The sequence below is a fragment of the Microtus oregoni genome, unplaced genomic scaffold (assembly GCF_018167655.1).
Source record: "Microtus oregoni isolate MIOR12 unplaced genomic scaffold, Mior012 000094F_ref0000399, whole genome shotgun sequence".
Classification (NCBI taxonomy): Eukaryota; Metazoa; Chordata; class Mammalia; order Rodentia; family Cricetidae; genus Microtus; species Microtus oregoni.
In genome coordinates, this window is record NW_024544707.1 from 610,416 (window position 1) to 754,594 (window position 144,179).

Below are 144,179 nucleotides of genomic sequence, written 5' to 3' on the forward strand. Positions count from 1 at the left end.
CTGTTCCTATATCTGTGAGAAGAATTGCCTTGGCTGGATTCTTACGAGAATATTCTGTGGTAGGTAGTATGTTCTCAAAAGCCAGACAGTGTGAGTTCAAACCCTGTTTCTACTTATTGGCAAAATACCCTGAACCAATGACCTATTCTCTTTCATCTGAATGATAAACAAATAAGCCAAATAGTGCTTAGATGTAAAAACACTTGCATGTGCTTTGAACGCAGGTGGTCTAATATGTGTTAGCTATTACTGCGATGGATATTAAAGTCTATTGTCTAAATGTTGTTTATGTCATTATTGTCCAATTCATATGTGAGTGTAGGCTACAAAAAATTAATTGGTTCAGAGTACAGAGCTCCCTTTATGAATACAATTCAAAAGAATTGAAGTCCTAACCTGTTGGGTCTCAGTCTTCACATTTGTAAAGAGTCTGTGACAGCCACATCTCTGCCTGTTTCCCGGGAGAGTTCACGTGCCTGGCCCATTGTAAGCTCTCAGAACAAATATGCTGCCTGTATGGATGCATGGGGCACACGCGTGTCAGTGACATGGCAAGCTGCAGGGTTCTGTCTTAGGTGGCACCTGGACTAACCTGTGGCCCCTGAGACCTAGTGAAGGGAGGCCCACAGAAGAAGGCAGAGGATGAAGGCTGAGTTGAGTGGTCAGCATTACATCTAGATGATGGGATTCTGGTTAAACCAGCCAAAATGATTCTTGCTGGAGACTGGTCAGGGCCGGAAGACATCATCTGGGAGATGTATAGGGTAAAAGGGCCAGTCAAAGAAACCCACCCTGGCCCTGAAACCAGAGCCAGTGAAAGAAACACCATGGCTAGTAAAAGAAAAACTTTAGCCCTGAATCCAGGAAGATTGGCTAGAAGATATTTCGAGAGCCTGACAGAAGTTTGGTCAAGGAGAAACTCTGTCAGTTTGCATGGGAAACATCTGGGAACTAAGTGCCAATATTACCAATAGTTATCTCTGAAGAATAGAAGTAACTTTAAAATTTTAGAGGTATGTGGGGGTGGGGAGTAGGTAAGTGGCACGTGCTTACTGGAGCTAAGACTGCGTTTGATGTCTTTCCCCCACTTAAAGCAAGAGTTCCTATTTAGATCATTGTAGGCTCTGTGTGGCTCAGGGGGATGCCACCACTATCGCTCACAGAAAGCGGGGTTGAGACAGAAGTGTGACTTTAGATGTTTTCAAGGAACAGGACAGATCTCTATAGTAACCAGAGAGTACGACCTGAAGGGGAAGAGAAGAGGCTAGACCTTGAAATATCTATCAAGGTTTAGACTTCATTTGATTCCTGACTGTTTTTTTCCTAATACTCAGTCACCTTCGGGAATCTTTTGTTTATTCCTTTTCTTGTTTTTTTTAAATTTATTTTTTTATTAAAGATTTCTGTCTCTTCCCCGCCACCGCCTCCCATTTCCCTCCCCCTCCCCCAATCAAGTCCCTCGTCAGGGTTCCCTGCCCTGTGGGAAGTCCAAGGAACCCCCACCTCCATCCAAGTCTAGAAAGGTGAGCATCCAAACTGCCTAGGCTCCCACAAAGCCAGTACGTGCAGTAGCATCAAAACCCCCTTGCCATTGTTCTTGAGTTCTCAGTAGTCCTCATTGTCCGCTATGTTTATTCCTTTTCTAAGGCAGATTCAAGCTGCCCTTAATCCTCAATCATCCTCTTCTTCCCCAGGTCTAAGGACTGCAACAATCTAGTTCAGCTTTGCCCGATGTGTGCTAACTACAACGCCCAGCATGCTGTGCGTTCGCCTCGAGCGCGTCGCGCGTTGCTGACGTAGGTATAGCGCGGGGAATTTCGAGTAGAAGGACTGGGCGGCAGGCCGGTAGCTGGTGGCCTTGTCAGGTGCGACCATGGAGACCCTGGCCGAGCCAAGGTGGCCTCCGGGGCTGTCGATGATGAAGGTGAGTGTCCCAGGAAGGCCGGGGCGCGGACGGCGCTGTTGCGAGCGGGGCGGCCCGGGCCGCGCGCTTCCGCCTCGGCCCTACCCTGGCCGGCCTCGCGACGCCGGGTCCAACGCCCGGGACTGTTCGGGAACGCGCAGCGGGCCTATGCCGTGAGCCCGGGATGGCCGCCCTAACGAACCGGGTGTTTTGGGTTTCAGTCACAAGCACCTCGTCATCAGGATAAAGTCACCGGAACGCGGTGTCAACAATGGTGACAGCTCATCCTTGGAAGACTTCTTGTGTGAACAGTGACACCACGCGTGATTTGGGTGGACATTGCATCTGATGACGTTTTATAATCATATAGCAAAACAGGGGATCTGCTTGCCATGGCTTTCCTTTTCTCGCTGAGGTTCACAAGTGCTCCTCGTTCTTAGCACACTGCAGCCGGTTTCTCCCTGATGTGCCCTGCCTGTTTCAACGACACATCTCTCTTTTATTCAACTTTTATTTATTTTATTAGTTTATGAGACAAGCTTTTACTCTAGTCGTTGGCTGGCCTGGAGTTCGGTAGGACCAGTCTAGCCTCTATCCACCTGATCCAACATCCGGAGCGCTATTTTTTTCACCCTTACCCTTGTAACAATGTTTCTCTGCGTAACAGTCTTGACTGCCCTGGAACTCGCTTTGTAGACCAGGCTGGCCTCAAACTCAGAGAGATCCACCTCTGCCTCCCAAGTGCGGAATTAAAGGTGTCCGCCACCATCGCCCAGCTCGCTGGGTTTATAGTCATGGTCAGTGGCCATCCCTGGCTCACATATTTTTTTTCTTTTTATTATTTATTTATTAAAGATTTCTGCCTCCTCACCCCTACCTCCTCCCATATCCCTCCCCCTCCCCCAATGAAGTCCCCCTCCCTCATCAGTGGCTCACATCTTTTTAAAACGGAGATTAGGACGTAGGCCCAGTACTTAGCCTTTGAGTTTAAGGAATCATTGCACACTGAATTATTTTACTTAAGTAATATTTACTTGGGTGGATATTTTTTATTTTTTATTTATTTTGACTAAGAATCACTTGGTAACCCTCCTGCCCCTGCCCCAGATATAGACTTTCTCCTTACTTTTTATAAAAGCACTGTATTTCCCTAAGATAGGTTTTTGGTTTTTTTTTCTTTTTTGGCTTGTTTCGTGTTTGAGACAAAGTTTTCCCTTGAGTATTCCTGGCTGTCCTGGAACTCCTTCTATAGACCAGGCTGACCCCAAACTCTGTCTCCCAATGCTGGAATTATAATGTGTGTCACCACTGCCCTGCACAAGTTTTTAATAGCTATATGATATTTTATCATATGGATTGTTAATGACAACTTGTTTGTGTTTGATTTTGAGACAGGCTCCCTGTGCAGTCCAGACACACTTGGAGCTTGCTGGCTAGCTCAAGGTGGTGTCTAACTTTTGGATCCTCCTGCTTCTGCCTCTGAAGTGCTAGGTTTAAAAGTGTGTGCCACCATAATGGTATTTACTTATATTTAAATTATTTATTTATTCTAAACAATTACTTATTTCATTTTGTACATTGAGTGTTTCGCCTCATATATGTATGTGTTCTGCATGCATGCCTGGTGCTTGTAGAGGTCAGAAGAGAGCATTGAATCCCTGGAACCAGAGTCATAAATGGTCGTGAGCCGTGGTATGGGTACCAGGAATCCAACCCAGGTCCTCTGCAAGAGCAACTGGTGCTCTTAACTGCTGAGCCATCTCTTCAGTCTCTACAGTTTTTAAGTAACAGAGTCATGTGGCTTAAGAAATACTTAAAATGAAACAGATTTCCTTCCTGGCATGCTCCTCAGTTCCTTTATCTTAGTAACTATAATTTATCACTTCATTGTATTTTTACAGAATTTTCTTCATATGTGCAATACATTCTATTTTTGCTTTTGTTTTTATGAGCAGGGTCTCACAGTGTTGCTCTGGCTGTCTTGAAACTATGTAGATCAGGCTGGTCTTGAACTCACAAGCGCTGGGGAACGTGTGCCACTATCTTTAGCTGTAATCTTTATTTTTATTCATATCGCGTGCGTGCATGCATGCCCGTGTGTGTGTGTGTGTGTGTGTGTGTGTGTGTGTGTGTAGCTCAGGGTGGCAGCCAGGGCCACTTTCATGCTAGACAAGGACTCCACCCTTCAGCTACCTCCTCAACTTCCCAAACATTTATTTCTTGAGAATAAAGCAGCCTACCTTACTATCTTCCTATCATTACTTTACTTAAACTAAAGTTTAAGTTGCAAGAGTGAATCCTATTCTGTTTGGCTTGTTGTCCAATTTGACACTGACTGTAGCTAGCTGTTTTGAAGGCTTCCTCGTGTGGCTGCACTGTGGTGAATCATGCAGTAAGTGTTGAACTACCATGAGGAGGATGGGTATTTCAGTCTCGGAGTCCTACCCCAGCCTCCGAAATGCTAGGACTACAGGTGCATGTGGCCATACCCTGCTAGAGGCTTTTTATTGTTTGACTTTACTAGTTTCCAACTTGATCCTTAAGCTATGTGGTGATGGATTGTTGATGTCTTCCACCAAGTGGTTACCATATGCCAGAGGATGGGGTCTGAAGAGCTAGAGTATGGGAGAAGAAGAGCGGAAATGCAGAGCCCTTTGTGAAGGCCTAACAGTATGGCATGAGAATCCACAGTATCAACTGTACAAAGTGACTGGGGTAATCTGAAATTTGAATTTTTAAGTTTTTGTTTTTAATTGTTTTTGGTTTTTCAAAACAGGGTTTTTCTGTGTAATAGCCCTGGCTTTCCTGGAACTTGTTTTATAGACCTGGCGGGCCTCAAAGATTCACCTACCTCTGCCTCCTGAGTGCTGGGATTAAAGGCCTGCCACCACCACAACTAGAGCAAATTTGAATACTTGTGGGAAGGTTTTTCTCTGTCATTAGACTTTCATGTTTATCTGTTGTTAGATTTTGAATATGTATAACTACAAATAATTGTTTTAGGGAAATAGAGGGAAAGTTGTGTGCCAGGCATTGATTCTGTTGTTGATGTCTTGTTGATATACATGTGTTTTAATATTTCAGACAATAGATGATTTGCTACGCTGTGGGATTTGCTTCGAGTATTTCAACATTGCAGTGATAATTCCCCAGTGCTCTCATAACTGTAAGTACATTTTGTTTTGCGTTAGTAAAAGCACAAAGTAGTTTTCATTAACACTGAAGATTCATTCACATGTTCATTTTTCATCGTCCATTCCTCTATCTTGTACTTTTAGGAAGGTCTATGCCATTACCTCATCTTAAATATGGTAGTTTCTTACAAGGGTCTTACATTTTCTGCCACCCCCCCCCCTTTTGGATATTTTTATATGCTTTTTATTGACTTTACAGCAGTGAAGATTTTGGTAACAATACATGGTTATTTGCTGAGCACTTTAATATGTTAAGCTTTGGGATGTTGCTTTTAGCAGAATGACGGATGAATGTTTCAACCACTTGGTGTGGAATTATAAATCTTAACCTTCAAAAACAATAGGAATGTTGACACGTTTCAGCATGGAATTATATCCCAGTGAGCCTGTCAGGAGGTGAAAATACTGTTAAGTTAAAATTTTGTTAATGCACCTCACTTATTTCCTTTTGTATATAGCACAGTACAGGTAGAATGAACTGACACTCCTGACCAACTGGAGTTGGGAGCTGTGCCTGCCTCCTCTGCCCGGCATTTCAAAAGTATTTTACTGCATATTGCAAGCGAAGGCAGTGGGGAGCAGGATGGAGGAAATCTAAATGTAAATATAGTTTCTATTGAATGAATACTGTTTTTGTATTCTACTATGGCTGGAAAATTGTCAAACCATTGTAATTCAAGGACCATCTGGATTCCCTCAGAATTCCCTCATTGAAGAGTGTTCAGATGGTTTTATCACTTAGCAGCTGGGTGATACTGAAAAGAGTTATGTAGTGGAATTGTTTATCTTCTTTATGACAAATATGTTTTAAATGCTTGGTGTATAAGCTTATTCATTTGTTTACCTGTTTATTAGGTGATGTCGGTTTGCATGCCCTCATAGATATATACGTAGGCAAGTGCTCTGCTGCTGTGTTCAGATTTTGATAGCTCAAGGTTGTGGAGGCTGGTTAACCTGTCATTTAGGCCATCTAGTTTATTGAATATTTAGATTATGAACTTTTTTTGTCTTCTGCTTTCAAGTGGGTATTTGTCTTGGAAAGTTAAAAATCAGTTCAGTTTGGCTTAAAAAAAGGTGGTTTAATTGGGAAAAAGCTTTGACAGAAAGTTCTGTAAAGTCATAAGATGTTGGCAAGTGTCAGCTTTGCAGATAGATACACCTGCGCTTGGCTTCTGAGTGCCACTTACCAAGTGGAGGAGTTTAAAATTATTGTCCAACATTTCTCTAAGTGGAAAAGACTGCGGAGTAATTTTTACTTCAGATAGTTCTGAGAGCTAATATGCCGAACTTGAGGCTGTGGAAGATGGTTTAGTAGGCAAAGTAAGGACATGAATTCTGATCCCTACTACCCACTACAAAGTTTCTGCACCCCGATAAGCCTCTCCTCCTATGCAATAATCCAAATCAGACCGAATCAAACTGAATTAGAAAAACCCACATTTAATGGATAGAAACGCTCCTGGATGACTTTCCAGCCCCCTAGAGAGGAGACGGTAAAGGAAGACCAGAAAACCACTTGTTTGTTCTGTGGGAAAGGCAATTTAAATACCCTGTGGTTGGCCTTGAGCATCTCTGGGGAGGGATCATTGGTGGGCTTTCTCAGGAATGGGGTCTGGACTGAGGCAAGTCCAGGGGAGGGGGCTTGGGGTAGAGCTTCTATACAAACATTCCAGACTCTTTGGACATGTGGATGCCAGGGGCTAGAGTGAAACCTTCACCCAAACATCCACATAAAAGCCAAGGGTAGTGATGTAAACCTATAACCTTAGCACTTGTGTTCAGAGACAGGTGAATCCTGGGGCCTCGCTCTAGTCAACCTACCTGGAAAAACAACAGTAACAACAGAGAATTTCAGGTTCAGTAAGAGACTTTGTCTCAAAAATAAGATGAAAGGTGATTGAGGAGGACACACAACATTGGCATCCATGCAAGTGCTTCCTCATATAATAGCCATACCAAAACCAAAACAAAACAAAACAAAACCCTCACTGCTTGGCTCATTTTGAGTGTATCATTACTTTATCTGTTGCTGTGATAAAACACCATAATGAAGGCAACTTTTGGAAGGAAGGGTTTATTTGATGTGTACCTCCCAGAGAGATAAGAGTCCATCATGATCTCGACAGGGAATTGTGGCTGCAGGCAAGCGTAGAGCCTGAGGGCTCCCATCTTATACCATAAATAGGAAGTGGAGAGATGGAACTTGAAATGGACAGTGTCTTTAAACTCTCAAAGCCTGCTCCCAGTGACTAACTTCCTCCAGCAATGCCACATTTCCTAAGTCTTTCTAAAGCATTACCAGCTGGGAACCAAGTATTCAAATGCCTGAGAAAAATGTAGGCCATTTCATTGAAACCACCACAATGTGCAAGTTAAGACTGCCCATTGGTTTCCGGCTGCCCAGACCCAAAATAATCACACAGAAACTATATGAATTAAAACACTGCTTGGTCTATTATCTTAGGCTTCTATTAACTCTTACTAACTCTTACATATTACATTAACCCTTTTCTATTATTCTGTGTATCGCCACAAGGCTATGGCTTACTGGTTACCCAGTAAGTTCTGGTGTCTGTCTTCTTCTGCAGCTACATGGTGTCTTTCTGTTTCTGCCTACTCTATCTCTTCCAGCCTGACTATATTTTGCCCTGCTATAGGCTGAAGCAGCTTCTTTTATTAACCATGGTAGTAAAACATATTCACAGCATACAGAGGGGAATCCCACATCAATAATGGGTCTTTACAAATGTTAGTTTCCTTCCAGGTAGAGTCATATTAATAGCCACGATCAACATTGGGGATTGTTCCTAAATAAACTTTAATATCTTTACAAACAATAAAAATCATACATTAAAATGAGCATATTCAGTGAGTTCTGACAGATATGTCATATAACAAGTACAGTAAGTTTCTTCAACAGATAATGTGGTCTTTGAAATACCCATAGATCTGTCTATAGCTAGATCTATCATGTGGTATTGTCTTGAATTGATAGGATTGATGGGTCTGAATCCTATTTGTTTATTGCTCCTTACACATTCCAGGATTCATCATGGTAAATCAGTTTATTCTGTTTCACTCTGCTTGTTTGTGTTTAGTTATTAAAGTTTGAATGAATTAAGAAGCAGGTTAGTTAAACTGAATCCAAAGTCACTGTGTTGCTGTTCCAGATGAGGGTCACAAAATTAGGCAGAGCACATTCTGGAATGCTGGTCCTTAGTTGGTTGGATGGTGTTTTCTTACTAGCTAAAAATAATTATTAAATTTTTGTTGAAATAATATGATTTAAAGTGATGTAGTTTTTTTAAAAAAACCATCCACATCCACTGAATTAATGTAAGTGAGAGTCTGGGAAACTAAGTTAAAAGGAGTAACCATCCCTGTAGATGCCTGAGTTCAGCAACCATGGTTAGGAATTTGTGGCTTAAAATATTGCCTGGGAGACTTACTGTCTTAATTACTTTTCTGTTGCTGTTGAAAGATATAATGATCAAGGCAACTTACAGGAGCAAGAATTTATTTGGGATTACAGTTTCAGAGGTTTAGAGTCCATGGCAATCATGGTGGGAAGCATGGCAACAGGCAGGCAATATGGTGCTGGGGCAGTAGCTGAGAGGTCACATTTTGATCCACAACCATGAGATGAGGTAGAGAGACCTGACTGGAAATGGCCCGAGTCTTTTGACACTTCAGAGTCCACCCCTAGTGATAGATCTTCTTCAACAAAGTCACACTTTCTAATCCTTCCCTAACAGTTCCACCAAGTGGCTTATGGGGCCATTTTCGTTCAATCCACTATATTCCACTCTCTGACCTCCATAGACTGGTGGCCATACAATAATGCAAAAATGCATTTTGTCAAGCTTCAAAAGTCTCTATAGTTTTTCAGTCACAACACAATTTAAAAGTCCAAATTCTGTTTTGAAACTCAAGGTAGTGTTTTAATTGTTACTTCCTGTAAACTCAAAATCAGAAAGCAAATTACATAATTCCAGCATACAGTGACATAGAATATACCTTGCCATCCAAAATGGAGAAGAAGGGGCATAGTGAGGAAATACTGGGCCAATACACAGCTGAAACCCAGAAGGACAAACTCCAAATCTTCTAGCTTTTTGTCTGATGTCAGGCCAGGATTTAGAGGGTTCTTTCCTTCCATTCCAACTTTGCTGACTGCAGCACACTCCTTGTTCTTGGGCTCCCTGTGTATAGCTCTCCTTGGCAGATATCCCAGGGCTCTGGTATTTCTAATATCTTGGGGTCTCCCAGCATAGTCCAGGCTTCACTGTCACAGCTTCATGCTTTCAGGGCCTTTCAGGGCATTCCTGTGGCAGGCTCTATTTAGCTTTGGAGGAAGATTCCACAACTACTATACTTGTGTATCCTCATGACTGAAAGCAAGAATCTTGTTGATAACACAAATTTTACTGCCCAGTTGGCAAAGAGCCTAGTCCCTCCTTGAATTACATTTGTAGAAGCTTTCCTTTGTTTTTAGCAGCAAAAAATTCCTCAGGCATTTCCTTGTTGGATGGGGTCTTGCCCTGAGTGCACCCCTCCCTTTATTGTATAACAGTTCTTTCTTTAGTCTTCTCAGCTCTTTCAGCAGTCCTTGACTCTGACATTAAATTTTCTGCTGTTCTTTTTCTTCTCAAACTACATTTTGTGTTACCCCCCCCTTGCCCCCACAGTTTTGTTCCACTTGCTCTTTTTCACGTAGACTTGCATAAGAGGGATTGCTAAGAACTACTTGACTGAATCAGTATTCAACTGTCTTAAAATCTCTTCTACCAAGGAAATTAATCTGTTTTTAATTTAGGACAAGTGTGAAAAGTAGCCACATTCTTTGCGAGAATATCACAAGAATGCTTTCTATTTCAGTTGCTAATATTGTTCCCCTCTAAAACCTTTTGAGCTGGCCTTCATCGTCCCACATTGCTCTCAGCACTGTTGCCTTCCAAGCTCCTACTAGGATGGCCCACTAAGCCCTACTTCAACTGCTTTCCTAGTCTAAAGTCTCAAAGTCATCCACATTCCACCTCCCCAAAACAAACAAACAAACCCACCCCAGTATGGTCAGACCTTTCAGAATATTACCCCACTCCTGGAACCAACTTTCAGATCTTTCCAGCAACTGTCAGTCACACTTCAGGTGTTCTCTTTGATGCTGTCTCCAGTGGCTTCAGTATAGTTTTTTTTTTATTTTTTTTGTTCTGGCTCCTGAGGTGCTTTCTGCCTGTGGTCTCTCCTCCCTGTAGTGCTGCCTGTCTAGTTTTTTGAGGGGAGGGGTAGCAGTTTAGCCTGTGACCTTGCTTTTCTGATTTTCTGATGAATCTGAGGAGAGTTGTTGGCTTTTCAGGTTGCTCACAACTGAATGGCAACTTCCAGCTTCTTTGCAATGCCCAGAGGCTCTCAACCTGTCTTTTGCCTGTCCTTGTCCATAATATGGCCCTTCCTATTTTCCCCTTGGGGCTGTTGTTGGAGCCAGCAATACTTTATTTTTGAATACTTGCACCATCAAAATCATACTGTTTTTGTTTCTCCAACTAAATTGATATGTTTTTAATAAGGCTCCTTACTTAATTCAGCTGAGCTTTGGCTTCATGTAAAGGAGCCACCATTGAGGTATCATCTATTACACCAGATAGTTTCCTTTGGGAATACATCGTACATTGCCTCAGCTATGAAGAATTTAGTAGATACTTATTTCCTGCTTGAGTTGTAATGTAGTTGCCCTGTACTTTGTTGGCTAAGGTAAAAAACCTTAGCCCTGTCTGTTGTTTTGACACTTGCCACCCAAGTACTTGTTAAGCATAGGGTGGTGGGCATCACAGGGTTAGTTAGGGTGTAGGTATCTGGCACATGTATTAAGTAAACCTAGGGCATCTGTGTGTACTGTGGTTCATAAATGGAACAAAGAGGGAGTGGTTTGTGCTCACAGCGTTGTGAGAGCTTAGAAATTTCATTGTACTAGATGTGTTTTCTTAACAGTGCTTTTAGTTACACATATAAATACTTGTGGAGCAAGAAGGTGCTAGAAACTTAAAATTATAATTATAATGATATAATGCTGGAAGTACTCTAGTCTTGGGCCAGAATTTTGTTAATAGTCAGATTCCTATGTTACTGAATAGCATAACTTCCTATGTTGCAATTTGTGTCTTTTTACAGATTGTTCTCTCTGTATAAGAAAATTTTTGTCCTATAAAACTCAGTGCCCAACTTGTTGTGTGGTAAGTTTTTCTTTTCTTTGTAAAAATTTTGTTGATTGGAACAATTTATTTTTTGCTTTCTGTGTCCACAAAAATGCACGGGATTATATGTAGTGACTGAGTTAAACCATTTGACTGTTTCCAGGAAAGACTTCCGAAGTATATATAAGAGATCTGGGTTTTGTTCCACTTCTCATCAAGGGTTTTGATAACCTTAATGTATTTTGTGAGGTAGAAGACTGTAGTACTCTTTGACTCCTACAATTTATGTTTTTATGGTTCCTAACTTTTTATAATTTCTCACTTTGGATGAACACTACTGGTGGGATTCTTTGTTTGTGAAGAACTGATATTTGTATTTGTAGAGGAGGTAGGAGATTGATGGCAACTGGGCTTAACCTGGTCTCTTAGCGCCCTCCCAGACCAGCCCTTCAGAACAAACATTAGCAAGTGTGCTGACTGTCCCTGAGACTGTTCTTGCAGTTAGAACAGGCAGAGAATGAGATGGAACGGGAGATTAAACCTGTGTCTGGGGAAGGAAAGAAGGGACAGGGCTCTCTTGAAAAGGACACTGGGGAGCTGGAGGTGTGACTGCTCTGGCTGGTACAGCTTGTCAGGATGTCACTGAACTTGTCTAAACTGTTTCCTTGTGCTAAACAGTGCAGTTGCTTCCAACCTTGGAGGTCTTTGCCACTGCTGTGCTGCCTTTGTTCAGCTGGACTTAGCACCAGTGTGTACCAGACAACATCCATGCTGCAGTGCCAGATGGTGTTTCTGTAGTTTTGAGTTCTTATTTTTTAACCTTCTTTGAATAGTTAGTGCCTCTTCCAGTGTTATTACTTAAAAGCCTCTCCTGTTGCTGAGTAAATTGGGGAAAGCTAGTTTTGGTATTTTGAAGAAAAATCCTTGTTCATGTTGGGTTTTTGTTTTAGTGCAGAGTAAACAGCAAATAGTTTTAACATGCTTTTGAGAACTGCAATCAGGCTTCCAGTTAGCAGGTCCTACCTAATTCACTGGCTTAAAAGTTCCATGTTAGTATGAGATGAATCTACTTTATTTAGAAGACTAGTGGGACAGAGAGCCCCAGGAGGACAGGTCAGACATTTTGAAATCAGAATTGTGACAAGTTAATTATTGTTTATGACCTCCATCTTTTGTTTTTCTTTTCTAGGCAGTAACAGAACCAGACCTGAGAAATAATCGTCTTTTAGATGAACTGGTAAAAAGCATGAATTTTGCACGGTATGATTCAGTTTCGTGACTAACCTCTAACTGCCTTTGCCCTTTATGTGTGCCTCTTTTCCATCCCCATTCAGTTAGGGAGTGCAGGGTTACACACTGGAGCAGAAGAAGGGAAGTGGCAATAGCCACTGCACACATGAGAAAGTTCTAATATGTAGTCATAGGGGTTTTTCTATTTGATAGAAAATCTCCTCTTTTGAATAATTAAGAATTAAAGTGTGGATAAATTGACTATTTATAGTTGATGCTGTATTGCTTCTGGGTTCTTAGGGTTTGAGTGGACAGTGCTAGAGAATATATGTGTCTTTGCAGTTGTGTATACTAACTGTATTTGGTTCTATTTGTATGTTTTAACCTATTAATCAGATTTGCTCAGCATGTGTAATATGGTATGCTGTGTGTGATGTGCAACTGCTTCTCTGTAAAGCTCTTATACATAGCTTTGCTTCTTAACTTTCAAATGCATGAGTGTGTGACTGTGAATGTGGTCACCCAATGGGATATAAAAAGGCATGCTTTACCAAACATATCTTGCATTGTTTTAATCATGTTATTAGTCACATGCCCATGTATAGGACTTCTTGGCTTGTTGTAACATTCTTGGAGATATCTTAACCTTGCCTCTAAAAATGTCACCAGACTGCTATTAGAATTGCACATTTATTCGTAGGTTTGTATCCTAAAGATGATTACGTTTGGCACTCTGAACTCTCCTGACATTCATTTCAGTAACTCTGGTTAGCTTTTTTCTTAGTGAGGTCACATAAGGGTGGTGTACTATTCTAGATTAAGAAACTATATGGTTCTCTGATTCTCTTATTGAAGAGAGCTTTCTTACTGTAAAGTCTCTTGTTTGTTAGGACTTTTTTGGGGGGTGGGGAATATGTATAGATGTGACATGTGTACTTGTTCATGTGGGTACACTTGCCTGTGTGTGAGGGTATGGAAGCTAGAGATCAGTATTGGGTGCCTTTCTTTGATCACTCCCCTCATTTTGGGGAAGTGTTTCTTACTGACTTGAAGTTCAAAATTTTGGTAGGCTGACTAGCTAATAAGTTTCAGGGGTCTGCCTATTCCTGCCTGGCCAGCCCCAGCTTTTTATGGGGGTTCTGGTGCTTAAACTCAGATTGTCTTGCTTCCACCAAAGTCACTTAATAACTGAGCCATCTCCTCAACTTGTTTTTGTTTTGTTTTATTTTGCTTTTTAAGATTTATTTTTATGTGTCTGTGTATTTGAAGACCCCAAATGGATTCTGTCATTTTCTTGTGCTTGCCTTCTTGGCAGTACCATTGCCAGCACCATCCTTGAGGGGCATGTTTCTTGGATGTTCACCGTGTACAGTGCTGCGGACTTATCTGCAAAATTAGTAAGAATGAAATAGAAGTTAATCGATAGCATTACTTGTTTAAATGCTGTCTAAGATTGATGAGGGGAGAAGTTTAATCTTATGACTAAAATGTAAGGTATTTATATTGCTTGTTGATTTTGTTTCTTGTCTTTCCCATCTGCCATTTCCATTTTATATGCCATTCTGATTTTTAAAAATTTAATATTCTAAATTGAATAATAAGAAGATGTGGGAAATAATTTGAGAGGTTTCAGATACAGGATGATGTGGATCTTTTATATTTTCTTTTGACCTTTGGCATTCATTTTTAAAGAGCACACTTTTTCTTGGTTCATTTTAATTTAAAGTAGTGTCCTAACCTTCATTCTAGCATTTGGACCCTGTGTTTAGGGAAGAAATTCTTTTTTTGTTGTTGTTTTTTGTTTTTCAAGACAAGATTTCTCTGGATAGCTTTGAAACCTGTCCTGGTACTCGCTCTGTAGCCCAGGCTGGCCTTGAACTCACAGAGATCTACCTGCCTCTGCCTCCTGAGTACTGGGATTATTAAAGGCGTGTGCTACCACCACCAGGGAAGAAATTCTTTTTTTTTTTTTTTGATGATGAGAGAAGCACCTGGCTTTTTAATTTATTTTTTATTATTTATTTATTTATTAAAGATTTCTGTCTCCTTCCTGCCACCGCCTCCCATTTCCCTCCCCCTCCCCCCATCAAGTCCCCTTCTCTCTTCAGCCCGAATAGCAGTTAGGGTTCTCTGCCCTGTGGGGAGTCCAAGGACCTCCCACTTCCTTCCAGGTCTAGTAAGGTGAACATCCAAACAGCCTAGGCTCCCACAAAGCCAGTATGTGCAGTAGGATCAAAACCTAGTGCCATTGTTCTTGACTTCTCAGCAGTCCTCATTGTCTGCTATGTTCAGCAAGTCCGGTTTTATCCCATGCTTTTTCAGACCCAATCCAGCTGACCTTGGTGAGTTCCTGATAGAACATCCCCATTGTCACAGTGTGTGGGTGCACCCCTCATGGCCCTGAGTTCTTTGCTCGTGCTCTCTCTCCTTCTGCTCCTGATTTGGACCTTGGGGTTTCAGTCCGGTGCTCCAATGTGGGTCTCTGTCTCTGTCTCCTTTCATCACCTGATGAAGGTTAATATCCAGGAGGATGCCTATATGTTTTTCTTTGGGTTCACCTTCTTATTTAGCTTCTCTAGGATCACTAATTATAGGCTTAATGTCCTTTATTTATGGCTAGAAACCAATTATGAGTGAGTACATCCCATGTTCCTCTTTTTGGGTCTGGCTTACCTCACTCAGGGTAGTGTTTTCTATTTCTGTCCATTTGCATGCAAAATTCAAGAAGTCATTGTTTTTTACTGCTGAGTAGTACTCTAATATGTATATATTCCATACTTTCTTCATCCATTCTTCCATTGAAGGGCATCTCCAAAATATATAAAGAACTCAAGAAACTAGACTGTAAAAGGCTAATCAACCCAATTATAAAATGGGGCACTGAGCTGAACAGAGAATTCTCAACAGAAGAAGTTCAAATGGCCAAAAGACACTTAAGGTCGTGCTCAACTTCCTTAGCTATCAGGGAAATGTAAATCAAGACAACTTTAAGATACCATCTTACACCTGTCAGAATGGCTAAAATAAAAAACACCAATGATAGCCTTTGCTGGAGAGGTTGTGGAGAAAGGGGTACCCTCATCCATTGCTGGTGGGAATGCAAACTGTGCAACCGCTTTGGAAAGCAGTGTGGCGGTTTCTCAGGAAATTCGGGATCAACTTACCCCTGGACCCAGCAATACCACTCTTGGGAATACACCCAAGAGATGCCCTATCATATTATAAAAGTATATGCCCAACTGTGTTCATAGCACCATTGTTTGTAATAGCCAGAACCTGGAAAGCTTGGCCCAGTAGCTCAAGCTTCTTATTAATTAATTCTTATAACTTATATCAGCTCATATTTCTTGTCTATGTTAGCCACATCTCTTGGTACCTTATTCGACCGAGATAGTCACATCTTGCTTTCTCTGCGTCTGGGTCACAACTTCAGACTAAAATTTTCCTCTTCCCATGATTCTCAACTGTCATGCCTCTATTTCCTGCCTGGTTGCCGTCACCCTGCTTATACTTCCTGCCTGGCTACTGTATTAAAAATAATACAAGTGACAGGATAAAAGATCATTGCCCCACATCACCCCCCTTTTTTAAAAAAAAACAACAATTCTGAATCTGATACCTTTTGTTTAGCTTTTCTCCTGACCATTATCCGTAACAACTTGTAACCAACATTCTAAACAAAGGAAAATATCCATAGTACATTTTTTAGGATTGTGGCCATAGTTTTTCAGGCTACTTCCTGCTGTTCAGGGTCACTGATAATCTTATGGGTACCTAAAGAAAATTTAGAATTATGATCAAGTCCTGACTGGAGTATCTTGAGAGGCTTGATCATCTCAAGCAATAGTCTTGAATCTGTTCTGGATGTAGAACTCAGACATCTGGGCCATCTTCTCCTATTAGATATTTCTCAAGGGGTTGGGAAGAAATTCTTAATCTTAACCTTTGAACAAAAGTTTAGTTAGATTTTTTTGTTGTTGTGTTTTGAAAGGAGAGCATCCTTTTTGCCCTAAGTGGTAAAGTATTATTTCTTTTTTCTTTTTTTTTTTTTAGAGTCCAGTCTCCATCTATAGCATCGGTATTACGAATTGTTTGGGTTGGTCAAGTTTGGAGTTCTCTTTTGATACTCCAAATGTAAGAATTTACGCGTTTTAGTCCCACCCATTTTCAAGGCGGTCAATGACTCTTAGGGGATGGATGAGTTATTTTCTCTCTCTCTCTCTCTCTCCCTCCCTCCCTCCCTCCCTCCCTCCCTCCCCTCTCTTTCTCTCCCTCGCTTCCTTCTCCTCTCCCCTTCCCTCCCCTCCTCTTCTTTTTCTTTGACAGTGTTTCTCTGTGTAACTCCCTGGTTTTCGTGGAACTTCCTCTGTAGACCAGGCTGACCTTAACCTCAAAGATCTTCCTGCCTCTGCTTCCCTAGTTCTGGGATTAAAGGCATGCGCCACGACAACCTGGTGGCAAGGAGTCATTTACTTTAGTACCCATTGATAAACTGTCTCTGCTCTAGTAAGTAATCCCAGACCTATTCTCATGCAAACAACCCTAAGGAAACTTAGTAGGTGGGGGGAAAAAAGAGAAGTAAGAAGCATGATAGGACCAGGACTTGTTGGGAAGAAGATTTCTGAGGAAGTTGGTAGGGTTAATAGGGAGTAAGGGAGGTGAATATGGTCAGTGTACAGTTTTACATGTTTGAAATTGTCAGAGAATTTACAAAAGCATTTTAGATGACAATTATAGCAGAGAATACTCTTAGCATCTCACAAACAGGATGTGGTTGTTGTGGTTGTGATGTCATTTACAGCATGCTGACTTTTGCATTCAGGTGGCACTGTGTAGTGATATTTTAATAAATAAAGCTTGCCTGAAGTCCAGAGAGTAAAATAGCCTCACTGATCAGTCATACAGACCAGGCAGTGGTGACACACACATTTAATCCCGGTAGCCACACTAATTTGCCATAGAAACCGGCAGTAGTGGTGCAAGCCTTTAATCCCAGCACTAGAGAGGAATATAAGACGGGAGGAGACAGCTCTCAGTCTCATTCTGAGATTCCTAGAGGCAGGATTACCATTTCGGACTGAGGACTGAGGACTGAGGTAGAGGTAAGAGACAGTGACTGGCTGTTTTGTTTTTCTGACCTTCAGGTTGAACACCAATTTCTGTCTCTGGATTTTTATTAATTGTGCTGTAGCACTGGACTCCAGTTCTATTTCTCTAGTTATGATTATAATCAGGAGATTTCCCCTTTTGACCCCTGTGTCTTCATCTGAAAAGATAAATGGCGCTGTTGATGGGATTACAGATGAGAGTTATATACAGGTCTTTGTGATCATACTTGGTACAGAGGGATCCAAAACCAGCTTCCTTTTACCACTGTGCATTTCCATCTCACACATTAATGCTCTAAAGTGCTATTAAGAATGCATTCTAGGGGCTGGAGAAAGAGCTCTTGCTGCTCTCCAGAGCTCGGGGATTTGATTCTTAGTACCCACATGGCAGCTCATAAAAGGTCTCTAACTCCAGTCCCAGGAGACTCAATGTCTTCTAGCCTCTAGTGTATTGCATACACATGGTACACAGATATATGTAGGTAAAAACTCATGCATGTAACATAAAAAGAAAAGAAAAAGAGAATGTGCTTTAGTGACCACTGTCTTCTTCATTAATGGTTCTAAACTGCTGTTTGTATGTTTCACATCAGAGCAAACATTTGTAGGTACTCTAATGGAGTAGCTAGATTCATTATATGGCCTTAATGACTTATGCACCTGAGATATATTGTGAGTTTTTATTCTTGACCACATTCTAAAGAGGTGAGGTTACTTGTGTAGTTAACAAGTTGGCAAGCTTCTTCTATACTTGTTGAGTAACAATATTCAGAGCAAGATGCCCTGTGACGGCTAGTTTTTGGGCTCTGTCAGCTATCCGAGATCTAATTTGTATGCTTTCCAACTAAATGCCTTAGACCTGGGACTTTATTTACCCATATGTACAATGAAATGCTGATTCCTCTCTGATAATCTTTCTAGCTCTAAAAGTTCATAATCTGTCCATGAGATATCTGAGTGCCTGTGATGAATGCTGTTAGGTTCTGCAGGGCCATATCACTTTGATAAGAACTCATATGAGTGATGGAAAGTAACCAATTCTGTTTAAATGTAAATATCAATTTAGAAATTAACATTTTCATTCAACTTATTTTAGGGTATATGAATCATACAATGTTTTGGTTTTAGATGTCCTCTGTTTTCATGTTTTTCAAGTCTTCAAACCTCAGACTCTTGTCAACAGTTTATTTCATATTTATCCTTAAGCGTCCTAAGAGCAAGTAATGCTTCACATGTGCAAAGGGGACTGCTGATACTCTTCTCTGTTCCATACCTGCTCTGACGTGTGCTGTGACTCTGAATAGCAGCATTGGGGTGTGTGTGTTGAACATGTGTGTGCCATGTATGTGTATGGAGATGTTATGGAATATTAGGTGAAGATGTGTTATGTTTGTTTATGCTGTGGAATATTTATTTAATGATGCAAAGATGTGTTGCATTCTATTATGTTGCATTTGTTTAACTCTGTGAAACTGTGTTACTTTGCCTGCCTAAAACACCTGATTGATCTAATAAAGAGCTAAATGACCAATAGCTAGGCAGGAGAGAGAAATGGGTGGGGCTGATAGGCAGAGAGAATAAATAGAAGGAGAGAGAGAAAAGAGAGGAGCAAGAAAATTAGGAGAGGAGGATATCAGGGGCCAGCTACATAGCCGGACATGGAATAAGAAGGAAAGAAAAGATGTACAGAAATAGAGAAAGGTAAAAGCCTAGAGGCAAAAGATAAATGGGATAATTTAAGAAAAGCTGGCTAAAACTAACCCAAGCTAAGGCTGGGCATTCATAAGAAGTAATAAGTCTCTTTGTGATTATTTGGGAGCTGGGCAGCAGGTACCCCAAAGAGTAAAACAGACAAACAGATAAACAAACGAAAACCAAACCAACAACATGGAGGTCAAAGGACAGCCATCAAGTACCATTCTTTGCTTTTCTACTTCATTTGAGGTGGGATCTCTTTGTCACTGCATAAGCAGCCTAGCTGGCTCCTGAGTGTCTGGGATTTGTCTTGTTTCTGCCTCCCATCTCTCCACAGGGGCACCATGGGATTTCAGATGCTTGTGCTGTTACATCTGGCTTGTACATGACTTCTGGGCACCAAAATTAAAGTTGTGGAGCTTATATGGCAAGCACTTTTACCTACTGTCTCCTTGGCCCTGCACTGGAAATACCCTTTTAACTACTCTAGCTAAAGACTTTTGTATCTTCCTCAACTCTCTTTTATTACTACTTAATTTTTTGATCCATTAGTAAGTCTCCCTGGCTCTATCTTCTTTACTTTACTTTCCAAGGCTTAGTCTGTCATCTCCATACTGTCTAGAATCTGGTCCAAGTCAGCGCATCCTAATGGAATGTGATCATTTCCTAATTGTATATTTTTTACTTTGGCTCTCCTAAAATCCTTCCTGGTGGTAGTAACTAAAGTCCTTGTGTTAGGCAGTTTTATGGTGTCATCTTAATAAAGTGCCCAAACTGTGTACCTTCTAAGGACTTTGGTCCTTCTGGAGCTTTCATTCCAAGATTGGGAGGCATGGGCTTACATGACTTTGGTGAGATGTTTTGGAACAAGTGCTTGCATTTCCAAGTAAGGGACAGAGGACAAGGAGTGTGCCCAGAGTCCTGTGTTGGGACATGCTCCATGGCCTAAGGGCATCCCATTGTGACCCACCTTTTAAATTAGATCCAAGATCCACAGCAACTCCCAAACTAATGCCATTTAACACTCAGGCATTTAACATCCAAATGATTGAGTTCTCCATCTCACTGGAGCAGGAGCCCAAGTCCTTTCTGAGTTAGTCCTCTTGCCTTGCCGTCTTGTTCCTTCTCAGACTTCATGTTTGCCTTTTATTCAGTTGCAGGCCTTCTTGTTTCTCCTCTATGTTAATTGCATCTACCCTAGACTTTGTGCTTGCTGTTCTTTGTAGGTGAATCACTGTCTGCCCAGGTGGTGCCTGGCTAAGACCCACTTTCTCTGAACTCTGTTCTCGTAAGTTACCTTCTTAATGAGGCTTTCTGACCAGCTATAAAGAATACTTATTTCATCTTCTTATGCTTGGCCGCATCTTATTTTATTTTGTTTTACTTTAGTTTTTCTTGTGTGGACTGGCACTCTGAGCCTTCCACTTGCTAGGGCATCTCTCTACCAAAAACTGTTTTCTTAGCCCTTTGGTTTCATTGTATTATCACTTTTCACATATTTTGTATAAGCCTGTGCTTTTCCGCTTACTTTGTAACTTTCATGGAGTATAGGATTTGTTTTCTATTCTGCTTCTCGGGCAAGAGTAGGTGGTACTGGAATAAGTTAATAGGCTTTAATTTTAGCTTCAAGAATAGTTTATTGTGACCTTGTTGCTACTGTCAGCCATAGTTTTTGTTGGCGTTCCTTGAAATAACAGAGCCAATTATAATTAAATTCATCTGAATTGTGGATTAAAGGCAAAAACTTATCACTAGTATGCTGAAAAGATCAGTGGTGTCTCATCTGTGGTTGAATACTGACTCCTGCCCTTGTCATTATGAGAGAAGAGCTTTCTTAGAACCTTCCAGAGACTGGAAGGAAAGAGAGATGATGGTTCTGGGTTGTTTTTTTTTTTAATTTCTATTTCCTCCCTAAGATGAAGGTCCTTAGATGTTTCTTTAATCTTCCTGCTTTCCCTTCCGACTTTCTCCTCCCCCTTCTTCCCTTCTTCTTTCCCCCAATTCCCAATTTCCCTCCTTCTACCTAATCTCCCTCCTTTTCTTGACTTTTCTTAGACACAGCATCACTATGTATCAGAAATTGGGCTTGAGTTAGAATCTTCTGCTTCAGTCTCCTGAATGCTGAGATTATAGCCATGTTCTATCACCCTTGGCTTAGCTTTTCTTTATTTTTAATCTTCTCTTTTAAACTGTGGGAGATTTTTAAATTTGTATGAAAGTTGGCAAGATAGTATAATGACTGCCCTCTCTACCTACTTTGCACCTAACTTTCCCCTGGAAATGAATATTTTTCTTTCTCCTTTTGTAATTTTTATACTCTTTATCCCTGGCTCCTGTTTTTGTTCTTGTCTTTGGCTCAGGACATTTTCTGCAGTTTTAAGAGAGTTGTTGGTGGTAGACATCTGTGTCTTAGTCAGTCTTGGGGGAGATGTCTCATTTGTCATCACTCATGATTGGGACTGGTTGTGAGTCTGTCTGTCTGTCTGTCTGTCTCTCTCTCTTTTTCTTTCTTCCTTTCAAATAGCATTTTATCAGATTGGTGAGTTCTAGGCCTGCCAGGACTGCATAGCGAGACCCTGCATAGAAGGAAGAGAAAAGAAAGGAAGGAGGGAGGTAAAGAAAGAAGCAGAATCTTGATACACCCAGACAGGCAGGAAAGGAAAACAACTATACTCCAGCTGGGTGGTAGTGGCACTTGCTTTTAATTCTAGAATCTTAGCACTCAGAAGGCAGAAGCAGGTGGATCTCTGTGAGTTTGAGATCACCCTGGTCTATAGAATGAGTTCCAGGACAGCCAGGGCTACACAGGGAAACCAGTCTTGGAAAAAAAAAAAAGAAGGAAACTTATACTTCAGTAGTCTTTCATAAGCAATCTCAAAATCATTGGCAAAACAGTAAAACCTAGGCATAAAAATTTAAGATACATTGAAAAATCAACTAATGAAGAGGGACGTGCCAGATGGGGGGAATGCAAGTAAAATAATCCCAAGATAGCTCCAAATATGGTACAATAAGGGGTTCTTTATTAAAGGGAAACTCACAGATCACCCAGGGGAACAGGGCAAGCAGGAGAGACAGAGTGTATGTGTGTGTGTGTCTGGACCCATGTGCTTTTTGGTACCCAGTGCCACACCCAACCTGGTCAAGCCTCTCAAAGACTATTGACTGAAGGAAGTTCCCCATCATCTCCCCTTTTTATCTAAATGAGAGAATTTTAAACCTAATACAAAACTATATACAATAAGAACATATCAAGTATAAAAATTAGAATTAACCAGCATAAACAATATTAAGCATAAAACATATGCTAAATGTTTCAATAATTATTTTATCTTAAGGAGTCTAAGTCTTGTATTAGAAATGGCTTGGCTAAGCCATAAGAGGAAAGTAACTGTTCCTATCTCTAGTCTTCAACCCCATCAAAGACCTGAGAAGGGAGCTAATATTACTTGAGTAGGTAGGAAGTGCAATCAAGCACCTTCCAAAATGTACAGTAGATGACAGAGACAAATGGCTACCTGGGCAATCACCAGGTAGCAAAAGTTTCATTTGCAGCATTGGAGCAACCAACTTTGGCTAAGGCCTAGAGTAACTGACAGATCATTTCAGAGGCAGGAATATTTTCAAAACCATCTTACCCTGTCTTGGAAAGGTATTGCAGTCTTTTTTTTTTCTCATATCCTGCTTGTCCTGTCCAGACACCGTACATTTTGTCAGTGGTTGAGGCATGGGCAGTTCCTTGCCCAAAGGTCAGTTTTGTCAAGAAAACAAGCTCCAAGTGGTCCAGTCTTTGGTGTTCAACATTCTCTTGGGAATAGATCAGTGCTGCCAGGAGCAATCGTATCTCACGTCAACAGATCCCTTGGTTATTTAAATGCCATATTCTACAGTTCTTTGAAGTGGTTGAAGATTACCTATCTATGCAGAATACAGTCTATGTATCTAAAGAACCTGATTAGTCTAACTATAAGTATTACAAACATGGATGACTATTGGTCTATAATACTTAATACCTATGTAGTTTAAAGACTTCATATTAGAATATTAAACATCTTTAAAAAACTGGGCAGCAAATGAGGATAATGATCTCAAATGTAAACAGTATATAACTCTCTTGATCAGAGGTAGAAATGTATAATGAATGCCACATGATAAGTATATTCTAAAATTGTATCAATATACAAAGTGTCTTAAACAGAGGTAGAAACATGCATGCATACAATATGATAAAATAACTTTGCATAGGTGTGCAAATTTCTTTTTTTTGAAGATAAAAAGCTATGTATTTATCTTAGGTTTAAAAAGCTCAATTGTGTGGGAAATTCAAGGCAAGCTGTGTTGGTTACATTGTTCTCTTAAAGGTGGGTTAACTTTGAACAGGCTGAGGACACAATAGGAGAGGAAGTACACAATCTTACACAATAGGAGAGGAAGTTAAGTACACAATCTTACACAATAGGAGAGGAAGTTAAGTACACAATCTTACACAATAATACAATCTTACACAATAGGAGAGGAAGTTAAATATTATAAACAGAAATAGGAGCATATTCAATATAACAAATACAGTTTGAATTTGTATCAATATATAAGAATCTATACCAGTGTAAATTGTCTATAAATAATAGCTCACAAGTATTCACTCCATTATCCTTTAGGAAATTTCAGTGAATAGATGTAATCTTTATTGGCCAGCAGGTGTTGTGGTTGCAGCCATGTGGTGAAACAAAGTGGAGGAGAGACATGAGGAGCCGTGGACAATCTCGCTTTGGTTTTGCGCTTGTTGCCTACTTAGATACTGACAAATATGCTTTGCTTAACAAATTAAGAGCAGTTATTAAGGACAATTAATGCAATTCTGTACATGGAGAGAGTTTTGGTGGCTTTCTGTCAGTTGCGAGCCACACAGTTGGCAGATGTAATGCCGCGTGGATCGCAATGTGATAAAAAGAATGGTGGGCTGCTGTGGGGAAAGTTGGGATCCTAGGCAGTGGCAGGTGGGTGAGATGTGGATGAGAAACATGATCTAGCTGGTTAACGCGGGGTGTGGTGGTGGGTTTCTGGTAAGCATGGACTCGTTCCCACGTTGGGCAGCATATAAAGGGGAATGAGCCAGACTGGGGGAAATGTGACTAAAATAATCCCAGACTAGCTCTGGATATGGTATAGTAAGGGGTTCTTTATTAAAGGGGAACTCACAGATCACAATGGGGAACAGGGACAGAATCCAACATTCAGGTGTGTCAAGCAGGGAGAGAATGAGAGTGTGGCTGGACCCGCATGCTTTTTGGTACCCAAGGTTACGTCCAACCTGGTCCAGCCTCTCGAAGACCATTGGCCAAAGGAGGTTCCTCATCAAACTGATGTAACTATATTAGCAAAATAAAGTAGAAAAATGTATATAATCATAGTGAATGCGTAAATGCATCTGATACAATTCAATAGTACTTTATAATAAAGATAAACCTCTCGTATGTTTCTTTTGAATATTTTATGGCTTGATTAGTAGCTTTTTTCTTTTTTTGTGAACATTATGGACCAAATGTTGTAGAATCTGTAAAATCTTTCTTTGAAAGATAGTGTATTTTGTTCTGACAAGCAACTAAATTACCAGCTTCTTGCTTTTGTTCCATTAAGGGTGGAGCGATGTATTATTATATTCTGTTTTAGTTTTACACACATATACATGCATACACATGAGATTTACACATACAGAAGTAGACACACATATGCGTGAATGCACATTTGTGTGAAAACACAATGCACAGTGTTCCTTTCCCTAAGGTATAGCCTCTGTGACGTCTCACTTCAGTCCCCATGTCTTCATGAGGGTATTTGCTTTGTCCTTTCCAGCACTGACGTCTGCCATCTGTTTACCAATGTCTTTTTCCTACCAGACCCCTGTGGGGGTTTTGTCTTTGTGTACCCCAGAGATGATTGTAGATGGTTGAGAGGATTTTTTCTCGTGACTCCCACATGCCAAGCATCCTGTGTCCCCAGTGCTCATCACCTCTGCCCAGAATTGAGATCACTTTTCCTGCTTAGATGTTAGCTCAATATGCAAATCCATGAAAACGCTTCCAAGTGAAGGGAGATCTTGGGGCAGTGTCAGTCACTTATGTGTCTCTTCTAGTAAGGACCAGACTTCTGTGCTGATTGTGCTGTAGTGATGCTGTTGCTTCATGTATTTCTTCAGATTTTATTTAGCCATTGTAGAGGAAGACTCATAGCAGCAACTAGAACCCAATATACTTGAAGTCCTAGTAAATACCTTTTAATTCTGATTTATTGCTCTGTTTGTTGTTTTAAAAGAAACTCTTTAGTTTGGTTGTGATTGCAGCATGAATTTTGTGTTTCAGAGAAACAAGTGTTAATTGGGAAGATCCCAGTTTATTATGTCTAATTTGACATAGTTTCCAATCTTTTCCCTCTTTTTTTGTGTGATTCAAGGACTCGCCTGTTGCAGTTTGCTTTAGAGTCACCACCCATATCTCCTGTGTCTTCCACCTCAAAGAAAGTTGTTGCTAAAGTGCATAATGCTGAAGCCACCAAACACCCTGTCAAACAGGGGAGCAGGCTGATGGACAAGTTCCTGATAAGAGAGACGGGGGGAAAAGAAAATGACAGGAAGTATAGCCCGCAAAAAGAGATAAGCACCTCTACTGAGGCTAAAGAGACAAGTCTCGAGGGAAAGACAGTACTTGGTCCCTCGGATGCTAATGGACCTGTGACACCCTCTACATCCACCATGAAACTGGAAAATAAAGGTAGGAAGTCATTTTTATATATGCCTTTTCATACTTAAGGAAATCTCGTTCTTGTGGTGTAAGTTTAACAGGCAGTGCGTTTGAGGGGGGAGTAAGAAGGCATAGACCAGGTTCTACTTTACTGTGTCTCAGACATGATGCAGTCAGTGCTTAGAGGTAGAGTTTTTGTCTTTTTCATAGAATAGAGTCAGGATGATTCATGCAGAAGTGAAATGGTTTAGTAGTTAATGCTTCTTGTGGTAGCTTTCTGTTTTTAGATTGGAGCCCTCTCACCTCATCCAGTTCCAGTTAGCTCTTAAAGAAGCCTCCATTTTATGCCACAGGTTGACTACTTCCTTGATGTTCTGCCTGTAGTTTAATGTCCTTTGGCATATGACATGTACTTTGGTAACCTTCCTTATCTCTTAGCTCTCCCTCCCAAATGTCTCTGAAGCCAAGTTGTTGTCTCACTCTTTGTACAGTGCACCCATAGACTGACAGTAACTGAAAACCAGAGCTGGTGTGCCGCTTGTATGGTAAAGACAGGTTTGCTGGAGCATGCACTCCTTCTGTGTTTACATATCATCGCTGAGGTTTCCATTCTGCAGTGGTGCAGAGTGGCCTCATGATGACAGAGCCAGGATTCTGGTGGGAAGACTCATCTGGAAAGCCCCTGACTGACCTCTATGGCCTCATCTTTTACTAGGAACGTGTGTCTTTAGCAAACCCTTGCAGCCCACAGGTGAAGGCCAATAGTAGTGTTTGGGGTTTTTTTGATTACATGTATCTCATACCACATCTCACTCTGGACCACTTTCTGTGGTTTTTGCTGTTGTGTTTTTAATTTCATTGGGACATGTTTTCAACTCTTGTAGAACTTTTTTTCTCTCCAAATGAAATCTTAGAATGAACCATAGCATATAAAATAGATAAAATTCTTTGTGTTCTATTAAAAATCAGAGCCTTCGTTTTACTCATAATTGTAACCTCATTACAGTGTTGTTGACATTGCTTCTAGGGTAAGGTAGTCCTAGGGCCTGGGAAAGGCTCAGCATTATGGTCTGCTGGTACCTTGGTAGCAAAATTGTAGCTAAAGCATTTTCTAATTAGCTAACTTCCAAACTTACTTCAGTCTCTAGGCCTAGGATTCTGATTGTGTGACACCCCACAAAGTAGCTAGTTACTAGTAACCAGTTTTACCCGCTTTCCGTGCCTTGTGGGTTTTTCTAAGAGCAGATTACCTCGGATTCTGTCTGTGCCAACTTGTTTATTTTTCCCCTTTCTTTCTCTCTTTTTAAAATGCAGTGTCTTGTCCCGTTTGTGAGGTCAGCATTTCAGAAAATCACATCAATAAGCATTTAGACAGTTGCTTGACACGTGGAGAGAAGAAAGAGAGTCTTCGAAGGTAAGAAAGCCGAGCTTAGCTGCTGACCTGCTTTGGCTGGGTGCTTCTGTGCTTTATAGACGTGAATCAAAACCAGGACTAACCTTTTGTCCTGGTGACTAGTGCTTCCTGCTTGATTTTTCCTCTAACTCTGCTTACCTTTCCATCCCTCACTCTTGTTCCTCCTTCAGCTCACACTCTGCCGTATGTCAGTAGCGGATCAGTGCTTGCTAACTGCTATATCATGACTTAGAGAAACTACTGACTTAGAATCACTTGTCTTTCTTGCTGTTGTTGTTGTTGTTTTGAGACAGGGTTTCTCTGTGTAGCCTTGGCCGTTCTGTAGACCAGGCTGGCCTCAAACTCACAGAGACTAGTTCACTTTGTTTTTAGAATTCTCAAACTTTTGTACAAAGGCCTTGCACAAAGAAAGCAAGGACAGTTTGAATTTAGAACATGTAAAATCTTTCATTAGTTCTTAGGATGTTTTAGTATTTTAAATAGATATTTAATTAATAAGAAATTTAATATCTTAAATATTAATTTAAATCAAACTTATTGTATTTTTGTCTGTCTGATTGTCTGTATTTATATAGGGCTCAGAATTGAATTTAAAACCTAGTACTTAGTGAACGTCTTTAAAAATTAGTTTTTGAATTGCCTGTTCTACTTACATATGTAAAAATGATACAGAAGAATATTTATAATTGGATATGGTGGTGTATGCCTACAATCTTAGTATTCAGGAGGCTGAGACAGGAGAATCAAGGGCAGCATAGACTACTGAGAAGTAGGTTAGCCTAGGCTACAGTGACATTCCAGCCCCACGTTTCTATTTCTTCCTTGCCAGAGAATGTGTATGGAATGTAAGGACTTTGTCTTCAAAACACCAAGAGATGACATTACTAATAAGTTGTGAGGTCAGTATTTGTATCCAGACTACTGTGCTACTTTGCATCCTTTGTGTATCAAAGTCTCCAAATCTAAAACTAGTTCACATGTGTGTTCAAGGAGTGATATTTTTATTGAAGTTAAATTGTAGGGCTTCAGGAATCTGGCTGGTAAAAACAGTAAGGAAGAAATGTCGTGTTTGAGTCTGGGTGATGATAGAGAAATGTAGTTGGGAGCGGCATGGGCAGCAAGGTCAAGGAAAGATTTTATTTTTAAAAGTAGCGTACAGGCCTTGGTCTTTCTGCTATTGTCTGACAGTAAGTAGAATAGTGGTGAGCACAGGGAATGAAGTTGGGGAAAGTTGGAGAGAATAGGTGGAAAAGAGAACGGGGCTGACGATATTAGTGATGCCTGGAAAGCGGGAGGAAGAGAATTGTTGGCTCTTGTGTGTGTCTCATCTGTTTTGAAGAGTATTTTCCCAAAAGCATTCTCTCCAAAGAGAGGGCCATCTTACTGATTTAATTATTAAAACTAAAAAATGCCACTTTTTTTTGTGTGTGTAAGTTTGGAGTGAATGCAGGTTTCAAGGGACAGACTGCTGCTGAATCTTACAAAGGCTGATGTTGAAGGGTAGTGATGTGTTGCTAACTCACAGCACAGGCTGTACTTGACTCCAAGCCTGGGCAGTCCTGTGCTCACAAGGATTGCCTTCTTGTATCTACAAGTTTGTTGATGGGAATAGAATTTAGATGTTTATGTTGCTAAGTTAGGGGGAATTTGGGATAATATAAACTGGTAGCTTCCAGGATGACTGCTAAGCCATTAGCATCTTATTACTTGCTTTTTTTTCCTTCTGTTTTTTCCAGAGTTGGGAGTAGAAAAGCTGAGTATTTTCTTCCTGAAGAGTAAGAAATTGGCACTGATGAATGATCTGATCTTGTTTAGATTGTTCTATTTCTAGATGTAGCTGTTGTATTCTTCTAATTCTTTAGCTGTGTCCAGTGGTGTTCCAAATCTGGTTGCTCAGACAGTCCTGCCAGTTGGTCCCCAGTGCAACTTAGAACTGTGTCACTCTTAGTAGACTGAAGGTCCTCACTCAAGGTACCTGCTGGAGTTTGTTGTATTTTTTTGTTTTTGTACTCACAAGTCATTTTTTACGACATTATTCAGGCACACTTAGGGAAACATGAAGCTAAATCTTCTTAGTTTTATACTGGCCTGGGGTTTGGTCACGTAAAAGTCTCTGTGTCTTAAGGTCTCTTTTTACAACCCTAAAAGGTCAATTTCTGGGTGTGGCTGGTAACCCTTTTACCACCCTATGTAGAACTGTCTGATGGTTTAGAGCAGAACTCTTTCTATAGCTGTCTAGTTCTGAGACTTCTGACGTGTGTGATTCCACTTCACCGAGTCAGCATAGGAAAGATCAGTATCATTCCATGCTTGGGGTAATGCTTCTCTGACTTCATAGTCTCAAATTATTTTCTTTATTTTATTTTTATTTTATGATAATTGGTATTCTCCAGCATGTTTGTCTGTGTGAGGGTGTTAGAGAAGCCCTGGAGTTGGAGTTACAGACAGGTGTGAGCTGCCATGTAGATGCTGGGGATTCAACCTGGGTCCTCCAGAAGAGCAGCCAGTCAGTGCTCTTAACCGCTGAGCCATCTCTCCAGCTCCCATACTTTCACTTCTTGACAGAGATGGTTGATGTCTGATGTTGCTTTCATTGTGAATGCCAGTGGACACTTCACATCTTTATTAGAATTTTATAGTTGTTATTGTCTGTCTTTGATCAAATAAATGTTTTAGTTAGAGACTTAATGAATTGCTCCTCCTTTTGTGCTTGCCATAAACACAGCAGAATGATTCAGTTGATCCTACCTGCTGTGATTTTATTTTACCATAATGTCATCAATCTGGTAGGGCCTAATTGAATGCCATTATAAGAACAATTTGGAAAAATATACTCTGTGGAAGTTTTCAGGTCCTTTTATAAATAAGTAGTTATTTCTGGCTTTCCAGGCTTTACTAACAGAGCATAAAAGAGATAATTTAGCTAGAAAATGGTCATTGTGTGAGTAGAACAGTTGTATCTCTACTTGACTGTAATAGTGCTCTCAGTATGACCTTTGGACCACCACATCAGATTTACCTTAGGAAACTGGAAAGTAAAGATTTTCAGCTTCCACTTTAGGTCTGCATCATGTGGATGGGTGCTGTAGAGAAAGTAACTGAGGAAGTGTTGCATTTAAACTACACTCTCCTGGCAGTTCTGAGGTTCTTGAAGTTTGGGAAGCATCAGCATTTGAACATTTTTTGCTTTTTTTTTTTAAAAAAAAAACTTTATTTTAAACCCTGTTACTCTTAAGATCTTATTAATTTGCTGTTGTCATTTTGAAATGATTGCAGTAGTAAAGACTGCTTTGACAACTGTTTATTATACACCTAATTGCCCATAGAGCTGAACCTCTACTCAGAATGCGTATGCTGACACTTGCCCATCTTTCTACCTTAGTATGGGTGTGGGTAAAGCATGTTCATGTGTAGAGGCTGTATGTGTGTATGTTAGCATGTGTGTGGAAGAGTTCAACCCTGGGTATCATACTCAGGAGTATATTCTACCTTGTTCTTTGAGACAGAGTTTCACTAGGACATGGCCTTGCTGGTTGGTTAGGCTATCTGACTAGCAAGCTCTAAGGATGCTGTTTTTACCTCCCCAACTTTTTATATGGATGCCAGAGGTCAAACTCATGCTTGTGAGGCAAGCACTTCATTGACTAAACTTTCTCCCTATATTCTTCTTTTTTTATCTTAATGGCTCAACTATTTTTGTAGTCAGTCAGGTGTTGTGAAGGCAAATTACTATTTTATTGAGAATATTTGATAATTCAAAATAATCCTCAGATCTCTTTTTTTTTCATTTTAGTTCTGCTCACAAAAGGAAGCCACTGCCAAAAACAGTGTATAATTTGCTCTCTGATCGTGATTTAAAGAAAAAGTTGAAACAGTATGGCTTATCCATTCAAGGAAACAAGCAGCAGCTTATTAAAAGGCACCAAGAATTTGTACACATGTATAATTCCCAATGTGATGCTTTGCATCCTAAATCAGGTAAAGTAATACATCTGTTCTCATCTTTGGATAAAGAAGTGTATGGCTCAGAGATTATAAACCACAGAAAGAATTTTAATAAGTACCTTTTTGGCAGCAGATATGCAGGTGAATCCCTTCGAGAGCTACCTGGAGAACACTGCTAAGGCCATCATCCTCTCAGGCTGTTTCCTGGCCCCAGTTCCCTTCGCAGAGGAATCACTATTGCCAGTGTTTTGAGTATCTCTCCAGGGTGGCATGGTGGTAAAGAGCGATATGGAGGCCTACAGTCCTCCTAGTTTATGCTGAGTGACTGTGAATAAGTCGTGTCTCTGTACTTTAATTTTCTCATCTGTAAATTGAGGATTATAATCCTACATGCTGCATGTTTTTGAGATGATAGGATGCATTCAGATATCAAGTACAGTACCTCAGCAAGCACTTAGAACTCCTTAGATATTTCCATTATGATTATTATACATAAACAGACATCCTTAGTTGGTACTGATTCATAAAAATGTCAGTATTCTCCATGTTGTTTTCACTTGACCATGCATACATTTTGGAGTTCTTTATAGGTAAGATCATTTAGAATTGAAAAAATGAAGAGTGATATGAAAACAGAAAAGTGCATGGTATGATAAATTTTTGAAGTGAAAATGCCTCCTGAGATTACGGTCAAAATCCTAGAATCCCCTCCTCCCAGGTATGGTTGTCTCCATACATCTGCCTACTGTCTATTTACTCTGTGTCCTTGAGCTGAGTGAGTTTGGTAATAGCCACAAGTTCATCCCTGTTCCAGTGCCTTTGTGATTAGAGCTCTTTTCTGCTCCACTACATTTCTGTCCACTGCTTTACCCAGGTTCAAGCTCCTTTCTTTTCAAATTGCACATTTTTTATATTTTTTTGTTCTATTTTCTGAGAATTAGTATAGCTGCATTGAGCAGTAGCCATGCCATAGCCCAATGTTGTACTATTGTAAGATTTCCTCCACCAAACAAAGTAATCCATGATTTTTTACTTCAGCCCTACTGACATAGTCAAGACTGGCAGAATGCAGTCAGATTCTTTGCTAGAGTATTACACAAACGGCCTCAACTCTTGTCCTAGTTCTAGTAGAGCTCTTGTTGCCCTCTGAAACCTCTTGAATACAGTCTTCGTTGTCTACGTTTCAGCATCCTGGTCTTCTTCTTTCCCACCAGTGGCCTATCAAGCTGCACTTAAAGGATTCTAGCACTTTAACCTGCAGCCTCATACTCTTGCACAGTCCTTCTGCATGTTACTTCCAAAGGCCAGTGAGCCACATGGTCGTTTGTCACAGTGACTCCATTTTCTGTACTTGTTTTCTTTCTTTCTTTCTTTCTTTCTTTCTTTCTTTCTTTCTCCCCCCTCTCTCTTTCTCTCAGATATTAGATATTTGCTTATTTATTTACTTATTTGTGTTTATGTATGTGTGTCCATAGAGGTCATAGGAGGGTATTGGGTAAATCTTTTGGAACTGGAGCTACAAATGGTTGTGAGTGCCTTGTGGGTGCTGGGAATCAAGCCTGGGTCTTCTGGAAGAGCAACCACTGCTCATAACCACTAAGGCATCTCTCCAGGCCCTCTGTGCTGATTTCTTTGTTTGTTTTGTTTTTCAAGATAGAGTTTTTCTGTGTAGCCTTGGCTATCCTGGAACTCGCTTTGTAAACCAAGCTTGTCTTGAAGTCAGAGGTCTACCAGCCTCTTTTTTCCAAGAACTGGCATTAAAGGCATTCACCTCCAAGCCCAGCTTGTTCTGTAATAATTTTTTTGGTATTAGTTACTTTCCTTTACTGTGTGACCAAATACTTGAGAAGAAACAACTTAAAGAGGGAAGATTTATTTTGTCTCATTGATTGATTGACATGAGGGGAAGGCATGGTAGTGTTTATGAGGCTGAATGTGCAGCCGAGACCCACCGTCTCATTGTGCTAGGTAGCAGAAACATGGGAGTGCTGACATTCTGTAGGAACAGCCTGCCATTGATGTTCCTGTGTCTGAGCTCAGTTGTGTTTTTGTTGTTGTTTCCTTTTTATGTTTTCTTGGTAGCCACGCCGGGCCTTTTGTAATCTATCAAAAAGTTTAACCATGATCTTACTCAGATGTACAGTCATTTAATTTTGTCACCTGATGGTCATGATCGCTCCTAATCTTGCCACCTGTTTTGGGGTTTTAGCACATGTAGTTGCTGTTTGACTTTAACTCTGATGGATACAAGCAAAATTATAGTTGGATAGCTTGTTAGTGTTTCCTTGTCATTATAGTGAGGGTGATAGTATTGTTAGTTCTCTACACCCTAAACAGAATCAGAAATACTTCTGGAAATAACTTAAACCCTTAACTTGTGCCCACCGTAGTATAATTTTCTTACTATTGTAGAGTGTGCCAGATGTCTTGAATGGTACTTGTATTAATGCATGGGATAGAATGTAAATGCTTTTGCTTTTCTATTATACTGTGATTCAGTTAGCTCACAGGAGATGAACAGTTCTTATTCACAGATGATACTTTTTATATTGTTTCAACCAGCCCTACAAAAGTAAGGAGGCAGATACATATCAGTGCTTGGAAAAGAAACTATTTTGTTTAAGTGAAGTAGTTGCTTTGAATTTAAATAAACTTTAGTAGGATTATTTGAAGTTGATACAAAGGGGAGATTGAGGTGGATGTAGAGGGAGATTGAATGAGGAGGGTAAGAGCCGGTTGATGAGAGTACTAGTACTCTCATTTCACCCATGGAATGCAGCCAACTGTCAACCCTACAATGTAACCAATTGTCAAGCCATCCTAGTTTTTTGTCTACCATTTAAAGCCTCTGCATAGAATATTTTGAAGTAAATTACAGATTTAATATCTTTTTACATATAAATGAATATAAATGATTGTCAGTTCTTATTATGTACCTCATGCACTTAAATAGATTGACTTTTGGTACTGAAAAATAGCTTTTGCAAAATCTGCACTGTTTATGTTTAAAGGGAGCCATTTAATGTGTGGTCTCCTACTATGGGTGATATAAAACTGTTTAAGGAGCCGGATGGTGGTGGCACATGTCTTTAATCCTAGCACTAGGGAGGCAAAGGCAGGCAGATCGCTGTGAGTTCGAGGCCAGCCTGGTCTACAAGAGCTAGTTCCAGGACAGGCTCCAAATCCACTGAGAAACCCTGTCTCCCCCCAAAACAAACAAACAAACAAAAAAAAAAACAAACAAAACCAAATAAATAAATAAAACTGTCTATGGATACTTGTTTTGGAGGCAAGGACATTTCCCCTGGTATTTGCAGATCTTTCTTCTTGGTAAGTTTCAATACATTTACTATATTGGAGTTTTAGTTTAGCTCATAGTGTAAATTAATTCTCATATTTCTTTGGAATTGCTGTTTATATATTCAAGAGAGAAGGCAAAAATAGCATAGTATTTCTTACATTTTATTTTGATATGTAAAAGAGTTGGAAATTAAAACTCCACATTCTTTTTTTAATGTTTTACTTTGAAATGTTGCTAGATTTACTGTTTTAATTACTGTTGTATTGTTGTGATGAAACACTGAGAGCAAAGCAACCATGACCATTATGGTGGGGATGGGGGGGTGGCAGATGGGCAGGCATGGCACTGGTGTAGTAGCTGAGAGCTCACATCTCATGTGCAAGTTTCAGGCAGAGAGAGAGAGAGAGAGAGAGAGAGAGAGAGAGAGAGAGAGAGAGGGGGATTGGGCCCAACTGGGCCTTTGTGAAAACCCAGCCCCCAGTGACACACCTCCTCCAACAAGGCCACACCTCCTAATCCTTCCCAAACATTTCCACTAACTGGGGACCTTAGCATTCAAATTTATGAGTCAGTGGAGGCCATTCTTTTTCAAACCACCACACTTTTTTTTGGAAATTTGAAAAAAGAAGATAGGAATGTGCATTTATATACACCTGTCTTTCTCTGTTGTTAAAACCTCACATAGACATAGAGTAAGTGGATTTTTTTCTTGTTCTTATTTTAATAGCTGCTGAAATAGTCCAAGAAATTGAAAACATGGAGAAGACCAGGATGCGCCTTGAAGCAAGTAAACTCAATGAAAATGTATGTTGAATCTGTTTCAGTGTCTGTGTAGTTGTGCAGGAAGGAATTGTTGAATTGTACTTTTCAAATTAAAAGCCAGCCTTTGTAAATTTTTTGGTAGAAAATGTACTGGAACACATTGCTATTTAGAGAATTAAGATTTCTTTACAGCTCATGTTTTTAGATAGCATTTGTGTTTAACAAACTTACAACATAAAGTACAGCTGGAGTCACCTAGACAAAGTCCTCATGGCTCAGTTTTTGTCTGCCATGAGTAAAGATGCTTGCTCCTCCACCACTTACTCCTGCCACTGTGGTGTTCTGCCCAGGTGCCTGGGTTCGAGCAGCCATGGGCTGAACACTGAACCAGCATGTGAAGTATTAGCCAGGAAAATGAGTATGTCACTAGGACACATTTGAAAAAAAGAAACAACTAAAGAAAAATAGGAAGCTGGTAGGTGATGAAACACGCCATTAATCCTAGCACACAGGAGGCAAAAGCAGGTGGATCTATGTGAGTTCTAGGACAGTCTGAGGTATTACATAGAGAAACCTGGTTGATAAACAAAACAAAAAAACAAAAAGAAAAATGAGAATATTCTAAGGTTTTTAATCTTTTGATAAACAGCTGTGTATACTCTTCATAACTGTTAAGAATGAGTTCTGGGTTTACTCTGCTTTTTCTGATGACTTTTGTAGCTCTTAGGAGAAACAATAGGACCAGAATTCACATTCAGCAGCTACATATCTTTTATAGTTCTCCTTTCCAAGCTTCTATAAGTCATGGGCCAATTTTTTTTTAAAGATTTATTTATTTATTTATTTATTTATTTATTTATTATATATACAATATTTTGCCTGCATGTATCCCTGTGGGCCAGAAGAGGACACCAGATCTCATTACAGATGGTTGTGAGCCACCATGTGGATGCTGGGAATTGAACTCAGGACCTCTGGGAGAGCAGTCAGTACTCTTATCCTCTGAGCCATCTCTCCAGCCCCGGGCCAATTTTTAATAATCTAATTTAAGGAAAATAGGCAACTATATTGCTTTAACACAAGTGCCTACCACCTAGGAAATTTTAATGTAATATTCTTTTTTAAGATTGTATTTTTATTTATGTGTATATATACCGTGTGTGTGTGTGTGTGTGTGTGTGTGTGTATGTGTGTGTATGTGTGTATGCCTGTCTTCCTGTGGAGGACAGACTAGAGTGTTGGATCTCCAGGAATTGAAGTTAGAGGCACTTGTGAGTTGACTGTTAAGGGTGCTGAGAACGAAGCTTAGTGTTGACAGAGGTTTCTGTCCTACCTGGTCTTACCATAATTCAGTTCCAAATAAATACACAGAGGTTTATATTAATTATAAACTGTTTGGCCTAGTAGCTCAGGCTTCTCATTAACTCTTATAACTTATATTAGCCCATAATACTTGTCTGTGTTAGTCACGTGGCTTGGTACCTTTTTTGGCGAGGCATTTCCATCTTGCTTACTCTGTGTCTGGCTTCTTTTGTGTCTGGGTGAGGACTGCAGACTGAGTCTTTACTCTTCCCAGAATTTTCCTGTTCTTGTTGCTCTGCCTCTACTTCCTGCCTGGTCACCCTGCCTATAGTTCTTGCCTGGCTACTGGCCAATCAGCGTTTTATTAAAAATAATACAGGTGACAGGATAAAAGACCATTGTCCCATAGCAGCTTAGGTTTTCTAAAAGAGTGTCAAATGCTTCTGACTTTTAAGCTATCGTTTCAGCACCATCAATGTAATCATTTTTCTCCTTTTTCTCCTCTTCTTCCTCTTTCTTTCTCCTTTCTACTTCATATATATACATATTTTGAGATAAGGTCTCACTTTGTAGCTGGCCTGAAACTCACTGTATAGAACAGGCTGACCTCAAAACTCACAGAGACCTATCTATCTGCCTCTGATTCCCAAGTACTAGGATCAAAGGTATGCGCAACAGCACTCTCAGCTAATGTAATACTCTTTTTTAAAGTTTTTATTTTAAAAATGTTTTCTCATAGAATATATTGATCACATACTTTTTCTTACCCCAGCTCCTCCTTACTTTTTAACCCACTCAACTTCATGTTCTTTTCCTTCCTTTAATAACAACAAAAAAGCCAAGAAGCACAACAAAAATCAGAAAAAACTAAAAGAAATAGAATAAAGCAAAAATTCGCAAAATAAAGTGCACCAAAAAAAAAAAAAAACCCAAAAAACATAGAGTCCATTTTGTGTTGGCCAACTACTGGGCATGAGACCTGCCCTGGAATGTGGTTGATATACCCAGCGACACTCCATTAAAGAAACCTGATATTCCCTTTGCCAGCAGGTTTCAATTACTAATAGCTTCTTGGTTAGGTGTAGGCCTTTGTGTTCACTTCCCCTTCTCAGTGCTGGGAATTTTGTCTGGTTTGAACTTGTGCAGGTCTTGTACCTGCTGTCCCAGTCTCTGAATTCATATGTGCATCTGTCCTGTTGTGTCTGGAAGACACTGTTTCCTTGGAGTCATCTATTGCCTCTGGCTCTGAAAATCTTTCCACTTCTCCCATATAGATCCTTGAACTTTGAGGGGAGGAGTTTGATAAAAATGTCCCATTTAGGGCTGAGTGTTCCACAGTCTCTCATTCTCTGAACATTGTCCAGTTGTGAATCTCTTTGTTAATTACCGTCTACTACAAGAAACTTTTCTGATGAAAATTGAATAATGCTCTAATATATGGGTATAGCAGTATGTCAGTAGGAATCATTTTACTGCTTTGTTCTGTTAACAGAATAATAGTAGGTTTTCCTTTATGCCCATGGCTAGTTTTTGACCTGACACAGGTATGGATTCCAGCTCATGGAATGGGCCTTAAATCCAATAAAATAAGAATAGTTGGTTATTCCTGTAACATTGTGCCAGAATATCTTGAAGGCAGGTGTCTGTTGTAGCTGAGTGATACTAATAATTACTTTTCTCCTCTGGTAGTATGCAAGAATATTTTCCAGTACCATGAACACTAGTCAGTAGGGGTAAATGTTGTGTGGGGTGGTGGGCTGCGTTCCCGCCCAGCTCCACACGGCTAGCTTTACCCGAAATAATTACACAGAAACTGTATTCTTTTAAACACTGCCTGGCTCATTAGTTCCAGCCTCTTATTGGCTAACTCTCACATCTCAATTAACCCATTTCTAATAATCTGTGTAACACCACGAGGTGGCTTACCAGGAAAGAGCTTAAGTGCTTCTGTCTCGGAGAGGAGAATCATGGTGAACTTCCTGACTCGGCTTCTTTCTCCCAGTATTCTGTTCTGTCTACTCCGGCTACCTAATTTTCTGTCCTATTAAAGGGCCAAGGCAGTCTCTTTATTAACCAATGAAATCAACACAAAACAGAAGACTCTCCCACATCAGGTAAAGCTTCTAGTTGGGTACCAGCTCAGTTTCCCCATGTTTGATGACATCAATAATAGGGCCTTACTATCAGGTTATAGAGAATAACCAATAACCTTGATAATAGCTTGTATTTGGAGGTGTCTATGGGATATTTTTTGGTCACGATTCAACAAGATATAACCTATTTTTGTCACTGGAGGTTTTACTTGGTGACATAAGATGTCTAATTGGTGCATTGATTCCATTTAAATTTCTTTCATATATGTATATATTTTAGGAAGCTTCTATAGTAGTAGATTTCCATATGGCTTTTCAGAGAGCCTTTAGTGTTAGGTATCTGTAGTCGCATTTCAATTGTATTTTAATAACTAAAGCTTGCCTGAAGATCTGAGAGAAAACAGCACCACTGGCAAGCCTTATAGACTAGGCAGTATCAACACACACCTTTAATCCCAGTAGACACACTAGTTTGCCATAGAAACCAGGTGGTAGTGGTACATGCCTTTAATCCCAGAACTAGAGAGGATAATAAGACGGGAAGAGACAGCTCACAGACACAGTCTCATTCTGAGATTCCTGGAGGCAGGATTGCCATTTTCAGACTTGAGGTTGAGGTAAGAGCCAATGGCTGGCTGCTTTGCTTTTTGGATCTTCAGGTTGAAACCTATATCAGTTTCTGAGCTTTTATTAATCATACTTGAGGTGTCCCTCTTTTATTCTGCCCTTCCATTCCCCTTCCTATTTCCTAATTTCTCCTTTATCCCTTTATAATACTGTATTCTATTTCCTTTTCCTTGGAACATTATACCTGATCCCTTATTAGCTAACCTCTGAGATTATTCAAGTTGACATACACATGTCTTAAACTGACATCCATATACAAAAGGAAACATGAAATATTTTTTTTTTTTAGATCTAGGTTACCTCGCTCAGGATGATTGATTCTAGCTCCATCTATTTACCTGCAAATTTCATTATTTTAGTTATCTTAGTAGATGAATAATCCCATTTCTCAATTGATGGAGATCTATGCTATCTGCAATTTATGGCTATTATGACTAGAGTCCCAATTAACATGGATGAGCAAGTACTCTGTAGTAGAAAGTTGAGTTTTTTGGATATATACCCAAGATGGGTACAGCTGAATCTGGTAAATTGATTTTCAGCTTTTTGAGGATCTTCCACACTGATTTCTATAGTGACTGTACCAGTTTGCACTCCTACCAGCAGTGAATAAGTGTTCCCTTTCCCCGCATCTTCACTAGCAAGTATTATTATTTGTTTTTACTGTTTTGGGTCATTCTGACTGGGGTGAGACAGTGTCAAAATAGTTTTAATTTCCTTGATGGCTAAGGATGAACATTTTAAAAGTGTTTCTCAGCCATTTGTGTTTCATCTTTTGAAAACTAATTCTGCACCCCATTTTTAAATTGGGTTAACCCATTTGTTTTATGTGCAGATTTTTTTTTAGTTCTTTATGTATATATTCTAGATAACTAACCCTTTATCAGATTTCCTATTCTGTATGCTGACACTTCGCTCGAATGATGGTGTCTTTTGCTATACAGAAGCTTTTAGCTTTCTGAGGTTCCACTTATTACTGCCTGTTGTTGATGTCCTGTTTAGAAATTCTCTTCTTGTGCCAGTGAATTCAAGCCTATTTACTACGTTGTCTTCTTTAAGATACAGTGTATCTAGTCTCATATTGAGGTCCTTGATCCATTTTGAGTTGAATTTTGTACAGAGTGATGGCTATGGATCTATTTTTTTAAAATATTTATTTATTCATTATGTATACAATATTCTGTCTGTGTGTATGCCTGCAAGCCAGAAGAGGGCACCAGACCCCATTACAGATGGTTGTGAGCCACCATGTGGTTGCTGAGAATTGAACTCAGGACCTTTGGAAGAGCAGGGAATGCTCTTAACCTCTGAGCCACCTTTCCAGCCCCCCTATGGATCTATTTTTATTCTTCTACATGCAGCTGTCCAGTTTAACCAGCACTGTTTGTTGGAGATACTGTCTTTCCTTCAATGTGTATTTTTAGTTTCTTTGTCAAAAATTAGGTGTCTGTAGGTGTGTGGAATTATGTCTGGGTCTTCAGGTCTATTCTGTTGATCAGTATGCCTTCTTATGTCAATACCATGTTTTTTAAATGATTGTAGCTCTATAATAATACAATTTGAAACCTGAGGTGGTGATACCTCCATCAGTTCTTTTATAACTCAGAATTGTTTTAGCTATCCTGGGTTTTATGTATCTAATGTAATATTCTTAATACAGAACCACACTTTAATTGATGAACTATACTTCAAGAATTAGAAAGGAGGGCTGGAGAGATGGCTCAGAGGTTAAGAGCATTGCCTACTCTTCCAAAGGTCCTGAGTTCAATTCCCAGCAACCACATGGTGGCTCACAACCATCTGTAATGGAGTCTGGTACCCTCTTCTGGCCTGAAGGCATACACACAGACAGAATATTGTATACATAATAAATAAATAAATATTTAAAAAAAAAAGAATTAGAAAGGAGATTCATGCAAGTTTTCAAAGCAGAAAGAGGAAATGACATGTACAACTAAAAAATCAGACTTGCTTAAAATTTGACTTTGTTTTCTTAATATATCTTAATTTTTAACTAGTGTTTTTAGTAACAACAAAACAGTGGATTTCTTTATGGTGTTTCATACATTCATATCATTGTACTTTGTTCATATTCTCCCCTTCCTTTGTTCTGGCTCTCTTTCTCTACCAAATATTTATCCACAATATTTCATTTGAGAAACCTTATATATGCAGAAAGGTGGAAGGAAGGGTACTATTCTTTACTATCAAAGATTTATTACCTGACATGATTTTCCTCCATTTCTCTTCTAGATACAGGCTTATGTGTTTTGATTTGGGGTATTTTTTTCCTCAACTATTTGGAGTTGGATATAGATACTTTACACATTTTATTGGGATATTTTTATTTATGGGAAGAACCAAAACTTAAAATTTCTCTACAAATGAATCCCACCTTGGCCTAAAATCCACAGCTACTGCCAAACTACTCATTTATAACATGAACATTTGTCAAATAAATAAACATCTGAAGCTGTAGATGGCTTGGCAGGAAAGATCACTTGGTGTATAAGCCTGAGAACTTGAGTTCAAATCTCCAGCACTCATGTAAAAAGTCAAGCATGGCTGCATGTTCTCTAACTCCATTGCTGTGGGGAGTGGGGACAGGAGACTGCTAGGACTACTCACCAGCTTTGCTCCAGGTTCAGTGAGAAGCCCTGTCCCTGTCTCAAGAAAATAAGGCAGAGGGTCTTCATATGTGCACGAGCATGCTCATCCATCCACACTTGCACATACACACATGCGCACACACCAGGGCATATACAACCTCTCAGATTTCACTATAATATTGTTTAAAAAACGTATTTAATCATGGTGAGATTTCCGTCTTGGATGTTACTTGGTTTGAGGAAAAAGTTCCTTTTTTAACAAAAATAAAAACCTGCTGATGAGGGAGAAGTGATGAGTAAGACTGTGTTGTTGATGATAGTTGGAGGAAATGTGCAGGCTACTCAGAAGCGGATTGGCTTCCTCTGTTTTAAGCACCACATTTGAAGTTTTGAAACTTGTGCATTGATTTCCATTTTTGTCATTTTGATGTAATTCTGAAGATTTTTTTAAATTATTATTTTAGGTCATGGTTTTTACAAAGGACCAGACAGAGAAGGAGATAGATGAAATTCACAGTAAATATCGTAAGTTGTGCAACATGTTCTTATTGTAAAGAGTTTAAGTTACTGTTTAACATCTTAGGTAATTAAAAAATGTTTGATATTAATGTTTGGTATATTCTTGTTAGTGTTGCTTCAGAGACTGGGATTTAGTGGATGTCTACTCAGATAGCCTTTTGTATGTGGCACCTGTCTTAAGATCTGTGACTAACATTCTGTTTTGAGTTCATTGTCACCAAGCACTTGGCAAACATGAGTTATTTCTCAGAAACCATTCTGTGAGAAGATGGGGCAGACATAGAAGCACTCAGGACTGTATCGAGTCTCAGGCCTGCAGTATCAGTTCTACTGTAAGGAGGTACAGCATTTCTGTGGCTTGGAGGTTTGTGTCAGAAATAGGTTTCCTTCTCTTGTTAGTTTCTCTCACACTTTATCATTTCCTTTTCTGTAAGTGGTCTGCTTGTGTATCCTTTCCAGGCCACACCTTACTGTTTTTGTTAACTGGGTAGTTGTTATGTCTTAGTTACTTAGTTGATTGGTATTTATTTATTTTGAGACAGGATTGTTCTGTGTAGCCCTGTCTATTGTGGAGCTTTCTATGTAGATTTGGCTGGCTGGCTTTGAATCTACAGAGATCTGACTTCCTCTATTTTTTAATTTTAATTTTGTTTTATTTTTGCAGCACTGAGGATTGAAATTCAAGGCCTTGCATGCATTAGACTAGTATTCCTGGAAGGGTTACATCTCCAGCCTCAAACTGAATGAGGACTGAAATTCCTTATTCCTCTTGGTTCTGCCGGTCTCTCCTTCTCATTGTCTCCACACTTCCCCTCTCTCTCCTCCCTCTTCTTCTCAGTCTCCTCCTCTCTTTCTCTGCCTTTCTTTATTGAGTCAGGTCTTGCTCAGTAGCCCAAACTGTCCTCCGCCTTCCAAGTGCTGTGTATGAAGTGTGTGCCTCTACGCTAGTTGAGGGCCAGCAAACAGCACATAATGAATGTTGGTTAGTTCCATTGTGCTCAGGCAAAGTTTTCTTTCTTCCTTCCAATCTTACTTTGAAGGACAGATTCAGCAGCAGGGAAGGAGACTGAAACACCCACATAGTCCCAGTTTGCTTTCTATGCTATGATAAACACCATGACCAAAAGCAACTCAAGGAGGAAAGTATACTATCATGGAGGGAAGTCAGTGCAGGAACCTGGAGGCAGGAACTGATGCAGACTCCATGAAGGAATACTGCTGACTAGCTTGCTCAGCCTATTTTATTACATAACCCAGAACCTGCCCATGGGTGGCACTGCCTGCAGTAGACTGGGTCCTCCCATATCATTAATCAAGAAAATGCTCCACAGGCCTTCCTACAAACTAATGGGGCATTGTCTCAACTGAGGTTTCCTCTTTCCAAAGGACCCTTAGCTTGTGTCAAGCTGACAAAAAACTACCCCTCCCTCCAGTAGCTGTAGTTGGCTACTGTATGTGCCTGGTGGAGTACATGTGTAATGTATTTGATCAGATTAACCTACTCATTTTCTTCTTAGCTGTTGCGTATGACTCAATGAGTTTAATTAGGATTGTTCACAGCAGTGTGGGTGAGGGGTTATTTACAGGAGCGCTGGCACTTTTACCTTATCCTTTGTTTATATAACTGATGAAAAGCATAATTGCAAATAGATCTTCAGTGGTAGGGGAGGATATTGACAGGGACACTGTTGTGCCCATAATTGTAGCTGCTGTAAGTTCAAGAGTGCAGCCCTATGTAAGGCTGAGAAGACAGCTTTCCAGTGGTCCAGATGTCCTTTACAGCTGCTTGTTAAACAGTCATTCTCAATACTTTGAACCAGTTTTGATTCTGCCATCCACTGCTGAGAGTAGCTTCTCTCTCCAAACTGACAAACATGAACATAAATAGTTAGAAAGCATTTTAATGGTCATACCATGTTCATTTGGCAAAACAGCAATAATAGTTTCCTTACCACAGTCTGTGTACTCTCCAGCCACCAGCTTACAGTAATGAACATGGATTTCCTCAAATCTAGTCTACTTGAGAGGTCAGAAATGTAGCAAAAAATATAAAATTTTGTCTGTCCCCAAAATGTAAAAATAAGTATACAGTTCTAGTTCTACTTTTAGACAGATGGCATACCGGATTTGATTGACTTTCCTCCTCCAAAAAAAAAAAATTGATCTGATGAAATATATGTTAAGGTTTGTCTTAGATGTTGGCAAACAGGTAGCACAGGACTGAGAGGGAAACAAGATAGAAAGCACCACAGTCTGATAGCAGTTTTCAGATACTATGATGTGGAACCTGTTGCTACCACTGAGCTAAGACAGATATCATAGTTCTTGGAAGCCAAGGTAGCCAGAATTTGTGGTACAGTGCCAGTGAGAAGGCAACTGTGGAGAGAAGACAGCTCCAAAGATCTGTGAAAGAAGCTGGTTACTCCTGGCTGTGTGAAAGAACAAGGCACAACAGTTTCTGGGGTCCACACAGGAAGACGAGTGACTTGCATCACTATCAGACCAGGCAGAAAAGCTTCATGAAATATGGAACCTAAAGAATTCTCAGATATTGTCTCAATAGCAAAGTCAGATCACCTGCCTGTGTTAAGGCTTCTGTTGCTGTGCTAAATACCATGAACAAAAGCAACCCGGGGAGAAAGAGTCTATTATCATCTTACTACTTGCAGTCTATGGTCTAGGAAAGTCAGGGCAGGAATTCCAGGCAGGATTTGATGCAGAGGCCACTGAAGAGTGTTACTCACTTTCTCCTCATGTTTTGCTCAGTCTGCCTTTTAAAAGCAACCCAGGACCACCAGCCCAGCAGTGGCACCACCCTCAGTGAGCTGGGCCCTTCCACATTAGTCATCAATCAAGAAAATGTCCCTCAAACAAGCCCACAGGCCAGTCTGGTGGGAACATTTTTTCAATTGAGATTCCCTCTTCCCAAATGACTCTAGTTTGTGTCTAATGGACATAAAACTAGGAGCACATCAATCACCCCCGAGCCAGGGAATAAACAATTTAGACTCTTCATGCTGTGTATGCTTTTCCATATCTTGTTTACTTTTTGTATTATTTTAATTGTGTTATTTTAAGTGTATGGCTATTTTGCCCACATGCATATTCGTGCATCATGTGCAACCTGCAGAGGCCAGAAGAGGGGGACTGATCTCCTGGAACAGGAGTTACAGACAGTTCTGAGTCATCAGAGGAGGTAGGAATTAGGAAACTGTCACGCTCACAGTGTCACATGTAACTTTCCTAACATTCTAATATTTACTGAAAAGTCTTAATTTTCTCTTTGGCAGAAAATACTTTTGTTTGTTTTCCTTTACATTCCTGTCCTGTCATTCACTTTTGAGTCTATGTGTACCAGAACTCAAATCTGATGACCACACTTTGTTGTACTTTCACTTAAAAATGATATCCTAAGCCAGGTATGGTAGCAGTCAGGAAGCTGAGGCATGAGATTATATGTTTGAGGCTATCCTGATATACATTCCAGTACCTGCTTCCAAAAGAAAAAAAAAGGTAATTGTGCTGGCCTATAGTTTATGATCCTAGAGAAGCTAAGTAACAAGGTGAATTCTAAGAAAAAACATACATAGATCCATCTGGAAAGGGGAAATAGACAATATTTCCTGACAAAATTGGGGACATGGGGGTGGAGGGAGAAGCGAGGGTGGAAGGGGAAGATGGTGGGGGGAGAAGTGGAGGGAGTTGAGATGGAGAAAGGACAGAGATGAGAGCAAGGAAAGAGATATTTTGGTTGAGGGAGCCATTATGGGGCTAGCAAGAAACCTGGCACTAGAGAAATTACCAGGAATCTAGAAGGATGACCCCAGCTAAGAACCTAAGCAATAGAGGAGAGGGGGCCCGAACTGGCTTTGCCCTGTAGTCAGACTGATGAATAGCTTAAATATCACCATAGAACTTTCATTCAGATGGAAACAGAGACCTGCATCGGACCACTGAACTGACCTCCCAAAGTCCAGTTGAAGAGTGGGAGAAGTGAGAATATGAGCAAAGAGGTCAAGACGGTGATGGGGATACCCACTGGAACAGTTTGCCTGAGCTAATGGGAGCCAGACAGGGAAGGAAGCAGCATAGGACCAAACTAGACCCTCTGAATGTGGATGACAACTGTATGGCTGGGGCAGACTGCAGGGCCACTGGAAGTGACACCAGGATTTATCCCTACTGCTTGTACTGGCTGAAGTGAAGAGTTTTGGATAATTTCGTTGACAGAGAAAATCTTAAAACAGCCTAATATAGACTCTGTTGTATGGTTATTAGTGGTAACTCTAAAGTTCTATAGTAAAAAGGAACAAACTGAGAAGGGTAAATTACAAAATGTTAAATTTGAGGAGAAAAAGGAGTATCAGGAAATGGAGTAGAGATAATTCCTGTGTTCAAGGAGATAAACAGATTAAGAATTGGAATAAAGGGAGTGGTGACCTTAGGAAAAGATCCCACTCAGCTAAATTTCCAATCTGTGAAAAGGAATTAAGGAAAAGCTTGAAGCCTTTAATCCCATCACTCCAGAGGCAGAGACTGGTAATCTCCGAGTTTGAAGCCAGCCTGGTCTACAGAGCAAGTTCCAGAAGAGCTGAGATTAGGCAGTGAAGGTAACCATCAAAAGCAGAAAGCTGGTAAATTTGTAATTGAATGAGGGGACCATGTTCCAGCCTTAGCAAGCAGCAGAACTTGTCACCTTCAGCTATGTGATTCTGACTTTAAAGTCAAGGAGTCCTAAGGAAAGTCACTGAGGCCAGGCATATGTCAGGGGTGACTCTGAAAGGAGGTGCAGCTAGGCCATTGTGTGAAGCTTTCAGGTCCTCCTCCTCCTCCTCCTCCTCCTCCTCCTCCTCCTCCTCCTCCTCATTCCTTTCTTCTTCCCCTTCCCGATTAGAATTTGCACTATAATGCCCCCCAAAGTGAGTGACACTATTAGCAGGTATGTCTTTGTTGGAGTAGTGGTGTAGGAGGTCCTTCTGTATTTGTATTGCTTTCATTGGTTGAATAAAGAAACTGTCTTGGCCTTTTGATAGGGCAGACTCAGGTAGGCGGGGAAGACAGAACAGAATTTTGGGAGGAAGAAAGCAGAGACAGACTGACACCATGAATCTCCTACCTGAGACGGATGTAGGTTAGACTCTTGCCGGTAAGCCACAATCATGTGGTGATACACAGATTTAATAGAAATGGGTTAATCAAGATGTGAGAGTTAGCCAATAAGAGGCTAGAGCTAATGGCCAGGCAGTAATTTAATTAATTCAATTTCCACGTGATTATTTTGGGGGCTAAGCTAGCCAGGTAGCGGGACGCAGCCTGCTCCTCCTACTACAGAGTAGGTATTGCCTTGTTGGAGGAAATGTGTCACTGTGGATGTGGACTTTGAGGTCTCATATATGCTTAAGTCACTCCCAGTGTCTTATACCACTTCCTGTTGCCTGTGCAAGATGTTGAACTCTCAGGAACCTCTCCAGCACCATGTCTACCTGCTCACCACTATGTTCCACCATGATGATAATGGACTCAACTGTAAGCCACCCAATTAAATGTTTTTCTTTATAAGAGTTGTCGTGGATATTGTGTCTCTTCACAGCAATAGAAACCCTAACTAAGACAAATGGTTTTAAAAAGATTCTATATATGAGGTTTCTGTGATGAAGTCTAGAGTATAAGCTAGAGGTTGGCCTTTAGTTCTAACACAAGCAGTTTCATGATAATGACTGGAAGATAAGCATGTGTACACAGACAAGGAGTTGTGGTGCTTGGAAGAAGATAATTTCTCTTCAAATAAATTCATACATTTTTTTGTCTACAAAGAGGGTCCATAAAGAGGCTGTGATGGGGTTTGAATGAAGAGTAGAAAATGAGCTACAGTCATTTTGAGTTGGTAGACATGAACTTATTCATCAGCTCCCATAACTAGTCAAACCACTTAATTTTTTTTAAGGGTCAGTTATTTTATGTGTCTGCATGTTTTGCCTGCATGTATGTCTGCACCTCATATATCTCTGGTACCCACATAGGTCAGAAGAAAGGGTTGGGCCTCCTGGAACTGGAGTTATGGATGGTTGTGAGCTACTGGGTTCTGGTAGCTACACCTGGATCCACTAGAAGAGTATCCAGTGCTGATAACTGCTGAGCCACATCTGCAGCCCCCAGAACCACTTAAATTCTTCAGAGGAAAATTCAGGACATATATAACTCAAACTCATATTTTCGATTCGAGAGTTCTCCTTGCCAAATAGCAGATCTCCTAAGATAAGTGAAAGGATGAGTGGGAACAGTTTTATTAGTCACAATCTGTTGGCATCATTTATTTTCTTTTTTCCAAGGCAGCTGTCTTGGACTTCTTGAATCAGAACCAGAGTGGTGGCAGCTATTTAGTTTTTGTTTCCAACCTAGCTGTGGAGTAACTAGATTCAAGCAAGAAAAGACTCTATAAATCTGAGCCTTAGTACTTTAGGAGTAAAGCCGTTTAACCTTTTGATTACTTCAGGGGTTTTTGAGCAAACCTCAGGTAACAATCTTAGGTTTCCTGATGGCTTAGAAAAAACAAAAGAAAAATCTAGGAAAATGGCTGTGGTGGTTTCTGTTGTCATCTTGATAAAACTGGAGTCACTTGGGAGAGGGGCCTCTGGGAATGCCTGTGGGGATATGTTGGTTGTGTTGAGATGGGAAGACCTGCCGACTATGAGTGGTACCTGGTTGGAATACTAGATTTAAATTTTTAAAATGATTTATTTTTATGTGTATGAGTATTCTGCCTGCATCTGTGTCTGTGCACCATGTGTACCTTCAGAAGCCAGAAGTGGGTGTTGATCGCTTGGAACTGGAGTCACAGACTGGCTAGCCACCATGTCACTGGTGGGAATTGAACCCAGGTCCTTTAGAAGTGCAGCCTGTTTTTCTAACTCTGAGCCATCTCTTCAACGCTATGGATCCTAGATTTCATAAATGTCTCAAAGGGACTGAGCACTATTCATTTGTTTGTTTCCCCGTTGTGAATGAGAAGGGACCAGTTGGTTCAAGCTCCTGGCACCTGGGCTGTCCTGAACAAGCTCTTTCTCTCTAAGTTGCTTTTGTCAGTATTTATCACAGCCACAGGAAAAGAAACCAAGAGAACAAACTACACTTGATTAACTAAACTACCCTTGCCTAATAGCAGCTCCAGAATGATGAGGTAGTATTGCCTGTGCATTCTGGGAGCTGAGGAAGTAGATGAGGTGATTCTCTTTACATGCATGGAATAAAATAGTGCGTGAAAGAAATTATCTGTTGTGTATTCTTTGTGTAGACTCTCTTAACCTGCTTCTAAAGAGATGGCTTTCTCTAATAACCTTTTGTTAAGCTTCTTAATTTCTTTTTTGTAGGCCTGACTGGCCTGGCACTTTGTAGACCAGGCTGGCCTCAAACTCAGAAATCCACCTGCCTCTGTCTCCCTAGTGTTATGATTAAAGGCATACTTTACTATGTTAATGTTTAATTTTTTTCATTTGAAAAATCACTTTTCATAGAATTTTATCTATTTCTAAAGAACTATTTTTTTCCAGTAATTTTTATGCCCATCTTGTAATTTCTTTTGCTGAAAGTTTAGTCTTTTATAACTTACCCAATATTTTACAGCCTTCTGATTAGTTTCACTGGGAGTTTGTATACACACATATATATTAGAATCAGAAGCAATCTCCTCAATGACTTGCTCTCTCTGTTCAAATGCAGGAATCCATCTTCTTTTTTACTTGACGTGCTTCATAACTCTGTGCTGTTTACCATGCTGAAGGATAGCTTTTCAGAAACAGATGAAGTTGTTTATCTCATTAGATTGTTTTTAGAGACCTAAAAACTAGTTATTAAGGGCTGAAGAGATGACTTGAAATTAAGAGCAGTTGCTGGTCTTGAAGAGGACCTAGGTTGGGTTTCCAGTACCCATATGGCAATTCAAACCATCTATAACTCTAGTTCTAGTGGATCTTATGCCCTCTCTGACCTCCGTGAGTACACACGTGGTGAACATACAGACTTCCAGGTAAACACTTAATACTTAAAGATGAATAAATATTTAAAATATTAAAAAATAAAATAGAATTTAAAAAACTGATTGCGGATTAGGAAGATGGTTTTGAGATGTACAAAAGAGAATTATTAGAGCAGTCAGATTTGAGTTAGAATCTGATAATGAATGTACACATGGAAGCAAACCTGGCTTCTTCCATAGTGAGGTAGGGATGTCGGTCCAGCCAATTCTGTGGCTGAAGAAATTTTATATGCCTACAGAAAATTATTTTCTATGACTACAGAAAATGGTTACCTGTAGCTTGCAGTTTGACCATTAATTGAATGGTTCGGATCCCAGAAAAGTAGCTCTGAACATGTCTGTATAGACCTTCATTCCAGTGCACTCCCTGCTGCTCTGTATTGTGCTAAATGTAGGAGAAACCAAGTATTAAAAAGTATGTATTATTGGCTGTGTGTGGAAAATTCTCAAAATTTTGTCTTTACCATTATAGTATTAGTTTTCTAAAATTTGAGGGCATTTACAGACAATATTATTTTGAACCATGGTTACCAGTAAGTACGGTACAACTACAGCTGCTGGAACTATGGCTCAGACTCACAAGTAAGTGTCCTAATTTTTGTGCTCTAACACCAAGGGTTCTCTAGGAGTGTGTTGTTAATTTCCATAATGAGGACCTTGATGTCGGGTTATGTTTTGAAGTGATAGTAAAGATGGTGTTATGTATCTTAAAGAATGTAAAATGTTAAAAGGATTCTGCTGGGAAACAAATGTTAGGAAAACATTCTTTATTGTAAGACTACTTTTCTAGAGCCCTTTCCTCTGTGCAGTTAATGTGATCCACTTCTTCTTAGTAGTCTTGTGTATCTTGAACATTAGAAAGCCATCTTTTGGAAGTTATTTTGGAAGTGTCAATCACTGGGTGTGGTGCCACATGCCTGAAACACTAGCATTTGGGAAATTGAGGAAGGAGGATTATGAGTTTGAGGTCTGTCTAGTCTATAAATTGAGTCCCTGCCTCACTGAAACAAAATGAGAAAGTAAGGTGGGAGGGAGGGAGGAAAGGTTATCAGTCTGTATTTTGTACTCTGTGGGAAGCCTCTACATACTAAGGGCTTAGGGAGGAAGAAAAAAAAAACGTAGAGTAGCAAATTATATCCTGTACCCTGTTTGCTTTGGGGAAGAGAAAGACACAGAGAGGTTTGTCAGCTGCCCCTAAGCCCTCTGATCTTCTTCATGGTAGCTTTTGCATTCAGTGCAGGTGATTCTGCTAATGATGATACTGAGCAGCGTTGTGCCTGATTCTCAGTGTGTCACGTGTAGATGGTTCACCCATTCACAGTCCTTTTGAATTTAGGTAAAAGGCATAAGAGTGAGTTCCAGCTTCTAGTGAATCAGGCCAAAAAAGGATACAAGAAAGCTGGCAGAATGTCAAAAGCTACAGTAATGAGAAGAGATGGACCTGCAGAGAAACTGCCATCTGCCATCATGGGTAAGACTTAATGAAACAAAAGCCTAATGAATTTCATTACTTTTTTAAAACATTTATTTATTCTTTCTGTGTATGTATGTGCATGTGTGCATGTGTATGCATTTGTGCACTGTGAAAATATCACAGGACAACTTGTGGGAGTTGGTTTTGTCCATGTGGGTTTCAGTGATCAAACTCAGGTTGTCAGGCTGACTTGCAAGTGCTTTACCCACTGAGCCATCTTGTTGGTCCTCTCTTTTTTAAAGTAAAAAGACTATAAAACCAATGTGACTTACTAAGATTACTCAGCATTTGAAATGGGGAGAAGTACTTTTTAGAAAGCTTAATGTAGCAGTTGTTGACTATAAGGTAGCATATTGCTTGCTTTGGAAACAATGGAAGACTGTCCCATAGAGACAGCCCCTGAAGTCTCCCTGTTTGTAGTTATGAAGCATCCCAAGCTCTGTGTTTGTCTAAGTATGAGGATATTTTCTAGGTGTGAGATTTATTACTGGAGATCCTAAGACAAAGATAATTATTTCTGTTGTGGAACTCTGATGTTTACTTTGCTGAAATGTTGCGATGGAGAGTTTAAAGCTAATGCAGCTGGTGTTCCAACACATTCAGTGCATTACTTAGTTTTGATCCAGCTTTAGATTTGAGATTAATGTATTTCTGTTGCCGAAGCTTTAGGCCATGAGCAAAACAGAATCATAATGGGAAAAGGGGCACAAAAATTTCTTTACTACTTTTCTTAATTGTGACAGAATACACACAACATGTATACATTTTTTGTTTTTTGTTTTTGTCAAGACAGTTTCTCAGTAGCTATGGAGCTAGTCCTGGAACTCGATCTATAAACCAGGCTGGCATCGAACTCACAGAGATCTGCCTGCCTCTGCCTCGTGAGTGTTGGGATTAAAGGTGTGAGCTACCACCACCCGGCATATTTTTAGTAATTCGTAGGTGCACAACTCATGGCTGTTTAATGGTTTCTTTTTTTTTTTAATATTTATTTATTTATTATGTATACAATAGTCTGTCTGTATGCCTGAAGGCCAGAAGAGGGCGCCAGACCTCTTTACAGATGGTTATGAGCCACCATGTGGTTGCTGGGAATTGAACTCAGGACCTTTGGAAGAGCAGGCAATGCTCTTAACCACTGAGCCATCTCTCCAGCCCTTTAAGAAGATTTTTTTTTCTTTTTTTGTGTACATAAATAGCAGCCCTGCTAGGGGTGTTTGGTGGCCAAAACTGCCCAGTACGTAGTCGGCAGGATACGATGTTTAATGGTTTCATAGTACTGTTTAACCATCTATACCCCAAACCCTTTTAGCATCCCTCGTACAAACTCTGTGGTGTATCACATCACTCCCTGCTCTCCCACATAGTCCTGATCATCTCTGTTGTGTCTGCTTATGGATTTGTTTGCTTTGGGTATCTAATGCAAGTAGAATTATACAGTATCTGTCTTGTTATGTTGGCTTATTTTTCTAAGCATAATGTTTTTATTGCCTGTCAATATTGTTTCAAATATTAAAATTTCTTTATTCTTTAGTATGCATATGCAGCATTTTGTCTATTAATTTGTTATTTTTGCCTTCTTAACTATTATGATGTTTTTGTAAAGTTTTCTTTAGTTCTCAGATGTCTGTTGAAGACCCTGCTTTCAGTTCTTTTATTACATGTCTGTTCTAGTTTCATTTCTGTTGCTGTGACCAAAAGAAACTTTGGGGAGGAAAGAGTTTATTTAGCTTAGAACCCCAGGTCACAGTCTATTATTAAGGGATTCAGGGCCAGGAACTTGAAGGCAGGTCTGCTTGCTGTTCCAAACATGACTTTCAGCCAAGAGATTTGCTCCACAGTCAAAGAAGTACATCAGAAACCATGGAAAAGTACTGTTTGCTACCTGTCTCTCAGACTGGTTTATACTCAGCTAGCTTTCTTACATAGTTCAGGCCTGCCTACCTAGGTTGAACTAGGTCCTTTTACATCAGTTAACAATCAAGACAGTCCTCCCACAGACATGCTCACAGACCAACTAATGTACGGAATTTCTCAACTGAGGCTTTCTTTCATATGGTTCTAGACTGTGTCAAATTGATAGTTAAGCTAACCAGACAATGTCTAAGGTCTAAGTGGAATTTCTGGTTCATATGGTAGTGCTGTGGTTAACCTTCTGCAGAACCAACAAGTTGTGCTGCATAATGGCCGCATCATTTTACGTTCTCACTGGCAGTGCATTTAAGTTCTCATTTCTCCACATCTTGTCAGTACTGGATAGTTTTCTTGGTTGAGGAAACCGTCTTCTAAGTGTGTGTTTCCTTTTGTGGAGACCATCTGTATTAGGTTCTTTAGAGAAACAGAACTGTTAGAACGCACACACGCACGGTGGGGGCATTCCTTAAGAATGGCTTACAGCCTGTGGTTTGGCTAAATTGAAAATGGCTGTCTCCTGATGTAAAGGCCAAAAATTCAGTAGTTGTTTAGTCCAACCAGTTCTGCTAGTCTTCAGCCTGTGTTGGAATCCTGCCAAGAAGTAGGTCCTAATGCCAGTTAAGGAATACTTCAGCAACAGAGTAGATGAACTTGTGGAGAGAGTGAGGACAATCAGACCAAAAGCAAAAGCTTTGTATTTCTCTTGTCTTTTTATAATATAGCCAGTTACCAGAAGGTGTAGCCTTCTGATTTAGGGTGTATTTTTTATAAGAGGAAGTTCTTGGCCTTCTGGAAAGTCACTGATTAAGGCCCTTCCTCTCTCCCTGATGAATAGTGGCAGTAGTTTATTGGTACTTGTAGCATTAGGAACTTACATTGATGATTAATGTTGTCCTTCTGTATAACAAACATTGAGGGTTATTTCTGAAAATCTTGAGTATATAAACTTGGAAAGGGTTTTGTTTTTAAAGAATTTGTCCTATTCAATAATTTTTTTTTGCTAACAAAACCTTAACAACTACTTTTATTCATTTATTTTCTTATTCATTTTCTGAATTGTCAGGATAGCACAGATGAAAATCCCCATAATGTTGGCACACACTGTAAAAGGGAGAGAGTCCTAGGCAACAGACAGTTTGGCACAGCTAGTATTTTTTGTTCTTTTATTTTTAAATATTTGCCTATGCTGTGTGTCATAGTCCTTCAAACTACCATGAGGTGTCCCTGTATCTTTATCTTTATAAAAAGAAACTTTGAAAATAGAATATGACAAAGGATGTACAAAAATGTGATGTGTCAGATCAAATGGCAGGATTCTTATGTCTGATTGGTTTTCCCTTTCTTTATAGTGAATAGTTTATTTAATGGGTTTTGAAAAGTGTCCAGATGTTTGATATGTCATGTGACAAATAGTATGATTCCCTTATGTCTGTTTTGTTAATTTGTCACTGTTCTTTGATTTTGAAATAGCAATTATTCCTTAGTAATCTGCTAATAGGATCTTCATTAGAATGTTAAGGCATTCCTATCTCTGATTTTAAAGGAAACTTTACGTTTAAGTAAATCAGTCCTGGAAAACACAAATAAGATAGTAGCAATAACGTATCATTTATTTTATAGTTTTAGAATCAGTGTTCTTTTACTTCTATTTTTAAAGAAGAAATAACAATATTAAGTGTTAAAGAAATAGAAGGTATGCATTTTAACATTCTTTAATTTTTTTTTTAAAAAAATCTTATATTTCTTGTTAGGACAAGAAGATAATGTAAACTTTTCGGATACAGTCTCAGTAACAAACCACTTTCCTCAGTCGAAACTGGACTCCCCAGTGCAGCCGGAGCCTGAGAGACCAGATGATTCTTCCAGTTGTACTGATATTCTTCTCTCCTCAGAGTCAGATTCCTGCAATAGGTAAGAAATGTGTAGAAACTGGCTCTTTTATACTTCTGCTTCTTTCGTCATACTTTCCTGCTGCTATAACAAGATTTCTTGACAAATCAACTTTAAGGAGAATGGTTCAATTTGTCTGACAGTTCTGAAGTACAGGCCCTCATGGGAAGAAAATGATGGAGGCAGGAATTTGATGCAGCTGGACACATGAACAGTTAGGAGAGGAGGAAGGACTAGTGCTGTGCTCAGTCACTTTCTTCTTCTCACAGTGTCCACAACCCACGTCCAGGGAATGGTCTTCCCATCCCATTGAGCCTAATCAAGATGAATCCTTTTAGGTGTGCCTGGAGGCTTGTCTCCTGTATCTTTCCAGATCCTGTTGACAGTCAGCAATAATCATCTACACCAATAGTTCTCTGCCTTTCTAATGCTCTGACCCTTTAATACAGCTTCTCATGTTGTTGACCCCAACCATAAAATTATTTTGTTGCTACTTCATAATTGTAATTTTGCTATTGTTATGAATTGTTATATAAATATCCGATAGGCAGGAAGTCTGATATGTGACCCCCAAAGGGGTCATGACCCACAGGTTGAGAACTGCTGATCTAGAGGATTGTTTCATGGTTTATGCTAGTTCTCTTTCATTTCTGTTATGTTTTTGGTCATCTTCATAGTGATAGCAAGCTGGGCTGTGGGAGGGTAGCGTAGTGATCATAAAGTTACTTGTTTTCTTTCTCCCCTTAGAGTTGGTAGAGCAAACATGATAGGCAGCAAGGTTTTTCTTTAGTTTTTCTTTTTCTTTCTTTCTTTTTCTTTTTTCTTTTTTTGCTAAGAAAACACATAAGGAACTGATCAGAAAGAAAGCTAGTGCACATAGGAAAGAGAAAATTTTAAATAGTTAACCTTAATGCATGGAATCGATTGGTATGATTAGATATTTAGTGATGGGCAATTTTGAAAATATTAAATAATATAATTTTTATTTCAGTACTGGGTATTGAATTTACCCACGGTCTTGTACGTGCAAATGCTTTACTGCTGAGCTATATGGTTGGTCCTGAAACAATATTTTTAAAGTATGACTGGATTACTCTTCTTCCCCTCCCTCCCGCCTTTTTTTTTTTTTCTTTTCTTTTGAGACAAGATCTCACTATATAGTCCTGGCAGGTCTGGAAATTGTTGTTGGCTTGCCTTGAATTCACAGACATGAATTCAGTGCTGGGGCCCTGACTGAATGGAAAGGCATTCATCTCATTCTTTTTCTTGAGAACAATACAGCCACCACATATTGCTTCTGCCTTTCCTGCCTTCTAGTAGAGTTTACCCTCAAACCATGAGCCAAATAAACTCTTCCTTCCTCCTTAAGTTGCTTTTGTTAAGTATTTTGTCACAAGGAAAATATGGAAGCTGAATGTGGTGGCGCATTCCTTTAATCTCAGAATTCAGGACAGAGGAAGTCAGAATGCTCCAGGCTAGTTTGGTCTACATAGCGAGTTCCAAGCCAGCCTGGGCTACATAAGAACTAGGAGACAGATGGTCTCTTGGACTAGTAGAAAGAGTAAAGGAATATGGTTGAGGGAAAAGTAAAATAAACTTCTTGGTACCATGTGTTCATGTACAAGTTAGCTTTCTGTGTAAGAAAATATCAGAAGCGCTCAACTTATAAAGAGAAAATGTTACTTTAACTTATTCAACTGGGTATGTTTGTGCACACCTTTAATCCCAGCATTCAGGAGGCAGAGGCTGGCAGATCTCTGAGTTTGATATCAGCCTGGTCTACAGAGTAAGTTTCAGGACATCCAGGGCTACACAGAGAAACCCTGTCTTGAAAAAATAAAATAACCAAAACTAACCAACCAACCAACCACCCAACCAAACATACTCTTTCAGAGATCCCAATACATGATCAATTGACTCTGTTGCTTTGGTCCTGTAGTGAATCAACATATTATGGCAGGAGCAGTGTGTGATGGAACAGAACCACTTACTTCATGGATAAGAATCAAAAAAGAAAGGAGGCGTCGGGAAAGAAGGAGAAGGCAACTGGGTCCTTACATTTCCTTCAGTAGCACACCCATAAATGACCTAAGGAGTCTTCATGAGGCCACACCTCCTAAAGGTTCTACCACTTTCCCATAGCCCCAATCTAGGAACTTGCTCTATAACCATGCGATATAGGAGACATTCAAGATCCAGACCATGATAGAAAATGTTTATAGAAGGATATTACTTCAAAGTCCTGTTATAACTCACTGCTTATGGAAAGAGGTGAGATATCTTCTTGTACTTATAGTCATACTGTTCTGCTGCCACTCAGTAAGGTATTGGTCTCCTCTTTATGTACCTTCCTGTGGACCTACATCTTAGGTACTATTATAACTGATGAATAATTCCCTGTCCTCCCCAGTGCCTTTCTTTTGGTAAATGGAGTTATCCTTATGACACATTTGAGAAGAAAATGAGTGTTTTGCCTGTATGTATGTCTGGGCACCATGTACATGCCTGGTGCTTTTGGAAGTCAGGAGAGGACACTGAATTCCTGAATTCCTGAAACTGGACTTACAGATGGTTATGAGCCACCATATGGGTACTAGGAACCAAACCTGGGTCTTCTTCAAGAACAGCAATTGCAATCTAACTGCTGACCCATCTCTCCAGTCTTCAAAAAGTTTTAAAAATAAATTTAGACCTCAATTAATGCATATTGTAATTGGTTATATGTGTGTGAGTGTGTTTATACACACATACACACCCATGGCCCACTAAGAATAACTGTTATTGTGCAGCAGAGTATAGTGTGATATTAATGAGGTGTATTCATCATTGGATAGGTGGTAGTTCTATATTTTTGTTAAAAATATGTTCTTTACAGAATCTAGTTAAGAAAGATGCAACTTTAGAGAGATTCATAACATTTTTGTTAATGAACCATGTATCAGGGATTGCCTTTTACATATTTAACTAAAGGCAGTAAAAATAGTCCTGTCACATCCCTTAAAATAAATGGAAGAAATTTCTTTTCTTTGAGATAAGGCCTTTCTGTTATACAGCACTTGCTGTATAGTCAGGCTGGCCTTGAACTCAGAGAGATCCACCTGCTTCTGCCTCCTGAGAGATGGGATTAAAGGCATGAGCCACCCTGCCCAGCTAATTGAAGAAATTTCAAAGTAGTAATGGACCATGACTCATTTGCTTGTGCTGTTAATGGTTTTCAGCTGTCAGGTTCTCATATGCTCTGTACTGCCTTTAGTAGACGCCCATCTTCAAGCCGCATAGAAGATGGCTGAGATGGGGCTGGTGAGGTGACTAAGAGCACTTGGTCTTGTAGAGGACCTGAATTTGATTCCCAACACCCACATCAGGCAGCTCACAACTTCCTGTAACTCCAATTCCAGTGTATCCAATGCCCTTCGACCTCCACAGGCACCTGTATACATGTAGTGCATATTAACTCATGTAGACACATATGTACACTAAACAAACAAACAAATACATCTTTGATAAAAGAAAAAAAATACTAAAAAGAGGAAGTCTGAGAAATACCTAGAAGCTCGGTTAGCAGAATGGGTGAGTGCTTTAGATGAACTCCCTAGAGATTGCCGTCAGGTACTTCTGATGCTGTACCACTGCTGATGATGCCTTAGAGAACATGAGTTTGTGTGGGAAGACTAAAACCTTATAGGTGCTTAGCAAACATGAAGAAGTTGAGATGGACATATTTTAGGGATACTTTAATCACTTCCAGTTGTATTTTTATAAAAGGTATTGAAAACCTATGTTGAGGCTCTAGAGAGGGGTCAGCATTTAAGAGCCCTTGCTATGCAGTCCTGCGGATTGGAGTTTGAACTGTGGAACTAAGAAACAAACTGAAAATAGTGCAGACACCTGTAGCTCTGGCTCCAAGGGTCTGACATCCTCTTCTGGGTCCCACGGCCACTGGGTGTCTGCATACACACATAAATAAGTAAATAAAGCTGCTCTTTAAAAACAATCTTTTATTACTTCAGTTTTAAAAGCACTCTCTGGTTGTGTATAAATTAAATATTCTATGTGGGAGGAAAATACTGTAGCTAAATTGGCCTCTATTTTTACTTCTCCACTTGTTACATAGTATGTTTTGCCTTGCTATTAGCGTTGTCTTGGACTTTGAAATGCAGCCTTTGACTATGATTAAGGTTCTTAACTTAGTTTAGACATAATTCCCATCATTTAATTGGAAAACATGAAGTGCAGGACGATGGTGGCCTGGCATAAGACTGTCCCAGAGTTCATGCCAGTATCATTTAGTGATTCCAGAACTTAAGTAGTTCAAGAGATGCACATTTGATTAATGTCGTTATCACAGTGGAATTCAGGGAAAGAATTCAGAGTGAGAAGAGCCCAGTTAAAACTTAATTTCATAGTAAAATCATAGCCTATAAAAGGATGGAATGTTTATTTTGTCGGTTTTATCTTTTGCATATTCAGGCACCAAAGGGAAGGGAGATGGAATACTGTAGTGACTTTGTTGAGATCTTCTGCAACCCTAAAATTGTGTCATCCTTTTCCTTTTGACAATGTGGTTGGTTGGCAAGTGAATGGAATGTTCATCACCTACCACTTAGCCATTGTAGGTCATAAATAAACCTAGGATTGCATTTATTTTCTTTTATAGTTGTTGACTAAGATTTATGTCCTGCCCGGTCCCACAGCCATTCAGCCCCAAATAAACAGAGGTCTACATTAATTATAAACTGGTTGGCCTATTAGCTCTTTCTTATTTCTTAAATTAGCCCATAATTCTTGTTAGCCACGTGGCTTGGTAAATTCTCCTGTTCTCGTTGTCCCCCTATACTTACTGCCTGGCTACTGGCCAATCAGCATTTCATTAAACCGATACAAGACCATTTTCCCACAGCATATAGTGAAATGTTTCTATCTGTATGTTTTGCATTTTATCAAAAATTTCAGTCTTTTTTATGACCATTTTATTATATTCATTATATGCTTTTTTTAAAGACTCTAGGTTATTAAAGTAGGATTTTTTAAGACAGGGTTTCTCTGTGTAGCCCTGGCTATTCTGTAACTCACTTTGTAAGACAGGCTGGCCTCTGTCTCCCAAGTGCTGGGTTAAAAGTTTGTAGCATCACTGCCTGGCTAAAAAAGTATTTTTTAACTTGAAAGAGACACTATCTTTTGGCATGATTAGAGAAATAGGGATAAGGTTTCCAGATTCTGCTACTGTAGTAGAATTCAACTTCTTGATTTTGAAAGTTGTTTGGCTCTGGTAATTATATGGACTGGTTTTTAAGAAAGGCATACTGACATATTAAAGAACATTTGCAGCAATACACCAAACTTAAAAAAATACTTTAAAAATTATATATTATGTAGGTGCGTTGTGAAAATAGAAAAGTTGAATTAAAGAGTAAAGTTTCATAATTTAGTTAGCTTGAAATAATACTAGTACATTCATAAATATGCCTTCCACAGATAGGCATAGGTGTAGCTAAATGGGTTCTTTATTTTTTTCAGCAGCAGTACTATGGTATTTTAATTTCTTTGTCAGGGAAATGTCATGTTGTGTTTTTGTTGTGAGTGGAAACCTGTGAATTGTCTTTCTTCGCAGCCTTGTTGTCTTACACAGCATAGAACTGACCATGTTGAACGATGAGGTCAGTGCTCTTTGTGCTAGAGTGGTATTCAAGCTTAAATAACATGAAAGATTGACAACTAAGAACAATCTTAAGATTCAGTGTGTATGTTCAATTCAAATAGTTGATATAATAAAGTGGGCTTGCTGCTGGCGTCAAGCACACACTTTGTTAATACTATATTGATCTTCTGCCTGCTTGCAAACAGATGGTGAACAGATGAATAGGAATTTCAGATTGCTGTACAGTTCCTTGCTAGATGGTTTCCAGGAGTTCAAGAGACTTGTTCAAGTTTCTATAAATTAGCTTATTGTTCTCGTTAATCAAGAAAAGAGTGCTTTTGTTAGCTGATTCTTGGCAAACCATGGACACTGCATTTTTATTGAAGGCTAAATTAGAAGCAAAGATGCTGTTGATTGTGACTGTAGAGAAGAGAGACACTATCTTCATGAAGGAATGATTTGTGAATTGTGTCATACTTTTTCTTGGAAGAATCTTTAGATCATTATTTTGGAAAAATATTTTTTAATTTGAAAAAGACACTGTCTTTTGGCATGAGTGGAGAAATACAAATAGGTTCTCTGGATTCTTACTATAGCAGTGTTCAATTTTTTGATTTTTTTCATATGAATTCGTCTTTAAGAAAGGCACACTAACAGATAACAATGGCAGCAACTTGCTTTCTATGGTTGAGCATTTCATATATGTGTAACAACACAGATATGATAGACTGTTAACAACTGGAAGATCTGAGGCTTGTAGGTTTGAAGTCATTGAAATTTTGGGTCTTCTGAAAAAATTCATTCTTTGTGAAATAATTTTGGTTGTTACACAGTAAGTGAAATGGCTGATTTTTCTAAATCTAGGACACACTCTAAAAAGAAAGACATGTGCTTTGACAATTAACTTTAAAAGTAGTAGGACCCATGAGTTTACATAGGGTGATGAATATGGTTTCCATTTAATTTGCTCAACCTGTTGTCAGTGCCTGCTGCATATGGTTAACTGAGCCAGTGTGTTAAAGTGCATGGGCAGTTGTGACTTTTAATGCTTATAAAGATTAACTAATGTCATGATTCAGTGGTCAGATTTGCAGTTTGCCCTAACTCAGGTAGGGGAGCCTTCCCGTAGATGCTGAGGATAGGGCATAAAAGAATCTGAGTCGTTAATATGTGAATAAATAACATTGTAAATTCCAAATCTAGAAGAAAAAAGGTGACTTCTCTCTTTTTTTAAATTATTTATTTATTTATTAAAGATTTCTGTCTCCTCCCTGCCACGCCTCCCATTTCCTTTTCCTCCCCCTCCCCCAATCAACTCCCCATCTCACATCAGCCCGAAGAGTGTGACTTCTCTTTTTTGTATTACATTAGGAACAGCATCTTTATGAAAGACACAAGTACAGACATAGAGTGTTGGGCCCATGCCAAAGAACACTTAGCTATTGGCTTGTGTTTTCTAGTTTCATAGAACTTTTCTTCCCTTTCATTCATTTCTCAAAGAGCTGTCTTGAAAACTTGAGAGTCAGAATTGATGGGGGCTGGGGGGGGGACTTAAAACAAACAAAAACCAACTGATTACCACCTTTTCAAGACAATGTTAGTTAAATCTTATCCTCTCTTCTGAGGGAAATGGAAAATAATGGAGATAGCTTAAAGCAAAAAATGGCATTGGGACATTCATCTAAGGATGATGCTATTCCCATTGGTTCTGGGTAAGGGCAGCCGAGTACATTGCTTAGTCAGGAGAACAGGAAGCACTTTCTAAGTAGCCATTGAACTCTCTCATAGCCAGAAGGGTGCAGATGGGCTTGACAATATGAGGTGTGACTTTACTCAGGCCTTGTAGTGCAGGCAAGGCATGTAGGGAGCATGATTTTGAGATGAAAGAATTCAAGTCCTGGAGTGTGTCCCTTGATGTTTTATGCTGAAAAACTAATGGGTCTTTTAGGAGTGGTTTTTTGTTTTGTTTTGTTTTGACTCAAGAATATCCAGTTATTGTGTTCCTGCTTAGAGCCTCCTGAATAGTTAGTTCTGTTACATTGATCAAGACTACAGAATGGTGAAACCTTGTTTAGGAGGCTGTGTGTGCTTCCTCTGATGTTCTCTGGTACTGGTGGTGCTCTAAGATATGCAGTTTTAGCTCCTTGGAGATGTGGAAATGAAATGGCCAGGAGTGAGATTAGTCAGGAAGTATGTGGCACGTCAGATTTAATTCACCTGTTTGACTATAGAGCCCTCAAGGAATCCACATTTTAAAGAAAATGTTAGTTGTTAAACTCTAAATAGAAGTATGTACTTAGCCCCGAGGGAGCAGACCTGACAGGAGGAGTTGGGTGAAAGTAAAGCACCCGACTTTCCTCTATTGGGAGTGGGAAGTGAATCTGGAAAGGAAAGAGAGCGTTTAGGGTGCATGTCACCTGATGCTATTTGACCGAGGTTTCATCCTGAGGAAATTGAGTACACTGCAACAGTGAGGCACACTGGAGGGATGGGGACAGGGTACAAGGAGATCTGCTAAGTCTAGGTAGTGATGTTAATTAAAGATAGGAATAGGGTTTTGGGCTTTTGGTACATTTTATGAGTACAGATGGGGCTTTTGAAGCCTTGGTCTCTGTCTACAAAAGGGAATAATAAATGTGGGTTCCAGAGCTCCTTGTGCTCTGCAGCTATCTCCATGCACAGTTGACTCTGCTGCCCAGAAGAGGAGCATAGGGATGCCTGTGGGCTGTTGAGAAACTACATAGAGAGTGTTGGGTGACAAACAGACAGATTATCCAGAAAGCTCTGTGCCAAATAGGCCCACAGGTGGAAAACAGAAAATGTGTTGACTAGAAACAGTGTGCTTTTTCATCTCATGTCATAATAAACCAAATACATAATAATCCATCATGAAACTGGAGTTTAGCAGTGTGCAAATAAAACTCTCCCCACTTTAGGTGGATGAGCTTCAGTGTGGCACTGGAAGTTCTTCGATTGCCGGGGGTGAGGTGTCTTTCCTTATTAGCCTGCTTTTTTGAAGTGTTCTTGTTTTAACTCAACTTGTCATTTTGGAAGGCTTTATTTTAATCTACTTGTCTGTAGTTTTAGTGTATTATTTTTCTGCAGTGCTAGTTTTTAAGGTGCAGCCAGATTCCTCTGCTAGAATGGGGGATTACAAACAAATATGGCTAAAACATCCTTGCAGTACTGGACTGGAATTGTAAACATTAAAGTGAAAACTTGAATTTGGCTTCTTAGAGATGGAAATGGATGGGAAGAAATGCTTAATAATTTGGTTAAGTAAATGAGCTAGCATATGTACATATGTATTTGCTTGTCCTGTCAGATGTGAGGCCCTTCACAGTTATGCCACAGTAGTAATCGGCACACCCAGAGTACATGTGTTGGTTTCTGTGTTAATAATATTAGCCAGCAGGGCTGGAGAGATGGCTCAGTGGTTAAGAGCATTGCCTGCTCTTCCAAAGGTCCTGAGTTCAATTCCCAGCAACCACATGGTGGCTCACAACCATCTGTAATGAGGTCTGGTGTCCTCTTCTGGCCTTCAGGAATACACACAGACAGAACATTGCATACATAATAGGTAAATATTAAAAAAAATAATATTAGCCAGCAAAAGGCACCAATAATCCTTGTAGAAATCGCTGTTTCTTGGACCAGAACTGGAATATGTAACATAAACCTAGAACATTTTATCATGAAAGAAAGCAAGGAAGTACAAAAAGAAGAAGAGAGAACAGAACAACAGAGAGGAAAAATGAACAAGATATCACACACTTAGCAACTGATAACATGTCTAAGGGATATAGGACAGTGTAGGCAATAACATATTTACTGTAGTATTGGATTAAACCAAAACAGAAAATAAATATCTATGCATTCCTAGTGATTAAAAAAATGTTAAAAGAGAATCGAATATTGTGGGTAGAGAGATTGCAAGTAATTGACTTGGGTGCTTCCCATCAACAAGGTACAATGTAACAACCCTTGTGACTTCAAAGAGGTCTACTCCTAGGGACCATCTTCTAAAGAAACAAGGGAGTTGTGTCCACAGTGGAGAAACCTGGGAAGCACCACTTGAGTCAAGTTATGATGCACATTAATCATTGTGCAACGTAGATAAGCATGTGCTCTGTGAGATGTAAGGACTATTCTATCTCTGTGTTTCCTCCTCAAAACCCAACAGCCCAAGTCATATTGGGGAGTAGGGGAGTCACTGAACTTCAGTTGAGGGTCATTTTATAAAATGTTTGACCACTCTCCAGAATGTCAAGGCCATCAAAACCAAAGAATGTCTGCGAAACTCGACAAATAAGTGTAATGTAGCCTGCATGAAATTCTAGGGTAGAAAAATGATATTAGGTAAAGACAGCTAGTAACAAATGGATTACCATTTACTTCATTTGATGGAGCTAATATGTAGCACAAATAATAAAAGTCCAGAGACAGATAAAGGGGTTCAAGCTGAAGATCAGAAAAGCAAAGCAGCCAACCACTAGAGAGACCTTTTACCTCTACCAAATCTTCAGACCAAAAGGGCGAGATCCTGTTTCCACAAATCCTGACTCCACACTCCAGTGAGTTCATATCTCTTCCCCTTTATATTTCTCTCTCCGCCCAGCCATATTCTGTCTCCACTTTCCTAGTGCTGGGATTAAAAGTGTGTGACTCCCAAACGCTAGGATATAGATGTGAACCACGACCATCTGGATCTGTTTCTGGATTGATTTTGTGGTAGCCCAGGGTGGCCTTCAACTCCCAGAAATCCATCTGCCTCTGTCTTCTGAGTTTTGGGATTAAAGGTGTGTGCCACCACTCCCTGACTGGTATGGCTGACTAGTGTGGCTGCTTTGCCCTCTGATCTTCAGGCAAGCTTTTTATTAAAACACAAATAATATACCACTATACTAATATATCACCCTAATGTAGCATGTTACCAGTGGAGGAAGTTGGAAGTAAGGTGTATGGGTGCTTTCTGTACTTTATAACTTTTTTGTGATTGTAAAATCACCCTTAAGTTAAAAGCCAACTACTTTTAGTATTGAAAACTGAGCCCAGGGTGTTTTGCATGTTAGGCAACTACTCTACCACAAAGGCACACCTCCAGCATTTTACTTATTTTTAAGTTGTTAAAAGTTATTTTTTTGTGTGTATGTATATGGGCGTGCAAATGTTACAACACATGTGTGGCAATCAGAGGACAATTTGCTGGAGTTAGCTCTTTTTGTCTACCCTGTGGGTTGAAGGAATTGAATTCAGGTTGCCACTCTTGATGGCAGTCACCTCTGTCCACTGAGTTATCTCAGCAGCCCCAGGTTGTTGTTGTTGTTTTAAAGTGCCTTTAGCCCTTGCAGCATTGGTTATTAGCGTGAAAATATCCAGGGTATAATGAGTATTGGAAAACTGACGTCATCAAAATCAATTTCTTCTGTGAGAAATTGGACACTGCTTTAGAACTTTAGTGAATTTAGTTATTGAAATGTTCTATTTTTCTTTTATTTGGTTGTTTTTGTTTTGAGACATGATCTGTGGCTAGGCTGTCCTGGATCTAGTTGTTTTCCTGCCTTAGCCTCCTAAGTTCTAGTATTATAAGTGTGTCCGTCCCATCATGCCTGGTACTTTCCTTTTATTTAATACTTTACACACACACACACACACACACACATTTATAAATAAGTAGAATCTTGTCTGAACACAATCTATAAAAATGCACTTTTGTTTTAAATTTAGGACATAGCATGAGAAAATAATTATTTTAAATTATTACCTTTGGTTTTTACTTTGAATTTTCCCATAGTGATTGTAAGCATTGCTGCTTGGATGGAAAGATAACCTGGCAGTTAGGAGCCAAGGAATACCACAAAGTCACACTGCACAACAAACCTTCCACAAGAGATTTATTGGGAGGGAAAACACCAGGAGGGTGGGTGCCTCTGCCTGGGTGAGAAACAGCAGAGAACTGAGCGGAAGGCAGGGCGTATATAGAGTTTCGGGGGGGGGGGGGACTTTTCAGTGTGAAGCTTTCCAGGATGGAGATTTGTGTGAGTTTTAAGTCCAAAGATTGGACTTTTTTTACTCTGTAGGTTGGGGGCAGGGTCCATCTGTTAGGGCAGTTAGAATGTTCTGTGGGTGGGACATAGAAGTTGGATGTCCTCTGGGGAGAGGCCTACAGTGATCTCACTCTATAAGAGATATGGCCTGGCCTTTATGTTTTACCCCAATGGAAGATATGCAAGTTTCACCGTGTGTTTTGCCCTTTTCAGCTACCATCTTCTTTATTAATACATGAGCACTTGTAAGAGTGCTCTGAGTGGTGACTCTCAGGACTGTGAAAGTCCAGAGGGTTTGATGTCTTCTCCAGTGCTCCTATCCAAGGATATAGCCAGGAAATAAAGGGAATTTCTTCTATCAGGTAGTTCACACTGGTAGAAATTACTATTGTTTTCTTTGGATAGTCTGATTGTGCTAGTTAGTTTTATGTCAGTTTTACACAAGATCATCTCTCATTCTCTCATCTCTCATTCTCTCATCTGAGAGCAGGACCCTGTTAAGACAATGCCTCCATAAGATTAGGCTAGAGGCAAGCCAGGCCTAGCCTGTTGGTGGTGGTTCTATCCCTGGGCTTGGTGGTCCCAGGTTCTGTAAGAAAGCAGGTTGAGCAAGCCGTGGAAAGCAAGCCAGTAAGCAGCATCCCTCCACAGCCTCTGCATCAGCTCCTGCTTCAAGTTCTTTTCTTGCTTGAGTTCCTGCCCTCACAAAATCAGAGGTAGAGTTCTCCCCATGGGCGGAGAGTCCGTAGGCAACTGAGTATAAGGACTAGGATTCCAAAAGCCAGCAAAGAATCAGAGACAGCCCCTGCTCCCACTGTTAGGAGTTCCACAAAATGACCAAGTTACACAACTAACATATATGCAGAGGGCCTAGGTCAGTCTCATGCAGGCTCCATGGTTATTGGTTTAGTCTCTGCGAGCCCCTATGATCTTAGATTATTTGATTTTGTGGGTTTACCTGTTATGACCTTGACTACCTCCCTCAATCCTTCCTCCTCTTCCTCAGGATTCCCCAAGCTTCACCTAATGTTTGACTGTGGGTCTCTACATCTGATTCCATCAGTTGCTAGTTGAAACCTCTCTGATGGCAATTGGGCTAGGCACCAATTTATGAGTATAATAGAATATCGTTAGGTATCATTGCATTGCTTTTTTTTTTCCCCGCTGTGTTTGGTTCTTTCCTAGGTCTCTGGGCGAGACCTTTTAAATAAACTTTTAAAGCTTTAGAATTTGTAAGACTGTAGGACTTTTTAAGTTTGTAAAATGTTTTGTATTATGATGTTTATATGTTTAATGTGTGCTCTTAGAAATAACAAAAAAGGAAAGATATGTCTTTACAGTGATGTGTTTGTATATCAAATTGATAAAGAATTAATTGTCTTGGATAGTTTTATGTCAACTTGATACAAGCTAGAGTCATTTGAGAGAAGGGAACCTCAATTAAAAATGCTTCCATTGATTGGGCTGTAGGCAAGAGACATTAGGCACCTGACTGGAATACCAAAGAATGAGAAGAGCTTTCTAAGCAAAACAGAGTGTTGGAGGCAAGAAATGGAGAAAACTGTGATTTCCAGTGAGATGGGGAAGCAGGTAGGGACTGAAGGCACAATTTGTGATGGCGTATGTGATGGATGCAGGAGCAGTGCAGGCACCACAGTCAGACCCCTGCCTGTGAGGCCTGAGTCTGCTGCTCACCAGCTGGGTGAGCTGAACTTTTTAAAGTGCATTGCTGCTTATTGACAATTACTTGGGAAATTCTTGTCCCAAGATACATCTTCATGTGCTTAGTTTGATTTATAAAAATGAGATCAATTTTCAACTGTTGAAGAATTTAATTATTCATTGAGAAAAACGAAGAACAAAAAAGTGTGCTTTTCAGAGCACTTTGAGAAAAGTTGGAGAGATTGAAGGAACTCCTAGTTCCTTCTAACTGTTAACCATGCAGTAATGGTTTGAGTCAATATTCCCAGACCCCATGGTGGTGTCCAGTTAGCAGCTAACTCTCATTTAGTTTTAAAAAAATTAAAATCATAAAATCTTTGTCCTTGTACTGGTGTAATAAATTGGATGGAGTAAAAATGATGTGTCATTTACATTATACTGTTGGAATTTTGTGGTTTTAGCTGGCTGCTTGGGATTTTGTTGTTACAGTCACCGCCACACTAGTTTTCTTTAAATCAGAGGAGCAGGTAGGTATTAACCCTGAGAACCCGAGGAAAGGGTGAGCTAGGATGGAATGCAGGTGTGTTCAAAATAGAAAGTATGTTGAGAAGGCATAAATATAGTAACTGTTTTCATGGATGAAGGCTGAAGGTCAAGGAGCTGATGCTCTTCTCTATAGGGATACCTAAGCTACTTATTCCCTCCAGCCCAGGCATTTCCCTATTTCAGTGTGAGGATTTTCACTTGGCTTCATTTTAGATTACTACTGCTTCCTGGGTTAGTAAGAAATGAGTGTTAAAATTAGGTGAAGAGCAGCCAAGTGGGCTTTGCTTCCATGTATGAGTCTGGTTTTCAGTTCTTACCTTCATGATGACTAGACAGCACTCCATTATGTCTTCCCGGAATGATTGTCAGGGTACCTCATCAGTAGGCAGCACCGAATTAATTTGCACAGTGTCTTTGTTCTTTTTCCCTCCTACCCAGATACATTCTGGAACATGGGTACATAGTAAACTGCTGACTTTGCTCTCTTCTGCTGGTTTACCAGGTGAGCAGAACACACCGCTCTTGTGTCTCAGAGTAATCCAAGCATTCCAGATGATGGGTTGCATTACAGGATTTTTTTTAGTTGATTCCACAAAAGCCAATTTTAGAAGCCTTAAAGGTGTCATTATATGCTTTTCTTGTTGTACTAAGCATATTTTAAAGAGTCATTTATAACCTATTATTGGGTTATATTGCACATAAAATTAAAACATCAGATTATTGGAAGCACAGGGTAAACATAGTTTTGGAGGGATGGTTCTTTTCTTTTTTTTTTTTTTTTGGATTTTCGAGACAGGGTTTCTCCGTAGCTTTTGGTTCCTGTCCTGGAACTAGCTCTTGTAGACCAGGCTGGCCTCGAACTCACAGAGATCCGCCTGCCTCTGCCTCCCGAGTGCTGGGATTAAAGGCATGCGCCACCACCGCCCGGCTGGAGGGATGGTTCTTATACACATTTAATGGCTTAGCCTTAGTACTACATTTCTTAAAGGAACAGAGTCCCAGGGAAGATCAGTGTCTCGTGATTGAGATTCAGTCATGTCAGTGAGATTTAAAATTCTTGCCCTCCTTGGATCATAGTCTAGTTATTCTGCCCTTGCTGATACCACTCAGGATAGTTGATATTGGCATCTTCCACTTGCACTGTTTGATGTGTAGTCTCAGAAAGAAAACAGTATGAATTTAATTGCAGCTGGCCTGGCTGAACAGAGCCAATGCTAGCCTCAGCACCACCATTGTAGTGGACCCCTCCACCCCCATTATCAGAGGAACTTGTCATCTAGTTAAGCTACATTGATAGGAAATGTTCATCTTTGGAATGTTGCTTGTTCTGTGATTCTCGGGGTGGCAGGGCACTGTCACCTACTACTGTGATCTTGTCTTTTTATGTTGTTACTTACATGAAATGTTCATTCCACTGATCACGCAAAACAAAACAAAAAGCAGAGTGACACCTCGTGCTTTTGTTCCTGTGCCTATTTAACTAGAAAGGTTTGGTACCTATTTGAAATAGTCAATATTTGGATAATTTAAAATGATTTCCCTTACATGAGGTAGTTGATCTTTCAGAGATGCTTTTAAGTTTCAAGTTAATCAAGCACAAATATTTAATTCTGTTTCAAATTTGAATTCTTCTAGAGAGCCAAGAGAATTCCAGTACTTAGAAATAATGTTCTGTTTCCTTTAAAAAGAATGAAACCTCTCGGTGCTTTCATAAGAGTCACTTCTCTCCTTAACTCAATGTTTCAAACCCTTTCCTTCAGCAGACTTACAAAATGGTAGTGTTTTGGTAGCATGCCAGGATTAAAAAGAAAAAAAAAAGGATACTGGAGCCTAGCAGTGCCTTTTATGGCCTTCAGCTGCCCAAACCTCATTGGGTGCTGAAAGGCTGAAAGTTAGAGCTTGGTGTACCACCAGTCTCTGTGGGCTAGGGAGAGCACAGGGCTTAGGAGCTGTGCTGTTATCTGCTAACCTAGTATGCTGATGAGTAGTGAAGGGAGAGTGTCTATAGACAAATAGAATCCCGCTGCCTTGAGTAGTGGAGGGAGAGTGTCTATAGACAAATAGAATCCCGCTGCCTTGAGTAGTGGAGGGAGAGTGTCTATAGACAAATAGAATCCCGCTGCCTTGAGTAGTGGAGGGAGAGTGTCTATAGAAAAATAGAATCCCGCTGCCTTGAGTAGTGGAGGGAGAGTGTCTATAGACAAATAGAATCCCGCTGCCTTGGGTAGGACAACAGCAGCAGCATTGGAAGCCTCCTTTCCCAGTTTCTGACAGGTAAGGGTACATTAAAAGAGGCCGGAAGTTGTTTAATCTCACAAACCCCAACAACATAGTAAAGCTCTTAAATTTTCAGTTCTCCAAGTCTTCAAAAAGCACAAAGGCCAGATTAAGAAAGTTTTGAGAGTGTTGAAGTTGAATTGAACAGTTGAAATATTAAAACTAACAAGTTCATGAGTTTCCTCAGTTCATTCCTTTTAATAGCAGAACTTCAGAGGAAGCACAGAGTGAAAGATGTACTGTTTTTAAAGAAGAATAATCAGCCCATATATTAAACATACGGTTTTCTTCTAGCAGTGAGAAAGCCAACTCTCCCCTAGATAGAAACCTGGTTTAGGACCCAGAGAAAGGTGTGCCCTATGTGGCTGAGATGCTTAAATTTGCACATGGAAAGGGGCACAGTTACAGATTAGGGATCAGAAGAGGGGAACAGATTTCGCTGTTGTAGGAGGCAACTTTATTAAATTTTACTATTTCAGTTAGGGTAGCTGGATCTAGAAATAGTCCCTCATTCTAGAAATTGTGCTGTAATTTGGTAGAAGTACTTTGGATATAAAAGAAGGGATGATATTTTTCTTACTTATAAAGATTTAATCCTTTTGAAAACATTCAATTGTGGACTTGCTTTCTGAGTGCCTGGAAACTGGGAAGGAAGGAATCTGGAAACAGACAGAAGAATGGAAAGAAGCCATAACTAATGGTTTGTCAAAAAAAAAAAAAGGGCAAATTGAAAGCATTTCTCATCTGTAAGGTATCTTACTGTTTGAGGGTACAACTGTAGAGACCTTGTTACAGTTGTAACAACTTGTAACAGTCGTGCACTGTTACTGTACAATTGTTAGAATGCTGTACAGAACAACCAATGGGGAAGGGACTCTGAGGAGATCAACTGAAATTTACTTGATATATGGATGAGGGTCCTACAAGCCACCCTATTCACATATAACAGGGCCTACACAGGTTTAGCCACTACCTATTACATGATTGCTTCACCTATCTCGTTCCACCCACAAGGCGCAAATCAGGATCTCATGTAGTCTAGTCTGGCTTTAAATTATAGATTGCAGATGTTCTTCAACTCCTGGTCCAGAACACTGGGATAGAAGGGAACAAGGATTGGAGACTATGTCTGTGTCTGTCAGTCAGACAGACAGGATCTCGTGTAGCCCAGGTGGGCTTCGGACTTATTGTGTGACGAGGATGACCTTGAACTTTTCTAAGTACTGCGCAGATTTGTACTAACATTCCCGCTTTATGCTGTGCTGGGAATCAAACCCTGGGCTTTTTGTGTTCTAAGAAAACATTCTACCAGTTTAGCTATATCTCTAGCCCTCAGTGTGTATCTTTTGATGTTTGTATTTTAAACCATGTAAATATTTTTAAGCAAAAAGTATAGATACCTTCATTCTTTGAAATAAAAATTTAAAGTCATTGTATCTTAGGTATTATATGTTGACTAATGAAGGCTGGTGGTGTTGGCACTGAGGTAAGACAGATATATTGATGAGGTTTTATAACTTATGGATTTTGTAAATATTGGCATTGAATTTTTAAAAACGCTTTTTACACTTGGAAGATTTGGTATTGCATTCAGCTTTTAGCTGTTACTAGTGTGACATAAAATCTTATGAATTTAATACGGCCATAATTTTTTTTTACTAATACGCTTTGTTTGATGTTTTGCTATAGCAGTTTTGAGGGTACAATATGTGTAACTTTAGAGTACTTCTGGAAGCTAAATGGTTCAGTTAGTCACCTAGTGAATTTTGTTGTTTGAAAATTTCTAGAAAATAAAAATGTGGAATAATTTTCTAGTATTATTTGTGCTTTAAAAAGTTATCACTGGGTGATAAGTAAGCTAGACTCTCTTTTAGTTTGGAGGAAATCTTTGTACAAGATGCAGTCACATCAAGTCTGTGACTTTCCTTTGCTTCCATGAAATCCATGTACCTGACAGTTGTCTTTGTTCCATTGTAGGAGTTATCTCAGCCGTTGACTGTGCATGTAGAAGGTGGTTGAGTTTCTTTCACTCGTTGATTAAATGAAATTTGATTTTGCTTTGCCAGCCTTCCTAGGTTACTTGGTCATGTATTGGGACTACTTTGTAAACTAAATATGAGCTTTATTTCTGATTGGATAAATACATTCTTACTTGTCATTGAAGGCCTGTCATCTTAGTTTTCTACATCTCCTGGAGCTCATGCTTTCTTTATCCACAAAGCTTGCAGTTGGTTGTCTGGTAAAAACCTTACTGATAGGAATATAGGGGAGGCATTGTTAACACTTGCAGATGAATAGTGTTTAAGTTTCTGCTTCCATTGGCTGAAGCAGCATGGTTGATGGAAAGAAGATGATCTTGGCATTTCTGTTTGTTTGTTTGTTTGTTTTTTCCTGCTTTAATCTTTCTGAGCCTGTGTCCATTTTGCAAATGGTAAGAGACCTAGAACAGGTCTGAATTAAAGTTAGTGAGTATAAGGCAATTAATTATCAAAGTGGTTGGTAAGAGTAGTTACTCAGAAAAATGGCAACCTTTGTCATCATTGAGTGATTTTTGTAAAAATCTATGAATATTGACTATTTGATTATGTTACTGTTAGCCTGCTACTAGAGTATTTAACATATAAACTATTGACTCACCCTACAGAGCAGATTACTAGAAATCATGCTTTGTGGAATGTTTCTTGCTAGCAGGCAGCATGTACTGAAGGATCATTGTCTGACAGGTTTTATACCCTTTTAATCAACACTGGTGATTTGTGCTAAAGGAAGTTGGTTTTTATTTTAATGTTGCATGTCCTCAACCACATTCAAATTATTGCCACAGTGAAGACACTTGGAAGCAGGTAAGTATTAGATATTAGGAAATTCCACTTGTAAGTAATCTTTAATCCACAGGATTTTTATAGCAAACGTTTGTGTTTTTCCTACTGTGCAGTACCTTGAGTACCTGCCAAGCCAGATAAATAACAGGCTCTGATGATTTTGCACCTGGTGTCATAGAAACAGTGGGAATCAAAGATTAAAGTGGTGCATATAGTGATCAGGTTTCCTGGGGCAAATTGAAGCAGTGCTGTGAGAGTTATTTAGAAAATCCAGATTCAAACCTGTTTTATGAAAGTGGAGGCAATATTGATTGAACATTTACTATGTGCCAACCTCTGTACTTAACATTTAGTGTGCTGTATTGATTCATCTTAAATATATCCCTGGAAAATACATGTCCTGACTAGAGATACGGCTTGGAGGTTTAGAACGGTTCTAGAACTCACCTAAAGTTCAACATTAAATGGCAGGAACAGGAGTCCATTTTTGCAATGCTGCCATTGAAATCTGGCATGCCCTCTACCCCCCAGTTTCACAGGAGAATTTGACATCTTGTCAGTTTGGCAGTAAAATCTTTACTGTTAGATGAAATTGTATGCTAGGAAAGGAATATGCAAATAGCCTTTTCTTTAGAAGTAATGTTCAGAGAGCAAGAATGAAATTCTCAGCTATCCAAGGTGCATGTGTACACTAACACATGCATTAGCTCATCTTTCTTAAGTGTGAGCTGAAAATAAGGTTTAAGTGATGGAAAGTTAACCCTACTAGAATCTTCCAGAACCCAGGTTGGGAATTCAGAATATAAAAGATTCATATAATTGTCAGTGGGACTTTCTCACATGTAATTTATATAATAATGTCCACAATAGCTGAATAGTGGTCACATCAGAGGACACAATCTCAATATTCTTCCATAGTAATGCTGTAGCTTTCATGTGCCAGACCTCCTGCTTATCCAGCTTCTTAAATTATAGTCTTCCAAATGTTACAAACCTAGCTAGTAGAGATGCTGAAGTTTATGCACAAGTTTCTTGCTCTAGAGGTAAAAGCTATGTTTGTGTGGGATTACACATGTCTGACCCTGGGTATATCAGAGTGAGTAATTAAATTTTTCCTAAGACTTTTTTTAGATGTCTTAACAGCATTTTAGAATTTTTTTGATCTTCAAGCCATATAAAAATGACTAAAATTTCAAAAATGTTAAATTCTTCTGTCTAAAGAAATCTTTGAGTTATAATTTTAGTAACATTAACTTTTGTGTGATAGATTTCCTTTGTAAAATCCCAATTATGAGACTGAATGCTTAGTTTCTAACATCTGGCTTTTGAGAAGGACACAGTGAATGCATTACTTTAGACAGGTTTGAACAGTTCTGTCTGGTATTGCCATGTGTTCCTGTCAACTCTTACATTCAGTGTTGACAAAATTTGAAGTAGCAGATGTACCGTAGATCCTGCAACTTCATAGCTATGAACACGCACTTCCTTGGTTTTGGATCAGTTAGGTTTTGATTTTGTGATCATTCTCATGAGGGTCTAAGATGTAGTGGAAAGAAATGAAGACTGAGGACATCGGGGAATTGCCAGCATGGTTGGGCATCAGTACCAAAGACAAGAGAAAGCAGATTGGTGTGCTTTGTGAGTCTGCGATCTGTTTCCACTGAGGTATTTTTGAGAAGCCTCTCAAGTGTGTGCCTTGTGCACTGCACATGTTCCCTTTAACAAACTGTGACTGTGCTGCTTGATTTGGAAGCACCTAGGAAAACTGATCACAGCCTACCAGCTTCTGGACAAGACTGAAACTGGAACTTGTTTTGTAGACCTAGCCTCCAACTCAGAGAGATCCACCTGCCTCTAACATGACTGAAGGCGTAAGTCACAAACAATCCCACAGCAGTTTGGAATTATGATTAATAAGGTGGTATTTATTTAAAGGGGAAAAAAACTTACAGATCACCGTCCCAGACAACAGCCTTCTGTGCAATCAGGAAGGAGTCTAGTCGCCAGAAGTGGAGCAGGAAGTAAGAGAGAGCGAGGAGGGAAGACACTGCTTTTTTAAAGAGAGAGACCACGCCCCAATGGGCTTGGTATCTCAGCGGCTATTGCCTGGAGGAGCGGAAGGACCTCCTGCAACACTTGACGTCGCTGGGATTAAAGGTGTGTGCCACCATGCCTGGCTGTTATCTTTTTTTTTAAGTCATTTATTTGGTGGTGGGTGAGGGTATTGGACAAGTGGCAGACTTTATTCTTTCTTCTGACCATGTGACACTGGCCAGAAATATCGTCAAGTGTCTCCAGAAATACTGTTAGATCGTTATCAGGGAGCATGAAAGAGTAAATAACTGCAGGTTTCTTCTGCAATTAGAACAATTACTGCAAAATAAAGAGGAGCCAGAGTTGAGATTTCGGGACCAGAAAGGTTTAAAACTGCTTCTTTGGGAATGGCAGTGGCAGTGGCCATGAGCCCTCCCCAGTGAGAGACTGTGTGGGTCTGCCTCCCAGAGAGTAATAAAGTTAGTGAAATCAGCTAACTGACCTGCAGGGCTTTCTTCTTCTTCTAATAAAAGCTCCATTTCAGTAGCTGTTTAATAGGAAAGGTTTGTTACAAACCAGTGTTGGGTGAAATTGACTGATGAAGTGTTACTGTTCCAGCTTTTGAGAAGGGAAACAGCAGTGTATACGTGGGTACTGTGGCAGGCTGGGTCATGGTTCCCAATACAGGGACCTAAAGGAATAATTGCAGTGCATACGTAGATGAGTGAATTGACTGTGGACGTAGACAAGATAGTGTCTACCATTTTAAAAAATCATATGTGTGTACTGCTCTGCAAATAAACACAACTAAAGTATTATTGAATTCACATCCATATTATTATTATGGATATTTTTCAAGCCACAAATACCAGAAGTTATTATTACCAGTGAGTTCCTTGTTCTCAGAATCTCAGGGAATGTACTAGAAGTATGGGGTTACACTTGTAGTGTGACTGGACAACCTCTCCACCTAGATCCTGCATGAGGCTCCTTAGGAATCTAGAGGACTTGGGGAAATACACTGAGTGGAACATTTGGTCCAAAGCTCTGTTTGATGATCTCTGTGGCCTCTTGCCTAGGCATCATGGGCAAATACTGCTTCAGTGTGGTTTGTGAGAAATGGTTGAAAGTACTTCCTTGACACTTTAAATCTCCATAATTTAAAGCTTTTGTTATTTATTAGTGTATCATTAGAGATATTGTTCACACTTAGTATTTTCAGCCCAGCTGTTTCTCACCTTAGCTTTCTCCTCTTTCTGCTAGGTGACGTTTGTTTTTGAGTGCCATATGGTTCCCATGACATTCCATGTAGAATGTGTAGAGAAGTGTGTTTGATACTGGTGGACACACAGCCTTTCTAAGATAATTTTTATTGATTATAAGAACAAGATGCTAAAACCTTCAAACAGTTTTTTCTTTTAAAGGAATAATTTTTGCTCTCTATGACCTGTTTTCCATGCACCACTAGAGAGTGTAGCATTTTAAGCTAGATCACATTTTCATAACACATTTCCATTGTTAGCACTGCTCAGATGTTGGTTACCAAGAGACTAAAAGCCACTTAGCTACTGCGTGTGGACTCTCATCACCAGAATTTAGTTTTTAAAACATAATCTCTTTCTCTTTTTCTTTTTGATAGAGCTGGGAACTAAGAAAATTGTAATTTGATCTTTGATTGACATAAAAGATTAAAAAGCATGTCATTGATCTGTCTAGACTCAGGTTTATGTTGAGAGTTTATTTACACTTTCTTCATTGTTTTTTATCACTGCTAACTCATTAAAGTTTTTATAGTTTTTTTGAAATTTAGTTGACATATAATTGTAAATATTTACGGAACCCAATTTGATGAAGTTCCACATATGTGACCACAAAACCATCTTACAGTGTGGACAGTGAATATGCCTATTCTTCTGTATCCCTTTGTGCCTCTTTGTCCTCCCCCACTGACCCTAGCTCCCCAGTGCTCATGTTTGGGTCAGGACAGACCTCACAGTGTAGCATTGCTGATACATGTCCTTTTAGTTCCAGTTCGGACATCATAAGAGACCTTCTGGAAGAAGAGGAAGCTTGGGAAGCATTTCACAGGTGAGTTCTCATACTCAGCAATGTGCGAGTTTGGGCCTGAGAAATGAGCACTCTGTGTAGCTGCTTCTATGCAAGACATTTGTGCTTTCTGACAGATGGAAGAGACTAATAATCCAGGTGTAAACCAAAGACTTCTGCTGTGTTTCTTGTCTGTGTAGTTTCACTGTGGAACTGGAGTCCTGGTGCAATAACTAGTTACATGTAGATCTCATTTCTATGTCCATGATATTTTTTTTGACAGTGTGATAATTTGCTAAGCACAGATTGACTAAACAAAGAAATATCCTTCCTCGTGTCTAAGGTGAATTTCTCCTTCAGCATCATTCCTGCCCCATTGTCTGGAGCCACCTTCTTCTGTCGTCCTTATCTCACACAGGCAGCCTTTCCCCTTTTAGTTGGGTCTTTATTGTTTTGTCTTTGATGTACAGGGGCAGCCTCTCTAGCCACAGGTGATCCTCCTTCTCTCTTCCTTAGTAGTGATGTCATCTTGCAATTTGTTTCTTTAGCTTTCATTTCCAGCCTTCTTTGACAGCCTCCATACTGCTAAATCTAGAGGCCATTCAGAATTCACTTTCCTCGCCTCATTAGCAATGTTTTATACAAAGCAGGAAGATCAGAAGTTCAAGGTCAGCTTTGTATCAAGTTTGAGGCCAGCCTGGGCTACATGAGATCTTGTGTTTAAAATGATGATGATGATGATGATGATGATGATGTTTTAAGATAAGTAGAACAACTTCAAAGTGGATTAAAATGCTACAATAGAAGGTATTTGGATAACACCAAAGAAGACAGAGAAATGACAAAAAAAAGGACATACAAATTCTGCTTTATGAATGATTATAGGATTGGGTTATACAACCCAATCAGAATATAGACTCTTGCTGGATGGATTGATTAAAAAAAATGTACTGTGCCCCTGTGCTTTGTCTACAAAAAACAAATTTTTGATTCCAAGACACCAATATATTGAAATCAAAAGAACAGAAAAAAGATATGCCATAGACGTCCTGAACAAGTCTAACATAATGATAATGTTGACAAGATAGACTTGAAGGTAAAAAGCGTAACAGAGCCAAAGACATTTATGATGCTCGAAAAGGTCAAACTATCAAGAAGACAAAATGATTGAGAACATGTATACATGTAACAAGAGTCCCAGAGTACATGAAGCTAAAGATGGAATGGAAAACTACCATAGGCAACAAGAAGTAAAATTTCATTTCATCCCCCCACCCCCAAACAAATCCAAAAACCGTTGCCGTGAAGACAGACTCATTTTCATCACAGCCCTTTGTGGATAGAGGGCCATGCAGGTTACAGTGGACCTGCAGAATTGCATGCCGATGGTACAACACTCAGAACTTGGGCCTCCTGCCTTCCTCAGAACTTGGGAATTCTCTGGCTCTGTGAGTTCCTCGTGTTCTCCAGGCACTTGCCCATCTCTGCTCTTTTAAAGTGCTATGTCAGGAACAGTGTTCAGACATACTAAGATGGAGACCTTCCTGGCTCTCATTCTCATCTTTTCTGTATTTATTTGTCTTTTCATTTTCTTGGTACCGTTTCTCTAAGTATAGCTTTTAATTTTTTGATGAAATGTGTTATGTCTGTTTTAATTATTTTCATCCAACCTAGGAAACCTTTTTATAATCCAAAGTCACCATTTTTTTTTCTATGGCTTAGAAGTATTAGGTTTTACATTAAGGTTTGGAACTTATTGTCATAAGGTATGATGATGACTGGTTCAGTGGTTCTTTTTTGCATAAGGCTTTTCCATTGCTATAGCATTAGGTATTAAAGAGATGGCTCATGTCTATTTCATAGGTGTGTATATATTTGTTTCTGGAATTACTCTTGTGTTTATTGATCATGTAGAAGTCTTTTTAACACTTCATAATTGCTATTTGATAGTACTTTAAATCAGGTAGTTTGAAACTTTTTAAAATAAATGTAATGACTAGGGTTTTGTTGTTGTTGTTGTTATATTATTTTTGATAAACGTGTAAGGTAACAGGAAGGGATAGATTGTTCCTTGGTAGTATGGCTGCTGTTGCCTGGGGTAAAGCTGTGATGACTCTTGGGCCAGAGGCTGGCTGTGCTCCTCTGTGTGCCATTTCCATTCGACATGCAGGTTCTGGTTTGTGAACCTCTGATAACCTATCCTCGTAGAGAGTGGCGAAGTCTTTAACATCCACGGGGGACAATTGCGTCATGTAGTAGGTGGCTTAAACAATAGAAAAGCATTTTCCCACAGCTCTAGAGGCTGGAAGTCCAGGATCAGGGTGTCAATAGAATTGATCATTGAATACTGCTGTCCCCAGAAAGGTAACTTCTCTTTTTGGCCTTTTTGTGGTTAATGATTTTAAAAATGGTATTGATGTTATGCTGTTCAAAAACTCAGGATTCTAGGACCAGTAAAATGACTCAGTGGGAGAAAATGCTTGCAGCTGAGCTCAATGACCTGAGTTTGATCCCCCAAGCTTATATGGTAAAAACAGAGAACCTGCTCCTGTGAATCATCCTGTATACAATTCTGTCTCACTCTCTCTTTCTCTCTCTCCCTCCCTTTCCAAACAGCATCCCTGGATTGGCTATATTGATATAACTCTGTGTGCGTGTTTGGCCAGGGTTAAACTTTATTTGGGGGGGGGGGAGTGTTGTAACTCTAGGCCAAGATTGACAAACCATGGCCCATGAGCCAAATCTGGTCCTTTGTCTGATTTTGTTAATAAAGTTTTATTAGAACATAGCTATACATTTTTTTACCTGGTGAGTGAAGGCTGCTTGTTTGTTTCCTGGCCATCCAGATTCCTGAAATAATCACACAGAAATGTGTATTAATTGCAATACTGTTTGACCAGTAGCTTAAACATATATGTGGCTAACTCATATTTTAAATTAACCCATTTCTATTAATCTGTGTATTGCCACGTGACTGGCTTACGGGCAAGGTTCCGGTGGGCTCCTTCGGAGGCGGCTATCTCCTGTAGGTGGCTACATGGCTTCTCTCTGACTCTGCCTACTCTCTATGTATATCTCTTTCAGCGTAGCTATATTCTGTTAAGCCATTGGCCAAAAGAAGCTTCTTTATTAACTAATAGCACTAAAACATGTTCACAGCATACATCACCTCCCACAGTTCTTATTGGGTTTTGCTGTTGTTGTTTCATGTTACAAAAAAGTCAAGTAGTTGCAGCAGAGTTGTCAAAGTCCAAAATAATTTGGACCATTGTAGAAAATTCGCTAACACTTTTTCTAAATCAGAAAAATCTAAACCGTTTGGTTGAGTACATTACTGGCTGAGAAGCCCTACCTTGACCCACCCTGGCAAAAATGGGGAGTATAAAGAGTCTTTCTAAGTTTTATAGGAATGTCCTTATCCCTCCTTTCTGGGTAAGAAGACTGGATGAATGTGGGAGATCATTTAAACAGGTGACATTCTAACTAACGGGAAAGGACACACTGGTTTGTAGAGGAGAAGGAGTACTAGAACATTGCTATCTAAACATAGGAACTTGTAGACTAGGGAAGTTGTAGACAGAAAGACACAGATGGACTCTGATGTTCAGAGCAATCTGTGAAAGGCTCTTCACTGAAAAAATGCCCTTGTGATGTTCTCCTGATGGTTGCGAGTGCCTTAGATTTTCCTGCCTGCTCTCCTGTCAGGTGACTTGGAACATAATTTGATCTTCATTCGTCAGAGCCTTCTGAACTGTTCAGCAGAGCCTGCCCTTTCTCACACAGACACATGCTATTACCTCCAGATGTCCTTGGTTTCTCCATTCTCACGTTGTTTCTCAGTTGTCCCACCTGCTGGCGGCATATACACATGAGACGGGTTATATTGGCTGGCTCTTCAAAAACCAGGAGTGGATTCAGTTATTTGAGTTGACTGAGAAGCTATCCTGATGTTTACTACCTGACCAGACAGTCTTAGAGGAAGTGTAGTCAACTTGCGGACCCTACTGATGCTGATGCCATTTCTCGGAAACCAGCAGTCATGAGAACTACTTCCTTTTTGGGAGCACTATTGTGGGGTGTGTCCTAGACTATGCTGCTTGTATGGGAACCAGGTATTAATTTTCCTTTCTATACACTGGTGATGAATGATCATGATCAATTTTTAAGAATTCAAAGAAACACCACTGGTAGATTATGAGGCCCTCAGACAACCGTGGAGAGCTCTCCAGACTGAGGCTGCCTTTTGTTACTCAGGGAGGGCTTTCTAGAGGAATGTGAATGGTGGTGTCTGCATACCTTGCTATTCCTACAGTAAAACCATCCACTTGTTTTCTTTGACTTTAGCTGAAGTGACTGATGCTATGTTGCCTCTGGTGGATGGTATTTACAAGTGTCGTGAGTCACTGCCAAGATTCCATGTGGCTTTCTGAGGTAGCCACTGAAGGTTTATAGAATTGTTCTTCTTGCTGAATCTGGGATTCTGGCCTCATACTTGGGTTTACTATTGCAAATTCACCTCATTGTACTGCTAGTAATTTTAACTATATGAGATGAATAGAATGAACTAATGCCAATTCTTGTCAGTTGGGCACAGTGGCTGATGAAGTGGTATATGCCTCAGTTCTCTAGAAGTCACTCTGGTGTAGAAACAGGGTCGGTATTGATGGGAGACATGTGTTTAGGAGTCTTGCTTTTCTGTTTGTTCTGAAAAGTCAGGCAGTGACTGTTCTTGGTGAACATGCTTTGTCTTTGTATTGAGGGTGCTTGTATGGTAAGTAGCATTGGAAGACTGCCTGTCAAGAAACAGGAGACAAAATATTGAGCATTAAAAAGAATTTTCCTACATGAGCTGCTTGCCCATACTGGTGTCATCTGGCCTCTCTGTGTCACCCTGTGGGAACCAGGTCTTAAGCAGCTCAGGTGCCTGTCTTCTGTAAAACACAAACTGCACTTTTTGCAGAAGCCTAATGCACTCTCTGGTTATTGTGAAGTTGCCAGGCTAACTTAGTTGTTTGCCCTTAGTTGTCTTAGGCCCTTCCCAGTTTTTGACGTGTTTAGGTTGCTTTTTATAAACCTATAGCATATGATTTTTTTTCACTTTTTGTTGATATAATAGTAGTCTGTCTTTAATTTGGGTAGTTTGGCCAGTTACATTTAATGTAATTATTGGCATATACTTTTTATAGTGTCTTCCAGGTTTGTCTTCAATGTGCTTTGTGGTCAAGCATGATCTTGAACTCACTTCCTGCTTCTGCTTCCTACATGCTAGGATTACAGGCCTGCCCCATGTGATTGGTCGATGCCATGCTGGAATGTATCCAGTCAAGCACCCTACCACCTATGTTGTTGGAGGCTGCTTGTTTGTTCCTGGCCATGCAGAACCAAAATAACCACACAGAAACTAGATTATTTGCAATACTGTTTGGCCAATAGCTTAAGCATATTTTTAGCTAGCTCTTACATCCTAAACTAGCCCATCTCCATTAATCTGTGTATCGCCACATGGCTGTGGCTTTCTAGGTAAAGTTTCCTTCTCAAGTGGGACAATATGGCTTCTCACTGACTCTGCCTTATTTCTCTCTATATATACACCTGATCTTCACCCCTCCCATCCAGTAATGATTATGCATGACTATTTTAGCCATTTTCTGTTTGCCTAATGCCTTTTCCTTTCCTTCTGTCTGAACCCATTTTGAATCAATAGGCAATAGCATGTGATTTCATTTTATGTCCAGGGCTAGCTTACTAGTTTTACCTTTGTTTTTAAGTAGTGGTTGTCCTGGGGTTTGTGACATGCATATTTATTATATTGAGCCTTCACATATGTCCCTTGGTATATGAAAACCTAACAACAGTGTTTCCAATTCCTTCTTCCTATCATGGTCCTGTATATTTACTCCTATGCAAGTTAAATAGGTCCAGATTTACAGCTGGCGATCATGCTTGTCTGATGTAAAAACTTCCTCTAATGTTTCTTATGATGTTTCTTAAATGTATTAGCCATCAGTCCTCTTAGCTTTTGTCTGAGATGTCTTTTCTTAGCTTTCACCTTTGAAAGATGTTTTGCTTGGGGTGGATTCTGGGTTGACAGTTTTCCTTCTGGCATTTTAAAGTTATCGCTGCATGACCGTGAGGCCTGTCTGGTTTCTTATGAGAAGCCTGCTGCAAATCTTACTCATCCCTCTACAGAATGCTCCCTTTTCTCTGCCTGCCTCCAAAGAGTTGCAGTACTTTGAATATTTTTGTACATGTTTTCTGTTTGTTAGTTGTTAATGGGGGCAGGCTGACCACTTTCTGTCTTTGTTTAATATCTTTCACTGTTTTTAGAAAACTCACAGCTGTGTAATTCATTTCCACAGCTGTTTCTCCTACAGGAATTCTAGTCATATGTGTATGTGTGCCCATGCATGCACACACGAGCTTCCACACACTTTTTTCTTTGTATTTCAATTTGATTTTTTTAAAAAAAGATTCTTATTTATATGTGTATGTGTGCGTGTGAGCATGAGCAAGTGAAGAGAGCATTGCATCCCCAGAGCTGGAGTTAAAGGAGGTTAAGAGCTGCTGCTCGTGCTCTGGAGCAAGCTCTTTCAACCGCTGAGCCATCTCTCCAGCCCCGGCTGACACATCTGAGGCATTTATTAGTTCTGTTTCTTACACTTAATAGTCCTTTGAAGAAATACTTCCTCTCTGATACCTTAGAGGTTTCCCAGTGTTTCCATTTGATTTGTTTATATCATGTCTATGTCTGCTGAAATTCTCTTGATGTTTCCTGCCTTTTTTTTTTTTATTAGAGACCTTCATGTATTGGTTTGAATTATTTTGAAGTTCCATGGTCTGGTGGTTCCAGTATGTGGGCTGCCTCTGCATCGGCTGCTTAGTGCATGGCAGTAGAGTCTCTTGCTTGCTTCTCTTGTGTCTTCCATTGTAGCCTAAGACTGAATATACTGTGAAAGACGCCAGGGACTGAGGTAAATAGTGTTTGTGCCTAGAAAAGAGCTTACTGCTGTGTGACCATTAATTTGGGGAGTTGAGCTAGGAGATTCCGGAGTTGGCCTAGTTGATTTCTACTGGTTGTTCTGGCTGTATTGGCCAAAGCATCTGTGACATCTTCAGCTCCTATTTTTCCATAAGAGACTCAGATGTTTGTCTGAGTCCCAGGGACCAGTGTATTCCTGCTCTTTACAAAAGAGATGCATGCCCGGAGGCAGCGGTGCTTTCTGCCTGCCTCAGTGACTATCTCTATAGGCTGTCCTCTTTCTGGCAGTGGAGGAATGAGGCTTGCAAGTGACTCATGTGTTCGTCCCACACTGCTACCTTGTACTTAAGAATTCATGCTATTCTGGCCTACATTGTTTGCTTCAGGTCAGCCAGAGCTACACAATAAGACTCTATCTCAATAAAACAAACAAAGAATTCATGGTGAAATTTGTATTTAGAATGTTCGAGTGTTGTATAAGGCCACTTGTTCATTCTCGGCTGCCTGGGCCATGAATTAATCACTCAGAAACAGTATTAATTAAATCACTGTTTGGCCAATCACTTAAGGGTATTGTTAGCTAGCTCTTCTCTTATATCTTTGGTTAACCCTTTTCTATTATTTTATATTTTACCACAAGGCTTGTGACCTACCAGCAAGGTTCCAGCTGGTGGCTCACGTCTTTCCCCTCTGGTGGCTCCATGGCATCTCCCTGACTCTGCCTTCTTTCTCCCAGCATTCAGTTTAGTTTTTTCCACCTAGCTCTGTTCTCCTATAACTCTACTATAGGCCCAAAGCAGTTTCTTTATTAATGGTAATCACAGCATACAGAGGGGAATCCCACATCATGCAAGACCTTGGGTTTGATTCACCAACATCAAGAAAAAAAAAGGAAGGATTCCTGAGAAGTTTAGTTGATTACACAGCAGCTCCCTTCCTCTTTCATTACCTGATGCTCTGCCCAAAATCAGGGAATTTGTGTGAGGGACTTGTTTTATCTTGGGTTTTGTTTGGGGTGTATGTGAGAGAGATAGAGGGAGGGAAACAGCAATAGATAAGACTCCTTACTGGTCAGGAGCTCACTAGGTAAGTTAGGCCAGCTGACAGTGAGCCTCAGCCCATGGATCTAGCCACGTATCTACATCCCCGGTACTGGGGTTACAAACACAGGCCACTCCATGTGCTTGGCTTCTTAATGATGGTCTGTCTTAGTTAGGGTTTCTGTTGCTGTGAAGAGATGCCGTGGCCATGGCTGCTCTTAAAAGAACACATTTAATTGGGACTTGACAGTTTAGTCTGTTATGGCTGGAAGCATGGTAGCACGCAGGCAGACTTGGTGCTGGGGAAGCAGCTGAGAGTTCTACATCTGGATCCTGATGGCAATGGGAAAAGGACAACATTGGGCCTAGCTTGGGCTTTTGAAACCTCCAACATCCCTTCCCCTCCAGTGACATACTTCCCTCCAACAAGGCCACACCTACTCCAACAAGGTGATGCTCGTAATCATTCTCAAGTAGTGCCACTACCCGATGACTTGGCATTAAAATATATGAGCCTTTGGGAGCCATTCTTTTTCAAATCACCACAGGGTTCAAAAGATAGAACTGAAAACAAGATTTTAGTGACTAAGCCATCTCCCCAGCTTTGTTTGTTTTTGAGTCCTGGTCTAGATATAGTATTTGTGCCTACTTCCAGGATGGCCTGGAACTCAGAATGTAGACCAGGCCTCCTCACAACCAGATTTTCCTTCTTCTGCCTTCCAAGTGCTGGGACTACAGGTTTATCACTATACATAGCTTTTTAAAGCTACTGGGTTTTGACTCAAGGGAAGGACTCTTTCTTTGGTCTTTGCAGATTCATTGTTCTTGTAAAGTGGGAATGATAATTACAGTGACAATACAAACTATAACTATGTCTCTAGAGGAGGGGCAGTTGTAGGTGTTAGTGCAGTCATGCATGTGAGAGGACTTAGTACACAGGGTTCCCATAGAACACTGACCACTGCTTTCTAATATGTCATTTGTTTTCTTTTCTTGTTTTCAGAAATGATCAGAACAGAGAAATAAACCCACAACAGAATCACCGCACGAGAGCCACCGAAAGTGCCGAGACAGAGCCAAGAAACAAGCGGAATAGGAATTAGTATGGGCTTTCGCCAGCTTTTCCATACAGTGACCAGAATATAGTTTTTATTGCCATGTTTAGCAATGCCCAATGACAATGTTTAATTATAATTGTAATAGTTAATTTATTATTTCATTCTTCTTTGCCTTTCTAGAAAAGAAAACAAAAAAAAGTTATAAAATGATCCTTGAGCTTCTTGGTCAGTTGCTTCCTTCTTTTAAGACATTTCTCCCCTAAAAACATAATCACTAGCTTTGCACGGCAGACACATTCCTCATCAGGGGTGTTTGCTCGGTTTGACTCTATTTCAGGATGTTTCTAAGTCATTTTCACTTTTCGCCATTGGCGAACCAGCCCCAGCAAAAACTTCTTTTCTTCCTCATGACAGTAATAAGCTAGTAAGAATAACATGCTTTATCGTAATCTCTTTGTCTGAGTGCCTGTTGCCAGGCTGCTGGCAGTTAGTGGTCAGTACCTAAGTTGTCTGTTAGACACACCTGTGTCTTCATAGCATAGGGTTTTATTGTAAAGTCACAAAGTTAGTTTTATAATTTTTAAAAAGGCAGGTAAGTTGGTAATGTAATTTAAGGTTACAGTCGTAGGAGCTCTGAAGCATGTGTGTGTTCTTCTGAAGTGACACTTCACTTAAAAAATAGTACTGCTAGCCCCTGGGGTCAGGGAGGTCTCTAACACTTTTACTCCCAGCTGTTAAACAAAACAAATAAATGGGTTTTACCAATGAATACACAATTTGTAATTTCCTTGAAATAGTATGTTGTATTTGAATAAAGGCTATAAATCTTTATATTGCGTTTGTCATAAAATTTGTTATTGTGTTCAAAATGCCTTCAGTTCCCAGTTTTCCCTGCCTTTGTTTGGCATTTCAAAGCAAGCCTGCCCTCCTTGACCCCTCAGCCACTGTGCGGCCCAGACACACAAGCTTTCACACGCATCGCACATATTGCTGGTTTACAACAGTGGCCTTATTGCTGGGAAACCATTTATGGCTTCTCCTTTCCAGAGAATGTCTCTGATGCTAGCTTTTTGCTGTGCTTTGGGGCTTCTGACAATGTGTATGGGGGGCAGGGGACTGAGAGCTTCCTCATTATGGCAAGAGTTGAATGTTTTCACACTGGCTCTACCCCTGATATTTCTTATGAGTTCCCTGAGTTTGGGAAACAGACAGCAGTACCACTCACTGAATCTGTCGGTGGATCTGCTATAGGATAAGTGAGCTGAGTTACCAGGATTAGGCTATAGCGAAAGCCATGCTTCACTTAAAGTGACATAATCTGCTATATTAAGTTGGAAACAATTGTATTTGCAGCAAAAGCAGTTTGCAGAGGAGAGATACAACACAAGTCGGGGAACCAGGCACATGGATCCAAACAGTAACCTCCTATCAGTCACTGTACTGAACACTTAGAATATAGCGATGGCCAGCACTCAGTCCATTCTAAAACTGGTTCTCAGTGCAATAGGAGTCTGTTCCTCAGGGACAGTTGAACAGAGTAGGGAGATGGTTTCACTCACTAGGACTTGAGGGGGTTGGAGGAGCATTACCATTTGGGCACGGGCTGCTGTCAAACACTGTCCTGCCTTATCACCTTGAACATTGACTTTTCCTCTCAGTTCTAGGGCCTGGAAGACTAGATCAATAGAATAGGTAGGGTGTGTCTTCTCAGGCCTCTCCTTTGCTCGTAGACGCTGCCTTCTTAGAGTGTCCTTACGAGGTCTTCCCTCTGCACACGTGTCTGTCAGATCTCTCCCTGTGAGGACACCTCTCATGCTGGATCAGACCCTTTTCTGTGACCTCATTTTACTTTACCTCTTAATGAGTCTCTGTAATTAGTCTTGCTCTTAAGACCTCCCACATTTATGACGCGGAGGGGCACAGTTTAGCCTCTGAGAGTAATTGTTTCAGCCAGTGGTTCTCAACCTTCTTAGTGCTGTGACCCTTTAATATAGTTCCTCATTTTGTGGTGACCCCAACCATAAATTTATTTTTGTTGCTACTTCATAACTGTGAATTTGTTACTGTTATGATTGTAATGTAAGTATGTTTCTGATGGCCTTAGGCTACCCCTGTGGAAGGGTTATTCGACTCCCAGGGGGTTGGGACCCACAGGTTAAGAACCACTGATCTAGGTTGAAATCTCAGTGGTACCAAGATTAAGAATAACATAAAGGAACTCTGTGCTGGCCTGAAAAGCAAAACTTAATGGGCACTGCATTTGTGCCCTCTGTGTGTGCACTGAAGGGGAAGTGTGCCTATTTCACAAGGACTGGGGAATTGAATGCACATTTGATCCAGAATCGGACACAATAAGCTCCTTATTATAAAATTTACCGTAGTAGAATTCCGGTCTCTTCCTGTCATTCACTAGCCCTTGATTTTTTTCTTCTCCTGTGTCCTCAAGGACATGGTGACTGCTGTCAGTTAAACTGGCTCAGAATAGCAGTGACGCAAAGTTTGTGTGAATGGGTGTTAAGGGAGTTTGTTCTTTATCGTGTGAGTCCCAGGATCAAATTCAGGTCATCAGGGTTGCCAGCATGTGGCCCCCACTTGTATCTTCTAGGGGCACATCCTTTCCTTTTCCCTAGTATTTTCAGGTATCATCAGGCCTCTGACCATTCAGAATTCAGACAGATACAAGTCTTAATATGTTGTTGCCCTCCTGATAATTCTTCCAGGCACCTGCCCCACTTCCACCCTGTCCCCTGGCATAGCTACAGATCAGAGAGAGCCCGTCTTGCTTAGAATGCTGTCCCTGCTGCATCTACTTCTGACCCTCCTGGCCTTTCCATGTTCTAAGTGGAAATGATGGCAGTGGGCCCTTTTGGTTTGATATTCAGCTTGACCAGGACCCTTTGTGTCCCTCATCATTTACACCTTGCATCCTTTGTTCAACTATTAGGACCGAGTGGTCAGTGGTATACAAAACTAGGAGCCCCTGTTGTGGACCAGGAGAGAGAAGCATTTATCACGTAGTTACACAAATGAACATATTTACAAGTGCAGCAAAGAAAAGTGTGGCATTGTGAGAGAAACTGACTCCTCCAGGACTACCCCCCCTCAAATACACATACATACTCATGCCCAAATAAACACGAATATGTGTGCATACGCACACACACAGTGCCTTTATTTGTCTGAAATTCCACAGCTCTCTCTCTGGGATATGTGCTGTATTTTGCACAAATATTTTTTTTTCAGACATTTCGGTTACTTCCGGGTTTTCTGGTCATAAATGGTTCTGAACAGGGTACCGCTTTTTCACGTGGTTGCTTTCCGAGGGTCCCAGCCATTCAATGACTAGAACAGCTTTGAAGAACATGTGACCAGGTTTTCAAAAGCACCACAGTCTGAGCTTCCATACAAGTTTGCTCTGTGTTTTAAAATAATATTAAGGAACAGATCGGAGCACCCAGATGGAGATTTCAGCAAGTACATGAGGTTTTCTGTGTGTTTCTGTTAACGCAAAGTGGAGGACCTAAAACTGAAGGGAAGAATTCCATGGAGTTACAGGCAAAGGTCCAAAAGACTTGGTGTTCTACTATGGTAGCTTTAATATTTAGGTCTCTGACAGGTACAACTAGAAAATTCTTGTTTTGTGACCCAGACTTTGGGTAGCAGTTGGGTGCACAGCACCTGAATGCATTCACATTCTGGAACTGATGCCAGTCTAACGCTAACCAAAGAAACCCAGCTGGGTTGGATGTGGCACGGTGAACAGGCAGCAAGCAAGGCTGGCATTCTGCCGTGAATGCCTTTGCTTGAATGGGAGCCCAGGGGGAGAGCCTGAATTCTAACTTTAGAGCTCACAAGTGACTATTTAATGCGTAGGGGTCCACATAGCATTGTTCGTTTCTGTTCTGATCATGTAAGCACCGCTTTTATGTAGCCCCTGCGTTTGAACAGCCTTATATTGAACGTATATGGCTGTTAACAGTCTTCTCTGCTAAATGTACTTTTAGGTCACCTTAAATTCATTGGTAAGTAAAGACCCTTTCAAATGGGATGATTAATTTGTTTTCAATGCTGAGAACACAGTTAGAGGCTCATGCATGCTAGGTAAGCCATGGTTCACTAAGCTGCTGCTGCCTCGGCCCCTGGGACATTTCTTCAGTTTTAACCATTTGAATCCTAAGAATATCTGCAGATTTTTAAAAACTGAGCAGCATAAATGAAAGTTTCTGAAAGTGTGATATCTATAAAGAGCCATTTAATATCTGCTTTTATTACTTGACACTGATTTACCTGTGTTAAACACTTGAGGGGATTTATAATCCCAGCACTCAGGAGGCAGAGGCAAGTGGATAGATGTAAATTCGAGGCTAGCCTGATCTACAGAGTGATTCTAGGATAGCCAGAGTAACAGTGAGACCCTGTCTCAAACGTAAAACCAAAAAGGCAACCAAGAAAGACAGCAACAGCCAAGCTTGACGGGCTTTTAAGGTGGAGTGCTGACATTTGGTCCGAGGAGAGGCGCTCAGCCACTTCGTCATAGAGTTCTAGAAGCGGAGACTAAAGGGGCGTGCTTATCTAGATCTGTTTGAAGATCATAGAAAATTTAATCATTGCTGCTCAGAAGTTGAGAGTACATTTCCCTCCAAATCATCTTTTGTCCAGAGCTGTTGCTGGTTTTGTTTTTCTAGGGAGAGTTGTGAGCTTGTTCTCTTTGAATCCACTTACTCCCCATGTCATGCAGTGTTTGAAAAGAGGCAGGGTTCTTTTAAGGTACAGCGGAAGTTCTAGTGAAGGATGCCGCGTAAGCTGAAATGGAATGGAGCCCCAAAGAGAAGTGGGGTGCTAAAGGAACTTGCTAGCCAAGAAGTCGGTCAGGGGGTTGGCAAATTATAAATAAACGTAGGTAGATAGGATAGAATGCTTAGAAACAAGTCAGAAATCAAACACTAGACCACAATGTGCGCTTGGGCAAAGGGGGTTGAACTATGAAGGCATTCTACTGTCCTTGACATTGTTTGAGTGGCATTGATCTACTTCACAGCCTAAGATAAGGACCATATTATTCCTATAACCTTGAGAATAAACACTAGTGACTACAAACTCTGAGTGTTCCAAGCCTGAAAATGGAAATAAGGGAGAAAGGGAGGAAAGCAATGTTTATAAACGACAAAGCAAGATAAGTCCAATATATCGATAATATGTATGTAAATCACCACATACAAACTTGTGCAGTGTTGGTTTTTAGGTAGGGTTTTGTTTTGTAGCCCATGCTGTTAACAAACTTCATCATCCTTCTGCCTCATCCTTCTGAGTGCCAGGATAATAGATAAGTGTAAGCCACCCTGGCTGGTAGCTTTACGTGGCTTTAGAGACATGCAGGAAGTAAACCGTAGGAGATGCTGCCAGCTAGATTGGGTGTAGCAGCGATAGTGCCACACTAGCTCTCCTGGGTTTGGGGGTTGGTTTTTGTAGTCTGTTACTGAGGGTGAAGCTCAGGGCCCCACATGCTCAGCAAGCGGTCTACCACTGAACCACATTCCTCGTCCTTTATTCCACTGTGAATTAGTGAGAACCTATGAGAGCTGGAGCTTGGATTAGCATTGACAAAGGGATGCGCTCTGCATCTAGAGCACTGGAAGCATGGTGTGCTCAAGACTTACTTAGTTCAGTTCCTGCGGAAGGATGGCAGCGGATGTTGCCCTGGAGAGTCGAGTGCCAGCTTTGCTGGAATTTGCCTTGGTGTTACTTCACTTCCCTTATGGTTTCCTCTGCAGTTACACTTCACCATGCCCCGCCATTCAGTTGACAGATCCCTTACTTTTATGTGATTTTGCCTCACCTCCTTTTGGGAGAAAAAGTTGATAACATGAATAGTGACTTGGTGAATGCTGCATGAGAACATGGTAACAACACACGTGCAAGGAAGAGACTCTGCAGCCCAAGCAGCCGTGTTGGCTCCTTTGTCACCCTGACACAGAGTTCTCTGAAGAGGGGAGCCTCAGTTGAAAAATTGATCTGGTTGTAGGGTGTTTTCTTAATTAGGGATTGATGGAGGACTGGGCCCATTGTAGGTACTGCCATCCCTGGTGGTCCTGGGCTCTATAAGAAAGCAGGCTGAGCCAGCTGTGGGGAGTAAGCCAGTAAGCAGCGCCCTGCCATGGCTTCTGCGTCAGCTCCTGCCTTCAGGATCCTGCCCTGTTTGAGTTCCTGTCCTGACTTTCTTTGATGATGAACAGTGATATGGAGATATACACCTTTTTCTCTCCAAGTTGCTTTGGTTCTGATATTTCACCACAGCAATAGTAAGCCAAACAAAGACAAAGCCTGCTGTGTGAGCAGTCCAGCCTAGGAGTGGAGCCCTTCCCTTACCTGGGCCTCAACTACTGCTTCAGTGGAATAGGACATTTGACTGGAATCTAGACTGTCTTAGGTGGAAGGGCCTTTGCTATCATCATCCAGCTCGGCCCCTCCTGAAGCTAGCTGCAGTGAGGGTCTATGTTTACGGGTCTCTGGCTATATTATTCCACATGTTTCTCAGATGGAGCTTCTGGCTGAAATGATTTTGGAGTTTGCTGTAAAGAAGGAGCGGCCCTATTGGGTTAGTCTTCCTGTGATTAAGAACCTCATTTTAAGCTGGGCAGTGGTGCTACATGCCTCTAATCCCTCAGTTCAGATCTTCCCAGTGCTTGGGAGGCAGAGGCAGGCAGATCTATGAGTTTGGGGTCTGGTCTACAGAGCAAGTTCCAGGACAGCCAGGACTACACAAAGAAAAGAGAGAGAGAAAGAAAAAAGGAAAATAGAAAAAAGAAAAAGAACCTCGTTTTGAGAGCAGCATTGAAAACAGTATTGAATATCGGTCCTCCAGCCAGGGAACCAGAAGGAAATGCTTTCCATGTCATGGCTTTCGATATCACTGAGAAATCACGGATCTGAGTGGTCTGGTAGTTCCTGGCCAGTGGTTTTATAGGTTCCTGAATTGGGGGGTCTAAGGCTCTGTCAGCAACTTCACCAAAGGTATAGCTGCTGCTGCTTGTGTTTCAAGGAGACCATTTGGGCCTTAAGCTCTGGAAGTGGTTTAGGGTGAGGACAATTGATCAACTTTAAACTCAGTCCTCTTCAGTAAGCAAGGATAATCCTGATTTAGATTGGATAGGTAAATGTGTGTTTCCATACCTCTATCCAGTCCATTCTTAAGTCTGTTATCATACAGTGTCAGGCCACTTGGTCACTGACTACATCTAGTAGATCACTTCCTTAGTCTGCCGCCGCCATCAGCTCCTGTGGCCTGCTCGTGACATCGCTGAACTGTTCAACAATTCTCTGATCTCTCCCAAGACCTTTATTACTTTGACTTTATCATATCTTTGTTGTCTGTCATCCAAAATCTAGTGTGTTCTTACTCCCTTATAAAAGAGTTTAGGTTCAACGGGGTGGTGCACACCTTCCTTTAATCACAGCATTCAGAAGGCAGAGGTAGGCGGATCTCTGTGAGCTAGCCTGGTCTACAGAACTAGTTCCAGGACAGCTAGGGCTGTTACACAGAGAAACCCTATCTCAAAAAAAGAAAAAAAAAAAGTTGAGTAAGCATTCTCCTGCCTCTCCCCTCAGCCAAACTTACTTGGTCCTCTACGATTGACCTTCTCGTCAGTCTGCTCTCCTCTCAGTACTCTTTGCTGGAGCACTGTTTTCTGCCTAATTTATAATTTCTGTGTTTATTCACTTCCCATCACAAAGGAAATACCTGGGATAATCAGCTTACAATAAAGGTTTATCAGGGCTTGTACTTCTGTGCTTTGGGGCCCGTGGCAAGATGGCAATATAAAGGAACCAGTGTCACGCAATCCCTTTCTAGAGCGTGAATGATCCAATGACTGGGAGACCTTCTAGGCTCCACCTTTTACATCCCTGCAACTCCCTAGTAGCATCATGATTGAAACCAAGCCATTAGTCTTTGGACAACATTCAAAATCCAAACCATAGAAACTTTGAACCTTGAGTATCAAAATACTCCAGAGGCTAGTCTGGAGCTCCTGATTAATATTTTTATTTATTTTTTTCTTTTTTGAGACAGGGTTCCTCTGTAGCTTTGGAACCTGTCCTGAAACTCGCTCTGTAAACCAGGCTGGCCTTCTCTCACAGAGTTCCACCTGCCTACCAAGTGCTGAGATTAAAGGCAAATTTTTGAATTTTTATTTGTGTGTGTGTTTTTTGTATATATGTACCATGTATGCACACGTGCCCCTGGAAAACAGAATGGGCATTTGATCCCCTGGAACTGGAGGTACAGGCAGTTGTGAGCCTCCAGATGCTGGTCCTGGGAACCAAACTTGGGTCTTCTGCAAGAACAGCAAGTGCTCTGAACCTGAGTCAGCTCTATAGCAAGAGATTGAGCTTGCTGGGTGGGAGGTGATACTTCACTGTGAGGATCATTTGCATTTCTTTTTTTTTCTTTTTTCTTTTTTTTTTTTTGGTTTTTCGAGACAGGGTTTCTCTGTGATTTTGGAGCCTGTCCTGGAACTAGCTCTTGTAGACCAGGCTGGCCTCGAACTCACAGAGATCCGCCTGCCTCTGCCTCTGCCTCCCGAGTGCTGGGATTAAAGGTGCACGCCACCACTGCCCTGCTCATTTGCATTTCTTTAATGACTGTCTTCCAATGGGCTTCTTGGCCAGCTATGCATCTTCTTTCTTCGATGTCCTAAGTCTCTTGCTTATTTTTATTTTTTTTTTATTTTTATTTTCCTGATAATAGGTTATTCTCTTTTTTTTTAAATTTATTTATTTATTAAGGATTTCTGCCTCGTCCCCACAACCGCTTCCCATTTCCCTCCCCCTCCCCCGATCAAGTCCCCCTCCCTCATCTGCTCGAAGAGCAATCAGGGTTCCCTGACCTGTGGGAAGCCCAAGGACTGTCCACATCTTGCTTATTTTTAAATCAGATTATCTGTTTTGATTACATTCCTGTTTGTTCTTTTACCTTTAACCACCACGTCCTGCGGGTTAACTGGTTTAGACTTAACAAGGTCCCCTCCACCTTCCACTACTACCACATTAAGGTGCCGCTGTCTCTCAGGGAGGCCACCGTTCTGACCTCCTAACCGGTCTTTTTCCACCCACACTTAGCCCACTCAATCTTTTCTCTTTGATTGCTTTCCTTCTCCCCCACTGCTCATTCGACCACAGCTGCATGGATCTGTGAATAGTTGCTATGGCCCCTAAGGGCTTTGATTTCACTTGTGGAATTCTCCAGCCTGGCTGCTCACATGGCTGGCGGCTTCTCTTGCATGTTACTGTCTTGAAGAAGCTGCCTTGCACCTGTCTAAGATACTCCATCCTTTAAGAAGTCATCTGCTCTCGACGGTCCTCCCTTCTTCATACTTACCCCGCCCAAAGCACTGCTTTGCCTACTTGTTTATTGTTTGTGTGCCCTTACCTGAAGGGCACTCAGCAGCATGGGGGGGGGGGGGTCTATCACGGTTCCTACTGTGACTGCGAGGCCTGTGGTGGGCCTGGCGAGTACACAGCAGACTTTCAGAACCTCTGTGTTGAAAGACAAAGGAAACAAGCCCTAAGTAGGCTGAGCCTCTTCGTCGTTGCTGCCATGTGAGGTCCAAGGCCAGGGCCTGACCTGTGTGGCGCTCACATGTTTGCTCCCGGTGCTCTGCTTAGCATCTGAGACCAGTGGATGAGTCAAAGCAGACCCGAGTCCTTGCAGAGGAGCAAAGAGATCTTAGGTTGGGACTCTTTGGAGGTTTTCCTTCCTTGGTTTCTAACTGGTTCAATTGAATGAAAAAGATGCAATTATACCATGTATGGGAACCCCTCCAAATCTTCATAGATCAGAAACTGCTTTCAGTAGTGGGGGTGTGTCCTCACTAGCTGTATGATGATCTTTATTATAAGCTTATATACACTAATTGTTTTTCTGTTTCTAGGAAGTTTGATGTTTTTCTAGAATTTACACCTCCTACCAACTAAAAGTGGTTACAAGGACATTAGTGAAGAACTACACTATAGAAAGTACTTTTTATTTATTTATTTTTATTTTATTTTATTTATTTATTATGTATACAATATTCTGTCTGTGTCTAGGCCTGCAGGTCAGAAGAGGGCACCAGACCCCATTACAGATGGTTGTGAGCCACCATGTGGTTACTGGGAATTGAACTCAGGACCTTTGGTAGAGCAGGCAATGCTCTTAACCTCTGAGCCATCTCTCTAGCCCAAGAAAGTAATTTTTAAATTTTATTTTATTTTTGGTTTGTTGAGACAGGGTTTCTCTGTGTAATAGCCCCAGCTATCCCGGAACTCGCCTTGTAGATGAGGCTGGCCTCGAACTCTCAGAGATCCACCTGCTTCTGCCTCCCAAATGCTGGCATTACAGGCATGCGCCAGCACCACCCAGCTACTTTTTATTTGTATAGAAGATATGTTGTGTCTTGGATTTAAACACTGAATATGTAACCTTTAGTCGTACTTCTTTGGGCCTGGACTTCTTTTTACTTTGAACCTTGTGTTAAGCTAAAGATCTAATACGCAAATATTCATCTTCGAAGATGGCTAAAAAACTCCTGGTGCTAAAAGTGATTACTCTGTCTTCCTAGGTACCTTCAAGGATTTTGTTAATAGCTTTCCTTTTTGTTAAACAGATTATCAGACTGCCTCTGTCACATTGAAATGCTCTGCACTGACATCCCTTCCTCTGGGGGTTTTGTGATGAGAAGCACCGAGATTTTTGTTCTGTATAGAAAGCTCTGCTGCTACAAACACATTGATTCTCATCAGGAGACAGCACAAGGGCTTGTCTGAAGGATTAGGGCGACTGTGGTCGTGGAACTGGGACGGCAGCTCTGGATTGCTCTTCGGCTTTTCTGATCAGAAGTTCAAATCGTCATAAAGAGTTGAGCTTGAAATCAGCCACGAAGCCTGCCTGGTGCGGGGCTGTTCTTTCATGGGTGTGGCCACTCAGTCCAGAGAGAAAGATGGTTCTTGTAAGGCGAGGCAGTTGAGAAACAAAATTAGAATGAGCGGACATTGCATCTGGCCGTGAGTTAGTTACTGGAGTACTGGAGTTGCTGTGGGATCTTCATTGCAGGATGTTTCTTACTTATGACTTCCAGTCCATTTCTGTGTTGTAGAGAAACGTCCTGATGAACCTGGTAGCTATCAGATTGTTTTCATTGAGCTTCCAGTTGTATATAGCAGAGCAATGGCCCTTTAGAGGAGGAATAGCAATATCCTAATGGCATTGGTTAATTTAAAATTTTAAATATTTTCCTTCTGTAGTGCTGTGGCAATGCAATGTTCTGATCAAATATACTGCTTCCATTCTAAGAGGCTGGAACCTTGTTGGACCTCGGAGAGCAGAGTTAATGATACACCTTAGGTCACTTAAGACTGCTCTCCTGCTATGAACTCTGCTATGAACTCCACTCAACCTGGGGGTCGAATGACCCTTTCACAGGGGTCACCCAAGACCATTGGAAGACACATACTTACATTATGAGTCATAACAGTAGCAGAATCACAGGTATGACATAGCAACAAAGAAGATCTTATGAATCAGCATCACCACAACGTGAGGACTGTATTAAAGGGTCACAGCATCAGAAAGGTTCAGAACCACTGCTTTAAGAGAACAAGATAGCTGGGTGCTGGTGGTGCATGCTTTAATACCAGCGCTCAAGAAGCAAAGGCAGGCAGATCTCTGAGTTCGAGCCCAACCGGGACTGCATTGTGAGTTCTGAGACCTGGTCTCAAAAAACCAGGGAGCGGTTGGGGAGGGGGCGGGCAATGTAACAACCAGCTTTACTTGCCTTAGATTTCCCATGTAATCAACTAAGCTAGCGCATAGCTGTAATCTTAAATTACGTACTCTTCCATGTTCCCGACCCAGAGGAATGCATATGTATTATGATAATCATTTTCTGGAAACAACAAATAGAGACTGAAAACAGTCTTATAAAATGAATATCTGATGCAAATGTTGAACACAGCTTATGGATATTGCTTGATTAATAATGATGTTTTCAATACAGTGTTTTCTGGGTCAGTTGGGGTTGGTGACTTAACCCTTGGTATAACTATTAAAGATTTCTGAAAAGTATCCTTCATTTCTTCCCCTATGTGATGCTTTCTGTACTGGTCAATAAAGACAGAGCAAGGCTATTTGTTAGGGACACACACACACAGACACAACACACAAACACACAAGGACAGACAGAAACAGATTCACAAGACAGCCTTCAGACAGGCACAGATCCAGACTCATACACCAGGCAAACAGGACGGAAGACGTGGAGAGTGGAGTAGAGAATTCATATCTAGTCTCTCTCCCAGATAAATGACAATGGGGAGGGTGTGCGCCTTGATTTCTTTCCTGAATGTGGCACCAATGTGTTATTAGTGACTCAGAGTCAGTAATGCTAATGCATTAAATCTACATACGGAATATTATTATATTCATTATTCATAAAACACCTGAGTTTTCATCCCTCCCTGCTGCCACTGTGTTCTAACCACTGGGTCCCCACCTTTGGGGATAGCCAGTGCCTCTCAGTTCTTGGATCTTTCTAGAGCCATTTTATGCCTTGTATCTAAGTGTGTGTTTCAGCTTTCTTCCCCCACAGGCTTCATCTTGTTGAACTGCAACTCCAAATCTTCAGTAAGAAAATGGATATAAAGATCTTTAATATAAAGATCTTTAATCTGCAGAATAAAGATATCAAACACAGTCCCCAGACCAAGACTCAGAAGCCTCTAGAAGAGGGTAGGGTTTGCTTGGAAGTTTCCAGACAGCTCAAGCTGTCACTGTAGGATATCATCTTTTTCAGGGTGCCCTCTTCCCAAGCAGAGACTTGACAAACCACAGAGAATTCCCCACAATCCCAATTTGGATCATAAAACCCTTGATTGTCTTCATAAGTGTCAGAACAGAATATGACAAATTAGTATTAAAATTAAATGTTGGATAAATGAGTGTATGAAGTTCCCTCATCTTAGAATCTGGGCTGTTAGGGCTAGACACATTCTTCAAGATCCTTTTGCCTAACCATGTGAGTAACTGGCTGGTCCAGGCCTTACATCTGAGATTGGAACTGTTGAACGTTGCTCCTAAATTGTATGTATGTGTAACTATGTATTTTGGTCATGTGTGCCGCATCTTAAAGGGGGCACAGGGAGAAAGGACTGTGAACATAAGCACTAACCGATTTTTAGGAGAAGAAATGTTAGACAGATATACGTATCTTTCCAGCAAATTAAACATGCTAAGATGTGTAACTAGAGCCAGTCAATAGAACTGTGGCAGTCAATTCAGCTTAGTGTGGGGAGACCTTCCTAACAACCAGCGGTAAGAGTCATCTGCTCAGGGTTCCCGTGTTTAAACAGTGGGTGACCACTGAGAGGTGACATCGAAAGGACAGCTGAGGGAGAGGCTGTCTACTGGAATGAGATGGGATGACCCCTTCGGTCACTACGCACTCAGATTCTACTCTTGACTTAGATTTCCATCGGAGCGCTGCTTTAGTATGGCCTTCCTTCGTTAAATTTCATCATGTCTATTGGCTCTGTTAGACGCACCTACTTTGTTCCTGTTAGAAAGAATTAGATACCTGTGTTTATGGTCTACAATTTCTGTTGCTTCCATAACAAATTGTCACAAATGTAGTGTTATAAAGCTTCACAGGTGCATTGTCTTCTTCTGAGTTTCCCTGGATTGAACTCAGGATTTTGGCAGGGGCATGATTCCTTCTAGAGGCCTTCGGGGAGAATGCTTGCCTGCCCCATGCCTCTGTTGGACACTGCTCACATTAGCAGGCTTGCTGCTGCTTCCTTCATCCTTAAAGCCTGAAACAGCCAGCTGCCTCATTCTAACCTTTTCAGCCCCCCATTTCCACGTTTTAGGGTCCTTACCATTTATTACATTTGGGTCCACCTAGGACATCCAGAATAGCCTCCCTAAAAAGGTAAATTCCATTCCTACATACCCTCAGTTCTCCTTTGCCCTGATCCTAAAGTACTGTCAACTTCTGTGAGATTAGGGTGTGATATCATTGGGTGGCCATCATTCTGCCTACTTGGTTGTGCCACAGATACGCTATTTTCCTTTCCAGAGATACACAGGACCATCGCCTGCATTTGATTGTCCCTCTTGGTGTCCTGTCATTGGTCATGATCATTTGTGAGGCTGAGCTAGCCTATTTCGTAGCCTCTCAAGGGGTTCTATGTTGACATTAAAAAAAAAATTCTCAGACTTTTACTGTGTCTGGGCTGTGTGTGTGTGTGTGTGTGTGTGTGTGTGTGTGTGTGTGTACCCTGCTCAGCACCTACTTCCTAAATATCTGGATCAATATTGACCTTACCTGGACCCTGCCCAGGCCAGCCCTTGGAGCGGTTTATGCTCCCAGAGAGAGGGTGTCTCAAATGCACTTTGTTGTATGGTCTTATGTTGATCAGCCTGTACTAAAGAAATGGACTCCTCCATCACTGTCCTATGCCCACTGCAGAAAGTATAAATTTTTATGTGTGGAAATTAAACTCAGACTTAAACACAAGTCGTAAAAGCAAAGCTGCCCTGTGAATTATTGATGGCGGCTGCTGAACTCGGTTTCACACCCTGTTCTGTCCAGGAGTGGAGGGAGGTGCAGACTTACAGCCCAGCCTTGACCTCGGTAGAGAAGGAACACTAAACTATAGCAATGGAAAAGTGAGGACAAAATTGATAGGGGGACAGGAGCAGTGTTGCCGGAGCCATTGAAACTCCAAATTCTTGTTTAATTTTCCTTTAGGCAAAATAGAGATCGTGCTGGAATGTGGTGTCCTCACTGACCACTGCCCAGTTGCTGGCTTTGTACTTTACCATTCCTTCTGCCACACTGTATTTTAGTCAGAACGGTAGCACTTGGTGGTCACCAGTGCGTGGTCCTGTCTTTGGGCTCAGTTCCTCACATACGGCACCTGTCAGAGATGAGCAAAGACAGGAAGGTGTCCCTGGACAGGACATGGGTGCATGCACACCACCGCCTTAGCCTCTTGGGTCACTCCTTCAAGTCCCATCTGACCTTGTTCTGCAGCTGGACAGCCTTCCCTGGCTCTGCTGCCCCCGCCTCAGGCGCGAGGCTAAGGTTTCATTTCTGAGGCTTCTTTATGCACGAAGAACTGGAGTTGAAATGACACAACGGTCGTCTTGATTCAGTCTCAACTTTCCCTTCTCCACGAGGTGCCCGACTTCCATCTGGACACGGCCAGCAGCTTTTAGGAGCGCTTAAACACCACGATGTCAGCATCGACCTGTGTGCCTCTACTGTCACCCCAGCAGCTCTGGGAGAAGTGTGCTGTTCAGGATGTGAGTGACCAGGCAACACTTTCCCTGGTTGGCCAGTCAAAATCACTTTTATTCTTTGGCAATGCAGATTGCTTTAAAACTCAATCCAGATCTTACACTTTCTGTTCACACCAAACTGACATGGAAGCCAAGTAGCCTTTTCTGTGCTTCATTTGACAGACAGGGACGGGACACTTAGGTCCACCAGTGCAGACTCTTTGCTCCCTGCTCACTTTGATCAGCAACCCCAGCCATTCTCTTTCATCCCTGCTACCCTTTGTCAGTCTGGAGAGCAAACCAGAATTGGACAGCACAGAGATTAATGAGGGAATGTCTGTGCAGGACAAAGGGGAGGGGGATGGCGGCATATGCCTAGATTACTAGCCTCTTTGAAGGTATATCAGGGCTAGCCTGCACTACCTGGTACTCTGTCCCAAAGAACCAAAATAAAGGGAGCAGGAAAAGCCTTTAGGAGACTTCTGGACACCTGTGAGAGCACGGGAGCAGGGAAGACTTGGGAAGGAAGAATCCTGACCTGGTGCACCAAGAAAATTTTAGCTAGCTCAGTAGGGAGCGGTAGAAGAAAGGATGGTGGCCATTAGAGGAAGCCTCCTGCTCCGATCAGAATGACCTGTGTGGATCTTTATCAGTGGCTTCTCCAGGGTCTCCAAAAAATCCTCACTGAAGGGGAGGCACAGCACTGTCACCGCAGTAAGTGTGTGTGTCCTCCCTATGGCCCAGATAGCTGCTCATCAGAGTAATTTCCATCAGAATAGATTGTCCTGCCAGGGATGCTGTGAAAGCAACTTTGGACGCTGACATTTAGTTCAGCACATTGTCTAGGGTCTTTACAGAACGTACCGTACCTTTATTAACACCAGTAATGCAGAGGCCCTTAAGGCATAGGCCAGACTATGAGGAACTCAGTCTCTGTAGAGAGACCTGCAAGTAAGCAGTTAATTAAAACAGCTTTTTACCAGGTGTGGTAGTGCATCCCTTTAATCCTAGCTTTTAGAAGGCAGAGACAGGGAATCTTTCTGGATTCGAGGCTATCGTGTTATACGTACTGAGTTCTAGGGTTACCCAGTGATACCCTGTTTCAGAAACACACACACACACAAAACAAAACAAAACAAAACAAAACAAAACACTTTGTAGTGACTGCCAGGAGAGAAATATGGTTAGGACATGGATGAGCATGGGAGTCCAGGTGTTTACCAAGGACATTTGGTGGGTAATTAGCTACTTCTCACTCTGACAGAAGCCACCTAAGGGCCAAGGATTCTCTCCATTGTGGTGAGAGAACTATGGTGTTGGGTCAGCTCCATCTGTAGGGCTGGGAACATGTAGCCATGACTAGTTCCCATGACCCAGATCATGCGGCAGAAACAGAGGTCAGATCCAGAGGCAAGTATGGTCATGGTCTGCTCCTGGTGCCCCACCTCTGCCAGCTAAGCCCCATGTCCCAAAGGGAACACGGCGTCCTCAAGCAGTGCTACCAGCTGGGAACATAGAAGGCTCGGGCCAGTTCACATTCAAACCACAGCTTTCTTCTGGTGTACAGTCCCGGTGGCATGAACATCCTTAGCTCTTATCTCCCAGTAAATGAAAATAGGCTCTTGTAGTGGCATTTCTTTTGTATTTTAATAAATAAAACTTGCCTGAGGATCAGAAAAGTAAAACAGCCCTACTGGCCAGTCTTACAGACCAGAGAGCAATGACACACACCTTTAATCCCAGTAGCCATAGAAACCAGACTGTAATGGTGCACACCTTTAACTCTATCTGTAGAGATGATTGTGGATTATAAAATGGGAGGAGACAGCTCTCAGGCTCAGTCTCATTCTGAGGATTCCTGCAGGCAGGAATCACCATTTTCAGACTGAGGTCGAGGTAAGAGCCAGTGGCTGACTGCTTTCCTTTTCTGACCTTCAGGTTGAACCTCAATTTCCCTCTCTGAGTTTTTATTAATCATGCCTCAGGTTCTCAATTCAAGCAAAATGTAGTCAGCACTTGACACCAAAGGCAAAGGAGCGGCTCCGTAAGGGACTTCCTTTGCTAGTCCTTCAAGAGTTCCTTTGTTCACCCTTCCAGCCTCACGGGACTGACCTAAGGAGGCATCCAGAGGCACCCACAGAGACTGACTGCTCCAAAATGTGTTGCTCTTGCCTTCCTGACCTTGGAGTCTCTGCTTGTTCTGTAGGGCTTGGGAAAGGAAAGGGCCAGTTTTCACACAGAGAACTCCAGACATTGGCCCGTGAAGGCCTTGGAGCGAGAGAGGAAGCAACTCCTCTGAGTACCATATGTTCACATTAGTGGCATGGCTGTTCCAAGCCCAGAAGCTCAGGAATTAGATTGTCTGTTTATACCCCAAGGGGTTGGCTAACTCTTAGGATGGACAGGAAGTTGCCCTTTGGAGAGTTCCTGTATGTTATGGAAGCAGATTTACTTAGCAGGATCTTCAGTGACAGACCTCAGATTCTTCAGTAGTCAAAGGAAAACTGAGCTGGAGGCTTTCTGAATTTCTTCTATCTTGACATTTGATGTCCCTCTTGGTCTGATACTTTGGGGTACACAGCCAGACAAGACCTTGCTCTATTTGGAGGCCAGAGATTGGAGGTTCAGTCAGGGTGATGTTTAGGGCTCAGAGGGGACCTCCTGAACTGAATGCCACCAGAAGCTTCTTAAGGTAGGAATGCAGTTTTCTCAGTCATGGGCTTTGGTCTCCCTGGACGTTAGCCCTGTCTCCTCAAGTCATGGGCTGTAGCTGGAATTTTCTTTGGGCTTCCAACCAACTCCCAAACAAAGACATGGAGATGTTTTATTAGTTATGAATTCTCGGCCTTAGCTTAGGCTTGTCCCACTAGCTCTTTTAACTTAATTTAACCTGTTTCTTTTCATCTGTGTTTTGCCTTGGGTTTTTTTACCTGTCTTTCATTCTGTATTTCCTACTTTCTGCTTCCTCCATGTCTGTCTGTCTTCCTGGCATCTCCGTGTTATCCTTTTTTCTTTCTTCTCTGAGCCTAAATTTCTCCTCCTACTTACTCTCCCTGACTGGAAGTCCCACCTATACCTCCTCCGTCACTATTGGCCATTCAGCTTTTTGTTTTGTTTTTCAATACAGGGTTTCTCTATATAGCTTTGGAGACTATTCTAAAACTCTCTCTGTATACCAGCTAGTCTCAAACTCACAGAAATCCCCCTGCCTCTACCTCCTGAGTGCTGGGATTAAAGGTGTGTACCACCACTGCCTGGCTTCAATTTTTTAATTATACCAATCAGGTTCTTTAGGCAGGCAAGGTAAAATAGCAACACATCTTTACATAGTCAAACAAATGTAACATATCTTTACATAGATAAACAAATATTCTGCAACATAAATGCAACACATCTTTACATAGTTAAACAAATGTAACATATCTTTACATAGTTAAACAAGCATTCTGCAAACAAGGGACCTTATCAAGGTCCACCTGAGTCTTCCTCAGCCTCAGGCCAACCTGGAATCTCCAGGCTGTGAGCAGAAGCTATTTCTAATTTGCTTATTTTGCTGGCTTCTTACTTCATAGGTATCACCCTCCTTTATTGACTGACAGCCAGTTTCTTTAAAATTTCTATAACATGTTTTTTTTGGTGCTTTTAAAACATTCTTTTCAGGGAGAATTTATTAGGATTCTCCAGGAGGCATAGAGCCAGAAGGATGTATGCTTCCACTTGCCTATCAGATTTCTCATAAGAGTTTTCATTTCAGAAAGTGAGCATCAAAGAATTTTGATCACATAACTATGGAAGTTGAAAAGTCTCGTCTGCAAGTGAAGGGGTCTGGTAGTTCTGGTTTACAGGCAGCTAGAGACCTGTGCCTCCATTCAGCAGGCAGGCAGGCAGGCAGGCATAGTATTTCAGCATTCTCTACCTTTGGGTTTGTTTGGATACTCGGTGGAGTGAATGATAACCACTCTTCTGCTGAGCCCCCAGTTCAATGCCAGGCTCTTAGAGAAATGCCTTCACATTTGTACCCATTCTTACCTTGCACTCATGGCCTTGTCACACTGGGATAAAATTAACCTCTACAGGTCCGTCCTTCTCAACTTGACATTTATATAAATCTCTATAGCTATGTGTAATTGGATAAAAAAAACCACAGCAAGGGCATTCTGTCAAACATGATATAGCTATCCTAAATACAATGAACATTCCACTAATCCCATTTCCAGAAAAGAAGATAAAATAATATATATCCTCTCTAGCTTAATAATTGATAGTACTTCAATGTTATGATACAAAGTTAACAATGCTTAGATATTATGTTGCACAGTATTTAACATGTTACATAAGAGGGAAGAAGACAAATACATTTGTTTACTATAGCAAATAATAAATGTAAAGCAGGATATAAATGTGTTCATAACAAAACAAAGAAATATTTGTGACAGAGTCCTTGCTTTCGTAGCTGCCCACACAGTCATTATTGTTGTTTGCAGCTACCTTCTACCCATTTGCCTTCTGGAAATGCCATAGTAGGACACTATGGTTCCTAACCTAATGGTGTGATCCCAACCTTCATTCCTAAGCCACTAGTGTTTTCCCACTGATCTTTTTAAAAATTCGTTCTTTATATTTAATTAAATTATTTCTTTTACATCCTGGCCACAGTTTCCCCTCCTTCTCTTCTTGTTCCCTTCTTCTACCTCCCCTCCAAACCACTCTTCCTCTGTTTTTGTTCAGAAAGGGGTAGGTCTCCCATAGATATCAACAAAGCATGGCATATCATGTTTCCATAAGACTAAGCATCTCCCCTTGAATTAAGGCTGGACAAGGCAATCCGGTATGAGGAGTAGGTTCCCAAGAGTCAAAGTATTAGGACAGCCCCTGCTCCTATTGATAGGAGTCCCACAAATAAACTAAGCTATACAACTGTCACATATATGTAGGGGGCTTAGGTTGGTCCATGAGGACTCTCTGGTTGTTAGGTCAGTCTCTGTGAGCTCCTGTGTGTGAGGTTAGTTGTTTCTTGGATTTTCTTGTGTTGTCCTTGACCCTTCTGGCTCTTACAATCCTTCCTCTCTCTCTCTCTTCAGCTGGATTCCCCAAGTTTGGTCTAATGCTTGACTGTGAATCTCTGCAACATCTGTTCCCATCAATTACTGGATGGAGGCTCTCTGATAGGGGTAGTCACCAATCTCATCACAGGAGGTGGCCACTTACATATCCACTGTTGCCACAGATTTTAGCTGGGGTCATCCGGGTAGATTCCTAGGAGTTTCTCTTTTCATCAGGTTTCTACCTGATCCCCGCCCCAGCCTCCCCTTTTCCAGTCTCTTTCAGTACTCTTCCCCTCTACCTACCCCCAACAAGATCCCTCAAGTTCCCACTCAGGAAATCTCTTCTGTTTCCCCTTCCCAAGGAGAGCCATGCCTCCCCCATACTCCTTGTTACCTGGTCTCTGGGTATGTTCCCACTGATCTTAATCACAGGACAATGCTAAGAGATGCCCTGAGGGCTCTGGAGTGTCCCTGACTGTCCCCAGCCCAGCCACCACAGTAACTTCTTTCTTTGCCTTTTGACTCAAGGGCATGACTGACTCCCAAGTCAATGGAATCACTGTGGGTCTTTATGAAAACATTCCTTCCTATGGAATGAGGAGCTCTAGGCCAGGAGAGAGGTCATAGGAAAGGAACCAAGCCAAAACAAAGCAAAACAAAAATATCCCTCTTTATTGTTTTTTGTTTGTTTAGTCTTAAACAATATGCATAGCAATGAGCTTTGTTATGAAATGTTTTATGCATGTGCATAATGTATTATGACACATATTCACCTTTTTGTCCTCTCTTGACCCCTCCCACTCCTGCAGCTTTCCCGTCTTTCCTGTCCCTCTTCTACTGTCTGGTGTTTTTCTAATTTTTTGAAATGGGTCCAGTGGGTTTCACTAAAGTTGCTTACAGAAACATGGGTGAAGGGTTATTGATAGGAGTGTGGGCACCTTGCCAGTGGGTGCTCCACTAAAGAATATGCCTATCCACCCCCCCCAGAAACCAGTAATTACTTATGTATCCTCAAGGAAGGATGGGGCCTCATGGACTTCTACCCTAATTAACTGCCTGTAAATCATCAGGGTCGGATATGATCTTGTTAAGTCTCCGCCCCATTCATAACAAGATATTGATAGGCCCAATCTTGTACAGGTAACCACAGCTATAAGTTCAAGGTTGCAATTGTCATGCCATGTCTATAAGACAGTGTTCCATAATATTCTATCCCTCCTTCAGTTCTTATATTTTTTCCAGCCCCACTGCCACAATGTTCCCTGTACCTTCTACAGGATGATACAGGTGTCCCATTTTAGCCGAACATTCAAAGTCATCATTCTCAGAACAGTCTTCAGTCTGTAGTTCCGCTGCCCATGACAACAGAAGCTTCTCAGACCAAAACTGGCAGCAGCACCCACCTATGGGCATAAACAAACTTACATAGACAGCAGACAGATTGGACCCATTTAGCAAAAAAACAAAACACCGCACAGCAGTTTCCCCACTAAGGGCTGTAACCTCCTCAGTCATGAGCTTTTAAACACAGATTTATTATTTTATTTGTATGGGTGTTTTGCCTACATGTATATCTAAGTCTCATGTGTGTGTACACAGTGCCCAAGGAGACTAGAAGAGGCCAGAAGAAGGTTTCAGATCTCCTGCATCTGTAGTTACAGGTAGTTGTGAGCTTCCATGTGGGTGCTGGGAATTCAACCCAGAGCAGACTCTTAACCACTGAGTCATCTCTCTGGCTCCTGGCCATGGACTTTGGATCAGGTTTACCAGGAATGAATTCCCTCCTCAAATCTAGTCAGAAAGTATCTGGTTAATCCCATAACAGATATGCCATTATTTACCAGTGTTATTTACCATAACAGATATGCCATTTTGCCTGACTGATCAGTAAGTAGTATGGCACACTGTAGGAGGAGGCCGCTTTGTTATTCTTTCTGCAGGGTTTGAAAGGAGACACGAGATGCACGGCGGTCCCACATGGGTAAACTTTAATGGGGGGGGGTGGCGACAAGTGAGGGATGGGGTGAAGAGACAAAAGGGCGTGAGTTATGGTGTTCCCCGTTTTTAAGGGGGATCCAGGTGCGTCTGGGAAAAATGTCCTGCGCATGCGTGGCTTTTTGTCGAATTGGGAATTGTAGTTCGGTGGGATGCTGTATCCTCTGCCGCTTCTGGGAGTTGTAGTCCAGTGATCCTTCTGCACATGTGCGATCTTTCAGTCTCCAAAAGGAACAACACGGTTGTTCATCCTGTCTGCCCAGAACCAAAATAACCACACAGAAACTATATTATTTAAAACACTGCTTGGCCCATTAGCTTTAGTTTCTTATTGGCTAACTCTTACATATTAATTTAACCCATTTCTATTAATCTGTGTATCGCCCCATGGCAGTGGCTTACCAGGAGCATCTGTCTCCAGCAGGGCTACATGGCTTCTCTCTGACTCTGCCTTTCTTTCTCCCAGCATTCAGTTTAGTTTTCCCTGCCTACCTAAGTTCTTCCCTGCTATAGGTCCAAAGAAGTTTTGTTATACATTAATGGTAATCACAGCATACAGAGAGAAATCCCACGTCAGCACACAGGGTCCACAGCCAGCCCCGCACCTTCTGGCACTAGGGGCTACCCAGCAAGTGGGAAGAAAACAAACTTCTTGCTAATAGGTTGCCAAGGGTACCACTGTGTGGTGATGTTTCCACTCCTACTTTTGTTTGCTGGACTCATGAATTCTGGCTGTTGGAGAAGCAGCACCACATATTGGATGCTAATTGGGAGAATAAGCAGCATCTTAGCGACTCTTGCATTAGTCTTGCAAATGTTGCCCTGTAGGTGGTGCTGTAACCAGCCTGGAAAGGTAATCCTGTTCTGTCAAGCCAGAAGCTATAGACTATGGGGGTTCATGGGAAGACCAATGACTTCCATGATACCTGCCTATTGCTACGTGTCAAAGTCTGGAAATTGTCCTTAGAAATGAGTCTAATCTTCTCTTTACTTGAGTTAGAAACTTTTTGCTTATACCAATCAAGTAAAAATTTTGTAGATTTCTTATCAACTTAGTTTTAGGCATATGATCTCATGCTGGCCTCTCACATATGCATACACACACACAGAGAGTAAGAAATGGAATAAGGAAAAAAATGGAAGGTTGATTTTTATTACATAAGACAAAGGGGGCTTGAGTTATAAGTCAACTTGACCATGTGATTTTTGGGCCGCATACTTTTGGTGCTTGGGCTTCTTGTTTTCTCAGTGGCCAAATGATCTCTAGAAGCTGCTCTTTCTGGGATACTTGTGGCTATTTAAAGTCAGTATATAGTAGTAAGGGACACCTTCTTGAGATGCTTCCTCTAGAGAGCTGAGCAATGAGAAGGGGCTGGGTTGGGGTGAAGGCCCACAGCGGTATGATAACAGGTACAGATCTGAGCCCCAATCTCGCTGGCAGCTCACCAGCTGGTGCCATCTCCCTTGCTCACATCCAGAATAGCTGTTGTTAGCCTCTCAGGCATCTCCTGCCATATGGCAAAACTCTGTTTGTCCCTCAGGCTCAGCCCTCCGGCCTCCACATCCACAGAGCCTCTAGGGTTAGTGAGATCTGCCTTAGGGGATGACATCTGTGATTGACAAAGGCAGGACAGGCACCTGGCAAGCGAGGCCCCATCAGATTGGTGATGGACAGCTTACAGTACATTCAGCATTACAATCAGGAAGATGAGGGAAGACCCTGTAGTGACTAGGGAAATTTAGCTGGCATTGTCTCCCTTTTCCCTTTGCAGAGAGGTTTATGTGTTTGAGTGATAAAAGCTAATATTTTCAAAGTTCTGCATGTGTTAGGCACAGTGCTGAATTCACTTTATGTTTTTTTTTTAATTCTCTCTGCTTCTGTTTTGCAGATGTGGAAACTGACACATCTACAGGTTATGAGGTATCCACCAGACAGGACCCCTCAGACACACATTCAAGCCAATATAAGGTATGAGCTGGCTGGCATCTACATTGGGTGTTCAGAATCCAAGTGCAGTCCCAAGCCTTTCTTAGGGTGAGTTTGAAGCACAAAAAAACACATCCTAGGTCAACACACTTTTGTTAGCGAGAAGTGGAACTAAAGAAGCCAAATGGCAAGGTTGGTATAGTTAGGGGCTTTTCCAGAACTATGGACATTTTTTTTTCTATCTTCACATTCACCTTTTTCTTAATTTTTTTTTTAAAAAGAAACAAGGTATCTTTTTTTTCATCATACATACCCAATCCAAGTTCCCACTCCTTCCCCTCAGAACTGTGGACTTTGGTGGGTTAGGTCTTTGTTTTCATTTTAGTGGTGCTGCTGCCTACATCCTGGGTTCCAAGGCCTGAATGGTATCCATCATGGCATGAGCTGTACTGAGGTCTAGGGGCCCGTTAGACACAGAAATAGAAAAATGACTGCCGTTCTTTGATGATTCTAATTCCCAAAGACAAGATCCATCAGTTAAGATGCATGGGCAAAGACAGTCACAAGACAGGAATTTGTTTCAGTTCCTGCAGGATTCACTGCCACTCATGAGAAATTGTACTTTTTCCTAAGACACATGTTAAAGGTGACAATGGAAGCTACAAGCCACTGGATAATATTCTAGCTCCATGTAAGTAGTATCTTTCTGTTTCTATTATCTGCAGACTAAACCATTTTGATAGTTACCCAGTTCATCATCAAAGGCTGAAAATAAACCAGACATTTGATGGGATAACACGGAGGAGATCCGTGCAAAGATTAAGCAAGAGCTCAGGATCACAGAGTGACATCTTCAGGCCATTTGGAAAACCCTGCAGTGGGAGATAGAGGAGGAAGGGGTTAAGAGTGGCATCCAGGATCTGAGTGCTGAGTACCAAGCTGCCACTGCTAGAACCTTGTGTTGTCAAGGACCCTTGGCTCTGTCTGAGACGATGGTGCAAGTGGCAGCAGATGGAGAGAGAGCATGTTGGGGACTGAGACCTTTGGGAGATAACCCCACCCCCCCCAAATTAAAGCATCTCAAAGAAACCTTATATTTAAATCCCAACCCTTGCCCTGTGAAATTTCTCTAAGTTACCAGGATGAGTGGTTTGAAGTGAACCAATCCAACCAGCCGAGAATTGTATTTCTCATAATTCCCTTCCCTGTGCAATTCAAGTCAGGGTTGGTTTGTAAAAGACATTGACCTGAGATTTGGAAGCTCTGAAGATGGCGCCCACTGAGCACTCAGGATGCTTGCTAGCCTGCTGCCTCACCTCACCAACAGAGGGCAGCATCTGAAACCAGTGCTCCATGGCCCCTGCACCCCCTCTCCTTAGCCCTCTGTAGTTCTGTGGGTCCAGCAGCATAGTGCTCCTATTGGGCTTGTATCATCAAGCCCCCACCCCGAGGTGGGGTGTTGAAAGACAAGTGGGCTTCTCCCTGAGGGTTCACAAACTGTTCATCCTCCTGGATTCTGGTTCATCCATGTTGGGTTCTTCCTTGCGCTTGCTCTCCCTACTTCATACCCAGCTTTCCCTTCTGGCTACTAGCCTGGCTGAACTATGTTGTTTCCACACCTAACCCCAGAAACAGACCACAGTTTTGCACATGCTTCCGCGCTACTATGCCTGCTCTGAGCGCTTGTGTTGTGCACTACAGTGCAGTTAGCAAGTCGGAAGAGGGGCCTGGAGATTTAAACACACAGAGATATGGGGAGGCGGGTCATACTTGAAACAAGAATGCCAAGAATGCCCACTTTATTGTGTTCAGGGACAGCTTATATTGGGCTCTGGCCACACCCCAGCTCTCTGGATCTTTCAGCTGCAAACCCACCAGAAGCCACTCTCCTGTCTCGTCAGGGTCACATGCTCAGAGTGGCTGCAGGCTGCTCAGAGCAGAGGAAAACAAGTTATTTACAGGAAATTCAGGGTCTGGTGGTCTGCAGTCCCCAACAATGTCTCACAGTGACTGCCACAGTTTGGATCTGGGGTGTTTCCCGAAGGTTCGTGACTAAATGTTTAGTCCCTAGGGTGGTAGTGTGGTTGGGAGGTAGTGGACACTCTGCGAGGTGGGCTTAGTCGAAGGAAGTTAGTTCAGAGGGTGTGCCTTTGAAGGGCCATTGGAACCCTGGGTCCTTCTCTGTTTCTTGACCACTGTGAAGTCAGCACTTTTGTCCTATCTCTTACTCCCTGCCCCAGAGAAAGGCGCCACTGATCACAGGCTGGTAACTTGGAGCCTGAGCCCGAATGAACTTGAGCTGATCACCTCAGGTTGTCAGAGTAGTAGAAACAGAGCAGTGTTGCTTAAGGCCCAAAGAGTCTTTCTGTATCACTCAGAAGGCTTCTGCTTTTCTGATTAAACCCCTGCATAAGTCCAAAGTTCATCTTCCTCTAAAGCAGTGGTTCCCAACCTCTGAGTCTCAACCCCTTTGGGGGTGGCATCTCAGATATCCTGAATATCAGATACTTACAATTCATGACAATAGCAAGATTACAGTTATGAAGTAGCGACAATAATTTTATGGTTGGGGTCACCGCAACATGAAGAGCTGTGTTAAGAGTTGAGAGCCACTGCTCTAAAGACTGCCAAATCCTGGTTATTCTCTTCTAGAGTCTAAGAGATTTAGCAGTGTCCCCCCATTGCCCCACTCAAGTCTAGACGCATATGGGTGCTACTCAAAGCCCTCTGCCCATCTCAGCAAAGCCTTCCTTTTTGCTGCCGTACAGATTGCTTCCCAAGAGTCCCGGGTCTGAATCCAGCCCTCTTCTTACTAACTCATTAGCTTCTACACTGAGCATCACTTTCCCTGTCTGTGACCCAGTTCCTCTATGATGTCAGTCTGGCCTGCCCATCGTACCAGCTGTTCTCTGCCTGTGTCCACTCTGAAGGGCTGTGCCGATGCATGGCTGGTTCTTCAGTATTTTAACTGTAACTCTACTTCGAAATATCAGATTAATTTGGATACAGTGACTCTGTACTCTGATAATTTCCGAGTCTCTGTGGGTCACATGTTGGGCCACATACAGTTGAATTTCCTGCTCAGGGTCTCAAAATTGTCTGGAAGAAGTGTATACTGATTGGCAGCTCAGGGTCCCTGTCCAAGCTCTTTCAGGTGGTACTGAGAATCCAAGCATCACTACAGGCCCGAGGTTCTTATTTTCCGTTATTGCTAGATGTCAGGTGGGGATTTCTCTAAGGTCTTAGAATGCACCCTCAGCTCTTCTCCATATAACCCTACAATACTGCAGCTCCTTTCTCCTAAGCCAGGAAGAGAATTCTCTGTTAACCACTGTCTACCATGACAGTGCTATGACCTAACCAAGGAAGTGATACCCCATAGTAAGCATGAGTTCATCCCACATCTGAAGCAAGGAGGCTTTACAGAGTTTATAGCACAGGGTAGGGATCATGGGGCTGATTTGGAACTCTGCCACAAACCTACCTCACAACGAGAGAAGTAAAATGCGGATGTAGCTAGCACAGGGCCTGGAACTCACTTTTATCTGACTTGGGCATGTGAATGTCCCTCCTTGGTGTTTGCATTTATGTCCAGCATTGGGCACATGGCTTGCCTGTGCTGTCCTCCATGAATAGAAGTCAGTCTACAAGTGATGCTGCATACAGGTAGTGTGCTCTGGGAAGGACAGTAAACAAGCTCAATGTAGAGAATGTAGGGGGAAGATGCTGGCATAAGCAAGTGGAGTATCTGGGGTTACTTTGGTCAAGCTAGAGCTTGACAAAAAATTAAGCAAGAGACCATGAAAGAAAAGATCTCATGTTTATGTATACTAAAACACACACACACACACACACACACACACACACACACACACACACTTTTCTGCAAGGGCATTTGCTCAGCAGCTCTCTCTAGGATCAGAGCAGTACCCTCCTTGTTACTAACCACTGTTAGGTATCCTCCTGAATATTAACCTTCAGCAAGTGATGAAAGGAGACAGAGACAGAGACCCACATTGGAGCACAGGACTGAATCCTCAAGGTCCAAATCAGGAGCAGAAGGAGAGAGAGCACGAGCAAGGAACTCAGGACCGTGAGGGGTGCACCCACACACTGAGACAATGGGGATGTTCTACTGGGAACTCACCAAGACCAGCTGGCCTGGGTCTGGAAAAGCCTGGGATAAAACCGGACTCTCTGAACATAGCGGACAATGAGGACTACTGAGAACTCAAGAACAATGGCAATGGGTTTCTGATCCTACTGCACATACTGGCTTTGTGGGAGCCTAGGCACTTTGGATGCTCAACTTACTAGACCTGGATGGAGGTGGGGGGTTCCTTGGACTTCCCACAGGACAGGGAACCCTGATTGCTTTTCGGGCTGGGGGGGGGGACTTAATTGGGGGAGGGGGAGGGAAATGGGAGGCGGTGGCTGGGAAGAGTCAGAAATCTTTAATAAATAAATAAATTAAAAAAAATAAATAAAAAAAAAAGAAAATGGTCCCCAGAGGAAGTAGCACCACCAGGAGGTGTGGCCTTGTTGGAGGAAGTGTGTCACTGTGGAGGTGGGCTTTGAGGTCTCTTTTGCCCAAGCTTCCCTCAGTGTGACAGTCAGTTCACTTCCTGCTGCCAAAAGGTCAAGATGTAGGACTCTCAGCCCCAGCACCACGTCTGCCTGTGTGCTGCCATGCTCCTCATCGTGATGATAATGGACTGAACCTCTGAAACTGTAGGCAAGCCATCCCAGTGAAATGTTTTCTTTTTAAAAGTTGTCGTGTTCGTGGTGTCTCTTCACAGCAATGGAAACCCTAGGACACTCAACCTGGCCTGCTTTCAGGAACAAGATTGTGAAGTCAGCTTAGCTGGACCCACCGCTATGGCCTTGGTGTCCTTGCAGTAATTGTTTAGCTGCCAATCACACATATTTGCTTCTCAGCTATAACTCTCCACTTGTTCAAACTAGGCTTTATGGTTTTCCCAAGGGCTCTCGGGTCTCTTGTCCCCTACTGTAATAGTTCTCAAACAGTATCTGCTGTTATTGTGTTGACAACTGTCAGGCTCTGGTTTTTGGTGACATCTGTACGATATTTGGGGGACATTTACTAGCCTGGGTGTTTGGGCGGTGAGTTAGGTCCGCTGGGAGACTGAGAGGATGTTGCTAATGTGTGAAGAAACATGGAGGGTGTACCGGTCAGTTTTATGTCACCTTGACACAAACAATCATCATTGTAGAAGAGGAAACCTCAATTGAGAAAATGTGCCCACCAGATTAGCCTGTGGGCAAGCCTGTGGTACCTTTTCTTGATTGATGATTGATGTGGGAGGGCCCAGCTCACTGTGGCTGATACCATACCTAGGCTGCTGGTCCCTAGTGTCACAAGGAAGCAGGTAGAGCAAGTTATGGAAAGCAAGCCAGTAAGCAGCACTCTTCCATGGTTCCTGCCCTGACTTTCCTGGATGATGAACTAAAAGCTGTAAGATTAAATAGACCCTTTGTCACAGTGTTTCGTCACAAAAGAAATCCCAACAAAGATAGAGGGGTTACAGGAGTTAGCTTCAGAGGCAGAGCCATGGAGATGGGAAGTTGTCACAGGCATTCAGGTTGTTGTACATGCATAAAGACAGTAAAATTCTGAGTCAAAAGTTTGGAGATTCCACAGACTGAAGTACCCTGAGGTCAGCTGCCTTCCAGGTATGACATGAGGTCAGTTGTGACTGACCCATTTCCTTCCTGTATTGTCTTGTGCTTTTGAGACAGTTGCTATGTGATGACTCGGGCCCTGCAGGGCTGGGGAAGAAGCCGTGGGATGCTCACAATGGCCCAACTCCGCAGCTTGGTAATTTCCCAAGAATGCAGGCTTTCACGAGTGTTTGACACTTGAAGGCAAATAGAGTGCACAGCCTCCCACTCAGCTCGTCACATGCTTCTTGCTCTGTTAGACGGTTTGTCGCTAAGAACACAGACGTTGGGCTCGAATAGCAGAACCTGATGCACTAGACAGATCGGCCGAGCACAGCCAGCTATTTGGTTGGCCTCTAGCTGAGCAACAGGGCAGAGACAGTGTGCCAGAAAGAGAGCTGACGCTGTGGAGAGGGTCATAAGCTACACATCATGCTTGTTCTCGGCTTGGGAGAGGCCGATCACGTGGTCCATAAAAGCAGTAGGTGGACAAAGGCAAGGATGACAGTGACATAAGGCACAGCAGAGGACGGGGTCCAGGCCAAAGGCGATGCTCACAGCAAGCTCCGCGGAAGTAGCCGTGTTTTCTAAGTAAGACATCTCTGAGAAATGGATTTTCAATACCTGGGTGGATTGGAAACCAAACCAATTAAAAAGGCTGTCATTCAGGTGAGGCAGGCCCTTGAACATCTAAATACAGAAGAGGAGAGAGATGTGGGGTTTTGTAGAGAAAGGGTAATGTTGAGGGTATGGGGTACTTAGGCACAGTGACACGCTAATTAATACTCTACTGTGTTCCTTCTGCCACTGCACTAGAATTCTGCTTCCATTTTCCTGAATCTACCCCTGATAAGGCCATGCCCTTCACTTCAAAAACATCCAGCTTGTCTCCTCTGGAACAATTAGTTTAGGCATAAGCATTTGGTGCGCTTAGTGTCAGAACTGTAAAAGGAAATATTCTGGAGGTTTCTGGAAAAGCCTCCCCTAGTGTCAAAAGGAGGAAGACATGGAGATTTAACATTTCCCCCCTTCACCTGGACGTTGTTATGTCTGAGCATTATCCACAGTGAGGGCAGTCATCTTGCTCTCGCCATGACTAAAGATGGCTGCTGGGCAGAATGTCCACCTCCTCCCAGACCTCACTGAGCAGCTGAACTTGTTTTATGGCTACGTGGTGCTTGTGAAGATAGCAGGAAAACAGCCAGTTTTTCCTCTGTCCTTGGGAAACATTAAAGCCTCTTGGTTTGTGACCCGTAGCCCTATGGTTAGGGCTTTACCTTCCTGAGCACTTGGAATGCTGAAATCTGAAACCATTCTCTAAATAGTAAAAATTTTTATTGCCTTAGCAAATAGTAATGCCATTAATCGCAGCTCTTGGGAGGCAGAGCCAGGCAAATTTCTGTGAGTTCAAGGCCAACTTGGTCTATGTAGTAAGTTCCAAGCCAGACAGGGCTACATAGCGAGGCTCTGTCTGAAAAACAGAATCCTACAACAACAACAACAAAAACAACAACAAATCTGTCTTAGTGGGAGTTAATATTGCTGTGGTGAAACACTATGATCAAAAAGCAAGCTGAGTGGTGGTGGTGCATGCCTTTAATCCCAGCACTCAGGAGGCAGAGGCAAGTGGATCTCTGTGAGTTCAAGGTCAGCCTGGTCTACAAGAGCTAGTGCCAGGACAGGCTCCAAAGCTACACAGATAAACCATGTCTCGAAAAACATAAAACAAACAAACAAAATAAAACAAAACAAAAAGTGTTGGGGAAGAAAGGGGTTATTTGGCTTCTGCTCCCACATTATAGTTCATTATATATTCATATGGAAAAGAAAGGTGGAGACAGGTAGACACCATGTAGCTGCCAAAGGAGAAAGATGCCCAGAACCTTACTGTTAAGTCACAGCCTCATGATGATACACAGATTAATAGAAATAGGTTAATTTAAGACATAAGAGCTTTCTAGGAATTCAAGTCTGGGTGGCCAGGAAATGAAAAAGCAGTCTCTGATTACAATTGGTACCCAAACGTTTGGCAAGAATTTCCACATAAAGCCTGAGAAAGCTTTGAAAATAAAAAGGATTCTAAAAGCATGCCACCAGCTACTCATAAACACCATTTAAGTGTTTGGTGGCAGGGCATCTTAAAAGAACTGCCAAGTTTGTGCCAAGAACACTGAGTCAGGAAGCCTCTCTTAAAGGGGCTGAGCCTCTGCTTGCCACCAGCAAACAGAGCCCACCTGAGACAATGCTGGTGGTGGATCTCTGTGAGTTTTAGGCCAGGCTGGTCTACAGAGTGAGATACAGGGAAGTCAAAGAAAGCAGAGAAACCTTGTCTAGAAAAAAACAAAACAAAATAAAAATTGAACAATAAAAATGAAAGAAATAGACTTTAAGAAAGCCACACAAAGATGGAAAATACACAGAGAGTCTGGATACTGTATGTTATTATGTTGTTTCTGAATTGTTTGACTGCTGAGGAAGGAGCAATAGCTGCTAAAAGACGTTTGATTATAAATGCTGCTGGATTAATCCAACATATATATTTTGAAAATGGCTTGACTTAAAAATTTATGTCAAAATATATGTTGCTTTGAAGAAAAGGTTTTGCTTTTGTTTCTACAGGAAATGAGAAGCTGTGTATTCATTCTGGGCTAAAAAAAAATAAGGTTTGATCAAGGAAGCCCCCCCCCCCGAAAAATCTCCAGTGGAAACAGATGGCCCAGACAATCCAACATTTCAGAGCACCTCTGTTGCATTTTCCTCTGAATTCTACATACAGAACAGCTTCAAGGATGCTGGCTGAGATGATTAAATCTCACAGAATACTCCAGTGGGGACTTGATCATAATCTTAAATTTTCTTTAGGTACCCATAAGATTATCAGTGCCCCCCAATCAGCAGGAATTATCCTAGAAAACTATGCCTACATTTTCCAAAATAGGAATATAAATGTTTGTCTTTGTTTAGAGTGTTTGTTACAAGTTGTTATTGATGATGGTCAGGGAAAAAACTAAATAAAGGAGATTCAGAGTTCTTGGTTTGAAAAGAAAGAAGGGAAGTGATGTGAGATAATGCTCTTGTACCCTGTAAAGATTTGTCAGTCATATTGGTTTAATAAAATGCTGGTTGACCAGTAACCAGGCAGGAAATATACTTGGGGTGACTAGGAGAATTCTCGAAAGAGGAAAGTCTCAGTCTGTAGTCATAACCCAGATGCAGAGGAAACAAGATGAACATATTACACTAATATAGATAAAAATTATGGGTTAATTTAAGTTGTAAGAGTTAGTTAATAATAAGCCTGAGCTAATGGGCCAAACAGCTTATAATTACTGTAAGCTTCTGTGTGTTTGTTTGGCACTGAACAGCTGAAGAAATTGGTGGGACAGAAACTTCCATCTAAAATTCACTCGCTAACAGTTCAGTCTTTTAAAAACTTGTCTCTTTAAAAGTCCACAATCCCATTTAAAAGTTCAGACTTTCTCAACTGTGGGCACCTGTCAAATCAGAAACAGATTAAATACTTTATTACTTCAAGAGGGATGTTCCAGGACACAGTCACAATCAGATCAGATCAAAGCAAAACCAGACCCCCAATAGTCTAAATAACTCAATGTTCAATATCTATGTTCCACTCACAATCTGGGCTCTTCTAAGAACCCAGATCGTTTCTCTATTTCTGCCCTCTGCAGCACATACAGCTTATCCTCTGACTCCTGCTGACTCCACTGCACTGGACTGCACTGCAAGGTCTTGGTCCTTCCTTGTTACTGGTAGCTCCAAAATGCTTGGGGTTTCTCCTGCAACTGGCCTGCACTTTCACCAACAGCCTCTCCTGGGCTGTCTTCATAGCGCAAAGCCTCAACTTTTCTCCCTAACTCCTTCAATCCTAGGGTCTGCTGCTACCAAGACTGCACTTTCTCCAGTGACATCTCCTGGCCTCTCACAGCTTCTCTCTGTTACCTTTACATACTTTCAAAACCAATACAGCCTGGGGGACTCTTACACCTGATCAAGTTTGGCTACCCGTGCAGGGTATAACCTTGGCTACCCCTGAACTACAGCTTCTATGTGCTGACTCTCAGAAAACATTTTTTTTAGAAGAGTTCTCCTCAGTGATGCTGGTTTCTTCTTAATCAGGACTAATTTTCTCAGCTCTAGTTGATCAGCATTGGTGTCCCAGCAAAGCCAAGGTTTCACTTCAGTAGCTCTGAGATCTTGTTAATCACAGCTGATTCTGCAGCCCAGTTAACCAGAACCACAGAACCTTAACTCAAAATAACAAATGACTCTAATAGAGTCTTTAAGCTTCCCTCTAGAACTTCACAAGTCTTGAGCATCTGGATTGCCCTAAACATTTTTATCATCAAAGCTCTTAGAGAATAGTCCACTGAGCTCTCAGAACTCAGTGGCTTCTTAGTCCAAAGTTACAAAGTTCTACAATCCTCCCATGAGAACAACACGGTCAGGTCTAAAAACCCATTATCCAGGTACCAACTTGTCTTAATTTGGGTTATTATTGCCATGATAAAAGACCATGACCAAAGCAGCTTAGAGAGGAAAGGATTTATTTGGCTTCTGCTTCCACATCACAGTTCATCATCAAAGGAAGTCAGGACAATAATTCAAGCAGAGCAGGAACCTGGAGGCAAGAGCTGATGCAGAGGCCAAGGAGGGGTACTGCTTACTGGCTAACCTTCGTGTTTTGCTCAGTCTGCTTCCTTATAGAACCCAGGACCACCAGCCCAGGGTTGACACCACCCACAATGGGCTGGATCCACTCCATCAATCACTAATTAAGGAAATGCCTAAGAGCTGCACGTCATGGAAGCATTTTCTCAGTTGAGGTTCCCTCCTTTTGGATAACTCTAGCTTGTGTCAAGTTGATATGAAACTATCCAGCACAGTTTTCAATGTCATTTTGAAACAGGGCTGTCTGTATATGATGTGCTGATAGCGGTGCACCTGACACAAAGGCCAGCAGCTGTGACTCTCCTGAACATGTGTTTCTTCTGGAAGAAAACAATTGGTGCTAGAAGGCTGAGCTTCCATACCTGAAGCCCTTCCTAAGCTGATGTACACAGGTCATTTTTCTCCCCAACACTGTTGGGGCTGTGTCCAGGAGAAGTATTGGCTGTCAATACCTAGGCTATGCTGATGTTCACCTAAGAGCTTGCAACTTAGAGCTGCTCAGATGAGAAGCTCCACTGCCACCGAGCAGGCGTCAGGGAGAGTGACCTCTGCTGAGAGTGTAGGTAGTATACTGGCTGCTGAAACCCATTTGTCAGTTAAAATGCACACCTCTTTCTGTGGCTCTGTATTAGTGGCTCTGAATTATTACTGTCCATGTTTTCCAATCCACTCAGGCCTGCAGAGGTGACCTCTGGGTGGCCCAAAGAGGCTGTACTTAATGTCGGACGAGTGTTCAGAATGTATTTTTCACATTGAGTTTAAATCCGTGTAGCATTTTTTTCTCACACAGTAGTTAAGACAGGTTCCTCAGTGCTTCGACCCAGCAGCTTTTCAGAAGAATCTCTCTTAGCCCTGACCCCAGCCCTGACCTCAGCTAGCAGTCTGTGAACTCTGCTTGCATTTCAGTATCTCAACCATACTTAAATAAGAAATCTGTTTGTTTTTAAATTATTTGCCTTACCACATTAGCATGTGAGACATGTTTAAGCATTACATTGCAGGATGCTTAGAAACTAAACAATAAAGCTATTCACAATTCCTCTGTATAACACATCAGTAAATTCACCTCATCCTGACACTTGATAATCCACTGTGGTCCACATTATTGTATATGCATCTGTCCACAGACATACATTCTTGTCTTCAGGTCTTTTCCATCTTACTAAATTAGACAAGTCTACCCATGCTGCCTTATTGCGTTTGTAATAACTTTAATGTTTACCTAATGAGGTCAGCAAATGGAATCATTTAAGTTTGTCAGAAACACTGTTGGGAGGTTAAGAAATTATTTTCTCTCTTTCCCTTTCTTTTTTGTTTCATCATTCATCCCTTCAACCCCTAAGAATCCAGGAATAAGTGAGTTCTTCCTAGCAAGTCTTGCTTGGTGGAACCCAATCACAATGGCCCCATTTTACTTGTAAGAGGTTATTTTAGGCATCTGCATGTTGATAGTCTGAGGGACATGGAGAGGGAGAGGGGAGGGAGGGAGAGAGAGAGAAAGAGAGAGAGAGAGATAGATATGTAGTGATGGAGCTGCGCAGGCCTGCTTTTCATCCAGCCCGGCTCCTGCATGGTTAGCTTTATACCCGAAATAACAACACACAAATTGTATTTATATAAACACTGCCTGGCCCATTATATCTAGCCTCTTCTTGGCTCTCATATCTTGCTTAACCCATTTCTAATAATGTGTGTAGCACCACAAGGTGGTGGCTTACTGGGAAAGATTCAGCATGTCTGACCTGGCAGCTGGCTCCATTGCATCTGACCCAGAGAGGAGAGGCATGGCGATTGCCTCACTTCCCTCTTCCTCCCAGCATTCTGTTCTGTCTACTCCACCCACCTAAGGGCTGGCCTATCAAATGGCCAAGGCAGTTTCTTTATTAACCAATGAAATCAACACAAAACAGAAAACCCTCCCACATCAGAGAGAGAGAGAGAGAGAGAGAGAGAGAGAGAGAGAGAGAGAGAACCAAATCCTCTTGATACTAGATGCTGTTGTATTTGTACATGGTGCTTGTGAAGGTAGCAAGCAAACTTGACCAATTTTTCTCTGCCATTGAGTAAGGCCTGTTTGGGGTGTGGCCCTATAGCCCACTGTGCAGATTTCACTTTCCTGGATGCTTAAGGTTCTGCAACCAGAAACTATTCCCTGAATAGTAGGGTTTCTTCTCAGCAAAATTTCTTGCTCTAAGATTCTTCTTCTTAAGGCTTTTAGAGTGGATGTCCCTTTGTCAGGGATGTGGAAGAATGAGGGACAGATCAGCACCACCCAGTTCTCGTATTTTCTCTGTCCCCAGTGAGTCAGGGCACAAAGCTATTCTGATCACTGAAATGGCCAGACAAGTGTGACTCAGCCAGTGTTGGGAACCAGGAGGCAGGAGGTTGGGCTTCTAAGGATTCCCCGGGGAGAGTAAGTGAGCAACTGTCCACCCTGGTTTCTCAGGTGAATGGTCCTTACTGAAGACTAGCGTGAAGGGTCTTGATTTATTTTGGTGAACTGAGCTTTTAGACACTCTCCATGAATCCATGAATACTCTGTCTGCAGGTCTGAGGCTTTTGCTAGAATATAGTATTTCTAGCAAAAGACCTGGGTTCAGATTCTAATTCTAGTACCAGATCTGTCTAAGGCTAACTGTGATTTGGGATGTCATCTCTCCCTTCTGATTTTCAAGTTTCGTGGCTATGAACTACTTCTATGGGGAGTATTAAGTGACAGAGTGTGTATACACACACACACACACACACACGCACACACACACACAATTAAGTGTGGCAATAAGTTTATGGGCTACCTGTTCTGTTACAGCAGTCTCATGTAACTCCACTGGTGTTAAATTTGTAATGCAGCCAAGGATGACCTTTGACTCTCTCTTGTTTCCATCTTCCAAGCATATCTACCAAGCACTGGGATTATAGGAGCGTGCCACCTTGCAATGCAAGAATTTGTTAAAGATGTAACTTTAACAAGCTTACATCTAATATGGAAAGTAGATTGTAAAGTATTAAGTGTTATCACTACTATACACAGTCCATATGGGGAAGCCCAAGTGAGGGTTAAAGTTCCAAATGTGCCTGACTCAGAGCTGTCACGATGCTGTTTCTGTGACCCAGAATCTGTTGCAAGGACCACCAGAGCCTTTTTCTCCAGCTCTTACCTCAGGTGATACTCCCATTGTCTCTTAAACAATGGTGGTAAGAATCCATCATTAGAGGTTCAATCTTGCATTCACAAGGACATACTTTATCAATGTTTTCCCATTCACTTTTCTCCTTTCTCTGTAACCCCTGAAATTAGCCTAATTCTAGTAAGCAGACTTTTAGGATAGAAATACAGACCTCTCAGATCCTGGGGCCACTTTTCATTTTCTATTATGTTTGCAGCTGTGTTGATCACACAGCAACTGCCTCAAGTTCTGGATTCTGTACAATATCATGCTTTATACAATCAGTTATGATTGTATAACTGATTACAGAAATGAGGCAAAAGATTGGAGGACTGTTATCATTGAATAATACATTTTCAGGCAGTGGAGATAGCTTAATGGGTAAAGTGCTTTGCTGTACAAGCCTGAGGACCAGAGTTCAGATCCATTGGACCCACTTAAACAACCAAGAGGGCATGGCAGGCTGCCTGTGATTCCAGCATGCGAGAGACAGAGACAGAATTCTCAGAGCAAACTGGCTAGCCAGACTAGCTGAAATGATGAAGTTTGAGCTCAGAGAGACCCCGGCTCAATATACAATGTGGAGAGTGATCAAGCTAGACACACAGAGTCAGCCTCAGGTCCATACAGGCATACCCACACATGTGCACCATGCACACGCAAATGCGTACGCCACACAAACATACATACACAAAATGATCCATTCTTCTGTGCTTGATGGGAAAGCAAAGCCTGTTTTCTAGAGTTCGAAAACATGTTTTCAGAGTGTATTTCTTGTGCATATCAAAGTACAAGTCTACTGTAGTATTATCGGAGAAAGAACCTCCTTGACGGGCATGAAATTGCTTTCATGAAAATGCATGCATGGGCAATTACAGTTATGAATGCCTTTGGCAGCTACTTTCCCACATTATTAATCTGCAACACAGCCAACCTCCTCTTCATTCATATTTGATAGGAAACCTCTGCAGTCAAGGGGGAATTCCAGGGCTGTGGTGATGGAGTTGTTTATAAGGTTTCGGGACTCTGGTGGTGCCATTCCCGCATTCTGGGCTGAGTGACTATGGAAACCTGTCCCGCACCTTGTCTTTAGGATAATGACAACTCCCTTGGAAGTAGGCAGGGGGCATGGTAAATAATCAGCAGGGCATTATCAAAGACAAGAGTGATCTATGAGCATCATTTGGAATCAGTCACATTCCTCTGCAGCGGCAAGGTGCCTGGATGCAGAACATTAGAAGTAAGGAGAGCTTCCGAGTGTCCCTGAGGAGGAGGAAGCACAGCCGCTTTGTACAGGGGACCAGCATCTGTACCAGAATGTCAGACTTGCAGAATGACTCTAGATCACGGCTACTTCTGAACTGAAGGGAATCCTGCAGGCAAGCAGGGCAGCCATGGTTACGAGCTGGAAAAGGGAGTATCAGAGAGGTTTGTCTCCTTTCCATGCCTTTGAGTCACCTCTCCGCCACCTCCCTCGCTTTGGCTGATGGCCCCATCTTGCTCCTCTGTGTACTGTACTGCATTGCTGCTGAGCCCTGCATGTTGTCTGCTGCTGCCTGGCCTTGCTGCGTTGTGATTCTGCAATCTAACTCTGCACCACAGTGCCAGGCTGTTGTTGGGAATTCATAGGAGCCTGGAGACTCATTTACAATATTTGATATTTATCTGATTCTGTGTGAAAGAAATTGAACACAATAGCATCATATCTTTGAAAAGCTGGGTTTTCAATGTCTGCATGATGAATGTACCATTAAAAATCACTACAGAGCCACTGGGGGTCATGTCCATGTCCAGACTGATGGTGAGGCTTGAGAAGTGCAGTGCCCAGCAAGGACACAAGGCTCCTTAGGAACTGTGGTGATTTATAATCATATTTTTTTATTTAAAAAATTTTAATTTTATATACTAACCCCAATTCCCTTTTCCTCCCCTTCTTCTGCCCCCTGTCTCCCCCCATTCCACTTCCATCCACTCCTTAGAAGAGGTAAGACCTCTCTTGGGGAGTCAGCAAAGTCTGGTACACCAAGTGGGGTAGAACCAAGCCCCTCCCCCCCGTATCAAAGCTGAGCAAAGAATCCCAGCACAGGGGATGGGCTCCAAAAGGCCAGTTCAGGTATCCAGGATAAGACCTGGTCCTACTGCCAGCCCCCCCTGCAACAGATCATAAATGGCACCCACATTCTGAGAACTTAGTTCGGTCTCATGCAGAATCCTCAGCGGTCAGCCCAGATTCTATGAACCTTGTTGTTCATTTCTGTGTATGACTTATTTTCACACTCAGTAAATTAAACGGTCAATGTTTTTTGGCTTAAGGGCATTGTGGGGCACCCTTCAGATGCTAACAGCACCACAAACCTCAAATGTTTGTAAGCCTCTGGGATAACTAAAAAGCCTTAAAGTTTGTTTCTTTTCTCTTCAGAAGATTCCCAAATTTGAAATGTTTTCATACCCAAAGACTGAACAGCAGCCAGTGAGATGTTTCCTGTGACAAAATCTTAGGGAAGACCATTTTAGGTGAGGTTTTCCTAGCTCACTTGGCCACATTCCATCGTCTGTGATGGGGCCAGTCCCTGAACAGGCTGGCATGAATAGATAAGGAATTTTTCCAGAAGTAACAAGCAACTGGGTGCTCATCTTCAGGTGCAGCTATGGAGTGATGCTTTGACGTCATCTGTCTCCAGTGAACACAGAGCATCGTTTTAGAGTAACACTTTTGCTAAGAGGTCTCCATTCAAAGAAGAGAAACGGGCAGCTTAGGAGAGTGGGGGCATGTCAGATGCTTGCTAGAGACCCACTGCTCACAGCCCTTCCTACTCCCTGGGACAGCCCACTCCACTGTCCATCTTACCCGTCTCCTCACTGATTCTCACACCAAGAAAGGTCGGAGATGATGGATGTTACCGGATATTAAAGATGGTTTTGTGGTCAAAGTGTCTGGGATTCTCCCACATCTGCCGTTTCTGCCTCCTCATCTGGGGAGACTGCTTTCTCACTAATGTCCAGGCTGTAGTGCTGACTTATCTTAGTGTCTACTCTGGAGCCAGCATCCCAAGGAATAAGGCATGGAGAATCTGTCCCCTCACGACCTCACAGTCATGGACTTGTAAACATCAACCAATAACAATTGCTAAATGTTTTGCGGGGTTTAGGGGAGAGCTGCTTCCCTTGAGCCTCCAGAGGCTGTGACTCAAGGCAGAGATGCCCTGTCTGTATCCCACCTAGCAGAACAGGCTGTGAGCTTGCCCTATTCTCCCATCCCAGCCCACTTCAGGGGAGTGTGCAACATGTTGGGATCTTCCACTCTGTCAGCTGGTTTTTCTGTGTAACACACTTATCTTAAACTCAGAGGCTTCTTAAACCACAATGGTTTATTGTTACTCACAGTTCTGTGGACTGTTGGGATTGGATAATCTTTCAGAATTTACATGTCTGTGTCCTCAGTGAGGTCACAGGATCAACTATACCCTTTTATTTTCTGTATTTTTGATGCATTGAGGCATTAAGGCCTTGGTAACCCTAATGACTAACTATCCTTTGAGTTAGTTCCCTTCGCTCCTTTGTGCAGCAGCCACACTCCAGGCTAGATTCCCCTGCCTAAATCACCCCAGAGCCAGGTAGTCGGGCTAGACAGCTACAGCGGGAGTGACCCAAACTCCCCAGCCAACTCTGCTTTCCCTACTGTACCTTTTTCATCCCCTAGAAGTCACAAGAGACTCTTGCTCTCCCTTGCTTTCCCATCATTCCCTCTGTCTTCTGACTAGTTGTACTCCCCTGTGTAGTCCCCTGGGTGTGAGATGCTCTTCTTCTTGGGAGCTGTGAGAAACAAATGATTTTCAATGGCAGTTGACTTCTGATCTGTCAACTGATCTGAGCCTCTCTCTCTGAACAATAATGGAAGTGTAGGAGGAGGCTGCTTGTTTGTTCCCTGCTGCTCAGCCTCCCGAAATAACCCCTCAGAAACTGTATTAATTAAATCACTGCTTGGCCCGTCACGATAGTGTATTTCTAGCAAGCTCTTACATATTAAATTAACCCATTTCTATTATTTTATATTTTACCACAAGGCTCATGGCCTACCGGTTCTAGCTGGCAGCTCTCATCTTTCCCCTCTGGTGGGGCTACTAGGCGTCTCTTGAATCCGCCTTCTTTCTCCCAGCATTCAGTTTAGTTTTCCCTGCCTAGCTCTATTCTACCCTATCACGGGCCAAGGCAGTTTGTTTATTCATTAACCGATAAAAGCAATACATTCACAGAAGGACTTCCCACACCATGGAACCAATATTAAAATAAAACAACAAAACCACCACCACCACCATCACTGCAGCAGAATGGCTGGACCTTTCCTTCTTCAGTCTTTCATCCTCCAGAAGGCTAGCCTGGCCTACTTTCCACATAGTCTTCATGCCCCTAGCAGCAAAAAAGTCAAAACTTGATGTACACATACCTCTTTACTCTTCTTGTGGGGCACTAGGCCGATGTTTTACTTGGTCAGAACCTTCTTTATGCTCAAGCCCAGATTCAAAGAGAAGAAAGAGAATATGACAGCCCTTAATGGAAGGGACATCAGATCAGTGTATAAAGGGCTGTGTATATAGGGACTGGAAGCATTTACTGCCTTTTCAAAAAACCTTGCCAATATTCTACACTCTGTGATTGTGGACAAGCGACTTTTCCATCTGCTAACTTCATTCTTGTCATCTTTATAGTGGAATGATAGTTGTATTGCTCTCAGAAGTGCCAAGATTGCCAAAACAACACAACCGTGGAATGACACTATGATAATTAATATGTGTTGTTGCCTGACAGCCATACCCCAGCATCTTGTTAAAGAAAGTTCTGGGTGTTTGGATATTAAGAATGATTTTCTTATCTTAAGAAATAGTCCTAAGAAATTATTTTGTTATTATAGAACTTAATTTTCTATAATTTACATTGATATTATATTTTAAAATTGTTACTCCTATTTATTTTGTGTGTGTGCACGTGCATGCACAAGTACATGCACACATGTGCATGGCATGTTGCCTGTATGGATATCAGAGGTTCACTTGTTGAAGCTGATTCTCTCCTCCCACCATGTATGTCCTGGGGATCGAACTCAGCTCGTCAGGCTTAGTGGCAAGTGCCCTACTTACTGAACCGTCTTGTTGACCCTAGATTGGTAAAGTCTTAACAAGTTCCTGACAAAAAGCTATACTTTCTTCTTGCATAAATTATATGTTAGGGTGTTAGCCTGGGTTCTTGATCCTATCTACCAACTTCCCGATTCTAGATTCCCAAGAGAAAATCTAAATGTCCCAGTTTGCCTGTGGTAAACCTGTCCAAACATACCCTCAAAGGGGAAGCTCAGTGTAGCAAATGCTGTATATTTTTGACCGCATTGATTAAGCTAAATGGATACCATAATCACAATGCCATCAGAAGACCGTAAAAGCTAGTTGTGAACAGCAAACAAGCAGGTGACTTGCCTTCGGCTTTCTTTGGTTGCTCTTGACTTGTTCTGACTTCCTTTTGGTTCCTATCTGACTGCTGGATCTTGGCCCTTCAGTAGGTTTTCACATATCTTGTGTTTTGATCATTCCATTTGGTGCTTTCCATCTGGAATGGCTAGATCTTGTTTCTGAACTCCTTGAAAGACCTTTGCTGACATACACCTTTCCCGCAGTTCTGGATTTGGTTGACACTTGCACACACTAACTGAAACCTGTGGGATTAATCTGAAGGCTTGGTCTACCTACTCCCCTGTAAAATGTAGGAAATTAGATAATTTGTGTGTTTTTCTCTGGTGACTCCTTATTTTCCCTTGAGAGAAGACAACATGCCTCCAAATAAACCGATAATATTTCTTACTTTGTCTCTTCACATGGATCTAAGGAATAAAGTGAGGTGCAGGGAAAGAAACTAGCATAGATTTGCATTAGATATCTGTAATAGACACATGTGGTCCTTTCTTTTGGGACTCTTTCACTTGGCCAACATCTTAAGCTTTGAATCTTAAGTGGATCACACAGGCAGTGGTCACATCATGAACAATCTATACAGAATATGTGGACAATTTGGGAGCAGAGTCTCTCTGGAACCCACTCTAGAAGGAGTGATATAACCTATATACTTCAGTGGGGTCACCTGGATACATTTTCACCACCTCCCCCCACCTGTTTTCTATCTTTTGAGCTTGGCTCTTATGGTGGTTTAAATAGGGATGGGCCCCATAGACTCATGTGTTTAAATGCTTGGTCCATAGGGAGAGGCAATATTAGGAAGTGTAGGCAGGCTTTAAGGTCTCATATGCTCAAGCTATATCCAGTATGGTCCACAGTTCATTTGGATCAAGATGTAGAACTTTCAGCTCATTCCCCAACACCACATCTACCTGCATGCCATGATGATAATGGACTCAACCTCTGCAACTGTAAGCCAGCTCCTACTAAATGTTTCCGTTCTAAGACTTGCCTTGGTCGTGGTATCTCTTCACATCAACAGACAACCCAACTAAGAGAGTTTTTAATTTTTCTGATAGATCCAGAAAACAGCTCAGTGACCTCTAAATAAACATCTTTTCCTATATCAGTGAATTGCAGCACATTTTTGTCACTATTTTTTCTTTTTGATGTTTTAGATTGGGGAATTTTTTATTTTTTATGTATTTAAGAATGTAGACATTGATATAGGCTGCAAACACAGGTAAGTGAGTTAGGGAACAACAGACTGCTGACTGATGGAGGAAGGTCATTGGTTAAATAAAAAGAAACTGCTTGGCCCTCATTGGTTAGAAGATAGGTGGGAGGAGTAAACAGAACAGAACGCTGGGAGGAAGAGGAAGTGAGCTCAGACTCCACAGCTCTCCTCTTGGGAGCAGATGCCTCAGAGAGACGCCATGCTCCCAGCTCCCAGGCAGACACATGCGATAAAGCTCTGACCCAGGATGGACATAGGCTAGAATCTTCCCAGTAAGCGCACCTAGGGGCGCTACACAGATGATTAGAAATGGGCTAAATTAATATGTGAGAATTAGCCTAGAGGAGGCTAGATAGAAATGGGCCAAGCAGTGATTAAATGAATACAGTTTGTGTGTTGTTATTTCGGGCATAAGCTAGCCAGGCAGCCAGGGTGCTGGGGACACAGCCCCGCCGCCCTTATTACTACAAATGGCGCCCAACGTGATGGACTAAATCCACTTAAAAAACCTGAGAAGGCTTAAAAATAAGGGAGAAAGAGTTTAACACAGATTTTTGCTGCTTGTTGGTGGCGTGCTGTAGAGAGATTTCCTGATTCGGCAACAGCAGCAGAAAAAAATGCTGTGTCATTTTAAAGTGCAGCTTCTTGGGGCTGTGCTGCCAGCGTGAACTCTGGCTTTAAAGCATTTCAATGGATTTTATGGGACTGGATGTTTGTGTTCCCACTTGGGATCGGAAGGAGAGTGCTCTGAGACGTGCTGATGGCTCAGCGCTCCCCCCCTGCACCTGGGCAGATGGCCAAATCAGGCTTAGGCAGGCGGGAGAGCATGGCGGATTCCTGCCGCCATATAGAGACGTGTTTTTAGACTGCGCAGTGCTCTGCGTGTCAGATTTGGATGTAAGTTGGCCATATAGAGACGTGTTTTTAGACTGCGCAGTGCTCTGCGTGTCAGATTTGGATGTAAGTTGGATGAAAAGAATTTCTGTGCTGCACGCTCAGTCTCAGAATTAAAGTGCTGAGTGCCGCTCCTACCTGGCGGCCCCAGAGCTAGCACAAAATGGTACGTCCTCCATTTTGAAATTTTCCTGACTCAGCAGCAGGAAAAAAACCTGCGTTGTTTTAAAATGCCGGCTTTCTGGGCCATCCTGCCAGGGCAAACTCTGACTGTTTGAGGCAGGAGGGCCGGCTACCGAGAGAGGACTTGAGTGTTGTCTGTTGTAGCTTGCTGGCTGGCAGGGACCTTGAAACGCCATAGAGTTGTGGCTATAAACATGGCTGCAGCCTGTATATCCGCCATGAGGCTGGAAAGCTAAGGAATGGACTGGATCTAGCTGGCAAAGCCACGGCTTTAGTCCTACTGATATTGCTTGGTAAATTAAAGACTCATGTGGTCAGAAAAAGAGAGATATACGGTAAAGAGAGATTCAAAGACAAAGAAAATTTCTAAATGGTTTACAGTGTGTTAAAAATATATGCAGACTAAAAGTTGAAGTTCTTAAAGTAAAAAACAAAAAAAAGGAAGAGAGTTGTTGTGTGTGGTAGTACACACCTTTAATCCCAACACTTGGGAGGCACAGGGAGATTGACCTCTGTGACTTCAAGGTGTGGTAGCACATGCCTTTAATCCCAGTGCCTAGAAGGCAGAGACAAACAGATCTCTGTGAGTTCAAGGTGTAGTAGTGTACACCTTTAATCCCAATGCCTGGGAGGCAGAGACAGGTGGATCTCTGAGAGTTCAAAGACAGCCTGGTCCACAGAGTTATTCCAGGTCAAAGATATACAGAGAATATAAAATAGAAGTAGAAAGTAACAAAATAGAGGTTAAAACAAAGGTGTACAAAGATGGAAAATAAACAGAGAATTTTGATGCTGTATGCTATTATGCTCTCTTTGAATTGTTTGAATGCTGAAGAAAGAGCGAAAGCTACTAAAAGATATTTGTTTATAAATGCTGCTGAACTAATCCAACATAGATATTTTGAATTTGGATCTAAGGATATGATACTTTGGAAAAGAGATTCTTCTTTTGTTTTCACAGAGGATCAGACCTTGTGGATTGCATTTATCCAGATATGGTATGATGGACCACGCCCTCCTGAAGGGTTGTTGTGAACATCTTCAGAAAATTGCTTCGCTCAACTGCCAACTGAGATGAAACTAGCACACAGGTTATACCATGAAAGACCTAATTAATGACGCCCCCATTCAGCAGGAAGCAGTTTGGAGAGAAAAAACTGCACCCATGTTCCCAAATATGTTTTATAAACGTTCTTTAACATTTAAAGGGGGATATGATATAGATATGAATAATTTGCATTAGTATAGATTTTGCTTTATTGATAGAGATTTAAGGTCCATTTTGTTATATGTATAAGTGTTTCTGATTTTGATTAAGGTATTGTGATTGTGTAGTTCATTATTAAAATGTAATGTATAATTAGGAAATATAGATTGTTGATGGATAATCATAAATAATAGTCAAGTTTGTAGTCATGTTAGTTAATATTTTCTAGATGTGCGTGTAGTAGTAAGGGGCGGCAGGGCTGCGTCCCCAGCACCCCGGCTGCCTGCTCGGCTAGATTATGCCCCGAAATAACAACACACAAACTGTATTCATTTAATCACTGCTTGACCCATTCTCTTCTAGGCTAATTCTCATATATTAATATAGCCCATTTCTAATCATCTGTATGTAGCACCCCAAGGTGCGCTTACCGGGGAGATTCTAGCCTAGTCCATCCTGGGTCGGAGCTTCATCCAGGGAGTGGGAGCATGGCGTCTCTCTCAGGCGTCTGCTCCAGAGAGGAGCGCTGTGGAGACTCTGAGCTCACTTCCTCTTCCTCCCAGCGTTTTGTTCTGTTTACTCCTCCCACCTATCCTCTAACCAATAAAATGGGTCAGGGCAGTGCCTTTATTAGCCAATGACCGTCCTCCATCATTTCCCCTTTTTCGGTTTAAACAAAAAAAAGGCTTTAACATAGCAAAATTACATATAACAAAACAGTTATCAAGTAAAAGTTACAATAATCTTTATCATAACTAAGGAAAACTATAACTATAACTAACTATTCTTAACTCCATCAAAGACTCCAGAAAGATATATTACCTAAGTAAACAAGAACTAAGAAACTTCAAACTCTAGAAATGACAAAGACATCTCGCTGCCTGGACAGTCACCCAAAGTTCCTCTGTATCGTTGGGGCATCCATCTTCAGCCTTCAGGCCCATGGTATCCAGCAGACATTTCCATAAAGCAGGAAAATTCAAAGTCAGTTCAGTCACTATCTGTTGTGTCCTGCAGAATGTCTCGCAGACTCTTTCATGAATCAGGAACCCCGAAAGATCATCTCACCTTAGGCAAGTTCAGTAGTCCTCTCTCTGTGGGTTCTCTGTGTCCAGTCTTTGCAATAGTCCAGGCAAGAGCAGTTTCTTGCCCAAATGGCTATCAAACTCCATAAGGATCCTCTTCGATGCCCATCTTCCAATTGAAATAGATTGGTGCTGCCAGGAGCAGAGTGTCTCATTGTCATGAAAAGTCCTCAGTTATTAAAACATTAAATGTCCTATTCTGTAATTTTTGAAAGACATGAGGAATGTCTATCTAAAATATATCTCTATATATCTAGAAAATCTAATTAATATGACTACAAGCTTTACTATTATCGATGATTATCCATTAACAACCTATATTTCTTAATTATACAGTACATATTTAAATGAACTATACAATCACAATACCTTAATCAAAATCAGAAACACTTATATATATATAACAAAATTGACCGTAAATCTCTATCAATAAAGCAAAATCTATACTAATGCAAATTATTCATACCTATATCAAGTGCGTAGATATATTTTAGATAGGCATTCTTCATATCTTTCAAAACTTATAGAATATGGCATTTTTTTATTGCGAAAAGAAGAAAAAAAAACATAAACAAAAAACAAGTTTCCACCTCCTCCCAGCCTCCCATTTCCCTTCCCCTCCTCCCACCCATCTCCCCCTCCTCCCACCCTTCTCCCCCTCCTCCCACCCTTCTCCCCCTCCCCCCACTCCTCTCCCCCTCCCTCTCCAGTCCACAGAGCACTCCTGGTTCCCTGCTCTGTGTTAAGTCCTAGGTCCTCTCCGTCCATATCTAGCAAGGTGAACCTCCAAACTGGCTAGGCTCCCACAAAGCTAGCACATTAAGTAGGATCAAAACCCCCTGCCATTGTCCTTGGTGTCTCATCAGCCCTCATTGTTCGCCATGTTCAGAGAGTCCGGTTTTATCCCATGCTTTTTCGGTCACAGTCCAGCTGGCCTTGGTGAGCTCCCCGTAGATCAGCTCCTCTGTCTCAGTGGGTGGATGCACGCCTCGTGGTCCCGAATTCTTTGCTCATGTTCTCCCTCCTTCTGCTCCTCCTTGGGACCTTGGGAGCTCAGTCCAGTGCTCCTGTGTGGGTCACTGTCTCGATCTCTATCCATCACCAGATGAAGATTCTATGATGATATGCAAGATATTCATCAGTATTGCTCTAGGATAGGGTCATTTCAGGTTCCCAATCCTCAGCTGCCCAAGGAACTAACTGGGAACCTCATCTTGGGCACTAGGGAGCCCCTCTAGGGTCAAGTCGCTTGCCCACCCTAAAGTGGCTCCCTTAACTATCCTGAGTGAGGTGTCCCAGACCCAAAAAGATGAATATGGGATGTACTCACTCATAATTGGTTTCTAGCCATAAATAAGGACCACGGAGTCTACAATAGGTGAACCTAAAGAAGCTAAGGAAGAAGGTGAACCGAAGGAAAAACATATAGTTGTCCTCTTCGCTAAGGGAAGTAGACCAAATTTCCGGGGAGAAAATGGGATCTTGGGGGGGGGTGGGATGGGGGTAAGGGGAGATGGGGAGAGAAAAGGTAGAAGGGAAGGAGGGGGGACCTGGGAAATGGGAGAATTGGGATAAAGGAAAGGTGGATAGGGGAGCACGGAACCACAATTCTTAGTTAAGAATATGGCATTTTAAATGTTTTAATAACTTAGGACTTTTCATGACAATGAGACACTCTGCTCCTGGCAGCACCAATCTACTTCAAGAGGAAGATGGGCATTGAAGAGGCTCGTTATGGAGTTTGATAGCCATTTGGGCAAAAAAACTGCTCTTGCCTGGACTATTGCATAAACTGGACACAGAGAACCCACAGAGAGAGGACTACTGAACTTGCCTAAGGTGAGATGATCTTTCGGGGTTCCTGATTCATGAAAGAGTCTGCGAGACATTCTGCAGGGCACAACAGATAGTGACTGAACTGACTTTGAATTTTCCTGCTTTATGGAAATGTCTGCTGGATACCATGGGCCTGAAGGCTGAAGATGGATGCCCCAACGGTACAGAGGAACTTTGGGTGACTGTCCTGGCAGTGAGATGTCTCTGTCATTTCTCAAGTTTTAAAAAGTTGCTTTTTTCTTGTTTGCTTAGGTAGTATTGTATCTTTCTGGAGTCTTTGATGGAGTTAAGAATAGTTAGTTATAGTTATAGTTTTCCTTAGTTATGATAAAGATTATTGTAACTTTTACTTGATAACTGGTTCGTTATATGTAATTTTGCTATGTTAAAGTTAAAGCCTTTTTTTTTGTTTAAACCGTAAAAGGGGAAATGATGGAGGAAGGTCATTGGTTAAATAAAAAGAAACTGCTTGGCCCTCATTGGTTAGAAGATAGGTGGGAGGAGTAAACAGAACAGAACGCTGGGAGGAAGAGGAAGTGAGCTCAGACTCCACAGCTCTCCTCTTGGGAGCAGATGCCTCAGAGAGACGCCATGCTCCCAGCTTCCAGGCAGACACATGCGATAAAGCTCTGACCCAGGATGGACATAGGCTAGAATCTTCCCAGTAAGCGCACCTAGGGGCGCTACACAGATGATTAGAAATGGGCTAAATTAATATGTGAGAATTAGCCTAGAGGAGGCTAGATAGAAATGGGCCAAGCAGTGATTAAATGAATACAGTTTGTGTGTTGTTATTTCGGGCATAAGCTAGCCAGGCAGCCGGGGTGCTGGGGACGCAGCCCCGCCGCCCTAATTACTACAGCTGACCAGTTGACAGGTGGGGCATTAAGCCTTGTATAGATCTTGTTTAATGTTCACTCTCCTAGGTGGGAGTTGCTGTCTTTCACTCATTCCAGATTTGATTCTGAGAGGCTTCTATGAGTGACACTTCTGTGACATTCTTGCATGTGTCTTCCCAGCATCCCTGAGAATGTTTCTGTGAGATACATGCCTAGAATGGAATCATTGAGTCACAACACACCAGTCATTCATCTTCACCAATGTTCAGCTATAAATTACAGGAATTGACAAATTCCCGTTTTTACTAACACTTCTATGAGATTCCTGTTTTAGTATATTAATGGATCTTTTTTTTTAAATTTTATTGATTTTTATTGAGCTCTACATTTTTCTTCTCTCCCATATCTGCCTCTCCCCTCCTCTTCAACCCTCTCCCAAGGTCCCCATGATCCCAATTTACTCAGGAGATCTTGTCTTTTTCTACTTCCCATGTAGATTAGATCTATGTAAATCTCTCTTAGAGTCCTCATGGTTGTCTAAGTTCTCTGGGATTGTGGTTTGTAGGCTAGATTTCTTTGCTTTCTGTTTAAAAACCACCTATGAGTGAGTACATATGATAATTGACTTTCTGTGTCTGGCTTACCTCACTCAAAATGATGCTTTCTAGCCCCATCCATTTGCCTGCAAAATTCAAGATGCCGTTATTTTTTTCTGTGGTGTAGTACTCCATTGTGTAAATGTACCACAGTTTCCTTATCCATTCTTTGATTGATGGGCATTTAAGTTGTTTCCTGGTTCTGGCTATGACAAACAATGCTGCTATAAACATAGTTGAGTGCATATCCGTGTGGCATAATTGAGGATCCTTTGGATATATACCCAACAGTAGTATTACTGGGTTTTGAGGAAGGTTGTTTTTTAATTTTCTGAGAAATCACCACACTGACATCAAAAGGGGCTTCCAGCTTGCATTGCCACCAGCAATGTAGGAATGTTCCTCTTACCCCACAACCTCTCCAGCATAAGTTGTCATCAGTGATTTTGATTTTGGCCATTCTTACAGGTGTAAGATGGAAACTCAAAGTTGTTTTGATTTGCATTTCTCTGATGACTAAGGATGTTGAAAATTTCCTTAAGTGTTTTTCAACCATTTTAAATTTCTCTGTTGAGAGTTCTGTTTAGGTCTGTACCCCATTTTTTATTGGATTATTTGTCTTTTGATGACCAATTTCTTGAGTTGTTTGTATATTTTGGAGATCAGACCTCTGTCTGATGTGGGGTTGGTGAAGATCTTTTCCTGTTCTGTAGGCTGTTGTTTTGTCTTGTTGACTGTGTCCTTTGCTTTACAGAAGCTTTTCAGTTTCAGGAGTTCCCATTTATTAATTGTTCCTCTCAGTGTCTGTGCTACTGGGGTTATATTTAGAAAGTTGTCTCCTATGCCAATGCATTCAAGCGTACTTCTTACTTTCTCTTCTATGAGGTTCAGTGTAGCTGACTTTATGTTGAGCGCTTTGATCCATTTGGACTTGAGTTTTGTGCATGGTGATAGATATTGATCTATTTTATTCTTCTACATGTTGATATCCAGTTATACCAGCACCATTTGTTAAATATACTTTCTTTTTTCTAATTGATATTTTTTGCTTCTTTGTCAAAAATCAGGTGTTCGAAGGTGTGTGGATTAATATCTGGGTCTTCAGTTCGGTTCAATTAGTTCTCCCTGTGTGTTTTTATGCCAATACCAGTCTGTTTTCAGTACTGTAGCTCTGTAGTAGAGTTTGTAGTCAGGGATTGTGATGCCTCCAGAAGTTCTTTTATTGTAGAGGATTGTTTTGGCTATCTTAGGTTTTTTGCTTTTCCTTATAAAGTTAGAGTACCATTCTTTTGAGGTCTGTGAAGGATTTTGCTGGGATTTTAATAGGTATTGCATTGAATCTGTAGATTGCTTTTGGTAAGATTGCCATTTTTACTATGTTAATTCTACCTACCCAAAAGCCTGGGACATCTTTCCACTTTCTTGTGTCTTCTTCAATTTCTTTCTTCAAAGATTTGAGGTTCTTGTCATACAAGTCTTCCACTTGTTTTGTTAGTTACTCTGAGATATTTTATGCTATTTGTGGCTACTGTGAGTGTCTTTCTGATATCTTTCTCAGCCCATTTATCATCTGTGTAGAGGAAGGCTACTGATTTTTTTAGTTAATCTTATATCCTGCTACATTACTGAAAGTGTTTATTAGTTGTAGAAGTTTCTTGGTAGAATTTTTGGGGTCTTTATGTAAAACTTTCATATTATCAGAAAATAGTGAGAGTTTGACTTTTTCTTTTATGATTTGTATCCCCTTGTTCTCCTTTTGTTGTCTTATTGCTCTAGCTATGACCTCAAGAACTACATTGAATAGATATGGAGAGAGTGGACAACTTTGTCTTGTTCCTAATTTCAGTGGAATCACTGGGAGTGTCTCTCCATTTAGTTTGATGTTGGCTGTTGGCTTGCTGTATATTGCCTTTATTATCTTTAGGTATGTTCCTTGTATCCCTTGTATCTCCAAAACCTTTATCATGAAGGGATGTTGTATTTTGTAACAAGCTTTTTCTGTATCTAATGAGATGCTCATGTGGTTTTTATTTTTTTAGTGTGTTTATATGGTAGATAACGTTGACAGATTTTTATATGTTGAACCATCCCTGCATCTCTGGGATGACGCTTAATCATGGTGGATGATAGTTCTGGTTTGTTCTTGGATTCAATTTACCAGGATTTTATTTAGTATTTTTGCATCAATGTTCATGAGTGAGACTGGTCTATAATTCTTTTTCGTAGTAATATTTTTATGCTGTTTGGGTATCAGGGTAATTGTAGTCTCATAAAAAGAGTTTGGCAATGTTCCTTCTTTTTCTATTGTGTGCAACAATTTGAGGAGTATTGGTATTAGTTCTTCTTTGAAAATCTTGTAGAATTCTGAGCTGAAACCATCTGGTCCTGGGCTTTTTTTGGTTGGGAGATTTTTGATGACTGTTTCTATTTGTTTATCAGTTATAGGTCTGTTTAATTTACTTATCTGGTCTTGATTCAATTTTGGTAAGTGATATTTATCCAGAAAGTTGTTCATTTCCTTTAAGTTTTCCAATTTTGTGGAATACAGGTTTTTGAAATATGACCTGATGATTCTATGTATTTCCTCAGTGTCTGTTGTTATGTCCCCATTTTCATTTCTGATTTTGTTAATTTGAATATTCTTTCTTTGTCTTTTGATTAGCTTGAATAAAGGTTTGTCTATTTTACTGATTTTCTCAGTGAACCAGCTCTGTTTCATTGATTCTTTGTATGGTTTTCTTTGTTTCTATTTCATTGATTTCAGCTCTCACTTTGATTATTTCCTGCCATCTAGTTCTCTTAGGTGAGTTTGCTTTTTTTTGTTCAAAAGTTTTCAAATGTTCTGTTAATTCACTAGTGTGGGATTTTTCCAGTTTCTTTATGTAGGCATTTAGTTCTATGAAGTTTCCTCTAACACTGCTTTCACTATGTCCCATAAATTTGGATATGTTGTGTAGTCATTTGAATTGAACTTTAGGAAGTCTTTAATGTCTCCCTTTATTTCCTCTTTGACCCATTGACAATTAAGGCGAGCATTGTTTAATTTCCATGTTTTTGTGGGTTTTCTGGAATTAGAATTGCTGTTGAATTCTAGTTTTCAACCATGGTGATCTGAAAAGATACATGGGGTTATTCCAATTTTTTTGTATTTGTTGAGGTTTGTTTTGTTACTGAGTATGTGGTCAGTTTTTGAGAAGGTTCCATGAGGTGCTGAGAATAAGGTATATTCTTTTCTGTTTGGATGGAATACTCTACAATTTTCTATTAAGTCCATTTGAGTCATAACATCTGTTAGTTCCATTATTTCTCTGTTCATTTCTTTTTTGTCTGACTGACCTGTCCAGTGGTGAAGTTTCCAACTATTAGTGTGTGGAGTTTAATGTATGATTTAAGCTTTAAAAGTGTTTTTACAGATGAGGATGCCCTTGTATTTGGGGCATAGATGTTCAGTATTGAGATTTCCTCTTGATGGATTCTTTTCTGTGACTAATATGAAATGTCCTTCTTTGTCTCTTTTGATTGATTTTAGTTTGAAGTCTATTTTGTTAGATATTAGGATAGCTACACCAGCTTGTTTCTTAGGTCCATTTGATTGGAAATTTTTTCCAAACCTTTTACTCTGAGGCAATGTCTGTCTTTGAGGTTGAGGTATGTTTCTTGTATGCAGAAGAAGGATGGATTCTATTTTTGTATCCAATCTGTTAGCCTGTATCTTTTTTATAGGTGAGTTGAGTCCATTTATATTAGGGAATATTAATGATCAGTGATTGTTATTTCCTGTTAATTTATTTTTTTGGTTGATGATGTTAATTTGTGTGTTTTTCTTTTCTTTGTGATTTACTGCCATGAGACCATTGATTGTCTGTATTTTTGTTGATGTAGCCAACTTCCTTGGGTTGGAGTTTTCCTTCTAGTATTTTGTGTAGGGTTGGGTTTGTGGCTAGGTATTGATTAAATCTGGTTTTGTCTTGGAATATCTTGTTTTGTCCTTCTAAAGTGACTGAAAGTTTTACTGAGTGTAATAGTCTGTACTGGCATCCGTGGTCTCTTAATGTCTGCATAATGCTTGACCTTCTGTCTTTCATTGTCTCCAATGAGAAGTCAGGTGTAATTCTGATAGTTCTGCCTTTATATGTTACTTGTCCTTTTTCATTTGAATTTCTTAATATTCTTTCTTTATTCTGTATGTTTAGTATTTTGATTATTATGTGGCGAGGGGACTTTTTTTTTTTAATCCAGTCTGTTTGGTGTTCTGTATGCTTCTTGTATCTTTATAGGCATATCTTTCTTTAGGTTGGGAAAGTTTTCTTTTATGATTTTGTTAAATATATTTTCTGTGCTTTTGAGTTGAACTTTTTTTCTTTCTTCTATACCTATTATTCTTAGGTTTGGTCTTCATGGTGTCCCATATTTCCTGGATATTTTGGGCTAAGCTTTTGTTAGGTTTAATGTTTTCTTTGACTGATGAGTCTATTTTCTCTATTGTGTCTTCAGCACTAGAGATTCTTTCTTCCATCTCTTGTATTCTGCAGTTTATGCTTGTGTTTGTGGTTCCTGATTGTTTTATCATGATTTCTGTTTCTATAATTCCTTTGGTTTGTGTTTTCTTTATTGTCTCTATTTCAGTTTTCAAGTCTTGAATACTTTCTTTCATATGTTTGATTGCTTTTTCTTGGTTTTCTTTAAATGATTTGCTGATGTCTTCCAATTTTTTTCGTTTGTCCTTTCCTCCATTTTTTTTTTGAGGGAATTTCTCATTTTCTCTGTAAGAGTTTCAAGAATTCTCCTGAAGTTATTTTTTAGGTCATTTTCTTCTGCTTCATCTATATTTGGTTTTTCAAGCCTTGCTGTTGTGTTGGAGAAGGGGCTGCTTGTTTGCCTGGCTGCCCTGAACCAAAATAACCACACGGAAACTATATTAATTAAAACAATGCTTGGACCCTTAGGTCTA

At 41.3% G+C, this 144,179-nt stretch overlaps 1 protein-coding gene across 2 annotated transcripts; it reads left to right on the forward strand.

Annotated features, from left to right (window-relative positions):
* Positions 1–1,809: 1,809 nt before the first annotated feature.
* Positions 1,810–88,913, forward strand: LOC121442694 (E3 ubiquitin-protein ligase RAD18-like). Of its 2 annotated transcripts, XM_041644303.1 has the most exons (13): positions 1,810–1,924; positions 4,988–5,069; positions 11,266–11,327; positions 12,478–12,548; positions 25,772–26,088; positions 27,373–27,472; positions 31,266–31,450; positions 35,446–35,522; positions 42,576–42,636; positions 51,999–52,133; positions 55,802–55,961; positions 78,992–79,054; positions 88,035–88,913. In XM_041644303.1, the coding sequence occupies exons 1-13, from the start codon at positions 1,874–1,876 to the stop codon at positions 88,132–88,134; spliced, it is 1,464 nt and encodes a 487-aa protein (XP_041500237.1). In that variant the 5' UTR covers positions 1,810–1,873; the 3' UTR covers positions 88,135–88,913. The 2 variants fall into 2 exon arrangements, with proteins under 2 accessions (XP_041500237.1, XP_041500238.1); XM_041644304.1 differs by lacking the exon at positions 78,992–79,054.
* Positions 88,914–144,179: the final 55,266 nt, after the last annotated feature.

Bases quoted from the DNA above. Each gene is read 5' to 3' on its own strand.
- LOC121442694 (XM_041644303.1), top strand. From the start codon at position 1,874: ATGGAGACCCTGGCCGAGCCAAGGTGGCCTCCGGGGCTGTCGATGATG. The intron at 1,925-4,987 runs GTGAGTGTCCCA...TTAATATTTCAG, and splicing joins CGGGGCTGTCGATGATGAAG to ACAATAGATGATTTGCTACG. The intron at 79,055-88,034 runs GTGAGTTCTCAT...TCTTGTTTTCAG, and splicing joins GCTTGGGAAGCATTTCACAG to AAATGATCAGAACAGAGAAA.